This window comes from Mercenaria mercenaria, chromosome 3, assembly GCF_021730395.1.
Source record: "Mercenaria mercenaria strain notata chromosome 3, MADL_Memer_1, whole genome shotgun sequence".
NCBI classification, from domain to species: domain Eukaryota; kingdom Metazoa; phylum Mollusca; class Bivalvia; order Venerida; family Veneridae; genus Mercenaria; species Mercenaria mercenaria.
This window is the reverse complement of record NC_069363.1, coordinates 63955443-64099621: the sequence shown is the minus strand read 5'-3', so window position 1 is coordinate 64099621 and position 144179 is coordinate 63955443. Positions and strand designations below refer to the sequence as shown.

The following is a 144179-nucleotide window of genomic DNA, read 5'->3' as shown; positions in this document are numbered from 1 at the left end:
TTGTCAAAATAACCGTCCTGTCACATTGTTATAACACGCATATTTTATGCTATATTGACAACATTTCTTTATTACTTGATAGGAATATTGTACATTTATTTGGTTAATATATCAAGGTATAACAGAACAATGTATTAAAGATTGTGTACAAGGAAGCAAGCGGACCAAACTGATGAGTTTTGAACCAGACGGCTTGACACTAAAAAAGTTTAATTATTCTCTTCTTCCTTTCCATACCTTGAATTCGATCTACATTACAAAACCTCGAAATAAGAGAAATATATGTCACTTTCTGCATTTTATTAAAGAAAAAATAATAGTGTTACAATTCCTGAATGCATACAGTTAATGTTCATTCACATAATCAGGTAAGAACTAATAGGAATAAAGTCACTACGATGATTATTTTATGAGAAAAATGCCCGGATTTCACGTGCTCACTAAAATACAATAAATACATCGTCAATATTGTCCTGGTTCACTTTTTATTCTTAAAATACCAAATTGAGAGAGTCATTGCTGAGATTTGAACCGCGGTATGGGCGGCAGGTCCCAGTAGATACAGGTATGATGCCGGGTTCCACCATGTAATTACGTACGGTGCATTTACTGAGATATATATAAGAGTTAACCAAACACCCATCTTTACAGCATCCTGCCAGGTCTTCAAATACCAATACTTTCTGAAAGTTACAAAAGATAAAACTTCTATAATTATCTTAGATACAAATTTTTATTACATGTTTTTCAGCGAACTATTGAAATATTAGAATGAAAAATATCTGTTATTTTGCAGAACATGCTATTCTACAAAAACATTTACAAAAAGGAAAATGATATGTTGGAAACAAAAAGAAAATCTGTATGCACAACCTATAGATCTTCATTTTCCTTGTAATAGAGTGAACTATCAAGTTGCCTAAGAAGTTCAGTATGAATTACGTCTTTTGCATCGCTGAAATTCATATTGACCTTTTGGTAACATTTTAATGATGAATTATTTGTATACATATACGTCTAATAATATCTAGGATAGTGGTTCTGAGACAAAGTTACAGGGTACCAGTCAGAGCTGAAAGTCAGGTGAACTGAAAGTGTTTCAGATAAAATCTACAACCTCAGAAGAAGAGAAGAAGAAAAAAGATTGAAAGGGAATGCAGTTTATCAAGACCTTCCAATGTTTCTGCTGAAATAACGTTTAACGTGCGTGCGTGTGTATTGATATTTCAGAAAAATACATCACAAGATTTACAGAAGAACTTGGCTGGAAAAGACAGAAAATAGCCACAAGATTACTTAAACATATGTATAGCTTTTATATAAAAAATAACCTACTCGACAAGTCTGAATATCAGTAGGAATAACAGTATATTGCAGCCAATGGACGTGTAGAGGGATCGCTCTCCGGGTCCCAGGAACCAGGGGGTAAACATGTAGTAGAGAATACTGACACACTCAGCTGCTGCAACACCTGCTACCATGGCAGCAGTGCTCGCTTTTCCACCGCGGAGATTCATCGTGATAACCCTGAAGATAGAGTAAATAAATAATACGACTTGCTTATAATTTAAAGGCACTGACCTGCAGATCGTACCACAACGAAAATAAAATAATTTGTTTTAGATATCAGAAAAATGTTTTTTCTTTTATATATTTATATTGAACGAATAAAGTATTATTCTCTCTGGTGTATTGGTCTAGCACGCAGGAAAGTCTTTATTGCCGAGGCACCCGGGTTTGATTTCCAACACAGACTCTGTGTGTTTTTTTTTTTTTGTTGTTTTTTTTTCTTCTTAATTTTGTATTTTTTAAGATAGTTAAGAACGCAACTCGTGTTCTAATTCTCATAATATGATTAAACTTCATTTTTGAAGATCCTTCTCAGCCAAAATCTGGAGTCCGGTTATCCATACTTATTAGGATGTTAATTATTATAACTGTGGTTGTATTAAGTCAGCTCCGATTTCGGAGAACGGAAATCTAACACTTATTGATGATATGAAATATACGAGAATTATTTGCATCAGTCAATATATTTACATGTAAAGTGAGTATTTAATATGTCGGTAAAGATATTTAGCGTACAGAGCATGAACGTTTTTGTAGCTTCATTGCACACAACGTTTGATCAAAGTGTCTCACAAGAATGATTTATGTAAGAGCGCCACTTTCACAATTTGTGGGAAAAAAATCGGTTTTAAGGCAAATTTTCAGAAATAACGATTTTGAGACAAAATATTAATGATAACAAAATGCATTTTTAACACAACTTCTTAAGTAACTTAAAACTGAAGTAAAGATTTACGTACCGTAAATTAAATCCTGCAAAGTGAAGTAAAACCAATCCTTAAGTTAAAAGAAAACAAACATTTGCACCTGAAAATCAAATATTAATGAAGTTTACAGCCATGTATGGCTGTGTAAACATGACACGTATACGATATACAATACTACTGACTTATTAATAGGGCAGGACGTTTTTGCTCTATAAAAGGAGCAATTTATCATAGGATGGCATACATACCTTAATGGAAAAATGTTGGCTTATTTTTATCGCTAGACCATAAATATGAGTAGATAGGTAAGTAGGAAATCTTATTAGTGCAATCACCTGTCACGCGTTTGACAGCGAGGCGATGCGGAACGCTTCAAAACGAGACACACAAAAATACGTAAAAAAACTGTCAAGTTTAAATCTCGGATTTCTGTATTAAATTGTTTAAAGGTGGTCAATTACATTTGTCACGGGGTTGTAGCGATATATTCAGCATAAATGCATTAGAAATGCAACTGTGTAAAATAATTATTACCTCCCTTTAGCTTAGCAAGATAGACCGGAAATATAAATGTTGTTAATGAATAAAATGCGGTTTAACATTCCTTTTTATTCAGATGGTGCAAATATCACGACATCTGTAAATGAAAATGTACAGATGGAAATCATTGAATTTTAAAACGAATGTAATTCCTTTGTTCTTTAAATACTTTCATTTTTAATCAAGGGTATTAGTTAATAATTAATTAACTCTATGTAACGGCCTTTTTTCCTTGAATAAATTTCTAACATATTATACAAATTTTGCAGAAACTGTCATAAAAACTGCTTTACTGGGATTAGTCACCTTAAAGGGTTAGCGCAAGTTTTTTTAAAAAGCGACCATGAGGATCTTCCATACCTGTGTAATTTGGAAAAAATGGAACTGCAAAGGGCACATCAGCCCTTTATATTATGATAACAACCAATACACAACCAAAGGGAATTAACTCAATCATTATGCACATATTAATCATTGTTATTTGTTATGCAGCCAAAATAAAAAAAAAGTAATCTTATTTTAAATGACTTTCTGCTATTGTAAATGGTGTTGACTTTCGATAACACCATTCCTTATTGAATATTTCATGAAACGTGAAAAATCTATAGCTCGAACAATTAATAAAAGATACGCGTCTTCTTGCGTACAATCATGACGGCTCATCTATGAATTTCAAACAAAATCCATCAAGTGAATGATTATTCTAGCATAAAATTGTTGTTGCCATCGTTTATCAACGGGGTGTTTTAACAGGAAAGTAAACGTGTGTTATTAAGGAAGTGTTGTTAACAATACTAATATATGCGCATTGTTAGACCTCAGAGCGCTTCCCAAGGCAAGGGGCATTATACGCACCTCACAACACCTTCATTCCGCATAAAGCTTCCCGGTATTGTTATGCGGAGGACATGGACATACTATATTGAGCGAGTCGGACAACATTCCGCATAAAGCTTCCCGGTAGTATTATGCGGAGGACATGGACACTGAGCGAGTCGGACAACATTCCGCATAAAGCTTCCCAGTAGTATTATGAGGAGGACATGGACATTGAGCGAGTCGGACAACATTCCGCATAAAGCTTCCCGGTATTGTTATGCGGAGGACATGGACATACTATATTGAGCAAGTCGAACAACATTCCGCATAAAGCTCTTGTCAACATAATCTCTTATCCACCAAGCAATATAATAATTTATTATGAACATCGTTATCTAATATATTGATCACCTAGTCCTGTTTGACCCCATTATCACGATTGTAAATCCAACTGCATTTATGAGCTTTAATTCTTCTGCTTGTCCGCCCGCCAATCCGACAATAACTTTCAAATTGATAAAACTAGCAGAGCAAAATGACCGCATAAATTTAATTATCTCCCATTTTATTCTTAATTTGTACAATTTTTGTCTGGAAAATAACTTTGCAAATAATAAATGAAATAGAAGGAACAATACTGAGGCGATGTAAGCACATCTAGACCTCTTTCCATATGTATATTCTCCCTCCTTGTACGTATTTATTCGATTCATATACAGACTTTTAATAATGCCCGGAGAGGCACCAGGAGTTTGTTCCCACCATTTATTATAGTTATACCTATATAAATACCGTCAAAATACAGCTTCTATTTCACAAGTAAATACGAACAGGCAGAAAAAAATCGTGGATTTTGCCAGGTTGGTTGTGCATCTCTTGTGATCCGACCTGGCAAAGTCAACTCGAGCCGAATACAGCATCCCAGATCAAGCTGCAATTATGATAACCCTATTTTGTCGCTGAAAAGGTCCCCGTATGACCAAACCCGTATTGGTGTCACGTATAAATTGAAACTGGTCTGAGATTTCGTATTTACAGTCCAATATCGCATATATTAGTCTCTCCTCCTGTTGGTCAAGATGTGACAGGAAAGCTGTTTTCTATAGGTAATTAAGAAATAATATATCTCATCCAGTGATTTGTCGTTGAATAAATCATTGTTTGGAGTTCAGATGCGAAGGAATTATATCACGAGGGCGCAGCTCGAGTGATATAATAATACGCATCTGAACGACAAACATTGATTTTTTCAAGAGCAAATCACTAAATGAGATATATATTTTTTCGATTCTAACACGATACCAAGGATTTTTAAGTACATCCTTGACGACATTCACTATAACTTTGACCGTTTTCAATCGGTTTCTTTTTCAGCGCGCCGCTATGCCGTTTGACGCCATGACGTAATAATTGTGACGTCAGAACAGTGATTTGTTGTATAATAATTCACTGTTTTCTGCCTCCTTTATTTAAAAGGAAAATGAATCGGATCGTGTTAGAATATTAATTTTACATTTTAACAGTTCTGAATCTTACTGACGAAATAAAAAACAACTGTGGCACTAGAGTTGTATCTTTTTATAATTTACACCCGTATTGATGACGTAGTTTTGAATGTAGTTTTGAACGTCATCTAGATTTCACGGAGGGAAGCATCCTAGACATTCTACAAATTTGGCCATAGATATACATATAACCATTTCGGTGTTCCAGTTTTTATATCAGTTTACTGTGCACGTTTGTTTTGAACTCACGTGACCCTGTTTCATTTGTTTTGTAGATTATTTGTCGACAGACATTTATATGTCGGCAGACATTCTGATAAGTTTCGTGAAGATCGGATTGATATTGTGGCATATAGAATAATCCAAATTGTTTTCCAAGATTTAATCTAGTGACTTTTTTCACACAACGTGGCCAATTTTCGAGCTTTTACACGATCTCAAAAGTCAAATTTTGTCATTAACAACATTATCATCATTATCATCATCAGCAGCAGCAGCTACAGCAGCAGCATGCAGCAACAACAGAAGTAGCAGCAGTATGAGGCGTTCCTCTTTATCACCACCCTCAATAGAAACAACAACTACTGTATTACATATTAATCGTCACCATTAGCATTCAAGTACATGTATCATCATCACTTACAAATTAAGGTACCCCAATAAAGTAGGCCTACTTATGTAACACAATGATTTATATTATTATTCTTAAGACTTTGTAAGATTTATAACAAAAGTATTTTAGTTTCATTTTGTTTTGGAAAGCGTTTCAAAAATTTTATAGGAATATGCCAGAAAATTTCGAGATTTAATGTTTGGTGAGTGGTGAGTTTCGAGTTAAAAAAGTGAGTTTCGAGTAAAAAAAGTGAGTTTCGAGTTAAAAAAAAGTGAGTTTCGAGTTGAACCTTTAAAAAGGTGAGTTTCGAGTTAAAAAAGGTGAGTTTCGAGTTTAAAAAAGTGAGTTTCGAGTTGAACCTTTAAAAAAGTGAGTTTCGAGCTTAAAAAAGTGAGTTTCGAGTTAAAAAATGTGAGTTTCGAGTTAAACCTAAAAAAAGTGAGTTTCGAGTTAAATCTAAAAAAGTGAGTTTCGAGTTAAAGAAGTGATCTACGAGTAAGAAAATGCGAGCTTCTGGACAAAATATGGAGTGTTTCAATATAGATATGTTTCAAGTATATCTATCAAGGGTCCGTGCTGGGACTGGTATTTCCAGAATCTGCTACTTCTCTGTATAGGACTTAATAATATTTGTATCTTATAAAGCATGGATTTACTAACTGATACCACAAAAACACAGAGGTGATTACTGAGGGTAAATTGTGAAATATCTGTCTACCGAATACGGCATGTTCTAAACTCTGGCCTGGACTGGCCTGGCCCGGCCTGGCCCGATGAGCCAAATTTTCGAGTAGGTCGGGCCAGGCCAGGCCAGGCCAGGCTAGGCCAGGCTAGATTTTATTGTACATATAGAAATGAATGACATAATATGTAAATATACAATTACAGTAGCAGGCAGTATTAACCTGTATTGTTTATTTGCTGCAGGTCAAACAGAATGAGAAACCAGTCCTCTGGAGAATCATTAATTAGCCATCATTCATCTTATGCCAGAGATTAGAACATGTCATTTGAAATAGGGATTTGCACTGAAGAAAATGGTGTAACTCAATGATAACAACCAGGTTTTTTCTGTAATCAGATTACTTAAAGTCAACTTTAACACTTAGTTTTAAAACTAATGCATAATTTTATTAATAAGTTTATCTGCTGCAATATAGCTGAATATTTGCATGCAATGAATGCATCTGTTTGGGAATTGTAATTAAAGGCTGTGTCCCTACTATCCTTAGCTGACCTCTTAACTGTTCAGTTGAACTTTTAATGTGTGTTTGGTTTAATCAAGCTGATGTTCAATTTATGGATGAGTAATAAAACTAATATTCACTGTGGTCGCGGCGGGGGGGGGGGGGGGGGGGGGGTGGCATTTTAGATTATTTGATAGTTTTCTAACACAAAAATTAATTAGCATCTAAGTTTTCTTTTCACTTCCTGTGATAAAGTCACGAGAGCTGTTGCAGAGCTCTGAAACCCTCCACCACCCCACTACTGGCGCCGGCATTTGTCTGTTCATCTGTCTATTTGGAAGGAAGTAATGATTTTCACTTAGTCTCTAAATGTCCCTTCACAACTCCCTCCCATCTTTGTTGCAGTTCTTAAATTTTTTTTGAGATGAGTCCTGTTTTATATTTTTACTTTTGACAGTTTTTACTTTTACTTGACTGTGTTTCTCAGTATTGTTTCTTACTCATCAAGACTTCATCCACAACACATCCCATCCCCAATAACTGCCATTCAGAGTCTTTTCATCTTTGTGGCCCATCTTCGTTGTCAATGGAGAACTAGTGGTTGATATGTTAAGCGACCTAATCTTTATTCTTGATAAATATATGCATGTAAATCATTTTAGTATGTAATATCTTGTTATGTTATATATTACAAAAATATTTATCATTGTGTTTATGTTATTTCTAATTTTCTTGAGCCTGTTTCATAAAACTTTGTAGGATTATTTTTCACATACTTGGAACAATATAAAAGCAGTCTTACAAAAAATATTTAGTATGTATATAACCTAGACTACAAAATTTATTTATCACTTCCCCACATCATATTATCCCAGATCCGGAACGGGGATAACAGTTGTTGTTCGTAAGTATTGACAGGTTGCACTCAAATGACCAAAATGGTGCGAGGAACCAAAACATCTTGTCTACTAAATTTAATTACCAGATGATTCACCCATTTCGTTCATTAACTAATGGCCAAACAACCGTTATTTTAAACACCCTTTATCGTCAGAATCGAACATTAGTCTGATCATTGGGAGATGTCAAATGTGCTAGTAGTGGCAGTTCAGTTTTGGCATGGATATTAGCAGAATACAACAGAAAAGAACGAAGAATTTATTTAGATTTAAGATTTATCGTCTTATACAAATCAGCAGATAGATACAATGCAAATAAATGACAGAATAAATATTATTAAAATCATAAGCGGGTGAAAATTATATAACTGTTTGAACACTTTAAACAGTCGTCTCTTAAAAGATTTGCTTTGATAGACGATGTAATAGTGTCTTATTAGAGAGTATAAAATAGTTGTATACTATATCAGCCTGCGGAATGTACTGCACTTCTGTCTCAAGAGTATGCATCACGAACCAGCAAAAATGTATTTCCCGTTAAATATTTATTTTGTTTTATATTGCAGACTGTTTATTTAAACTCATTAAGTATTTTATAACTCGTTATTAGAATTTAACGTGATATTCACGTTTTTAAAATATAAGTCGAAACTCACATTTTTTTAACTCGAAACTCACTTTTTTTAACTCGAAACTCACTTTTTAAAATTTAACTCGAAACTCACTTTTTTAACTCGAAACTCACTTTTTAAAATTTAACTCGAAACTCACTTTCTTTAACTCGAAACTCACTTTTTTAACTCGAAACTCACTTTTTAAAATTTAACTCGAAACTCACTTTTTTAACTCGAAACTCACTTTTTAAAATTTAACTCGAAACTCACTTTCTTTAACTCGAAACTCACTTTTTTAACTCGAAACTCACTTTTTAAAATTTAACTCGAAACTCACTTTCTTTAACTCGAAACTCACTTTTTTTAACTCGAAACTCACTTTTTTAACTCGAAACTCACTTTTTTAAAACTCGAAACTCACTTCTTTAACTCGAAACTCACTTTTTTTAACTCGAAACTCACTTTTTTAACTCGAAACTCACTACTCGAAAGAAAGAAATCCTCGAAAATTTCTTATCAGTCAAACGTCAACTATTTGGTGCCATCCAATTCCTAATTGGCCAAGCATTACACGAACGGGAATCCTTTATGATGTTGTCAATGCAATGCACCGTCAACTATCAATTATCGTCGGATCTCCTTATAAACAGACGGAAACACAGCTGGCGAAGAACTGTTCATTATCGGTGTGATCTAATGTTGATTTATAAAAGTGGAATAGTGGCTCGATTTGCTTTTAAATGGCGATTAACATTGGAAAGTGTGTATCTCGTTAGTGATATTGATACACAGTTTGAAAATGTAAACTTGAATTTCTAGTGGCAGTGTTTGTATCTGTTTGCAGTTTTGTGATTGTTTTGAGTGCGTTTTCTTTGCATAGTCGGCCTACTAGAACATCTTCGAGATTTTCGTCACTGTTTCCACGGCAGCTGTTCACTTTTTTAGAACGTACAACCATACAGATGATAATCAGTCAAATCTTGGCCGGTTTTGGTGACAAAAAATGGTATCAAACTGTAACTGAAACCTTCCTAATCAAGGTCCTGCACCAGCATTTACCAAGAATGAAGAATTGCAATTGATGAAGCATGTAACTTGCATATAATATGGCCAGTATAGGTTGTGGTTATTCTCGAAGTAAATCTTTAGCCCTTGCGATCACCCTTGGTAAGAAAAACGAAGAAGACCCGGCATTTGCACCACCATGGTACTCTGGAATCAAGAAAAGGAATTCAGATCTTGGGCCCAGAAGTTTGAGCAAATGTACGTCTGACAAGGTATTAAACAACTATTTTGCAGAGTTCAGTAACGAAACGAAAGATAATGGGCTGCTTGAAAAACCAGAGAATATTTGGAATTTAGACGAGACAGGCATAGTGATGGAACACAACCCTCCCAAAGTTTTTTTTTGAAGGGATATACTCCTCGGACTTTCACATCTTGCAGGGGTAAGTGACTGTAACAATATTAGGGTGTGGAAGTGCGGCAGGTACCAGGGTTCCCCCATACTATATCTTTCCTGATAAACGTTGGAATGATGAACTTTTGAATGGGGGCATGTCCAGGAGCATCAGGAGAAATGTCTGCTTCAGGTTGGACTTACTCCACAATCTTATTGCAGTTCTTCAGAACTCATATGAACATGACCCATATAAGATGGGCTGAAGACCATAATGTGATTTTCTTTGTGTTGCCTCCACACACTTCTCATGTGACCCAGCCGCTGGACGGCTGATTCGGCCCATTGGAAAAGTCCTATAACAGTGAATGCCAATTGTATCTCCGCAATGATCCTGGGATGCGTATCACTCGCTACAATGGTGCTGCTATATCAAGCAAAGTCTACAATAAAAGTCTGTCACCAGAAAATTTAATATCATCTTTCAAAAAAAAAAAAAAAAAAAAGAAGGCATATACCAACTTAACAAAATAATTTTATCAAGAGAAAGAAAATGACCTGGAAACTGAAAATAAAACAAGCTTCTTGGAAACCAAGAAAATTATTGTGAAAGAAGTTCAAAAGAAAAGGAAAATGGCACCATCAGTCACCTTCCTGAAAAAAATGTTCAGACTGATGAACCATCTAAGAAGTTAAAGAAATCATCAAAAATGATCAAAGAAGAATCTTGCGCAACTAAGAAATCTGCCAACTTAAAAAGTAAGGTATCAGGTTCACCAGAATCAAGTACTTCTGGCACTAACCTAGATAACAGGCCCGGTTTTATTGTCGACTCTGAAGATAATGATGGAAGCGAGTGTGAAGACATAGACGACACTGCGAAACTGAAGTCTGTTGCGTATGCAATAGTTTTAGCCCAAAAGATTTGAATCTTGCATACTAGTATTACAATCACTTTCCGCACCTGCAATTGCATCAATGTGCTAGAAGTCAGCTCCGAAACGTGTTGCTACTGGTAAGTCAGCGTCATAGAAACAGACGTTGCGTTTGTGACGTAACAATCAAACGTTTGATAGACGTAACGTAACGTACGTCATTTACGGTACAATACAGCCATTTCCCGTCCTGTAGAGGCTGGATATTGAGATACGTTAACACTAAAATTATGATTCGATTTTATGCAATTTACTGCAATACTGATATGTCTCTGTTGTATTTCACGAGCAGCGCAGCAGCTCTCCTTGGACGTAACTGCGCAAATGGTCTTGAGCTTGTTCAAGAGCCTATTATTTCTGTAAAAATTCCTGAGACAGACAGAATGCCCTGGCGCTGACTACTTTTCCTTATTATTTGATTTCTTGTTTTTCCCCGTTAAGGGGAGTGGGCCGATCCCCGGAGGTACTGCAATACCGGGCCAACCCGTGGCGAGAGCGGAGCAAGCCCCTAACATCTCACCTGTGTCCAAAAATCAGTTTAATATCGAAGTCCCCCATTGGGGGACGTATCAGATATTAAGCTGATAAGAACAGATACTACACTTTGATCTTAGCCAAAAGGCCGAGAAGCGATAGTGCTCACTTCTCGTCCAAGCTATTTATTCAGCGCCTTTATGACAATCTCGCGGTGACAGGTAAATAGCATGCACCCGACTTATACCCTCTGTCTCCGCCTGTTAGGCCTTAACACCACCAAAAGCTGCTGATTTTGAGGATCATCGGCGGTGGTGCGACCAATGCAGCTGTTTTAGCTTGGTGTCAGAGTGAATTACACTAGTTGAAACGTTTTCAGTACGTTTCCATACGTTATGTGCGTATTTTACTATGTTTTCGCGACAACGTGAACACATTTAGAAATACTTCGTACAGTTGGAGGCCCTATAGTGTGAACAATTTCTTGTTGATAACGAAACAACACATTTGGCTACTTCAGACATTATTATTACTAAAATTGTGAAGAAATAAAAACGTGTTTGCGCATGCGCAGAGAAATGAAACAAGTTTACCGCGTTTCGTCGCACGATATTACGTGCATCCGAATAAAATTATAACGTTGCAGTTGTTGTCATTATTACTATTATTATTATTATTATTATTATTATTATTATCATCATCATCATCATCCTTATCATCATCATCATCATCATCATTTTCATCATCGTTGTTGTTGTTGTTGTTAATGCCGCATTTCTTTCTTTCTTTCATAATAATAAAAAGATTACTTACCAGAGAGATCGCATTCTGTGTTTCTTTAAAGACGCCAGCGTCTAGGAGACCAGCGTCACAGTTCTGACGTAACAGACAGACGCTGAGCGTTTATAGCTAGAACAAGTTCATCATCAGTTCAAAGTGTTTTATAAGATACATTTTGTATAGATATGAATGCTGTCGCTGCTGTTGCTGATATCCTCCTCCGCCTCATCATCATCATCATCATCAGCATCATCAGACCTGTGTGTGCGGCTGTTGTTATTAATATAATCATTACTAGTATTACAATCACTTTCCGCACCTGCAATTGCATCAATGTGCTAGAAGTCAGCTCCGAAACGTGTTGCTACCGGTAAGTCAGCGTCATAGAAACAGACGTTGCGTTTGTGACGTAACAATCGGACGTTTGATAGACGTAACGTAACGTACGTCATTTACGGTACAATACAGCCATTTCCCGTCCTGTAGAGGCTGGATATTGCGATACGTTAACACTAAAATTATGATTCGATTTTATGCAACTTACTGCAATACTGATATGTCTCTATTGTATTTCACGAGCAGCGCAGCAGCTCTCCTTGGACGTAATTGCGCAAATGGTCTTGAGCTTGTTAAAGAGCCTATTATTTCTGTAAAAGTTCCTGAGACAGACAGAATGCCCTGGCGCTGACTACTTTTTCTTATTATTTGATTTCTTGTTTTTCCCCGTTAAGGGGAGTGGGCCGATCCCGGAGGTACTGCAATACCGGGCCAACCCGTGGCGAGAGCGGAGCAAGCCCCTAACATCTCACCTGTGTCCAAAAATCAGTTTAATATCGAAGTCCCCCATTGGGGGACGTATCAGATATTAAGCTGATAAGAACAGATACTACACTTTGATCTTAGCCAAAAGGCCGAGAAGCGATAGTGCTCCCTCCTCGTCCAAGCTATTTATTCAGCGCCTTTATGACAATCTCGCGGTGACAGGTAAATAGCATGCACCCGACTTATACCCTCTGTCTCCGTCTGTTAGGCCTTAACACCACCAAAAGCTGCTGATTTTGAGGATCACCGGCGGTGGTGCGACCAATGCAGCTGTTTTAGCTTGGTGTCAGAGTGAATTACACTAGTTGAAACGTTTTCAGTACGTTTCCATACGTTATGTGCGTATTTTACTATGTTTTCGCGACAACGTGAACACATTTAGAAATACTTCGTACAGTTGGAGGCCCTATAGTGTGAACAATTTCTTGTTGATAACGAAACAACACATTTGGCTACTTCAGACATTATTATTACTAAAATTGTGAAGAAATAAAAACGTGTTTGCGCATGCGCAGAGAAATGAAACAAGTTTACCGCGTTTCGTCGCACGATATTACGTGCATCCGAATAAAATTATAACGTTGCCGTTGTTGTCATTATTACTATTATTCTTATCATCATCATCATCATCATCATCATCATCATCATCATATCATCATCGTTGTTGTTGTTAATGACGCATTTCTTTCTTTCTTTCATAATAATAAAAGGATTACTTACCAGAGAGATCGCATTCTGTGTTTCTTTAAAGACGCCAGCGTCTAGGAGACCAGCGTCACAGTTCTGACGTAACAGACAGACGCTGAGCGTTTATAGCTGTACGTTACTAACGTCCAGTTAGCTCATTTTTACTGCCTGAAAATAAGAAAAATGTCATTTAAGAACAAGTTCATCATCAGTTCAAAGTGTTTTATAAGATACATTTTGTATAGGTATGAATGCTGTCGCTGCTGTTGCTGATATCCTCCTCCGCCTCATCATCATCATCATCATCATCTTCATCATCAGCATCATCAGACCTGTGTGTGCGGCTGTTGTTATTAATATAATCATTACTAGTATTACAATCACTTTCCGCACCTGCAATTGCATCAATGTGCTAGAAGTCAGCTCCGAAACGTGTTGCTACTGGTAAGTCAGCGTCATAGAAACAGACGTTGCGTTTGTGACGTAACAATCGGACGTTTGATAGACGTAACGTAACGTACGTCATTTACGGTACAATACAGCCATTTCCCGTCCTGTAGAGGCTGGATATTGCGATACGTTAACACTAAAATTATGATTCGATTTTACGCAATTTACTGCAATACTGATATGTCTCTGTTGTATTTCACGAGCAGCGCAGCAGCTCTCCTTGGACGTAACTGCGCAAATGGTCTTGAGCTTGTTCAAGAGCCTATTATTTCTGTAAAAATTCCTGAGACAGACAGAATGCCCTGGCGCTGACTACTTTTCCTTATTATTTGATTTCTTGTTTTTCCCCGTTAAGGGGAGTGGGCCGATCCCCGGAGGTACTGCAATACCGGGCCAACCCGTGGCGAGAGCGGAGCAAGCCCCTAACATCTCACCTGTGTCCAAAAATCAGTTTAATATCGAAGTTCCCCCTTTGGGGGACGTATCAGATATTAAGCTGATAAGAACAGATACTACACTTTGATCTTAGCCAAAAGGCCGAGAAGCGATAGTGCTCCCTCCTCGTCCAAGCTATTTATTCAGCGCCTTTATGACAATCTCGCGGTGACAGGTAAATAGCATGCACCCGACTTATACCCTCTGTCTCCGTCTGTTAGGCCTTAACACCACCAAAAGCTGCTGATTTTGAGGATCACCGGCGGTGGTGCGACCAATGCAGCTGTTTTAGCTTGGTGTCAGAGTGAATTACACTAGTTGAAACGTTTTCAGTACGTTTCCATACGTTATGTGCGTATTTTACTATGTTTTCGCGACAACGTGAACACATTTAGAAATACTTCGTACAGTTGGAGGCCCTATAGTGTGAACAATTTCTTGTTGATAACGAAACAACACATTTGGCTACTTCAGACATTATTATTACTAAAATTATGAAGAAATAAAAACGTGTTTGCGCATGCGCAGAGAAATGAAAACAAGTTTACCGTGTTTCGTCGCACGATAAAACATGCATCCGAATAAAATTATAACGTTGCCGTTGTTGTCATTATTACTATTATTATTATTATTATTATCATCATCATCATCATCATCATCATCATCATCATCATCATCATTATCATTATCATCATCGTTGTTGTTGTTAATGACGCATTTCTTTCTTTCTTTCATAATAATAAAAAGATTACTTACCAGAGAGATCGAATTCTGTGTTTCTTTAAAGACGCCAGCGTCTAGGAGACCAGTGTCACAGTTCTGACGTAACAGACAGACGCTGAGCGTTTATAGCTGTACGTTACTAACGTCCAGTTAGCTCATTTTTACTGCCTGAAAATAAGAAAAATGTCATTTAAGAACAAGTTCATCATCAGTTCAAAGTGCTTTATAAGATACATTCCGTATAGATATGAATGCTGTCGCTGCTGTTGCTGATATCCTCCTCCGCCTCATCATCATCATCATCATCTTCATCATCAGCATCATCAGACCTGTGTGTGCGGCTGTTGTTATTAATATAATCATTACTAGTATTACAATCAATTTCCGCACCTGCAATTGCATCAATGTGCTAGAAGTCAGCTCCGAAACGTGTTGCTACTGGTAAGTCAGCGTCATAGAAACAGACGTTGCGTTTGTGACGTAACAATCGGACGTTTGATAGACGTAACGTCACGTACGTCATTTACGGTACAATACAGCCATTTCCCGTCCTGTAGAGGCTGGATATTGCGATACGTTAACACTAAAATTATGAGGTTGTACCTCGGAAATAATCACATGGGGTCAATGCTGTGCTAGCGGACACTGGACACATTTAAAATACTGCACAAAAGTCAAACATCTGAGGAGGGCATCAATTTTTCTTTGTCTTCACTGCAGTTATACATAACTAAAATAACAAATATAACAAATATAAGACATAACACAAGTAAAAGTATACTAGATAATTTATTTAATATAACGTTATTGAATAAAATGGGTGTTTTGTTAAAATTTCTCATGCAGAAAATATTTGATGGAAGTTCACTCCAATAACCAGTATAAAATGACGTCATCATTAGTTGTGTAGAAGACTTACATCGGTCATATGTGTCAGAAAAACTGAAAAACGTAAACACTAAACAAAGTTGCAGAAACGTGTTTATATGGACATTAATTATTCCATTTAAACATAAACTAAAATTATCAAAATCATCTCTGGACATGTGAAAGACAATGGATGAATTTACTAATATACGGTACGTTTTTCAGGAGATGTGTATTGTGTTGGTTTGTTTTCACCCTTTAACCACAGGAGTCTGAAATTCTATCAATAAGACCATAGAAGTCTATCTTTACAAAAAATACCCCCTATATATATATAAGATAAACACTTTATATATACATGTATATAGGGGGTATTTTTTGTAAAGATAGACTTCTATGGTCTTATTGATAGAATTTCAGACTCCTGTGCTTTAACTTTGATTACACCGGTATGCCTGATCGGTCCAGGTCCCGGTATCACCATGATAGACCCAATTAGCTTTCGCCTAGGCCCTCGTCTTCGTCAATGTTACTACGCCCTAGATAGTAAAAATATATATTTCTTTTATAATGAATTGTGGTAGATCTAGATCTAAATAAGATAGAGATTAAAGCTTTTAAATATTTCCAATATTTTTTCGGTTAGTGTAGCCAACTGATGAAGAGTTCATGGAATGTCGCATGATCACGACACATAGTATGACGTCATAATTTCATTGAATCTTACCTTGCATTTCTATGCTTGGAATAAATTGCAATCACTGGACAATTTAACTAAATTACATCGTAAATCAAGATTAATAGATGTGTAACGGAAAAATATTGTAGACGGGTTGCTTCAACAATCAAACAATAAGTACATTATAAATATATGCAAAATACAGAAAAATGGTGGTGGGTTGGTAAGAGGTAGATAAAAGGGTCAGATGTAGGGGGAAGGTAGAGCAAGGATGAATATTTAACAGGAAAAGCCACGTTCCTTAAACGCAGTATTCCCACAACAACGTCGCACGCACGCACGCACGCACACACACACACAGTAAGAAAAACAACACTGTGGGACATCGCCCGTAATAAATACGCACAAATACACATACACACACAAATAAATAGGAAAACAACAGCAGGGCACCGCCTTAGGACGATCCGGCGGTCAAAATTATGGTGCGCACGATGACTTACTCTTGATAAAAGGAGAGAGGTAGCAAATGCAAGGGAGCATAAATGCAAGGGATGGGATGGGGCTATAGGGGTAATGGGGGTAGTGAGGGGAAACAGGGAAAAACGCTAACAACAAACACAACACAAAGTACGAGACAGACTGAAAACAAGTTGCAAATAGGGGCACCGCCTTGAAACGGTCAGTAACCTATAAAAAGGAAACTTTGGGTTTAAACGCGTTTAGGGCATGCCAACCTCGCACTTTCCCTATTTTCAACAAGTTAGACAAGACAGTATAAATGAAATCACTCCCCCGCTGATAAAGGCTCTACTATTAGTGACAAAATACCAGATCGTTTAAAGTAAAACACAGGGTCAATCTTAAGTATAATTACACTATTGTCTGAAGTCAAGAGCTTAACTTTTAAGGGCATGACTGAGCAAGCTGCAAGACAAAATTCCACTACCTCCGTCCGTTTTCAGGAGAAAAGCATCAAGTAGTCTTACACTTTATGTCATCGCACCATCAAATAGGAAAGCGTAGCGATTTACTGTAGAGGAGTCAATCACCAAATATGCACTGTGCTTAACGATTTTCGTATTATATCCTCCTTTGATAAATATTTTGACACATATTAAAATGTAGTGATAATGCATGTTTTACGTGTTATAACGTCTGCATATTCCTGAGAGGTTCTGAAGATGTTATAACTGCGCTAACGCTATTCTAGCATACAACGCGTAAAAACTGATAAATGAATACAATGTCACTCAAAGTCATTAAAGTTTCATGAAATACGCGGGAATGTCCGAGTTGTTTTTACGTTGACGTCCTTTCGTTTTGTATTATCCGTTTTAGGACTTATTGACGTTTACGCTTTGCAACGGAACGCGCATATATAAAAAGGTGTTTTAACAGCATGCGAGCGCGAGAATCTCTCTGTTAGCACACATTTTCTATCCTGTCAAAACACCCCCGAAAAGTGACAAGAAGGGCAGTATTATGCTAGAATAAACGATCAACAACAAAAATATGTTCTGTAAGTAAATTCGAGGTGTTAATTGACCTTTAATAAAGTAGGTTCTGTTTCCTAATGTTAATTTACCAACAATGGTTTGCAGCCATATTTCAGGTCTAGTAACATGGCTTATCAGTAAGATGCTGCTGTACCTTACCACATGTATGCTAATAACCGTCCAGAGGATGTAATAGAGGTATGAGATGGCACTTCTTAACAGTCAATTCACTTGCTTTATAACGAAATGAAAAACTGTCCAATTGCAAATGTTGCCTGCATTACAATGTATATTACTTTATTTATTAACAATTTAAAGTTCAGTTAAAAAACAGCAACAGTAGATTACTTTATTTGAATACTAATTTCAATTAAAGTAGCCAGTAAATGACTGAACCCAGCATTGAAATCAAGTACTTTTTTTCTTTTCAAGCTGAGTTGCAGATTTGGACATTGTTGCCAAATGTGTTGTTGGAGATGCAAACCTTCCCGAGGTAATTATTATAGAAGATCAGCTAATCATAGTTACACAAATGTATGCCATACACATGAAATACATCATAGCTGACCCTGTTTTTGAAGTCACCTAAATGAAGCAGTTACCTGCATTATGTAGCCAACACAAAGGTACCCCTGTTGGCAATTTTTATCTTAAATATTCCTGTATTAAGTAGCTACCTGCTTTAAGTGGAAACCTTGGTAGGCTTAATCGTGCTTGATATTTATAATTAAAACTATAACTACTAGCACCCTGGTGTAGGGGTAGAGTGTCAGACTACAAACCCAGGGGTAGCAGGTTCAATACATGATAGCAGAATTTGACTGCAACTTTCTCAATTCATTCTTTTGCGGCAAGAGTACTGGTCAGAACTCCAAGAAGCAGTCATCACGAGTAAAGTTAATACAAATTGCAAGTACTTGAGTCTACAATGTATGTAAAATATGTTTGAACTTATTGAGAGACATTTTGGTGAATCGAAATAGCAGTTACAAAAGAAGGTTGTGGCGAAGAGTGGAAAGGTACACAAAACTTGATTTCCGACACTCCATCAAAGGCATGTAAAGGGTACAGGTATGTGAGGCCAGCTGGGACCTTACAAGAAGCACACCCGAAAGAGCCAGGGACAGTCCTAAGAAAAGGACACCCATACTAGTTACCGGTACACCCAAAATTGTAAATCTACCGGGTAAAAGATCTTGCTCTGCCCCATCAGTGTGGCAGAACAACAAATGTGTCTGCGGAGTACATGTCCAAGGACAAAGAATTTAGAAAAAAGCACAATATTCAAGCAACTTGGCTTGGTTGCGGCCGAGAAGGCTGCAACACTTTGGGTCATGCAGTCTGTTTAAACAAGATAATAAGATCAAGACAGTCAGCTTAGAAAATAAAATTTGACTGTGGCAAACACTGAACAATAGCTCTAGACAGCATTATAACAAGATAACCTACATTGTTATTATACATTTGAAATGTATATACATTTGTCATTGTACTAAGTATGAAATTAAAGTGCACTGAAATCTATCTTTTTTTATCTATTATAACAGTACAATCTTTTTCATGTTTACTGACATATTGCTAATATCCTATATTGTGCTTTTTTACTGTTAACTGGGTTCTTCTGTTAAGGTATGATAGAAGACTGTACATGTATATTCACTTTTCCTTTTTTCTCTGACAGTTTTATTAAAGACTTCTTTCGTTAGCTTTCCTTCTTTATCTGGCATTTTTTTCTGATAACGAATAGATCCTTTTTTGAATTTGAACTTTTGTTTGATTTTCCAGTACTCTGTGGTGTTCCTCGGTCACACACATGACAGGGATATGTGCTGGTTCTTCAGTTAACATATTCTGATAGTATTGTTGCCGTAATGCTTCAGTTTCAGCTGTTATGTTCTCCAGCGAGTCTGATAACTTAATGTCTTTCATTAAGTTTGTATGAGGTGTCACCTGCAATGGGTCTGAGAGGTATGGCCTTAAAGGCGCTCTCACTGGTACAAACTCCTCGTGATTCACTGTTATGTCGGAGGGCAAGTGCTTACTTCCCTGATCAGCGGACTTTCCAGTTGCAGTATTTAGTAACTGCCTCTTGATCCAAAGTAAACAGTGAATAAACATGATGCCTGTTAAAATATGTATGTATTAAGTGTTTATTCAACATCCACAAGTTGATAAATCAAATAGAACAGAGATACTTAAATTGTTTGTATTTAAAAGCACAGTTACTATTCAAGGGCTGTACTAGTCACATACTATTTTTTAAAAAAATAGCGAGTTAAAAGATAGGTATTAATACGAATAATAGTGTTATGAAATTTACTGTAAACAAGGAGACAGTATTATGGTATTATACTACTATAACTAAGAAGTACCTCAATCAAAGAATCCAAATTTCTAAAAACTTTTAACCAGTCGCTCTCTGCAGGTGATAATTCCTCCAGACAAGCAGCCCCACTCTGATAATGTCCTGTTTTACCAGTTCTACTCAATGTCAATGATAACATAGCAGTACCTTTTCATATATCAGGCATCATTTTTTCAATGAACAAATTTACAGCCATAAGTCTCTGGTACCGAAGATGATTTCTATAATAAAATAACGGTGATGATTTTATTCGACCAGCAACAATTAAGTCAGCTATTCCACGCCTATAACCAACTCTGAAAACCATGATTTAATGTATGAAGGTAAATACCATTTGTTGGCAATAAAGGTAATTTGGATTTACCATGCACTCTATCACACCATTCTCAGTACCCTTCAACGGTCGGAACAGTATCCACAAGTTTACAATGTTGAACAAAATGTACAAGAAGTTCATCACATAAAGCAATGTATAATATTTTTAAGAAGCTGAATGTTTTATGGTGATCTAGGCACTCCTTGGCACATTTTTATGCTTTAGGTGTCTTGAATCCAAGTTCATAACACACAGGTTTCATAAATATGTCCCAGTTAATTTCCCTGTGTGCAGAAGGCCAGGCAAAGGTATTAACCAACCAAACTCATATGTTGGACTAACATCATATAGAATATTTGTTCAGATAGGCTTCCTTGCCATAGAATGCCTCATCACAATGTGAACAATGGTAAACATTGAAGTTTTTCCACTATTGTGTAAATTCCCCCAGGACATTCAAGGAATAGTCATTTATTTCACCAGAACATGGGGTTCAATACCTGCTCTGCAAGCAAGATTATACAATATTTCCGATACATTTTTAAAGCTGCTTGTGTTGCAGAGGTCATGTCATTACTGCTCATGAACAGACTCAGTCAAAACGAGTCTGCAATTTTCACCGTTTGCATTGTTCTCGGTGCTTTCGAGGGATCACAACAGCGGGTGTTAAGTGCTGTGTGGCGGCCGTAAAAAGTCGCCCGACTTCATCTCAGTACTGTTATATTTTCTTGTCCTTCGGGATCATTGATTTCAACTCATTTAGATTTGAAGATTGATTACTGCTTAAGCCGGTGCTAGGGGGCATGGGCAGTGTTGCACTTACCATTACTGCTCATGAACAGACTCAATCGAACCGAGTCTGCAATTTTCACTGTTTGCCTTGTTCTCGGTGCTTCCGAGGATCTACTTTTCAGATTTGATTTTATTCCCCAGTTATAAATTTGAATTTGTTAGATTTTAATTCAGTATTCCTGAAGTGGTGGTATGAATTAACCTTTTTGTGATTCTCAGAGAAATCAATGGCATGACATATTAATGCCCCATCGCAATTGGTGCACTTTCTTCCACATGTTTCATTTTGCCCTCCACATTCAATACAAGCATTTTCATTGTGTATGGTAGTTTTTTGTTAAAAAAAAATCTTTTTTCTTTAAGAAAGGCACCGATTTTCCCTAAACAGCTCTTTATCAGACTCGGATTCAACATTAACAAATTCTTTAGATTTTTCATCATTCATTTTCAACGAACAGCCAGTTTTCTGGAGCATACACTGGATTTTTTGCATCAGACCACTTTCATCGATTTTTATATACATTTGACTAGTTATAATACTGGTAGGCAACTTTTTGTCTGATTTAACACGGTGCGACTTCCCTACCACTTGTTCATTATCAAGAACAGCACGCACAGTACCATCAGGAAACTGAACTGGAGTATCTGCCAACTTTGATATCCATCTGGAAAGGTTTGCTTCACCACCTCCAGGATAAAGTTTGGAGTTGTATGCTATAAACTGCTTATTCCTTGATTAAGAATATACAAGACAGTTTTCCTGGAAAGATAATGGTAATATATTAATATTCTTATTCTTACAATCGCATATGACTTCAATTCAATGCATTTAGCAATAAGAGTCTTTTCAAATTTATGTTAGAGATTTTAAGCCACACAGTTTGCGCAGCAATCCAACTAAACATGATGAGCGGTCTTTCAGTCATGCCTCTGGATCATAACTCGGGAGACTCTTCATACTGTACTTCTGAATTACTTAAATTGATACAAATGAAAGATATCGCTCTTAATATCTTCTTCTAAATGCTCACAAATCTCAGCAAACCTTGTGCAAAGGTTAACTGATATATGTTTATTACTACTATCTTCAAAGACATTTTGCACAATATTAGAGTTTGGACAGGATTTATCATTTCCTTTTGTTTCAACTTTTGTAACGCATTCCGAACAAACATGTCGCGTCTTTTTATATAAGAACTGTTTTTCTAGTAAAACTTCACATGTTTTTCGATATGTATTGTTGCTCTATAAAGCTTCTTGTATCTGCCATCTCCCTCTCTGGGTGGACTTGATTTTCTTGTTGGCTGCATGTCTGCAAAATATCAAAAAGTCAAAATCATTTACTTCTATAACATACACGCAAGGGCTGACCCAAAAATATTTCAAATGGTTAAATGCATAATCTAATAAAACATTTATGCATCAACATGGCCATGAACATATTCTTTTTTGCTATAATATCATGTAAAGCTTTAAACTAATTTTGAATTCAATTTCCACTAGAATTTAAAAAAATACATCACAAGTGAATAGGACCCTTTACTTTTGAACCAATCCGTGTTATTTTTTAACACCAACATGGCTACGCATAGACTGGTCGATGAAATGTTACCATGTATATAGAGTAAGACCACATCCACAGCTTCCACTCAAAGTAGTTCCTGAACCAGAGAACACATATCATCCAAATGTATTCAAGATTGTAATGCCTAGTTACCAGTTTGCTTTCCGCTTAGTTGCAATGAAATAACAGCTATGTGCTTAGCTTGTGAAATACAATACGAGGTGCTGCGCTTCTTAATTCGTTCAGTAGTTATTTCAGGATGAAGGTCTCAAAAAAAATTGAAATTTTACACCTTACAAAGTGAGAACCTCTCACGATACTACAATCTTTGTTAGCGTCTTTCGTTAAATTACAAATACAAATAACTGTGTATTTAGCTTGTGGACTACAATAAGAGGTAACGTGCTACCGAATTCGGTCAGTAGTTAGGTCAGTATGACTTCCACAATTTGGACAAAAATTGAACTTTCAATCGGACAAAGCTGTAACCGCACTAAATATTACAAGTATGATTAAAATTGGGCGACTATACTTAAAGTGTTTTCCGCTAAATTGCAATGAAAAAGTAACTGTTTATTTAGCTGGTGAACTGCAATTAGAGGTGCTGCGCTGCCGAATTCCTAAAGTAGTTACGGCAGGATGACGGTGTAAGTTTGGACAAAATTGAAACTTTACACACCACTAAGTGAGAACAGTACACGATAACTGTGAAGTTAGCTTGTCTATTGCAGTTAGAGGTACTGCGCTACCGAATTTGATCTGTAGTAAGAGCAGTACGACAGTCCCAATTTAGGAAGAAAAATGAAATTCCACACTCGACAAAGCATGAACCAAACACGATATTACTATCCTTAGCAATATCGGGCTACTGTGACTAGAGTGTCGTTCGCTCAATTGCAATGAAATAATAACTGTACAAAGCTTCAAAATTACAATTTCCAGTGCTGCGCTGCCGATTTCGTACAGTTGTTAGGGTAGCATGACGGTCTTAATTTGGACAATAATGAAAGTTTACACTGGTCAAAGTGAGTATCGCCTACGATGTTACAAGCCATAGTAATATCTGACAACTGTGACTAAAATGCTTTCCACTGAATTCGAAAATAAATACCTGTTGTGCTTAACTTGTGAATTGCAATTAGAAGTGCTGCGCTGTCTAATGCGTTAAGTAGTTAAGACAGGGTGACGGTCTCTGTTTCAAGAAAAAATCAATTGTTACATCGGACAAAGTGGGAACCTCGCATGATACTGTTTGAAACTTTATATTTCGAACTGGCTAATAGCGGCAGCGTTTGATAGTGTCGCACTATTGCTGAAGTAAACCTTTGTGAATCTTCTTTACCAAATATGAGGTAACTAAGGCTGGCAGGTTTCCTTTCACTCCACTACAGAAGTTATCAACTCCTTTAGGAGATCAACTCCTCTATCTGTAAACATTTCGCAGTATACAAGAATAGTGTGATAACAAGGTGATTTTACCTAGCAGGACTAATATTCATTAATGATAATAATTAAAACCAGCCTCTGGTAGAATTTGATTACTGTCAGTAAGCATCTTTAACACAAAAGAGCAACAGCGTAATCTAGATCCAATGAAAAATAGCAGCTTCATTCAATTAAGAGTTTAAACTGCATATCAAAAGTTTATTTATATGCTTTCCATGCTCATTTTGGAGTCTAGAATTGTCAAAACCAGTGAAAATGACATACAGTGTCCCACAGGGGTCCGTTATCGGACTAAAATTTTTCACAATGTACACAAAACCAGTTGGTGCAATATGCAAGAAACATGGACTGAATCATCATTTTTACCCCGACGATGGACAGCTTTATTTATCTTTCAAACCAACAAATCCGGTCTCTCAAAAGGATGCTTTACGCTGTGTTGAAGACTGTCTCGTAGAAATTGTATCTTGAATGAGCAGCAACATATTTAAAATCAATGCCGATAAAACTGAAGTCATTGTGTTACCTCTCAAAGAAACGAAAAACATATTGAATCGGTTTCTGTGAAAATTGGAGAAGAGAACATTAAACCATCTAAATGTGTAAGGAATCTTGGTGTTTTTCTAGACTCCAAAATGAGCATGGAAAGCATATAAACTCAGTTTGTAGATCAGGATACGGACAGCTACGTCAAATAGGCCACATCAGGAAATATCTAAATACAGATGCTACAAAATCAGTAGTAAACTCACTCGTCACTTCACGCCTTGATTATTGCAATGCGCTCTTGTATGGTGTTCCGAAGGCCTTGCTGAATAGACTTCAGAATCTTCAGAACACTGCAGCTCGAATCATAACGAGAATATTACGTTATGATCACATTTACATTACACCCAATCTGACTTAAGTACTTGATCTTCTAAACGAAGATCTGAGAACGACCCATTCACATACGTCTTCTGTATATGATGGATTTCCAATATTGCTACTCATTTAAAACACACTTTTCTTCAAGGTCTGTTGAAACTAACTTTGCACTGGAAAACAACCTGTTATATGACTTTGAAATGGAAATTATTTACATTTATTGTTCTTTAAAACATATAGTACAATTTATATATAGAGTAAAACCGGATTTGGGCTAAATACCTTTTATTGTTGATATATTTTTGTGTTGTATTATGTGTCCACATCATTCTGTGATATGTAGTTTGTACAGCGCTTTTGAACGTTTATTTTATAGATGAGTGCTATAAAAATCTGGTAAATAAAAACAATAATAATATTGATATCGGACCACTGTGCCTTAAGTGTTTTCCGCTCAATTGTAATGAAAGTAAATTGTGAAATGCAATTAGAGGTCCAGCACGCTCGAATTCGAATAGAAGTTAGGTAAGGTTAACGGTCTCAATTTTACACACGAATAAGTGAGAATGGAATACGATATTTGAAGACTTTAGGTTAGTAATATCTAGTCACTAGAGTGCGCCTTTGCAATGAAAATGTAACTATTTATTTAGCATCTGAACTGTAATTAGAGGTGCAGTGATGCCGAATGCGTTCAGTAGTAAGGCCAGCATAACTGTCTCAGTTTGGACAAAAACTGAACTTTCACTCCGGACAAAACTAGAATCGCAAACAATAATACACGCCTTAGACATATCGCGCCACTTTGAGGAAAGTGGTTTTTACTCAATTACTATGAAACAATAACCGTGAATTTAGCTTGTGCATTGCAACTGCCGAATTCGTTCAGTCATAAGGGCAGGATGACGTTCTTAATTTGGAAAGAAAATATAATCCTATACCGGACAAAGTAAGCAGCACACACAAACCTTTGTAATATTGGGCCAGTGTGACTACTCTTTCGCTCAGTTGCAGTGAAATAATAACTGTGTTATTTAGCTTGTGAATTGAAAATGTGCTGCCGAATTGTTCAGTACTTAGTGCAGGATGACGGTAGAAAACAAAAATACACTGGACAAAGTGAGAACCGCAAACGGTATAACATGCCTTAGTAATATCGGGCCACTGTAACTTTAATGTTTTTAGTCAACTGCAAAGAAACAAAAAATGTCATTTGCAATGAGAAACATACTATTTATTTAGCTTGTGAACTATTATTAGAGATACTGCACTGACGAATTCTTTAAGGACGTACGCTAGAATTCAGGGCGAAATGTTTCCCAACAGCAGAATTCCACCACCCCCAAGAAATGACGTTTTCAAAGGGCAAATAACTCTTTTTCAATACCGGTAACCTATGATTTTATTGCATATTTTTGTTTCTTAGATGATTGTCCTACAATATCAGAAGTTTGAAGAAATTCTATTATTAAGTGGTTAGCTCAGGATGACGGTCTCAATTTGGACAAAAATTACTTATTAATATCGGACCACTGTGACTAAAGTACTTCTTTGCAATGAAACAATGATTGTGTATTAAATTTATGTACTGCAATTAGAGATGTAGTGCTGTCGAATTCGTTCAATAGTTAGGGCAGCATAACGGTCTGAATTTGTACAAACATTGAAGTTTTACACCGGACAAAGTAAGGACAGCACACGAAATTACAAACCTTATAGCGGATTAATGATCGTTTTAGCACAGGTAACTTTCGCTAAAGCAGAATACGTAAGTATAGCTTATTTTACATCTAAATTGCGTACTCTTTCCGTAAATTGCTAATATAGGTGAACACGAATAGAGTAGTCATTTCCCATTTCCTGGAGTAAAACCCCAGAAACAATATCTTTTAGGCCCAGAGCTGGAAGGTGAACCCCCCCCCCCCCCCCCCCCCCCCCCCCCCCCCCCCCCACCCCTTCTAGGGATTTTCGTAGACCCAATTAGTTTTGAAGCCCCTTGTATGTAGATCACATTCCTGAATTCTGATATCTGGCAAGCGGGTTCTCTATGAGTTCCAGTCTGTTATTTACGTTACCTTAACAATTATTTAATAAATGATAAAACTCGAATGTGGTGATTTATATGGTAGAAACAACCAAAATCATTAGCAAGTGGGTTTAGTGGGTTTAGTAATATGCAGAATATGCTGTTATCAATGTTCCCGCTTAGTTTTGTTCTCTCAACCGATCAATTCATTTTGTAATTTACGTTACCATATGTTTTATAAAAAATCTCATATCAGTTAATTCAATAGGTTTTATTGTCAGAAAATATCAGATATGTCTAAATTATAGTATTTTCAGATACACATTACATTAGTATTTAAGTATTTATCGTTCAGCCGTTTTAAGAACAAGTACGTTACCATTATATACGTATGGACGGCTGACATCGTAACCTACGTTACGATACGTTACTGTTACGATACGTTCCATGTGCGAACAAAAGCACTGATTGTGTCAGCCAGTCAGACAATGTATTGCAGAAAAAAATGAGCAGATTCTTTTTCCTTTGCTTATGAAGATGCTGTGAGCATTTAAATGGTGTCTCTTATTGCCTGTTCCAGTGTAAAATAAAACAGTATTTCGTATGTTTGAACATATCACCAATAACACAAACGCGTCTGTATCTGGGGATCTAACTTGGATTTTCGTCTTTCGTGAAGTGCTAGTAGTACTGATGTCTATGCAAAGAATATTATTCTTGTGTCTGCTTCTTCCTTTGTATAGAAACAGTGGTACGGTATATTAGGTCGAGCTTGAACTTTGTTCCCATCTTCACTTGTGAGTAAACAACACTTTTCACCATTGACAAAATACAGTTGTATTCTTCATATTTGGTGCATAGGAATCACATTTTCATTGTTCGAAAATTAGATTGATCAACTGTGTTTTGTTTTCACTATTTGACTTGAATGCTAAATTTTCAGTCACATGGTACTTTGGTTTTCACTCCTGACAAGTAAAAATTTTGGAGCAGATCCACGTCTTCCACGCTGATAGGATTTGATCGATTTAGAACTGAAAGTGTCAGTTATAATATCGACACGAGCTGTCTTAGGTAGTTGCCTTCACCTACGTGTTGGAATGTTGCATGTATGGTTACTTACTAAGCTTTGCAGCAGGTCGTTACTGTCAATCAAAAAAACAATGTCATCTGTTTTGGACGGCTGCAGCCTTTACATAGTGAAGTAGTTTTGACTTGTCTGTTTTCTTTGGCATTCCAGTCGCAGTGGCTATAACGGCCAGGGGATAGGTCCTAGAGGAAAAGAAAGTGCCAATTCTAGATCTAGTTCATACACGTTACTTACTGCTCTTATCTGTAGTATTTTGTTTTGAGTATTTTAACTTCAGCTGTGGCAAATGTTTTGAGTTTTCTTCTCTTAATGGGGCCTTAAAAAGGAACTTTTCAAACAATCTCCTTTTGGTAATCCATCCATTGTCTTTTCACCAATTTCAGTTGCCTTAAGGTCATGAGTGACTTCTGTTTTCACAGGAATACCAGACGACACACAGTAAATTTCATCTTTGTTGTTTTTTTTTCAGCCTGGAATGGGTTCGTGAAGGATTCTATGCCATCATAACTCTGTTAACTTCTTCTTCACTTCTGCGTATCTGAGTAGGTTATACTTCTTTGTGTTGGGACATGTCTTCTCTGTGTATGTCTGCATTCTGAAGTGTTGCTTCAACATACCTGGTTCTGTAATGATGGGTCATTCACCTGTGGACATATGCAGCATAGTTTCTACTGAAACCAAGTATGCCAACCTCAGACTTTGCATGTCTGTTACTTGTCTGCTCTGTAGTAATATCTACAGTATTTTTCAATGCTGGTACAGAAGACCTAGATACACTAAAATCATTACTTCGGAGTATCTCTTTTGCACCTGAATCAATATTCATCAATGTCAACAGGTAAACGAGGAGGTAGCGGGCATCATTATTGCTATCAAATGCGAAAAACAAAGAGCACAGTTTTTCAGAGATGCTATATGTAAAACAAAAGCATTAATCTGTGTTGCTTTGATGAGCAACAACATCATTAGAATTATGTCTACATACATTAACCAAAATTGAGCAGTTATGCCACTTTCACACTTTCTGATTTCTGATTTGAACTGCCCATGTCTATTGAAATTTCTTGAGTCAGGAGAGTTATTTATATAATTTTAAACACCTCTGCATGGACTTTCAGTCCGTTTCAGTAATATTAGTTTCTTCTAAAATGCTTTCCTTGCAGGGTTTGTCTCTTCAAACTTGCATAGGAGCAAACGTTCATGAGTTTCCATTACAGTCCTGTGTACATTTAGGGTATGGTTGTAGCGTTTACCTGGTAATACTTCATAAAGTGAACGACTAGAACAAATTCCTGATTCTATTACAAGTTCTGTAAGACCATTGCCCTTCATTAATTTTCCTGCAGGGCCAAATATAGAGCAGATTGTGTGGAACACAACCATTCTAACAATTGTGTAACAAAGTCCATCTCTAGACTGCAGAACCAAAGAATATGTCTTCTAAGCAACAGCCGAGTCACATGTCACTATAATATATTTCTGGCAAAACTTCATTACTTGCATCTACTGACGTTTTTATCATATGCTCGACTGTAGCATTATCATTGATTGAAGAATTCAAAAGTGCCATATATATGAAGCAAGCCTGAGCACTCACTCTCTGCAAATCATTTCATACATTTGTAATTTATTTATTTATTTATTTCATTTAAATTTCCATTCAATGAAATCAGTTTCATTTCACCTGAAAAATGATTTTTTTGTTTGTTAATCTTTATGTAATTAGTAATTTTCGTCACATAGATTTATATTTTGTAATATATGTATATGTTTTAAAATATATAATACACATTTATGGAATTTGTACATGTTACATATCTGATAAAACAAAATACTTTACAATATCCCAAATATTTTTCGACTTTTTTTTAAAAATAATTATTATAAATTTGAAACTCATATTGTCAACATTATACGCTTATTTTTTCGTAATGATTAGATATATCTTACAACTGATATAATTATGTCAAGCTCTTATCTGTTATAACCACAACCTCTTTATAACACTTTTGACAAAGACACTTAAAAAAAAATCACATAGTAATATTTTCTATTTTCGTTACAATTTTTGGTAACGTACATTTGATAACGTAAAGCACATGCCTATAAGTGTCAATTTCACCTGCAAAATGTAAATCTGTATATTCTGTCTTTATATATTGACATATTGTGTAGCTAGTAAACCATTTATGGCTAACTGTAGTGCCAGTCAGTATTTTCTAGAAATTATTAATGGTAACGTAAAAAGTAGGCTGTAACGTAAAAAGAACCCGGCTGAATTTCTGGAATGATAGCTCATATTATATACTGTAAGAAAATCATAGCGTAGAAATATCCCTAGAGGGGGATGGGGGTGGAGGGGGGCGGGTATTGTCAGCTCAAGGTCTATTTGATGTTTGTCGGCATTTTCTTACTGCACTGTTGTTACTTTATCATTTAACACTGAAAGTGACATATACTTTAAACTAACAGCATGCAATAGTGATATTTTTATCGGAAATGGTCATGGCTTGTTTAACTAATTTTCTTTCATAATTCACCCAGTGTTGATAAACATGTTAAATAACACACAAGACAGTCTTGACTTGAATAGTAACAGCCATATCAATGACGGGCGCATGAAGATTTTAGGAGTACAAAATTCTGATATAATAGTCTCTGATATTTGGTTTGAATATTCTTTGCTACTAAATTTGTGGAAATCAGTTTTATTTCCCACACTGAATGCCGAAGAGAAGAGGGGACACGTAATCATTTCGAGTGCATATTGGTAATAAGTCGGGTTTTTCGAAACTTGCCGCCATGCCTCACAAATGCTTCTAACATGTTCGTACGTAAAGACCACTCAACGTAGGTAATTTTCTTTTCCCAGTCGCTGTTCATCCTTTTTTGATACCAAATAGATAATTGAGGGTGCATATCTGCAGTTAAAAGAGTCTTATCACTCGGTGATTGAATTGGAATAACAATGAAAATAAATTTCACGAAACCACACATTAACAAACAAAAATATCAACAAAGCTTTTAATATGGATTTCAAAACAAATTGTTTCATAGAATAAGGATTTAATTTGCATTACTGATAATCAACTACGTCTTAAAACAGTTTAGGTAAATCTAAAATATCAGTAACGTAATATATTTCAGAGATGATATACAGCAGAACAATGTTTTAATATATTTAAACACGATGAAGAAGTTATACGCCTGCGGAATGATTTCACGAGTAACTGTGATTCTCTTAATGTTACCAAAGACTCTTCATGTAATAAATATACTATTTCCACTGTTGCATCACATTGGTTTTTACGCACCAGCATGGAGAGACCATATTGCTGTACTAAAACAGGAAAGTTTCGTCGTGTTAAAATTGATTAAAACATGATTCGGCTATCATGTATTATTTCTTAAATTATTGCCTCTTGAATCACTGGAAAAAAATGTGGTATTTACAATAATAGCCATGCATTTTATCTATAGATACATTATCCAATGAAAAACACTACTCTGCACACTGAGTTTTTACATATTCATAAAGACTTATATTTCGAAATGGTTCAATCTAAAAAGAAAGACGACTCCTATTCACAACGCGTTTCGGCCTTGCGTGAAATGAACATGACGCTACAGTTTGGCTCTTTTGCGTACATATTAAGTAAATATGTACTTAAATTTTGGTTTTCTTGAATAAGCTTTGATAAAATGGAACAATTTATTTGACTATCAGAGGTAAATATAATATTACCCTCTTATGGTGAACACCATATCATATCCAAAGGCTCAAGAGACGGCAATATATACAAAATACATATACCAAAATATACAAATGTAGGCTATCATGTTAACTATATTTTTACTATATAGAACAGATAATTACATTAACTTCCAAGTAATAGCCTTTTAATAACTTTTATTATTTTGATATTGTCTTTTTTTATGTGAATAGTATTCTGAAAATCATGTTATTTAAGGGGTCAAATCAGTGTGTGCGTATGATTTGTAATAACTATTTTTGCATTTAATTGAAATTTATTTGTTGAAATGTAAATCTACAATAAAGAAATGTGTCATATGTATAAAGACAAGTGCTATGTTTGATAACATGAGAGAAATGAAAATGACAGAAACAGTGACTGCAAAAGAAAATTACAGACAGGTTGCTTTACTTTCAGGAAGATGGGGTATAATGTGGAAGAGTTAAGTGTAACAGGGTGGAGTAAATGTGGACGAGGGTAAGTACAGAGATCTGATATAATAATGAAGAGATAAGTGTAACGGGATGGGGAGTATAATGTGGAAGAGATAAGTGTAACGGGATGGGGAGTATAATGTGGAAGGGGCAAGTATAACGGGATGGGGAGTATAATGTGGAAGAGATAAGTGTAACGGGATGGGGAGTATAATGTGGAAGAGATAAGTGTAACGGGATGGGGAGTATAATGTGGAAGGGGCAAGTATAACGGGATGGGGAGTATAATGTGGAAGAGATAAGTGTAACGGGATGGGGAGTATAATGTGGAAGAGATAAGTGTAACGGGATGGGAGTATAATGTGGAAGAGATAAGTGTAACGGGATGGGGAGTAAAATGTGGAAAGGGCCAGTATAACGGGTATGATGGTCAATCTCCCTGTCTGTATGGTTCTTTTTATGTGAATACTGTAAACAGTTTACAAGTTATTCTTAAGCTTTTGAAATAGGACATTTTTATCTTCTTGCTAAACCATAATACCTACGTTCGGAGCCAGGGACAAAAAAAATCAATAGAGAAATAACCTTCTGAAGAAATTTCCATTTTTACTGAAGAAAACTATGACAGAACAAAAATATGAACGGGGGTCGGTTTACGGGTATGAGTATAATGCAGGGAGCGTAAATGTAACGGGTTGGGGCTATAATGTGGAAGGGCTAAGTGTAGCGTTGGTGGGATATAAAGCAGAATAGGTTTGTGTACCGTGGCAACAATAAGAAATTCAAACGTGGACATTTGAAAGAGATGGGAATATTGAAGATTGTGGGTGAAAGAAATATGACATGCTAGTATTTAAAAACAATGTAGATAATATAAAAAGTGGTAAAAGTAAAAAATACACACAAAATGTACACTGGTGTTTGTGGTGTAAGAGGCGATAATAAAGCGATATAGGATGTGTATGGAAAAATAAGAAACTCTATCTATCTATGTACACTACGTTGACTTCACATGTGAGCAATAATGGCAGATGTGCGTCTGCGAAACATAAATTAAATTATTTTCTAGTTTAAACTAAATACCTCGAATTTGCGTATTCTGGTCATCTCGAAGAAATTTTCAAGTCCTGTCCCGAAAACACTAGCAAAAGATACCATTTTCAATCGAATTTTGGTTACCTCGACCTTAAACGCTTGATTCCTTAGAATTCGAGATAGAGAGTTTCAATTTAAAACACAAGAAAACAAGTACTCGTACTCCTTGTTTCAGTACAATATCTGTCGGGTTAGATTTCAAAATGTAATTTGCAAGACAGTGATTTTTGGGAAGACACAAGTATAAGGGGAAGACACAACTATAATGATAATTATGATATCGTAACGTCTATCTTGTAGAATCTGCCAGCAGAGTTACAATAGATAGTGATAAAAGGGAGAACAACAATAATTAAACTATTCAGTAGGCGTTTGATTTGGGACGTTCAGCCTATTGGTAGTGAACTTCATTCCGGCGTCCCTACACAAACGGTTTCTCCCCTTCCATTAAATTAAGTCCCACTATGAGGGTAATGATAAAGGTGGTAAAAGTTTATTAGGGACTGTGATTCTGAAAACCGTACCATAAAACATTTAAGAAATAATATATCTCATCCAGGGATTTGTCGTTGAATAAATCATTGTTTGGAGTTCAGATGCGAAGGAATTATAACACGAGGGTGCAGCCCGAGTGATATAATAATACGCATCTGAACGACAAACAATGTTTTATTCAAGAGCAAACCACTAAATGAGATATATTATTTCGATTCTAACACGATACCAAGGATTTTAAAGTACATCCTTGGCGACATTCATTAAATATTTGCCCGTTTTCAATTGGTTTCTTTTCCAGCGCGCCGCTATGCCGTTTGACGCTATGACGTAATAATTGTGACGTCAGAACAGTGAATTGTTGTATAATAATTCACTGTTTTCATCCTTCTTTGTTTAATAGGAAAATGAATCGGATCGTATTAGAATATGCTATTTGACACAAGTGACATAGTCCTTTGGGGTACTTAACAATAAGCAAAAGGATGTTTATTATACCTCACATTTGTCTACAATGGTAAAAGCCCATTACCCGAAAAGGAGATATTTTGACTATCAGAAACATTTTCAACCTTTTTGACACGTGACCAAGCGAAAATGACTGTCAGGTCATGTGACCGCGCTGATATTTTGAATGTCATATAAGGGCAAATAACTGCTTCAGTTTTTTAGCCATACGATTGCCTCCCTTGTACACAATGTCATATTGTAATGACGTCGCTATTCAATGTGTACACAACTAATTACCGCGCTAAAGATGAAACTGTTGAATTAAATGAATCAAAAACATTTTTAAAACATTTTTTATGTGTTTAGTTTTGTTCGGTATAATAAAATAAATACCATATGGCAGCATGTGTGACATTGATATTGTCAACCCTCGGAACAGAATGTCACCACTCGGCTTTCGCCTCGGGTGACATTCTGCCCTCGGGTTGACAATATCAATGTCACACACGCTGCCATATGGTATTTATATAATGTCCCCTTTAAAGGTCAATACTCATGTTGTTTAATAGCAATACAGGAATGAAGAAGAACTAGTGAAGTTGAAAAGTGTTCCATAAAATTTAAACAGCCTTAGATATTTTGCGAGCCGTCGAGCTAAAATTATATACATATGTATATTGAAATAGTGTACGTTTGTGCGTGCGTGCGTGCGTGCGTGCGTATGGTGAACAAGTTTAGATTTCGCTATTTCTCTTGCCTCTTTTGGGTTTCAGAAATTAGCATAACTGGTCAGTCTAATTACTTAATCTGTTTGTAAATATGAGGCATAATAAGTTAAAACGATATTAATAATTTTATCCAAATTCTATATCCTTAGTTTTATCTAAAGAAACATCCGGCACGGCCCGAGATTCGTACATGGCCACGTAGTCAATTCGTTTTCAAAATATTCCAGTTCATTTAACAAGGTTCACAAAATTTAAATGATTCAAAGGTCTGCATTAAGAACGGTATGCCCCCATTGCAAATTTAGCGTTTCCAAACTTTATTTTGTCTGTTGTGGTACATATTTCTTTCCATTTCTTTATCCCGGTTGTATCTTCGTCTGAATAAGCAACAGAAACTGAGCGCCGTGAAGAATGAAACCAACATCAACACAACCAGTAGAATGAACGACATTTGCACGTAGTCATTGTCTATGCAGGCTTTGAAGCTGGTGGCACCTTCTACCGTTTCTGTAAGTCAAAACGAATTTAGATATTTTATTAAAAGATACTAGTCATCTATTTTTAATTTACGTACAATATACACGTACATCGTAATCACACTCGGCATTTTCCGTGTGATTATCTGGCATTAAATCTCCCGCATTAAGTGTACACACGCATTGAATGTACACTATTAAACCCATCAGTATATTGTACACTCAGTACGTGCGTACATCCGATAGGGGCGATTTAATGTTGGCGACTATATTTTCGTTCTAGGCAATTCGGAAAGCATAACTTCCCGGAACAACTTCGCATACAGAGAATATGCCATTTGTCACGGGTTCTTTTCATAAAAACATATTTTTCCTAAACAAACATAAATTCGTAAGGGTTATTTAATACAATCACTACATTACTGCTTGTTGGTTCCTCATAAAATAGTCTGAGACCGAGTCTCAAACGTGATTTAGAATCATCAATATAGCAAAGAAATTGGAACTATAAAAAAGAACTAAGAAAATCACAAAATAATCTATTAAATGCAAAGAATGTGTAAGCAGGACTACAATAAAAAAAAAAAAAAAAAAAAAAAACCCAAAGACGTACCCATTAGTTACAAATATGCAAAATGAAATGAAATATGCATAAAAATATGCCAATTTGATTATAGCCAAGTTATAAACTCACAAAAACAACAACAAAGATGTATAAATTATTTACAAATAATACAAAATGAAATGAACATACTACTATATTGTGGAGTAGTTGGAGTGTCAAAGAAGAGACAGTATAGAAGGACATTAATAAGTTGTATTCGACAGAAGTAACGTTTTTATTACTTTGATAACTAGACAGATAGATACTAGTTGCTAGATTCCTGTTCAAATGTATTACCTGTAACCGTTGGTTTGTCAGTGGACGGGAAATAAGGTAAGACCCAGATATCTGTAGTTATATTTTTCATCGCTGGTGATTCTTCGTCTTCCCTACGTTTTCTACCTCCAGCACACATTTCCTGAAGAAGAAATAGCTAAATATAGCCCAGTATTAGATAAAACAGAGCTAAACATTGAATGTATTAATAGGATGAAAAATGAAAATGACTATGCCTGACCAGTCGACAAATGAAAGCAGACGTTATATCTAGCAAAGAAATGTTTCCACTCTATTACCAGGCGATTTCATCTTAACAATATCTTTACTTATGTAACAAAGTCTATCTAAAGATATTGGTTAAATTGGTCTGTGGTTCGCAGTTCGTTCGCGATTCAAATTGGATTCCAAAACTAGGCCCTGTAAATCTAGTCCTTAGTTCGCAGTTCTAATACGGAAGTTTTGACCAGACTGCACTTGAAAACAGAAGCGTGATATGCAGTTCACGAACTTCTTACTGCGCATTGCAGACCAGCATAACCAAATCTATCTGAAGAATAAAGAGCAAACGAAAAAACTCGAAATGTATCTGAAGAAGAATAAAAAGCAGACGAAAAAACTCGAAATGTATCTGAAGAAGAAAAAAAAGCAGACGAAAAAACTAGAAATGTCTGCTGACGGCAAACCATGTATGATAAAAGACATAAATTGATTTTAGTACCACATCCAATTGTTACGGATAACATTTAGCTACTCTAACCTCTGGCCAAGTTGTGCAGTTGGTTTAGAAAGTACAAATATGACCTTGACGGTGAGTAAGATCAAAAATACGTATGGATAACATTAATTTGTCTAACATTATTTTCATTTAATCTTATGATATTATAATCAACCAATATATTAAACGAAATGAAAGCCTTTAACCTAAACTAAAAGGGCCATGATGACCCTTAATTGCTAATTGAGGATTCACAGCCGGATTTAACAAAGGTTGAGGGTCAACCAAGGAACATTGCTGTGAACTCATATTGAAATCTGGCCAGTGATTTCTGAGTTTTCCATAAAGCTATATAGGAAAAATTAGCAGCACGTTTATAGACAAATGAGCTGTGCCATGGGAAAACCAACGTAGTGGCTTTGTGACCAGCATGGATCCAGACCAGCCTGCGCATCCGGATGCGGAGGCTGGTCTGGATCCATGCTGGTCGCAAACCCACTATGTTGGTTTTCTCATGGCGCGGCTCAAATCACAATTAATCTGAAGGAATTTTGAGAGGATCACTCAAGAATCATTACTGTGAAAATATTTCAAAATCGTATGGCAGTTTTTCGAAAATTGTCAAATATTCACATAGAGAAAACTAGGCCAGCCCCTGGCAGTCATTTTCTTTTTAACGAAACGAAATGATTTGAAGTAATTTGGTAGAGGGTTAATTAAAGAATATTGCTGTGAAGTTTGAATTTGAGCCAGCAGTTTCAATTTTTTTCTTATCTGGTTGCCATGTAAACCAGAATTCGGGGGCGTTGTTGACCTATATTTGAAGGAATCTGACAGAGGACCACCCACAGACTATTCCTGTGAAGTTTGATCGAAATTGGCCATGTGATTTCTAGGAGATGTTTTTTTAAAGAATTTTGGACAACGGATTGACAGATGACGGGCATACAGCGATCTTATAAGTTCACCATTAAGCTAAAAATATAACAAGTACATACCAAAATCATAGCGCTCTTTGTCACAATCAGGGTAAAGACTGTCATTTATTTAAAACAGAAAATGATTTTTATGTTGAAGGAAGTTAGTGTAACAGCCAAGCATAAATTGCACTGTTTCAATGTATGTTGTATTTTTTTTTTTTTTTTGTATGTTTTTTTTTGCACAAAATAGAATTTAAATGTACTGGATAAATACATAAACAAACTGTGAAACAAAGGTCACATAAAGTAGTTTAGAGATATAGAACTTTCATCCATTGAAAATATTATTAGTACATTTACATATAACTTAATCTAACATGCTTAAAATTTGCACTAGTTTACATGCAAAATGTTTCTAATCCCAGTCACACAATTAATTAATTGGTCAAATATGCACTCTAGTATCCTAAATAACATGCAAGAAACGTAAATACAATGAGTTTGCCTTTAACCTTTGTATTGTAACTACTTACTGACTTTCGCTAAAATACAGAATGGCGAGACAATATATTCAATACAAAAACTAGAGATGCTTTTGAGAAAAGCTCATGTCTCCCACAACTCCCTAATCATCTAAATAGTAAGTCAGTCTGCGCTTTCTTGGACCCAAAATGTACCCTATACTACTTGTGCATGCGCATTCTTGCACCCAAAACATACCCTATACTACTACTAAAAGTAGTATAGGGTACGGTTTGGGTGCACGGATGCGCGTGCGCTCCGAGGATTTTTCGGTAATTCAAGGGCCATAATTCCGAAGTGCCTGGGCCGATTTGGCTAGTTATCAAACTTGGAAAAAGGTCTTACGGTCAGACATATTTTGTTCAAGTTTGGTGAAGATCGGGTGAGAAATGTTTGACTTAGAGTGCGGACAAGCTTTGTGACAGACAGACAGATACACACACAGAAACACACACACACATACTGAAGTAAATCAATATGTCTCCCACACCACTATGAGGTGGGAGACATAATAACAGAAATATATATATATATATGTATTTACTATTAATTTAATATAAAATGAAAGAAAAGGGTACACTAAAGTAAGAACTCAACATTTTCTTGCATACTGGACGAGACTTTCCGGTTTTCTTTCACCGGTGCTGGAAAACTAGAGGTGTAAGATATCTCTTGTGCTGTAAATGACTCAGATACCGTATTTATTGCATAGTTTATATATATATATGATAGTTCCTCTGCGCTCCTTCGCAATAGATCCGCCTCCGAGGCCGAGTTGGTTCGAAAACTTGCTCAGAGCGTAGAATTCTTCATGTGAGGAAGCTATCAATCTGGCTCAAGGAAAGTTGATGGTTCTACACAAGTGCCCACCAAAGCCTGAAATAACACCTGGGAGACACCTATGGTTTTCCTCCACAATCAACAGCTGACAAAATCGCCATATTACCTAATATGTGTCGGTGTGACTGTAAACCAAACTACAATAATGATATCAACATTGTATAACACTTGCCCCCTGAAAATGTTTGCCAGAGTAATAAATAATGCCCGCAACAAGATCAAAGGTCAGAAAAGTATTGTATATGAAATTCTCGATAATATGCTCATGTAAACTTCATGATGATGATCAGAAAAAACAAGAGAATGAAGTACTGCCATGCCATGCAAAGTCCCCTACTTACACCTAATTTTCTCTACAGCAGTATAACAGAATGATTTGATATACTAGTATGTCAATGGTGTATAACGATATTGTACTGTATATATACAATATGTTATAACACAACACTTTGAAGAAAATTTGCATGTACAAAAATCTATGTAGTTGTTGACTTTTTCAGAACATCTATAAATATAAAAGAATATCTAATTTCAATTTTGATAACATTTCATTTTGAAACTGGTGGGAAAATATGAGAAAAAAATGTAAGAAATCATCATATTAAAGGGAAGTAATTCTGAAGAAAATACACCGTTTTTTTTAATTTGGTCTATATGACCTGGAACAACTGATACGTATTAGACCTTCCTGATATGACACATGAGCTTATATAAAAATATTTGATAGACTGGACAGGAAAAGATCAATGTTAACTTTTGACCTTCAGTTGTGACCTTGACCTTTGCACTCAGAGTCTGGGTATTGCACATGACACATTTCCTCATTATGTTGAACATTTGTGTCAAGTAATATTAAGACAGAAAAAATATACTATTGACTATGACCTCTGACAGTGACATTGGCCTTTGAGTTAGGGATAAGAAGTTGTCTCCTTATGGAAAACATTTTTGCTAAGTAATATTAAAATCACACAGGAAACAAGAGGGTCAAGATGGCCCTATATCGCTTACCTGAGTGATATTTGTGTCAAATTAAAATAAAGGGAGGTTATTTGTCAAAAATTCACTCCAGAGTTGTCTACCCTGATTGCCTGGATCCACTTGATCACATAAATGGAATCTGGGACCAATCATGCAAGTAGTTACCAAAATATATTTATTTTAATTAAAGACAAAGGGAGTTAATTTGAAATAAAATCAGTCCAGAGTTATCTACCTCGATAATCTGAGACCACCTGGACTTTCAAATCAATTACATACACACAATAAGGACTAGTGAAGGAAGAAAAATGCAAAGCATTTTTTGTAAATCGAAAGCACATAACTCTAGTCCTACTAAATTGATTTAGCTCATATCTTTTAATAATACACATTCTGTGTAAATCTTATTTAGATTGGTGAAGAAATGAAGTTGCTGGAGTGTAAACAAGGGAAAATATAGCAATTTCTGTAAAACCAAGGGCGAGTCCTCTAGTACAAATGTTCAGATTTCACTCATTATCGAACTCATCTGAGATCCTATGATCATACACCTTCTGTATAAATATGATATGGATTGATGAAGGTGTTATAGTGTAAACAATGTAAAATATAGGAATATTTACAAAATCAAGGGCCCATAACTCTGGTTCTACTTGTCTGATTTTGTTCAAAATTGAACTCGTCCAAGATCTTATGGCAATACATATACTAATAACTATGTAAATATGATTAGGACTGATGAAGAAATGAAGATGATAGAGTGTAAACAAAGTGAAATATAGTAAATTTTGTCAATCAAGGGCACATAACTCTTGTCCTGTCGGTCTGATTTTGCTAATAATCTAACTCATCCAAGATCTTGAAGTCATACACATGCTATATAAATATGAGTTGGATTGGTGGAGAAACAACGAAGAAAACAAAATATAGCAAATTATGTCAATCACGGGCACATAACTCTGGACATACTGATTCGATCTAGCCCATAGTCAAACTCATCCGAGGTCTTGTGACAAAAACACATTGTGACCAAGTTTGATTACGATCGCTTTAAAATTGTGGATGCTAGAGTGTGAACAAACTAAATGTGAACGGACGACGGACATTCATCGATCCTAATAGCTCACGATGAGCCTTCGGCTCACGTGAGCTAAAAATATCTATCGACCTCTGACCTCCAAGTGTGACCTTGACCTTTAAGTTGGGGACTGGAAATTGCGCAGAACACATCGTCATATCATGGGGTATATTTGTGCCAAGTAATATTAAAATCCCATTAAGGATTGTTGATTTACAGACCGGACTGAAAAAAATGCCCATGTAGACCTTTGACTTCCAAATGTGACCAAGGCTTTTGCACACGACACGTTGTCTCATCCAGGGGAATATTTGTGCCAACTGATATTTACACCCTGTTTAGCACGACACAGTTATAGACCGGACAGGAAAAAACCTATTGACCTTTGATCTCCAGGTTTCCTTGGTGGATGAGAGTCCCTGACCGGACACGAAACAGACCCTGTTCATGCCAAATGCGATCTCGACCTTTGAGCTAGGGGTCTGAATGTTGTGCCTGATACATCGTCTTATTACGGGGTATATTTGTGCCAAGTTATATTAAAATCCCCAATATTTTGGTGGAAGTAAGATAGTTCTTGAAAAACTGTGTTCAGACATATGAAAGGCCGTACACGCCACAATGTTATAATGGAAGTCTATGGGAAAACGACTGGTGTTCTCTAGCCTTTAGTAAGTGCTTTAAAGTGCTTTTAATATAGCTCGCGTGACTCATTTTGGCTTCTGAATGGGATTCATCTAGGTAGTAAACGGTGGGGACAGATAATAGGAATATCATCTTATTAGCTGTAGGGGACAAAGGTAACAGACCCATGTTTTTCTTACCTGACATGCAGGGTCACTTGATGCAGTACAGAACCTTTCAATATCACACTTGAAGTAAAGTTTAGGTTCGTCCATGTACTGCGAAAGTCGAAGCGCCCCACTGTAGTAATATTTAGGCTGTACGCCTGTTCCGCCGGCCTGCAGGACAAACTCGCCGTCTGGTCTAAACAGGTTTGAACTAGTAATGGCGCATCTGGAAAACAAATAATTCATCCCACATTTTGTCCCACACAAGTAAGTACGACAGATAAACTTGGCAGGATAATAGTTTATTTGGAACCAATTTTAAGGTCCGTTCATTTCATGAATACATAGATAAGAAATTCTGAAAAAAATCATAATATAAATCAGCCTTAATAAGAAAAAAACAGCATGCATCCAAATTAATTTTTATGTCACTGGTAAGTTTCTGAAATCTGCGAATGTGGTATTACCTTCTACGTGAGACTTATCATTTTCTCTAACGACTCAACTGTAAAATAGCAAGAAATATTTGTCTCAACGTGGGACGCATTCTGCAGGGTATTACTCCTCAGTGTGGATTTAGTACGAAGCGTACATATGTATGTAATCAAATACGGGCCATTTTTCCAGACGACTCCGAACAAGAGAAATCTAACAAGAAAACACGAGGCAGTCGGTCAAAATGGTGGAGGAAAACGCTTTGATTTCGAGATTAGAGACTATGATTAATCCGTATCATGCTGGACACGACTGATTCTGCCTTTGCGACCAGTGTAGATTACATCCGTGCAGTCTGGTCATGATCTGCACTGTTCGCTATTCAGTCAGTAAATTTTCAGTGACCACCACTCCGAATAATAAATGGTAGTGCCGAAATTGAATGAGGGACCAGTCCATTTTAGAAATATAACCGGTTTGAGTCGTTAGAGAAAACGATAAGTCACACGCAGAAGGAAATACCGCAGTCGCAGATTTCAGTGATTCAAGAAAATCTTCACGACAATTTCGTGTTTATTAAAATAGGGACTTTAACAACAGTACAGAGTTAACTCAAAAGTCCTCGACAATTTGGGTCAAGCAGATAATTTACCAAGCGAGGCCGCTGTCTCGGTCACAAACATTCTAGCAAGCTTCTGCAGACGTTAGTCAGCCTTTTTCCCAAAATCGACTCATATTGGAAAAAAAAATGTCACCGAACTTTCGGTATTTTTTTTAAATGTTTGAGTACAAAACTGTGCACTTTAGCTTAAGCTTATATTAAAAATGTATGGACAATAACTTAAAACATGTTTTGGTATCTTGTTGCTCACTTAGCATCCACAAGTAGACGTTAAAATCGCCAAACATTGCAAAAACCCATGTGGCCAAGCTAATTTGCGAAAAGGACTAATTCGTCAATTTACGGCATCATTTCTTACTGGTGTGTCGATTTTTGGTTGCGGGTTTACCCGCTACCAAAGTTAAGTGTAATTCTGATAATCATGTAGTATCTTTATTTGATTTCAAATCACATCCAAAGGATGTTCATGTGCTACACAAAGTAGTCCCATTCATGAACAATGCGGATGAATTATCAATGATCAAGTAGTTCTTATTCATCCTCTATCCATTCACACTGGCCATTTAGATTATATAAGATCTGTCAATGATTAGGTATTTCAGCCCATGGTTATATCACTGATTGCAGCTGTTCATGTAAGGTCAGGCAGAGTTTATCTTAGATATGAGGCACATTAGTATTTGTTTCTTATACATGTATATTTATAGATTTGCATTTAAAATGAAAATAACTCTAGCTAACCCGCAACCACCAGACATGCACCTCAAGGCTTTGATTTTTAAGTACCTGTATTTATCATGATACAATGACGCGTCCTCTCGGTTATTCTGACTAAATAACATAAGTTTAAGCGTATGTCTTACCGGTCAATATTCAAAACTATTGCATGAGGTCAATAGTTTTAACTTTTGACTAGCAAGCCATTCAGTTAAGTGTTTTACTATATGATATAGAAATCAGAAATTTATTATACATGTATTTTCAAATTATGGACTTATTATCCTGGTTAATATGTATTTAATGTAGCCCGCTCATACAACATAATATGAATATAGTTTGAAACTATGGACCGGCAATTTATACAAGGAGTCATGTGATATAATATTCGTAAGTACTGTAAAAGCAGAAATTTTTGCGAGAGTTTTATTTTCGCTATACTCGTGAGGCCCTACATCTCATGAAAACTAATCCTCGGGTAAATACTCATCATTAGTATAATTCAAATTCAAGTATGATACCATTTTTACAATTTCGCGAATATTAAACCTCGCGAATATTCTCAAAATTTCAAATTTGCGAAATTTTGACCTAGCGAAAATGTGTGCTTTTACAGTAATTAATGCTGTCTACTACTTACCCATCACTGTCAGTTATATCGTGCCTTTTGTCGGCAGGAAAACTTAAATCTGGTGAGACTTGACAACTGACAACACGGATTCCAACAGCACCGGAAAAGTCTATTATAAAAGGAAAATATAAAAAAAATGGAAACAAAAGAGTGATAAATGAAGTCTTGTAGTGATCAATGTGAACTGGTAAGATGGGAAATGCTACAGATTTTCAAGATTGGCTTTCTCAAACATGGTTTACGTATTATTTACAAAGTTGCCTATAGATGCAAATTGCAAACATGGTTGCCTATGAGTGTTGATGTTTTTTTTTCTAAGAATTTTAATCAATTTGTAGTTGAGTTATATGTTCACTCTCCCTTGCTGGCACAACAAAGACGGAGGAATAAATTAGTTCTAAATCTAGAAACAACGGGTACACAGATGAGTCGGGTAAATGCATTTATCACAAATTGTAAACCATTCTGCATTCGCTAAAACAGATTTTGTTTATCGAACTTACATCCTTTCCACAAAAAAGAGTGATACTTAAATACTGGTTGAGTTTATATGGTCTTTTAGATATAGGGGAGCGATGTTTAAATGGTTAATGTGTCGGCCCCTCTGTGGGTTCGAGCCTCGCTTGGGGCGTTGAATTTTTCATGTGAGGAAGCCATCCAGCTGGCTTACGGAAGATATGTGTCTGTTTGACGTTAAACCAAATAGTAAATAAATAAATAAATAAATAAATAAGCTTGATGCTTTCATCACAGTCCAGCTAAAGCAAGCAAAACATGAATTATTATTTATTAAGAACAACTGAGTTTTCAGAAAAAAAAAACAAAATAATATTAACCTGTTACATAGGCTCTACAATCTTCATCGATGACCGAATCTCCATCGTCATCTGAAAAACAAATAAAGCCGGCTATTAACAAACACTGGTCCGTAATCTATGGCCGAATTTGATCACCTACTTTTGTAACTATAGTTTAACTATCGTGGCATCGAACTGCTTCTAGCTAACGGATTGACATTGCACACTTGACCAAGCAGGAAATGGATACAAGGGTATTGTCAAAGGAATCCGATTAAAGGGCGCCGCCATCTTTGACGCGTGCATATTCATTACAGATAGCTAGCTTGCTAGCTAGATAGATAGATAGAAAAACACAGGATAACCTGTAAAAGCCTTGCGGCTTATTTCCAACAGGGTCTGTAATTCGTCTTTAAATAAATCTTCTTTGAAATGCAAGTATTATCAACAGGCTGATATGGAACAATAATTCGTATAGAGTGTTAACCCGTTCATTAAATATTTTATAATACAGAAATGAATATGCATGATCTTAAAATAGACTCCCACCAGATAACATGTAATCATACAAATGCGCGAAAAAATATGGGAAAATTAGGTTCTATTTATTAGGGCCTCCTTTCGACTACACCACGGATGCACTCTTCAAATTGGATTTAGTGAAATGTTATGAAGTACCAGAAAGAACAGATTTTAAAGTTTTCCTTCAAATCAATTAGTTGTTATTGCTAGCAAGTTTAATTCACAAAGACGCAAATTTCGGTCTCTCCTTTAAATTCGCTATTCAATCTTTTTCAGTCATAGTACAAAAAGTACAACTTACCCAATCCATTACAAACCTCCTCGTCAGCGACTCCATCACAGTCATTATCTGTCATATCCCCTCGGCTACCAAGTTTCTCACACTAAAATAATCAAACGTGCACAGATGAACGCTTTATTCGATTAGAAAAGAACATTTTAAACAGGCATTTAATATTATAAATACATTTTATGTCCAGGTCCAGATTTTTTTCTTGCGGTGGCGGGTGGTGGTGGTGGGTGGGGAGCGGAGGGTAGGAGGGGTTAAATCCCAAATAAAACGCTAGGTGCTCAACTTCACTTACCAAACAACTTTCTTTTAACATGTTATAAAGTTCCATGATTCTAGGTAGAATCATTTTTAGATACGTATGACAATACTTAGAACCTTAATGCGTATTTTAACTATTTTACTACATTATATTACATATAGCCCTGGTCTTGCGGAGTGAAATCCCGAACAAAACCAAGCCCTCCCTAGTGTACATATTCTGATACTAAATAATGCTCCTACACAGTTTCGTGACTCTAGGTCAAATACTTTTAGTAATATATGCGACAAAAACTTTTAAGTTCTTTATAAAATGTTACAATTTTACTAAGTCTGGGATTATATATCTTGTCCATTTCAAACTGAATATCAGGTGCTCATCTTCATATGTTGTAAAACAATCTGTTAATTATACATGTGACATAACATTCTGCCCTTTAAGCATCTCTGACTAAGTCAAGGGCCATAACTCTAGTCTGGCTGAGTGGAATCCCAATCAAAACCCCAAGTGCACAACTTCACATGCTGAATAATATTCCTATAAAGTTTAATAACTCCGCTAAATCAAAAAATATTTTTGGCTAAGTCGAGGGTCGAAACTCTGGTCTGGTCCGTTTTAGTGAAATACAAAACAAAACCCCAAGTCTACAACTGCATATGCTGAATAATAAGCCCATAATGTTTAATGACACTTTTTTGGGGGATATGCACTAGACAAACTTTTTTGAACCTCGAAGCATATTATACTAAGTCAAATGCCATAACTCTGGTCTGACTGTGTGAAATCCCGAACAAAACCCCAGTTGCACAACGTGAACAACGTTTATAATGGAGAAAAATCCAAGAACCTTATTTTCGCTTCTAAACTTTTATATATAGTCCCCACTGTTTATCCATATGGGTGACTCCTCCAGAAGACTGCTAGTAACGTTATTGGAGGGATGGTGTGTGAGATGAGAGACCACCAAAATTAATGATTATATCATGAACGTGATATCACATACAAAAAAGTATAGCCTTTAATGATACGCGTTTGATGTAAGCCTAATAATTGTCATACTATATAAATTTAAGCAGTTAATTATCTGAAAATTACAGTCCGTAAGTATTGACATTCTACTCATTGATCTTCGCCATTATTTTCGGGCGTTTTCGTTAGTTTCAGACCTAGATCTAGACCATTTTCATTGTGAATTCCCTGGAATAAGTTTTATTCTTTGCGAAGAATGTCTACCTACGCGTAATTGCTAAACAGCTGTTTTCATGTGGGCATTTTTAGAGGGTGATGTTTCTCAGAACAGATTATTTTTCTTATATACAACATATCATGTCAATATTTTTCTATTTTTTGATATATGCATAATATGTTTTTTTTTGAAGTGCTGAAAATGAGATCTGAATATTTTATTGTTAATATGAATTAAAGAAGGAATTGAATTGGTAGAATGTAACCTGTATAAATAAAACGGTCAATACAATTAAAAAATGACACGGTGTCTCACACTTACTATGGATTCCAATTCTTTTCTGACAACTTTTTTAATTAAATTTAATGTAACTTTATCGAAACAGAAATTATTTCCGGCATTCTTACATTATTTTATGAATATTTTTCACGTTTATTAATAGTTTCCTCTTGTAGCATTTTATTTTATGATTACCTTATTTCGTCTAATGACGCCAGTAACTTGCCTGCATTGTCAGTTAAATGAAAGAACAATTGGAAGGGGCTGGATTTTCCTGAAAATACTTGGAAACGCTGGTGAATAGTAATTTATCTTAAGATCTATTAGATGTATTAAGGTGCTTTATTCGACAGTTTGTATACAGCTTTACTTGAATACAAGTGTATTATTTCAAATTAATGAAGCATAAAAGGTTTCTCTTGGTTTTTTCATGGTGCGGCTCAAATCTTTTTCTTGTGCACTATCTGCGTGTCTAATCAGTAATAGCCTACTCAAAAGGGGAGATAAACGATATTCAAAGATAGACAGACAGACAGACAGACAGACAGTTAAGCATGTTTAAGTAGTCTAACTGGTATTTACCAAACCTATGTCACTGGCTCCGTATCCCAATGCCTCGATCATTACACCAACATCAGGAGCGGAGAAAGTTCCCATTACCATGAACGTACTGATTACCTCTGTCTCGTCAAGGCTTATTTCAAATTCTCCGGCGCCAAGGTTAATTGCGTCCCCATAAACATATCCGTTCGGGCCTGAAATGTAGTGCGACAAACTTATAAGATTCTTTCACTGGTTGTAGGTGCAGATTGGAATATTCGGCCTCGAGGGTAACTGTTTACGGCGGTAACGAGGCTCCGTCGAGTCACCACGTAAGCAGTTACCTGATAGTCAGATATTTCCATCTGCGCCTAAACAAAGCGCGGGAAATCAACGTCCGTATACAGGCAAGACGTCATGACGTTTCAAAGCAATTAACTATGTTTAGTTCGGCTTTGTTTTATCCATCCCCAGCTTTTATTATATTTGACTGGCTTATAGTAGTAGGTTGTCCCCCTTGAAAATTATCCGATAATCAATATTGGTTTCCATATTGATATTACTTTGAGCAATAGATTATATAGGAAATTTATTTTTAGCTCATCTGATTTTTTGAAAAAAAAATGATGAGTTATTGTCATCACTTGAGCGGTTGTCGGCGTCGGCGTCGGCGTCTGCGTCGGCGTTGCCTGGTTAAGTTTTATGTTTAGGTCAGCTTTTCTCCTAAACTATCAAAGCTATTGCTTTGAAACTTGGAATACTTGTTCACCATCATAAGCTGACCCTGTGTAGCAAGACACATAACTCCATCTTGCTTTTTGCAAGATTTATGGCCCCTTTTGTACTTAGAAAATATCAGATTTCTTGGTTAAGTTTTATGTTTAGGTCAACTTTTCTCCTAAACTATCAAAGCTATTGCTTTGAAACTTGGAATACTTGTTCACCATCATAAGCTGACCCTGTACATCAAGAAACATAACTCCATCTTGCTTTTTGCAAGAATTATTGCCCCTTTTGGACTTAGAAAATCTGTTTTCTTGGTTAAGTTTTATGTTTAGGTCAGCTTTTATCCTAAACTATCAAAGCTATTCCTTTAAAACTTGCAACACTTGTTCACCATCATAAGCTGACCCTGTACAGCAAGCAACATAACTCCATCCTACTTTTTGCAATAATTATTGCCCCTTTTGGACTTAGAAAAATCATTTTCTTGGTTGAATATTATGTTTAAGTCAGCTTTTCTCATAAACTATCAAAGCTATTGCTTTAAAACTTGCAACAGTTTTTCACCATCATAAGTGGACACTGTACACCAAGAAACATATCTCTATCCTGCTTTTGCAAGAGTGATGGCCCTTTTTAGACTTAGAAAATCATGGGTAGGACAATATTTCTATTACACAAAAAAAATCAGATGAGCGTCAGCACCCGCAAGGCGGTGCTCTTGTTAATGATTAATTTCAAATATGTATTTTGGTTTGTGAATATTTTATCAGATATGACAGTAAACTTCAATTTCTTCTCTTCAATTTGATGTAAAAATATTTATTCTAACTAAACATCTTCTTGCTTCCAATTTTGTTTTAAAAGTATCACCGTCGCTTATATTGAACATATAGTGAAAAACAGTAAACTTATCAATTTCTCTTACTTTAGAGGCAAATAAATCATATTTTCCAAAGCATGACAATTTATTATCACATATGTAGGTATTCTTGACTTTATAAACAATACAATAATATAACTTTAAGTGTAATAGGGTAAAGGCTTCTTGCTTCCATTTTACTTCAAAGTATATCAAGAAATAAAAAACTTGTGGATTTCTTGAAGTTCTGATGTAACTTAAACCGTGTTAATTTACGGAACTGCATATACCAACAACTGACGTACGATTCAATATAGTCTTTTGAAATAATAACGGTCATAATTGTCTAATTAGTCAAAAAAGAACAGAATAGAACAGAGCTTTGATATTTCCCCAAACTGTTTATGAGAACAATACGAATCAACATAAATTACATAAGTTCCGACTGAAAGCTAAATATCTTTCAAATATTGAAATATTCGGCGAAAGGACAAAAACTACTTCAAAAAATAAATTTTAATGAAATAGTGGGGGCCTCCGTGGCCGAGTGGTTAAGGTCGCTGACTTCAAATCTGTTGCCCCCTCATCGATGTGGGTTCGAGCCTCACTCGGAACCCTCACTCGGGGCGTTGAATTCTTCATGTGAGGAAGCCATACGGAAGGTCGGTGGTTCTGCCCGCTTGTGACGAAATAATGCACGGAAGGGTACCTGGGGTCTTCCTCCACCATTAAAGCCGGAAAGTCGCCATATGACCTATCGTGTGTCGGTGCGACGTTAAATCCAACAAAAAATGAAATAGTGTAATTTGCAAGTTAGGCGCTCACTAAAAGCTGGTAAGAGGGGAAGGAGGATGTGTGCATTTATTTAAAGCCCTGCTTCCCGGCTATTCAAATTCTTTTGTGTATATGCAACCCATGATTACAGTAGGTAACAGTTAACGGCCACACTTAAGCACGCAAAACCACATATATTTCATATAGAATTTTATATAAAATAGACTCTATTTTGACAGGCGTTACTGTTCATAGTCATGGTTTACATGCTTTTTCAGTGACAATTCAAGGTTAAAATGTTTGACGGGAGCAGGGCTTTAAACAAAAGACACAACATAGTTTCTTTGATGTTCAAAGAAAGGGTGAAATTAACAGACGCGCAATATCATGCCTATTTTAGAAATGAAATCCAAGCTTACAAAAATTGGCACGCTTTTCATGAGTTTGCTCGCACAGCAGGATTATCTCTTTAGTACGACCTACATTTTTTGTCACGGTTTTGTTCGTGGAAAGCATGAAAATCAGGCACCTTTACAGCTAACGACTTTAGTTTACGCGATCAATTTGATTTAATGATAAATTGTATAGTATGTACAAACAAATATCTGAATGGCATATTTGATTTATGTATAATCAAGTAACTTAGACACTATAAATAAGGAGACAGGATGGATCAGAGCTAATTGTTTAACAAAATGAGTTAGGATCTATATGATACACATACACCAATGCTGATCAGAAAAAAAATCAGAAACTTGATTCATAATACAGTAGATTCTTTCTGTCTTTGATTTGTATAGGATAGACAACGAGTGCCGTAGTCTACGGGATATATACAACGAGCAAAGGGAGTTGTATATATCCCGTAGACAACGGCACGAGTTGTCTATCCGACTTAGACCACGTGACATAAAAACTGTAATTATTGAAAACTCTCCCACGTGTTCTATAGAAATTAGGATTAACGTGTTTTTATAAGAGTGATATTAACATTGTACCATTAGCGCTTATTTGTCAGTAGTGCAGGTTATTTTGTATAAATTCAGTTTTACTCAAATACTGGATTTACTAAGATTTGACGTTCATTAACACTTTGAGTCATTTGCAATCACAAATGCTAATTAGATAAATATGGATTTCTCAAAAATACTCAAAACTGAACTGCATGCTGAACAATTAGTTTTTGTGAGGAATTTGCATGTTGGCGAAACACGATGACAGATACGTTGATTCAAGACGATAGCCAGGTTCCGAAACTACAAAAAAAGGCTGACAGCAAATCGGAGGTAAACATGTTGGATAAAAAAATATTGTTGTTTGAAGTAATCTTGTATTTTAAGTATGGACTAGTGCTAAATGTTGATATACATAATCACAGTCATACAATTTATCAGATTCTATTAGAAATCACTTTTCAACAATCGGTGTAAAGTGACAACGTGGTTATGGTTAACGTTATATTCATTTTTTGTTATTTAAACAGGAACCAGTGTCGGTGTTTATTTATTTATTTATTTATTTATTTATTTATTTATTTTGTTTATCAGGATACAGTTAGTGCGTAGATGCTCGTAGGACTACGAACACCTTTTACTATATCGTGTCCTTCTTGTAAGAATGATGTAGTTGTTCTACTTTCTAACTGGGCCAAGTTGTTCGAAACTTTAACGGGCTGTAATTTAATTTAGTTTAGTTTAGTTTAGTTTAGTTTATACTAATTTGTTTTAGCTCGATTGTGATGAAAGCTTCAAGCTTATTGTAACCACTCCGTTTCCTATGAAAACCACTACTGGGGTCATATGAGAAGTCATGGCCGTGACCCCAATGATGCTCGAACCCACGACCACTGCATTAAGCTGTTAAACTAACCGCCTGTTAAATTTCTATTCAAGATACTAGTCTTGGTGTGTGGGAAACACTAGTATGATGTTTTAATTTTACTGTAAAGATGATTTAGTGTTTATAATCCTTAACAAGTACATTTGATTTTCTAAGTTTTCTAAACTGTCGAAATCTAATGATAAAGTTAATCGACAGTTAACTCATCGCCTGTTAAAGTTTCGAACAACTGGATCCAGTTGTTTGCAAATGTAAGGATCGTGCTGACATGTCTATTTTATAACAAGTGAACATAAAAGTTACAACTGTTGGAAAAGTTTCAGACAGTAAATGTGTAAATTACGTTTTTTTCCACTTGGTTCTACACTACAAATATGTAGTTTATTGTAATTCAATTTTATTGAATCCAATAACATGGGGTCATTTTTACGATATTAATATTTAGACGTTGTCAACTGAATTTACCTCCAAGTCAGTCTTATTTTTTATCCCATTGATAACTGGTGAGAGTATTGCAAGGTCATTTAACTCCGGCGTTAGCCTGTATTGTTAGATGGTAAATTGACACGAAATTCACGCGTTTTTTGCCCAAGTTTCCCCCGATATATATATACAACGCTACTGTTGTATATGAAATATAGACGAGTACAGGTCTGCTTTGCGATTGGCTATTTACAGATTATCGTGGTCTAACTGTGGAAAACCTTGGATCACGACCAGTTAATAAAACATGTGTGTTCGTGTTTTAGTAACATGTATGTTTTTTTAATTTGTCAAATTACTCGGGTTTTTCTTCCCCACTGCCTGTCAAATACAGTATTGCTTAGTTTATTACTTTATTTTATCATGTTTTAAAGAGTAAACATCTAGGCATGAAAGTTAAACAAAAGTACCGTTATATAGACAAGAAAAATCAGTCAAAATGGGAATACATGTATCATCACAAAAGTTTCGTTTTTCTCGAGGAAAACTATTATGTATGCATGTGTTTGTGGGAAAGCTCGTTTATGAAATAATTCTCAGATTTTAATGTTTGGCGGGATTCAAAGTATCAAAAGAAAAGAAATTTATTTAAATGTTTTCATTTTCTGTTACATGACAACACGAATTTCGCAATATCAGAAGCTAACATAATGTTGTGGGTTCTTTTTACAGAAACGTTCTATATCTTTGCATGAATACAACTTCTATATGAATCTATAAAACATGATTTATATCAAAAACTGGCTACATATTTTGTTGCTGTCTATGGAGTAACATGCGACCTTATTTTCCGTGTATTACGGTTACTTAAAGCAAAATATTAGATCAATGCAAAATCCATAACAAAGAATTAAATTATTGACTTAGGTCAAGAATGACACGACTTTAGCTAATGTAAGGGAGGCAATCCAGTTTGAAGAGAATTGCTTATAAGAGAAAATTTTTGTATGATTTTTCCATGAATTTGCATTCATTCTCAAGGTACACCTATTTCACAATGATTCTGCTTTGTTTTGGTGCAAAATATTGAGAAAATATAGAGAAATGACAATTCATTACAGGTCACCCCCATCCCCAAAAATATGCAAAATTTAGCCCTGTGCAAGCAATATTTCAATTAATTTTACCTTATTCGTGGAATTTACATTTAACATCCATTTAATCGTTAAGATGTTTGTCATTTTCATTCAGAAACATGCTAATTTCAATATTATTTAGACAACTGAAGTGCTAAAATGCGAGAAAAGACATTTACTAGGTCCTAAAACGAACCAAAATACTGCCACCTGGTCGAAAATTCGATCTAAATTCCAAAAACACAAGAAATTTAAGCGTTTTCAGCCATTTGTTACCGTTTTACATCATAAAGAATAGATTAATGGCATTTCCATTCATTTTCGAGGGGTTTCAGAAAATAACATGTATTGCCCCTTATAGGCTGAACACCACTAAATCCAGCTGTTCTTTATTTCATATAAAATCCACTCACTTCAAAACGGTGTTTCGACATTTTCTAGCATATCAGATTTTCAGAGACTTATATTCCCATAAAGAACTAGATCGCTACTTTAGAAAAACAAAAAGAAAAGGGGGTGTTAACTTTTATATAAGAAAACTACAGTTCGTTAAATACAACCCGCTGAATTTACTACTTTTCGCTTCTTTCAATTTCTCTTTTCGTGACATTAAATTCTTACGCCGCCATTTTTATCTAGCATGCGATAGGAACATGCTGATTTCATTAGAATGCAAAGTGATACATACTGAAACGCGGTAGGGTAAAAGTAAGCACATTGCTGCCGAGAAAATGCACTAGGAAAGGAAAAAAGATTAGTACTATTTATATTTGGACTACTTGTGACTAGACCTGCGGAGGCTTACATTCTATTTGGTAGTGATCAGCCTTCACACAGTCAGCAATGAAGGGAGAGAATTCTTGCAAATTCTCGTTAAAAGCTGACCATGACTTGCAACGTAACGTTATGTTTTTTAGCTAAACATACGTTTTAAATATACTATAAGGAATAAAGAGGTACTATCAGTATATTGGATTTTTATTCCGTTTATGAAAAAATCTGTAGCCTAACTACATAAATCTGTTCGTAATACGTCATTTACAGCACGAGAGTCATCTTACAACCCGGGTGTAAGATTATAAGATTCTTTCACTGGTGGCAGGTGCAAATGAGAATATCCGGCTTGAGGGCAACTGTCTACGGCGGTAACGAGGCTCCTGCCGAGTTACCGTTTAAACAGTTACCCGAGAGCTGGATATTTCCATCTGCACTTACCACCAGTGATTGAATCTTTTCCTTGCATGCCATATTCAACAAATGATATTAAAATAAATTCAAACAAATGATTTTCTTACAGCACTTTTTTCTTAAAGTGACGTATCAACAAAGCGCCGAAACTTTGCGTCCGTAAACAGAAAGTACGTCATGACGTTACAATGACAGAAACAACGTAAAAGTTCCGGTTTTGTTTTATCATATGCGGTGAAACGTTATGTTTTTTACGTAAAATGACGTTTTTCGAATCGAGAAATATGTTATAAGGGACAAAGAGAAACTATCAAGGTATCTGATTTTTATTCCGTTTTACGTAAAACATTATTATTACTACACAACTCTACTGTACAGATGTAGTTCGTTTTATGTAATTTACGGCACGAGAGTCATCTTACACCTCGGGGTGTAGACTTTACAAAGTCTGTTGAGATCAAGTTACCTGTAATAAAGTTTATTCTTTCTTCATACTGATGCTAATTTTTTCCAAGAAAACCATTCCCTCTTTAGGCTAATCTCGTTAGAGTCAGAGGTTAGAGATATTGTAAATTTTTTCATAAAGTGCTATCAAAGAGGATTGATTTTATGGCCAAGAGCTTTACTTTTAATGACTCTAACGACTGATGCCAGTCTACTCGGGGTGTAATACGGAGTTTTCCAGCACCGGTGAAATCACCAGAAATCCTAGTCCGGTATGCAAGAAAGAGTTTTCCAGCACCGGGTGAAAATACCAGAAATTCCAGTCCGATATGCAAGAAACTGACTTCTGTTGTTTCAAACCTTGATGTGCCGAAACAAAGACAGAAATGGCAAGGAAAGTAAAATGTCGACAACGAATAAAGGAAGGAATGAAATTATAAAATTTCTAAGAAGCTTAAAATACCGATAACATTTTCCATGAAACGTTTATGTCATTTAGAAGGAAACCCGACTGAAATTGCAAGAAAGCTGTTATACAACCACGAACAAAGACCTACTAGAATTGTTTAGAAACGTACCGACAATGAATACACACTAACTGATATACTTGCAAACTTACACGCCTACAAAGACGAAAGACTGACTGAAATTCATAATTATGAAACTTATATGCCGCCAACAAAATGACAGGAAACTGATATGAATTAAACGAAATTAAACAAAAGACAGACTAAAAATATCAGGAAAACTATATGCCTGAAAAAAAAAAGACTGGAATTGCTTAGGAATATGTATACTAAAAACAAATGAAGATTAATTAACTGAAATTTTGAGAAAAGTCATATGCCGCTGTCGCGTTATATACTGACGAGATATGGAAAAGAAACCAACATATGCCTGAATAATTATATTGTTTCTACAAAAAGCACCACCTTGAAATGTTCAACACCTACACATCTCGATTTTTCAAATTCAATCAGCACAACCACGGGTGGTAAACGCGCAATCCAATTCCCACTGGGAATACACTTAAAATGGGTTGCGCGACTTCCGGTGGTGGTGTTGCGCATCATTATAATTATACAAAATCAAGTAAGGTGGGTTTTTGTTTTTGTAAATAATAACATATTTATGGATGTTTTCGAAAAAAGCAAAATGCTATTCGACACAAAAATGAATAAAGATCATATGTTTGAAATACCAAATTATTAATTTAAGAATCAGCCCTATCATGATAACTCTGCTGGCTCGATCTGTCAAAAAAAGTTTGGAATCATGAAAAATGCAAATTTTTTAATTCTTGTGCCTTCTTTCTGGAAATGTGACGCTTCTAATGATCAAACACGTGTATAACAGTCATGAATATTACATACACTTGAATGAAATGTTGCTTTTGGGGGTTTAGATTGGCAAAAAAAAAAAAACAACAATCGGGAATGGGGTTGCGCCCAGGGAATGGAGTTGCGCGTATACATTATATACATTATGATGTATACGAGCATCTCCATTCCCGGTGCGCAACCCCATTCCCGATGATTTTTGTCAATTATGTCCCCGTAAGCAGGATCTGAAGCAAATGATTTTGATATCCGTTACTTCATAACAGTTGAGTTATCATAAAAAGCATCAGATGTCCTCAGATAAGGCATATGAGGTCAGAAACTGTCATTTTTGTTGATTTCATACTTTATTCACGCTTCGTTTCGCCAGAGTTTTTGTGATAATAGAGCCGAATCATAAATTACAAACCAGATATTTTATATATATGATGTATCATCATATTTGTGTCGAATAGCATTTTCCTTCTTTCGAGAAAAAATATTCTTGTCTCATACTAAGCAAAATCATGACTTCACTCGCCTCAATTTCCTCTGTTTAATACCACAGTCACACATATGGCGCAAATAGCTACGTCGTGCTACGGATAAAAACGTAGTAACCCGTATCGATCCGTACCTGAGCCGTACGAAATGGTACGAATTGATACGGCTTACTACATTAAGGTACGTCTCAGGTACGTTTCAATACGGGTCGATACGGATTACTACGTTTTTTATCCGTGGCTAGACGTAGCTTTCCGCACCGTATGTGTGACTGGGGTATTATGCGCAACACCAGCACCGGACGTCGCGCAACCCATTTTAAGCGTATTCCCAGCAGGAATTTGGTTGCGCGTTTACCACCCGTGACAACAGACCGTGCAATTAACACAATGAGAATAGAGTGTCGAGATGTGTTTGTGGTGATGCTTTTTGTAGTAAAAACATATTCAGGCATATGTTTGTGGCGTTTTCAGATCTCGTCAGTGTAATATGGAGAAAGGGTGGCTGAACGTAGCTCGGTGTCTTTTTTTTTCTCTCAAATATCTCCACAAACACTTAAGCATGATAAGGCAGGGCTTCTTTACAAATAAGAATGCATAAGTAAATTTTAACATATACAGACTATTGTATACGAATGGGACTACATGTATATAGACGTTATGTATAAAAATCAAAGGGTCATGACTCAGTAAAACACGGTTAACTGTAAAATCATGGCCTGAGTGTATACGCAACTAGGCTGATTACTGAAGTATTACTTGAATTCTACTTTATAGTGTAGTATAACAGTGTGTGTGTGTATTTCATTAATATGGGAAAGGGGCAACAACTCTGCAAAATAAATAACCATAGTAAAACATGCCGACTGTATGCACAACTAAACGTCGTACCCACTCCTGTAACGTTCCGCTTAAATATGGCTAGGAGTTTTGAGATAAGTGTAGTTTAGAATATCTACATGAACGTTATGTATTACACTGGTGCATAACTTGAGTGGTAAATCCTACAGCCGCTAGGAAACCTACGTTGACAACTATCAAAGATAAACTGAAATTATTTGGACACTGTTACACTGTTATGTCGACAATGAACAAAATCAGACTGAGAGTAGAATATATCTGTAGGACACAGGGTGTGCACGCCCCCCCCCCCAACACTAGTACATCTGTCACAAATAAGGGGTAATAATTCAAATGTTTGCAGTCTTAAGGGGTAATTTAGCCTCAACAAACATTTTATGAAAAGGAATCAGTATTCTAGGCCATATACTTTTTGAGCTATGAGCATCACAAACAAAAAATCCACTATTTTGGCTATTTTAAGGGCCGTAACTCTACAATAAGCACTAAAATTCTCAAAAAGAATGCCAAGTGTGCAAGGTCATATCATGATAAATAGTATACCCAAGCAAGGTTTGAATTTACATTATATTCTTTTTGAGCTAGGCAAATTATTAGGTGAAAATGGGCTTTTTGACTATTTCAGGGGCAATAACTTTAAAAATAGGGGGTGCAGCCAGTCAAAAAATAAGAGGTGCGCAAGTTTATATCATGGTAAAGTCTCGTGCAAAGTTTCACCAATTTATATCAAACACTTTTTGAGCTAGGCGCGTCACAAGGTGAAAATATGCATTTCTGACTATTTCAGGGGCAATAACTCTAAAATAGGGGGTGGTGCCAGACGAAAAATGGGAGGTGCGCATGTTCATCTCATGATAAAGACTCGGACAAGACAGAATCTATATGCCCCCACCACTCATGGGTGGTGGGGGAGCACAATTAACTTTTCAGAAACTTATGTGACAGCATTGAACACGACGTATAGGATATCGACCGTGAACGAAGTCTTTCTCTGTCAACAGGTGTTTCGAGAAGCCCGTGTGTAGGTCTTTCCTACGGAGAAAGGCCGATGTACGAGGTTGATATCCGACTTACATACCGTCATTCCTTCTCAAAATGTCCAGCGGTTACAATTCTGAGGAAATTTTATCACAGACATTAGATCTCCGATGATATAATGAACTAAAAGACAGGAAGATTTTCCTGACACAGAATTACATACATGTAAGGAATTTATGTTACTTTTAGAAATATACATTTATCCGTAGAAGGTATGGCGAGATAATTGTTCCCGATCTGTAACTTTAGTTTATATAGGTGTAGGAAGTGGTAAAAGGACACATATAAGGCCGGGAAGGTACTAATCCCCAATGATAACGTGATTCCCGCCGAAACGCGAGGACGAGTCTAATTCCTGATAACTGACAAAATAACAATTCATAATGCTTTCACATTACTTGACAAGCAAATATTAGTATTTCTTCCATTTTAAATATCCACTTAGTATATGGCAACATAGCTCAGTTGGGTAAAATGCAGACAAGAATTGGATATAAGCGAATCGTTGTGTGTGTTCGAATCCTCATGAGGTTTCTTTTTCAGATTTTTTGTTTGTTTTCCTATTCGTTTTCATTTTTGCTTTTGTTTCTTTCTTTGATGGTTTGTTTTCGCATATATGTCTTTATATAACACATTTAGTATGTTCATTTTTTGCATGGCTAAAATGCATGCATTTAATCAATATCATCTTTTATATATACTAAACTTTTCTGATCTGCCATATCGCCTTTATATACCTCTCTGTCGTGTTGTCACAGAGCTCATGATGGAATTTAATTTTCATAGTATGCAAAAATGAAATGAAAATTAACTGTCGATGCTGAGTTTCGAACCCGCATGGTAAAAGATCTGTTGAACATGGACAGTATGCTTTACCACTGAGCTAATTTTTCATTGGTACAAATTCTAGAAATATTTAGATTGTAACATGTTAAACATGTTAGAAAAATGTTGAATTCCCTATGTTCCATTTTAATCTATTTATAGTCATGTTTGTAAATATCAAGTTATCGTTGGGGCATAGTATGCTACCCCATCAAATATTACCTGAAAGGTTTATGCATGATAATAATCGCCTGCCTACCAAAACAGTACTTCCATACCGGTAGACAATATAAAACCTCAGAAAAATAAAAATTACTTTCATTTTCGTAGAGCAAATTATGGACATTTTTGTGACAAAACACCAAAAGACATTGCCAAAACTGTTTAAAAACTTTTACTGTAAGCGCCCATGAAGACACTTGATATAATTTGACAAAGAATATATGAATCTCGTCCAAAGTATGGTGTACAATCAGCACCATATAATCATATCCATTATGGCCACACGTCTGTTCCAGAAATGCATTCATGAGCAGCTAATCATGGAACAAACGGGACACAGTTTCCTTGCCAGAAGTTTATCATTTATGACTGGATTTTAAAATAACTTTACTCAGTGTTAATCACAACGATCTGACGTGTCGGACGTAAGCCCACACCCATAGTTCAAAGATCAATATCACACGTGCAGGTCAAAAGGTCATGATGTCCTGAAAATGTATGAAGTGTGTTGAAGGTCTATTTGTCTAACTGAGAGAACAGCGTTATTACTCTCTTCGTAAAAGCTTGTCTGTATGTCTGGACAAGAAGGTTGTAGAGAGCTTGTCCGGTACAGATTTGAAAAGAAAATGTCCCCTACTTTGAAAGAAGGGATTTTTTTAAGAATATACCCAAGTTTAATAATATATCACCTTAGTATAAAAGATCATACTAAGAATAACTAGAGAACTATGTAAATGGTTGACTTGTCACTTCAAACATTTAAAGAAGTAAGTGAAATGGTTTGCAGTGACAACGTATCGTAAATGCAGCTGACATTTTTATAGATATATCACTAGATGTTTAAAAAATTGTATGGAACATTTCTTGTGTAGTATAAGAGAGGCTCATAATTATAATACCAATTGAGGACCAGTGAAAAGGTGCCACCATCCCTTGCTTATATTATCAAAAACTGTGTTGCTCAATATTCAATGTTTTAGAATTCATTCATCTGAAAATAACAATGGAAAATGATGAATTGTATAACTTTTTTGTCAGCCTCAGTGATAGAGTGGTCATTCTTTATTTTCACTTACCATTTTGATTTCACATACGTATTCTTTCCTCCTATCTTTTACGGCTTTAGGTGGAAATTAAGATGTTTTTCTAATTTTAATCATGCATATATGTAACAAATAATTTTAATTCAATTATGCACGTTTTTTCTTGAAAATCTGTTATTTAACACTGACTATTTTAATAGGTTAATATGATCAATCATAATAAAGTCCACATAAATGCATGTGATTGAAATATATTTATGTGTTTAATACAAATGTATATGCTATTTAATCACTTTTTACGTGCTCAGGTCTGGGTCAGAACAGTTAGACCTCTGCAAGAGAAGTCTTTTGTTCAAAGAGGACTTTCAGAAATATATAGACCTCTGTCTGAGAAAGGAAATGGTATGTAGGCTAATGGCTGATATTGCAAGAAAAGCCATAACTAACAAAGCCTGTCTAAAACTCATAAGAGACCCTTGTGTCGACAACAAATGAAACTGAAATATATTGGTAGAACACCTACAAGGCAACAATGAACAAAGACAGAATGAAGTTGCCAGGAAACTTACTTATGTCGACAATGAAATGAGACTGCAATGCAGGCAACGAATAAAGAAAAACAGAATTTGAAAGAAAACATATTCCGACAAGTCTGGTGAAACTTAAATTACTATGAAAATGAATAATGACAAGCCGAAATTGCTAGGGAAAACCTATAATAGTGCCGTCACACTGGACTGCGACCATTCGTGATCTTACGGCGACCAGAAAATGTACAAGTTCCACCACGCTTATGGCGTTCTTACCATGCGTCTTCTACGTGTATCACAACTGCACGGTGACCTCACGGCGTTTCTATTACGTGATCATGTCGACTATAAAGGCGGTCAGATTTTCGGAAATTTCATTTCTAAGAAATACGATGCCGAAGAAACAAGCTACCCGAGCAAGTCTTGTGAGCAGCTCATCAAATATATCTGGTGGAATTCTGAAGAAATTGTGGAAAGATGCAGGATCTTCGTGCCTGGAATCAAGCAAGAGGCGTTGTGGTGCCTACAATGAGATCTTCGGACTTCACATAGCCATGGTCTAACCAAACATCGTCTTCGCCTTGCCCTTCTCCTCCGTCGCCGTCTAATAAGCTGCAACATCATTGTCTGCCTGCTGCTACTGTTGCACAATAATCAATTGTTGTAGTAAAAGCAAGTTCTGGATATCTTCTGCCATATTGATGAACGTGACATACATGCGATGAAGACCACAGACACACTGATGTATGAACTTTGAAAAAGCAGTTTTTATAGCAGGTCACACATGAAAAGCATGGTCGCCAAAGGGGCGTAGTGCAAGCTGGCTTAACCTCGCCATAGTCGTATCAAGAACTCCATAAACGCAGTGGGAACCCCATGAGAACGCAATATGCGCACTGGAAGCCCCACAAGGTTTTCAATCCCATCTCAGGGTAAAATCATTGTAAGATCGCCCTAACAACGCCATAAGGACACGTAGTGGGGTCGTATTAGAAACCCGAGGGTCGTGGTGAGGACGCCATGAAGTCGCCGTTGCAAATGTTACCGTTTTTGAAGCGTCTTTGCAGCGCGTGTACTGCGCTTATAATTCGTTCATGGAGATGTAACGACGCTTGTCTAACGACCTTCGTGATACCACCGCGTTCTCAGCGCGTCTCAGAACGGATCGTCGAACCTTGGCGTTTGTTTTGAATATGCCAAAACAAAGGCCGTGACTCGGCGATCATTGGCGACCATGGCAACCACAATACGATGTCAGGCATTTCCATAACGCTTATACCACGCTCACGCTTTGGGCCCATTTTCCGTCGCCGTAGCAGCGCAGTAAGGACGCCTCTCCAGTGTGACGGCACTATAAAGACAATGTACACAGAACAGCCGAAATGTGTCTACATCTGAACACAGACCTATAACAGATATTTGTAAGAATTTATGTTGACAACGAACAGACTGAAATAAATCTACATTCCATCAAGGTACATCGACCTCTTAGAAACCCCTCCATACGAAGAAAAATATAATGTCTAGTTTAGTACAGATTATAGAAACAAAACTATCTAAGTACCTTTGACTTGAGAAGTTGTTGGCGAAGGTGATGCTCCATTCACGCGAAAAGCGGACTTTTCATCTTCAGATTTGAACACTGTCTGCACTGTGATGTCGTATTCCGGATGAAACAATTTGTAATGGTGAGACCAGCGAGAAACCGGACGAACCAAAGACATTGTTGATTCAAAATCTGCGAAAGAATAAGTGTAGCATCATCAAAACTTAAACTTCATTCTCCTCGCAACTAATTTTGATTTCTTCATCAAAAATGTGTGTTAGATACGGGAATGTTAGACAAAATGGCAGACTTTTAGCTGTAGCAACCATATGAAATGGTGCGACTTAAACTAGTCACACAGACAAATGCGCAAAATCCCACAGATTTATCATGGTTGCAATATTATTTGGAAAGAACTGGTGCTTAAATGTATCTTTATCCAAGTAAAGTGATTTTTTCTAACAATCAACATTACAACATGCTTGATACTATTTCTCGTTTTTATGCATCGAAATACCATTTTCCAACATAATTTATGTAATTATAAAATCGAAAGAAATGTTGGGAAAATGTGTATTAGAAATATAAGAAAACAAATTACCTGAACCATCTGCTTCATCGTAAATAACCTGTGTTACCATCACTGGTTTATCTGCCGTCAGCTCACATGGTTCATTGACATCTAACATGAGGAAGTCTCCATATGTGACGGTATGAGATTCTGCCGTGCTGGCCATCAAATACCGTGTCACCTCAGTGTCACCTAAAAACATTCCAGGTATATCAATGACAAAGTAGAACCCTTTTAGAAAAGCGCAGTCTCCACAATGTTTGTTTGTGGATGTAAAATGAGTTTCTATCAAAAATGTCTAGTTTCTCTGGATGGTCTAGACGAGTGGATCCAATTAGATAGTCTGGACGAGTATATCCAATCAGTAATTCAAGTGCCATAATTCAAAAGTGCAAGGGCGGATCGGGCTAGTTATCGGACTTGGCCGAGGTCTTATAGTCAAACAAATTTTGTTCAAGTTTGGTGAAGATCGGATGAGAAATGTTCGACTTAATGTGCGGACAAGATTTGTGACAGACACACTGACACACAGACACACAGACTGGAGTAAATCAATATGTCTCCCACACCAGTGTGTGGTGGGAGACATAATAACTCACAAAGCCTGCATTTACCTTACCTAATAGAATACTTGCAGGACAGATGTATCTACACTAAATTTCTGGAGCGCTATATTTTCGTACTTGATTGCTGAATCCCGCATAAGCTATTGTCAATAACGAGTGAAATAAATGAGTTAAATGACATAACCCTTATCCTGTTAAATTTCTATAATGAACGTGTCCATCTTTCATTTTGGACAGTACAATTAAATGTTAGAAGGGGTTGCTCACCAAAAATATATTGACTGAATGGTGAACAGTGCAGACCATGATCAGACTGCAAAGGCAGAATAATTCGTCGCGAGCAGGCTAAGGGTTAAATACCGAGCTGTTCCTGGTGAATCTTATATTGCAAGCCCTGGAACACGAAAACAGTTTTGCTACTGTGTTTATGAAACGGATAAAATACATATGTTAGACCTATAGTACACGTTGAACACAAAAATATACAAAATGTAGCAAGCGACCGTGTTTGTGGTGCTACTTGATATGTTAGAGATAGACCCCAAAATTCTAAAAGGCAGAAATATATTAAATAAAGTCTAGAAATTGATTTCTAAGTATTTCAAAAAACCAAAAATGATTTTACAAATGTGAAATTTATAATAGTTTTGTTTATATCAATAACAGAGGTTTTAATATTTAATTCAAAGTTGTGATCCGCAATGAATGACAATTCTTGACTCAGGCCAGTACTTACAAGCAAAAAATATCTATTAATTTACCTACCTTGCAGTTACAAAATTGAGAAGACAATGAAAGTAGGTTTAGACACAACATCATACCTTTTTGCACAACAAAAACATTACGGATATATTTATATGTGTTTGGTTTACCCTTTACAAACTGCTTCGTACCTTTTTGTTAGCTTACATGTGGTAAAAAATAATTTTTAACAAGCAAATGAAATACCAGCAAATCAGATGTCACATTCTTTTTGCACATTGTGATTTTATTTTGCCTAAGTTTTAAACGAAAAAATAACTACTGTTTATTTATAAATAAAAAATCATCGTTTGAAATGTATGGAATAGACTTCCCGACAGCATAACAACTTAAAGGGATGTGGATGACACGAAGAAATGATTTCGGACAAGTTCTGGGCAAAGTGTCGCAGATTTCAGGAAGAATTCTGTGTTATTTGTCGTCATCGAAAACGAAAGTAGACTGGTATGTCACATAGCTGATATGTCCGTTTAATAATTAACAAATATTTGGCAAGGTTAGCTTTTTGTAAAAGTTAATTTGAAAGGAACAGGCAATGTCACAGATCAGATTAATTTCATACAAATGACAAAAAAAACAGAACTAGTCAACTTGGATCGTCCAGATATAAAACGTTCGCAAAAAAGATGAAATGCGCCGTGATATCCAAACAATGAAAAATGCACCACTGGCATTTCCCAAGGCACAGAAGTTGTGTAACTACCTGTTGGCAACCTACATACACTCTTTTACTGATAATAAGATATATGTCTCATGTATCATAAACGAATTTTCAATAAACGAAATGTCCAAATTACCCATGCTTCTAAGTCATAAATCTGTCACACTCTAGACAGAAATCCGTTACATGGAAACACGACTTGTCCTGAGAATAATGACATATACGAAACAAAATGGCTTATTTTGCTCTTTACATAATATGTTCAATTAATTGTCACTTATTTCAGGTAAAATAACCGTTATATTATCAAAAGCTAAGTTAAATATTGAACAGGCATATTAACTCTTTGAAACGCCAATCTAATCTAACTTTGTTTTCGATGACAATGCTACCATCCGTGACACTTTGCTAAGAAACCAGTAACTGCGTCCTGTCCGAAATCATTTCTTCGTGTAACCCACTCCCCAATAGGCTACATAAGGCTGTGTCCTTAAAAAACAAAATGTCACTGGCACTCTTAAACACCTGTATGTGAACAGTATGAAATCGACAGCATGCCGGTCTCAGGCAACTTGTGCTGCTGTATGCATCTATTATTTGTTGTGAAATAGGTTTCGGTCTGCAAATTAATAGCACTTGTTTATGGACACGACCGTGTAGAAATAAGTGGTTCTCCCGCCCGCTTAGCTCAACAGGTAAAGCGAAGAGCTACAGTTCGCGGGGACGTGCGTTAGATCTGTGGTCGTGCGGTATGTTCCCCGTGACAATTGATAAAAGACAATTTTTTTGAAATCACCACCTCTGATTCATGTAGAAAGGTCGACAGATACTAGCGGAGAACAACTTGGTACTGGTACAGAACCCACGAACGATTGCCTGCAATAACGTAACTAATTTGTGCTAAACCCAAAACAAACAAAAGAAGAAGATGAGTGCTTACCTTCTTGTACGGGTTGTATGATAAAGGTTGTCACAGCTCCATTTTCCTTGTAAGGGAGAAGAACGTACTCTGTATCGAACTTGGTTGTTGGAGAAATTGGTGTTGCCATGTGACCGTTGTTGAAATTTCGGTTAGCGCTTATAACAGATACAGGTGCATCAGACGTGATGTGATAACCGTTCACATTTGATCTATCTGCTGTCGCTGATGTTTGTGCCAGATGAAAAACCATTCCCCTGTCTAGTGAAATAGTTATGCTCCCGCCTGCATCGGTTGACGTGTTATTTAAGGTGATTATATGTGCATAGTGATCTGGGATATCAATAGTAACTGTAGTGCCATCTGCCTGTGCAGCTATACTTATTTCAGAATATTCATTCTCAGCTGGCATTGAGGTTGTGACGTAATCTATTCCTAATATATCATCGGGGTAGGCTGTATAGCAGTCGGCATTACCAGTCTCAGTACTACATACAACCACTCCTATCTCTAGCCCAGGGAGATCTGTCTCTATCAGCACACCTTTATCTGTTATTTCGGCAACACCATCTACAAACGTGTTAATTCATGAATATTTATGTTAAACGTAATTGACCCGTAATGACATTCGGCAATTTCCGTGTTACTGACACTCGGCAATTTCCGTGTTATTGCGTATTTTCGTTCTTTGGGCATAAATTTAGCTCAACGCGCACTTAACTTTCCGTAAAGTCTGGAAGATACCGGAATCGCAAACGAACGATACGTTATCTGTCGATTATCATTACGAGTGCACTACTCTAAACTTCTACTTCCGGGTAAAAGGCATTATTGGAATAATGTGAAAAAAGTTAAGTTCTAGTAATATTCAAATTACCTTTACCACTCTTTATTTCAATTGTCCATTACCATCCTCTCTCTTAAATCAAGTATGCATCCTAACACGCCAATGATAGGCAGACTAATAATAAAAATGGGGGAGAATTTTACGACGACCACAATGTAAAAAATAATTGTGTCGTGACTAAACACATTAATAAAGGTTATTCCATGTTATCCATAACAAACCTGAACATTTACCGTCTGAGCAACCCATCAGATCTGAAGGAATGGGGACTTTTTCTAGCACACCACCTTCGAGAAAATACTTGTCTTCTCCGTATTTTGTTGTTACAGTAACCACTGTCGTAAATGCGTATCTAGGATAAAGTAGGATATACAGTTCGCTTGATGTCGTACCGTCTACAGGATCGATGCCTGGAAACGCCACCGTGAAGGAAGAACCGTAGAGGTCGGGACCTATATGTGAATTTAACTTCCTTTTTTAATTCATATGAAATAAAATCTGTAAAAATGTGATCATAACAATATTTAAAAGCATTGAAAAGTTCCTTTTTAAGTGACAATGACGTTGATATGGATAAGATCAATATGATGATGATGAATGTGGTGGTGCTGGTAGTGATGATTAAAATGATGATGATGATGATGATGATGATGATGAAATATACAGCAGTGACGTCTTTTTTTTAAAACTACTTTATACTGCACTGGTATTTGAACTGAGATCTTATAACAGACCTTTTCGGCGTAAATGTATACCGGTATGTGTACGACTACGTACATGTATTATGTACTTCGGACAAAAGTTGGGTTTTCTCAAGGCAATAACGAATAACGTATCATCTGCTTATATTAATACCAAGTCCCATAGTCATGGGACAGATGAGTTTGAACATCCTAAGAAATGGTTTGGTATACCGCCATTTCGAATGCTTAGAAGACAGTGGCTAGAGAACCGGAATCGGCGCCCCAGACAGCGAACTTATTCGTCCGGAACCGGTTTTCTAGCCAAAACACCGTGCATAGGCTAGGGAACCGGAATTTTATTTCTATGCATAAAACTGCCGAAATCCACTTTTTTCATGGTAAGTATCATGAATATTGTTATCTTAATTAAGGTTACCATGCCCTTTCACTTATCTTAGTTTACTGCCTCCAAAAGTTTACTCGCCGCATACCGTGTCCGCCATATTGGAATGATATAAACTAGTACGATACGAGTGCATGCGTGAAAACTACTTTGCCGTTTTTGAATGTTATTTGCTTTAAAGATGTACTATGTTTAAATTATTAAAATATAAAATAGTATTGATTTGTATTTGCGTCATTACATGTTTACAAACTAATTTAATTGCCATTAAAGCTTCATGCAGCTCCTTGATCACTTAAAAAATACTCGTTTGTAACACCTCGGCATTTCATGTGCAACAGTTTTGTTATTGGATTAAAGTTTGCAAATGATTTATAGCAAATTGAAAAGATATGTGACTAATACTAATTGACAGAAAATACTTAATTTGTGTAATTGTATCTTATATCGTATTGTACCTTTCAAGTTTAAATTTAAAATTTATTTCGGCTTGATCCAATGCTGATGATTTGCGCATTCATTCGTGCTAGTTTATTTTATCATTTCACTATGTCGGACAGTATGCGGCGAGTACACTTATGAAGACACAATAAACACAGATAAATGAAAGGGCATGGCTTGCTTAAATGTTGCGAACATTTGCAAAAAAATAACTTTCTTGTGGATAAAATTCATAGCATATGTCATCGTTAAAACCCATTCATTACTTTAAGACCATAATTATTATTACATGTATTATTATCATTATTATTATTATACCAGATTTATATAGCGCCCTTTTCATGATCAATTTCATGTTCAAAGGCGCTTTACATAATTAACTCAGATTTTTACTCATAGTCACATATTGGACAGAAAATGCCATTTTATGGAATGTTCCCACAACAAGTCCGTACGGTGTACCAAAATCAAGCGATGGATGTATTGGATGTGTATTTATCAATTTCTGGGCTATATCCGGTGCTCGTTTCCCAACCGTGAATAAACTTTACGGTTAAGCATTTGATATAATTAAAATCAGTATTTGAACTGTTTTACCTAACGAAAGTTCCGGGTAGAATTCTACTGACAGGAAAACTTCATCACCAACTTTTGCTATATCGACTTCTAAATTGTTGCGTTTATGCCGCACTCGCAAATAAGCTCCAATGAGCTGTCGTTGAAGAACCACATTCCCACGAGCACTGAAAGAAGCCAACCGCTTATCAAAATGAAGTCACAAAGTTAGTTGAATAAAATTGTTATATATTTTCCATTCATTTGTTTTTTTAATGAAGAACAAACAACATATGCATATGAATGTGTTGTTTTTTTTACTTATTTAAAAATGCCAGTAAATTTTTCATTAAAATTATCTTTTCTACAAGTTAAAGGCGGGGTTCGCACTAAACGGTTATGAGTGCCCTACTGCTTTTGTCCTATTGTAAAAATAAGTATAGGCAAATGTCCGCTATTTCAAACGAAATTTCGTATAATTTTTCATTTTTTTTATATTCAGTTTCCTTTGCTTAGGGGAAAACCTTGTTAATTTTAACATATACTTTGGTATTTCAGATTATAAGCAGGCCACGTGCGTGTACATTCATTTTTATCTCTTTTTTGGTGGAAGGGGGATGGGGAGTTGGTGGTTAAGTGGTTAAACGTCGCACCGACCTAATTATTAGTCACATGCTGACGTTTGATGGTAGAGGAAGAAGGTGCCCCTTCGTGCATTATTTCATCACGGGCGGACACCTCGGTAGAACCACCGACCTTCCGTAAGCCAGTTGGATGACTTCCTCATATGAGCCGCGCCATGAGAAAACCAACATAGTGCGTTTGCGACCAGCATGGATCCAGACCAGCCTGCGCATCCGCCCAGTCTAGTCAGGATCCATGCTGTTCGCTTTCAAAGCCTAATGCAATTAGAGAAACCGTTAGCGAACAGCATGGGTCCTGACCAGACTGCGTGGATGCGTAGGCTGGTCTGGATCCATGCTGGTCGCAAAGCCACTATATTGGTTTTCTCATGGCGCGACTCATTTGAAGAATTCAACAACCCAAGCGAGGTTTTCATTTTGTTATTTTCTTGAAGAGATGCATATGTTGTTCTAATGTGATTTCTTCTAAAAATAAACATTTTATTATTATTATTATTATTATTATTATTATTATCAGAACAAATATTTATCATAAGTTCAGTAGATCCATGTGCTGAAATGTTTTGTAATCTTCATGTGTGTATGTGTATAAAATAGATACAACATGTTTTCACTGACATTCTTTTGCAGGAACTGAGCTGAAATGAAAGTAGGCACTAACTTCGAATACTAGTACAGGCATGAAGGGGGCAATTAGCCGGATATGCCTCCGTGGTCCTCTCGAATGTAGTCCATATCAATATATAGTGCAATTTTCCCGCCTAGTAAAGGCCATTTTCATGCGAGATATAAGCTTTATTGATGCTTGATCGTAAAAATGAATGTCCGCAGATGATTTTAAGCTACGTTATATGCTTCAAAAGTTGATTTGAAGCTGCCTTGTAAAATGAAAGTGAAAGTAGGTATTTCCTGATGTCTACCTACGCAATATTAGCGTTTTCATTACGTCTCAGTCACGTGACCATGGTTTCACTGCATTATGGTCAACCCCATATTTTCTGGGTATATTTTGATTGCCTAAAGACAGACCTTCAAGACAAGGGTGGTCTCACAGGAAGTGAAAGGCTAGAAATCTTGAAAAAAATATGTTATAATTTGTTAATTTTATATAGAAAATAGTAGCGGAGGCATTTAATACCATCATACCTAAAACATCTTATGTAATTGTGTTCATGTTGTTTCTTGTTTGTCTAGACAAGTAACTGATACCACAAACGGAATCTGACATGTATGTCTGCTAAATCTCAGTTTAACATTAAAGAAGCTCTTAGTGAAACATTAGGGTACCTCAATGATATCTCAGACCTGGAGAGTGAGTATTTCCATAGTAATATACCTTTATTAAAAAATATTTTCGGATACTGATGTGACATTTGTTTTTATTATAATTAGGTAATTTACATTATAGGAAAAGAGATACGATTTTCAACTTGACAATCTATGACGTATTACAAAAACGCAGTTAAAACAAAATTTCACTGGGTAAGTTCATCACAACTGAGGTTCGTAGAATTTCTTTTTTGCCGTGTAATGGTTTAATTTCGCTTGGGTGTTCAGTACTATGAAAGATTTTATTTTTTTACTCCTAACTTAAGCTTATGAGTATCTTAATGTCTTAAGCTGACACTATGGACGAACTTTTGCATGACTTAAATTATGGTACAAGAAGCTTAGGTCTATATCTAAAGGAAAGAAAACAAAGTTATCGCAAATAAATTACTTCGGCTCACTGCGTTGATAGATTTGAGTCGCATGACTCTTAAGTTAGCTAAAACGGCGGATTGGGTCATTTGCAGTATTATGTTAATGTTCTCTGTATCTTTCTTTAAACTTTACAATAGAGAAATCATAATATGATCTAAGCAGATCACGTTTAACAACTTGTATATTCGTGGTCCTTAGGGAACAGTTGGACCATTCAATGTGTCTGCAAAATCGACTTCCGCTTTAGCGCATTCTTTGGCTTAGTTTCAGTCTACCTTCTTACTGATTTCATTTTCAGTTCGTATTGGTGCCAAGAGCAAAGCTCCTCTTATCGCCCAAATATTTTTCCCAAAATAGTATTCCATTTTGTTACAGCAGAGCGAGAATAAATGAGTGTTTATATGTTTTTTAATCTAGGTTTTCTTTTACCTGGTATCCAGTTGGCCAGTGGATACGGTGGACCCCGTCAGAGCGTCCATTCTACATGGCGCTTCATAAGACAAATCATCGCCGGAATTTACGTCATCGGTGTACGCATATATTCGAAATACAAACTTCACAATTTGAGTACCGTCTTCAGTTGCCTGAAAACATTGAACAAAAATTTTGAATATCTTCAATCAACACGCAGTTTGGTATGGAATATTTGCCGTCTATCGTTGAGAAATAACGTAAGCAGTTACCATTAAGTACCAATTATCTCTGTATATAGTATACTTTTGTATATTTTTACAGTGCAGGCAAAGCCCGGTATTAAACGAAATCACGCCTTCAGCGCATGCCAAGTAAAATTAAAACTGGAAGAAAAGCGAATGTTAGAGTCGATTCTTTTACAGATAACGGAACAAATAGTTTCTGTCCCTTTTTACATGAACATTTTAGACGGATTTTTTAAGTACGCCTGGTGGCTGCAAAGAAACTAGTTTCAAAATACATTGTATGTTCAGAATGTATACAATTTAGATTTCCTGGGTTTATTAAAGTTCAAATATACTTAATCAATGTCTTATTACATACGTGAGTACAAAATTTTGCAGCGTTTTATAACAAAAATTCTTAACAAAAGTGACATTTATGACGTTTACATACCACAGATATACCGCATGCATGAGACGCATCCGTTGTCGTAACAGTAAAATCGTAAACTATAGATTCGGCAGCGGTCTTAATGCATGCCGAATCGGTAATTCTGTTTGCTGACTTTGTAGTGTCGCCGGCAGCTGCCTGGAAGGCGTAGACCTTAAAGATCGTTGACGCATTATTTATGGTAACCTGTAGATTAACTTGATCTGAGTTGCCAGATACTTCATTGCAAATGTGTGACACTGAAAATAATAACCCAACTTTTATTATACCACATTTAAACAGCACTCTGTTAGAACTTGTTATGCAACACGTTAAAAAATACCTTACAAAAGTCACTGAACACTAAATTTAAATTCATAGAAAAGAATTCGTCACACATGAGAAATTTGAAATTTCACAAAAATCGTACGAATATGTCACAAACTGGCGACATTTACGTTTCGCATCTTTATCACTAATAAAATTTAAAAGTATATTTCACCTGTCAAAACAACAAAAATGCAATGAAGGCTTGTTTAGACGAAAACATCGCATGCAGTACCGCGAGCGATATTACACAACAAAGCACCACAGAACGGAACGGAATGAAATAGAAAGAATAGTTCCGAACAGAATGGACTATCTAGTAAGGATTCATCATAATGGTGTGCTATTTTTTTATAATTATAGTGCCGGTATTGGTATATGCCAAGTTGTTAGGGTTCGAGGACAGCAAGAGTAAGTGACATCCCGTTGTTGACTTTTCTCTTTGTACAGTATCCTGGGGAGGGGGGGGGGGGGTGTACGACGTCGTGCTCCTCGAGAAGACTTCGTTGACATACCAAATTCGGTGTAGTGGAGCAATTAATTGGCATGCAGGCTGCTGCCCATACTTTTAGAAGTTTTACAGCTGATGCCAAGATGTTTCGCACGAATTCTTTACATACAAGTATATTATCTAAAGAATTCGTTTTTGTGAAATTCACGGTTCAAAGGACTCTAGCATGCAGCCCATTTCATATACCAGTCATAGAATAATACTTCCAAATACCAAAATCAAGGTGTCAGAAGTCGGATATTTACTGTCCAACTGTTCATTATTAGCGCTCTCTGCTTTCTGTAAATTTTCATGTATTTTGACACTACAATCTGATTTTGTTGTGTAAGGGCCAAAATTGTTTTGTCTTTGTAATTGAGGATTAGCAGCAAAATTTGGTAACATGAGAACCTGTAAATTATGACCATTATCTCTGATTCCGCCCAAACGTCTTTATCTTAGAGTGTAACCTCTTGGCTATTACGGATATAAGAATACATAGACCGTCTATCTTCTGCCGATGGCAGTGGTGGAAAACTCGGTTCATTGACCGGTAGAAGATGGCACTTATTTCTTCTAAAGGAAGTCCAATTCCCTGCTTTGATGATACAAGACCTGCACTGTAATTTCTTGGTAACAATGACCGGAGTCCATTGTTTTCTTTGCCTTATTCGTATCTTTCCACAATGCCTAGCGGTTTCAGAATTTTTCGTACCTTATTTTAGCCTCTAGTAGAATTTTGACAGCTGCATAAAACTTGATATCCTGCTTATTTGCGTTGATCTAAGGTCAGGGGCAGAGAAGATCCCATTAAGAGTTATGACATAGAGGGGGTGGGGGGAAATGTTACACATGGCAATGGTGTAGTCGCCGGTTTATTTGGGATTTCTGCAATGACATGGAGATGAAGCATTTTGGTTAAAATAATACTGTTTTTGGAACGTTTGAAATTTCTCAGGACTTTACTGCCTAGTCACTACCACTATGTAACGTCTCTCGCATCTAAACCTAGAGCTATCACTAAGGGGGATTAATACCCCTTACTGCTTCTAAACTATACAAAGTATAAATGATACTTCAAAATGCCAAAATTCAAAATTGCAATTTGGCGATTTCATATACACTCGCAGTAAACGTTTCAGCAAAATAAAAAAAGATTTTGCTGAGTGAGTTATTAAATTTATGCAAATATCACATAAAATGTCTTTGGTAAACAAATCACCACCCTTTTTCATTGGTAATGATAAATTATATCAGTATAAAAGGGGTCGCCGGATCATTAAGATACTAACAAGATAATTTAATAAAGGTTAACATAATATTTTGATAATTTGTGAAATGAGCCACACCATGAGAAAACCAACATAGTGCATTTGCGACCACCATGGATCCAGACCAGCCTGCGCATCCGCGCAGTCTGGTCAGGATCCATACTGTTCGCTTTCAAAGCCTATTGCAGTTAGAGAAACTGTTAGCGAACAGCATGGATCCTGACCAGACTGCGCGGATGCGCAGGCTGGTCTTGATCCATGCTGGTCGCAAATGCACTATGTTGGTTTTCTCATGGTGCGGCTCAAACATAGTATGCAAATTGATACAGCTTTGAATTGATCACACTTGAATTCACATTATGGATCGGTTACTGACATTTTTAAAAATAATAACATTCATTCTTTTTTTTTTTACTTTGAGATGATGTTAATGGTAGAATTCAACATCTTGACAAATAGAAATTTTATTAATTGGTGATCAAAGTGATAGGAATTCTGAGTGAGAAGGAATGTGTAACTTCATAAATTGTGTCATTTAATAAATCGGACATCTTAAACCCAATTATAATATGCAAATACGCCGACGTTATGTACATTTTGTACAACACGCCTTAAATCCAAACACTCCTTTGAAGTTTCAATGAATTTTGGGGGTGAAAACAGACAAGAATCTCTAAGTTGACTTATATTATTAAATTCAATGAACCATAATTCATTTGAATATAATCATTTAATTTCTAACCAGGCATTTACTGGTTTTATTTAATCCTGCTATGGTATGGAAATGTAGCAAAAATGAGTTTTAAAAAAAAACGCCTTTAAGTGGTCATAAATCCACAAAATGATAAAGGGAGGAATGTGCTAATGTGATATTCCAATCATTCATTAAATCCTTTGAAGGTCTATTCGGATCCGTAAAGAGATTTTTATATGAAAAATCCGGACTGACAAACGAACTGACAGAGAGACTGAGTTGGCAAGACAATATGTCTCATAAAATTATGTTTCATATAAGGTGCCGTTTATCTATTGATTCATTTAATGCATATCAAAAATATCACAAAGGTTGAAGTTTTACACATTGTCAAAATAAATTCATTTGATACCTTAAATTCTAATATGCTTTCTTTGTTAAAACACCTTTACGCTAGAATGACGTCACGTTAACGTGCGGTGACGTCAATGTTTTTGTTCCGACCAAGAAAGGGCGCTTCTATTTTATCTACTGTTTTAGAACAAGGGCATATTAGAATCGAAATAATTTATACCAAAGCCGTATTTTAATACTATTTATACACTCGGGCGGTAATACGTCGTACAAATAATTTTCACTCGGGCTTCGCCCTCGTGAGATTATTACGCACGACGTACAACCGCCCATCCTGCATAAATAAGAGTTAAAACACTCTTTTGCTATAAATTATTCTTAAGTCGGTTACATTTAATGACATCTTTAATTTAATTTTCAATAAATGAATTTAATTTTTTACGTAGTTATCATTTATATAAATTTTTTCATTAAACAGATCGCCTAAATGAATGATAGATAAACATTATGTAAACTGCGCACGCATTTTGATATCTCTGTAAATGATTTATTGGTGTCATTGATTGTAATTTCAGATATGTCTAGATTCTGTTGGAAAAAAATGAGTTCAGATATTATTCAATCGAACTGAGAATATAAGATTCTTTCACTGGTTGCAGGCGCTGATGGGAATTTCCGGCCTCGATGGTAACTGTTTAGGCGGTAACGAGGCTCCTGCCGAGTTACCGCGTAAACAGCTACCCGAGAGCCGGATATTCCCATCTGCACCCACAACCAGTGACAGAATCTTTTTCTTGCATACCATATTCAAAAAATAAAACCAGAAATAAAATCAATCGAATGGCTTTCTTTTTAGAACTATTTCTTATAGCAACGTATTTAAACAAAGCGCGGGAAACCTTCTTCCGTAAACAGGAAAAACGTCAAACCGTTTGAAAGACAAATAACAATGTTTAGTTCTGGTTTTGTTTTATCAGTTGCAGCGTAACGTTATGATTTTTTGATAAAATAACGTTTTTTGACTCGAGAAATATACTATAAGGAACAAAGAGGAACTATCAAGGTATCGGATTTTTATTCCGTTTTATGAAACAAAATGTAAATTACTACATAAATCTTCCACTTATATGTAGTTCGTAATACGTCATTTACAGCACGAGAGTCATCTTACACCCCGGGGTGTAAGATGAATTTTTCCAGCACAGGTAAAAAAACCGGAAATCCCCGTCTGGTATGCAAGAAAAAAAAGTTCTACCTCTGACGTCACGCACCCGATCTGAATTTCAGACGTCAATATGGAAAATTATTATCTATAAACTCCGTTAAATTTCAATAATGGAACCTAAAACGTCAATAGTTATCTATATTGCCGTTCAAACTTCCATATCAGGTGTGTGACGTCATTTATAACGTCAGTTTAATGTTTTGTTTGTTTCGGGCTTAACGCCGTTTTTCAACAGCATTTCAGTTATGTAACGGCGGGCAGTTAACCTAACCAGTGTGTACCAGTACAAACCTGTTCTCCGCAAGTAATGCCAACTTCCCCACATGAATCAGAGGTGGAGGACGAATGATTTCAGGTGGTATCAGTTTCATGTCTCATGTATCTTGTCGCGTTTAAAAGTTTTTTAATGACAATATTTTTAGTTTTACTCAGGCTTAAGAACAAATTTACATTTTTTATATATAAATGATTTTAAGTATAAATGCGTATGTAATAAAAAAAACCCATTAGGTTTGCATCGAGAAATATGCACTCGTTCTTCGCGGAATGATAGTGCGCTCCTGCAGTTGCGCAATATTTCCGCTGCAGAAGTCATGCATATTTTTCGATACAAATCTAATAACGTATAAATATTTCAAACGAGGTATTTTTTAATTACTAACATAAACATTGTATTTGTAAAAAGGAAACAAATCATAAATGCGTTCATGAAGCATGTGGTTATTGGGACAACAGTTTCGTTTATTACCTCAAGTTGAATTTTACATAGAAACTCGTTTTCAAATAGGAAAAGTTATACAGTAATACAAGGGAGAATACTCCTCCGGGCTTGCTGATTTGGCGTCATGTTAAAAATGATGTATGAGACGACGTCATAATACATTCATTCTTTTTATCTCTGGGATTCGGACAGGAAGGTCGACATTTAAATTATTTTGTTTAATTATGCACTTTATCTGTTTCTGAGCCGTTTCGGAGCGAAATTGTTACACTTTAATATATAACCTAAAATATCATTCAACAAAACGAAATAACATTAAAAACGGTTATATACACAATTTGCATCAGGTACGATCCTAAGGCAGGGACGCACTACTCATGTGTTGCCCGTAAAATAATTAGGATAAACAATTAATGTATGCTATTTTATTGGAAAAATTTACAGGTATATATGTATGTTCTTCAAAATAGTTCTTTAAATTTGCCTTCATTTAATGTTTTTCTGCAAAAAAAAATACAGATTTAAAGTAAAAAAGAAAGGTGGCCATATGGGAGAAGCTGAGGGGGAGGGGTGAGGTGGCAACACTTATATTGAATCCTACTTTCAATGTTAGGGCGGGGGATAGAAGCTCAGCCGCTCTGTCCTACCCTTGTCTCCACTCTTCTCATACGCCTATAAAGTATACAGGCTCTGGGTTTTGCAATTCAAAAATGAAGAAAATTTAACTGTCAATTCTTATTGAATCAAGGTAATTGCCCTTCCATTTTAGATATTCTAAAGTTCAGTGAAACAAAACTAATTAAACAAAGACTAGATCTAATATCTCTTTTTTCTTATAGTTTTGTTGTTAACTGTATGAACTATATTTAGCTCCATCCAACTGAATGCATGATTAGGCCAGGAAACAAATAGAATAAACAAAAAATTTGTCTGTTCGGTCATAGAAACAAAAATGGAGTTTTGAGATTAGTTTTTTCCTCGATAATGTTAGACTACTTATGAAAGTACCTCAAAATAGTAACAAATATGATATTTTCCAGCTCATGAATGTTTTCTGCGTTTTATATCAAAAGAAGAGAGACAAAATGATGCCAAAACAATTAAAACAATTATCGACAAATCATATTTTTTTCACATTTTTGAATTTTATTGAGAAAGTGTGATGTTCAGTGTTTTTTATCAATATGAACAAAGAAAAGAAGGTTCGGCATACTGAAATGGGATTAAGAGCCACTGGCTGAACAGAATTGTAATGTTAATCTTTAGCCTTTCTGCCGGCAAGTGATTCTGCCTTTGCCACCAGTGCTGACCAAGATCAGCCTGCACCGTGCAGGCTGATTCGCTATTCAGTCAGTTTTCAGTGAACACCCCTTCGAATAATAAATGGTACTGCCCAAATTGAATGATAGACAATGGGCGCATTTGGCATACACATCCGTGTAACTCTGACTAGATCACCGGAGTTTACCTGAGTGACACGAGTAACAATTGTAGTCCGAACGCTTTATCGAGTAACTATGATGGAGAACGTTACCTATATCAGTATATGCTAACAGTTCAAAGGCTTCTGAGCTGTAACAATAATAAAGAATGGTTACTACTTTTGACACATAAATGACTTCATTTCCCTCGTATCAGAAATTATGTTGAGTTAGTGGACTATATGTTTATGTATGCGATATAGTGCTGTTAGTTGCGTGTATCTTACATAATGTTTGCATTTTTAATGACAATGAAATAAATGATTTTTGTGGAACAGAATACTTTGCAGACAAGAACTGCAGACACTATACACAAAGAAGGATTTTGCAGACAACATAGGTAAAGAAGGATATTGGATTTTGCAGACACTATATGTAAAGAACAAAAGGTGTGAATGTCTATATGGATGGTTGAGTGAACTGTTAATGTTTTTATTATGTCACGGATTTTGTACTATATTTTAAGACCAAGATTTAAATGAGACTTATGGTTTATTAAATATTCAAAATATTATTTACAATTAATAATAATAATAATAATAATAAATGGTAATAATGATAGAAATTTAGTATTAATAATATAATCATTATTTGTTCTTATTATTAATGTTTTTTATTATTAATTGTATTATTTGAAATAACATTTCGAATATAATCTATAACCATAATTCTCATTTAAATCTTATTATTGATAACAGATAAATATTAAAATGGTATAAAGTCATATAAGGGAGTTACTAACACTTTGACATATTCAAGTAACACAAGAAAAGTGAATATTTCTGGTTTCTTTTACTCTGACAACATCTTTTTAAAACATTTATTCTTTATTCTTACCTGTCTGCAAAATTCAACTGATTATCATTACATTATTATGTCTATGCTTTATTTCTTTTTGTCTGCAAAATTCAACATTATATATACATGTACATTATTATATCAGTCCAAAGAAGTATAAAATTTATTTTTATAGCTCTTTGATCAGTCTATGCTCTATTTCTATTGTCTGCAAAATTCAAGTGTATGCTCTATTTCTACTTGTCTGCAAAATTCAACATTATATATACATGTACATTATTATATCAGTCTATGCTCTATTTCTATTGTCTGCAAAATTCAAGTGTATGCTCTATTTCTACTTGTCTGCAAAATTCAACTGAAATCTGTCTGCAAAATGCAGTTACTGTTGATTGTACAGTATTTCATAACTTTAGTCTTAAGTCTTACTTGTCTGCAAAATTCAACCGCAGTCTGTTTGCAAAATACAGTTAATGTTGCGGTTTTATTATTATATCAATTTATTCTTTATTTCTACTTGTCTCCAAAATTCAACTGATATATGGTAGAAATACATAGGTTTATTCTTTATTCTTACTTGCCTGTAAAATTCAACTGGTATATGATAGAACTGCACAGTTTTATTCTTTATTCTTACTTGTCTGCAAAATTCAACTGGTATATGATAGAAATGCATAGGTTTATTCTTACTTGTCTGCAAAATTCAAGTGTATGCTTTATTTCTACTTGTCTGCAAAATTCAACTGAAATCTGTCTGCAAAATGCAGTTACTGTTGATTGTACAGTATTCCATAACTTTAGTCTTAAGTCTTACTTGTCTGCAAAATTCAACCGCAGTCTGTTTGCAAAATACAGTTAATGTTGCGGTTTTATTATTATATCAATTTATTCTTTATTTCTACTTGTCTCCAAAATTCAACTGATATATGGTAGAAATACATAGGTTTATTCTTTATTCTTACTTGCCTGTAAAATTCAACTGGTATATGATAGAAATGCATAGGTTTATTCTTTATTCTTACTTGTCTGCAAAATTCAACTGGTATATGATAGAAATGCATAGGTTTATTCTTACTTGTCTGCAAAATTCAAGTGTATGCTTTATTTCTACTTGTCTGCAAAATTCAACGGAAATCTTTCTGCAAAATGCAGTTACCGTTGATATATGTACAGTATTCCATAACTTTATTCTTTATTCTCACTTGTCTGCAAAATTCAACTGATTTATGATACATAGGTGTATTCTTTATTCTTACTTGTCTGCAAAATTCAACTGATGTATGATAGAAATACATAGGTTTATTCTTTATTCTTACTTGTCTGCAAAATTTAACTGATGTATGATAGAAATACATAGGTTTATTCTTCATTCTTACTTGTCTGCAAAATTCAACTGATCTATGATAGAAATGCATAGGTTTATTCTTACTTGTCTGCAACATTCAACTGATGTATGATAGAAATACATAGGTTTATTTTTACTTGTCTGCAAAATTCAACTGATGTATGATAGAAATACATAGGTTTATTCTTTATTCTTACTTGTCTGCAAAATTCAACTGATATAAGATAGAAATGCATAGGTTTATTCTTACTTGTCTGCAAAATTCAACTGATTTATGATAGAAATACATAGGTTTATTCTTTATTCTTACTTGTCTGCAAAATTCAACTGATACATGATAGAAATGCATAGGTTTATTCTTACTTGTCTGCAACATTCAACTGATGTATGATAGAAATACATAGGTTTATTCTTTATCCTTACTTGTCTGCAAAATTTAACTGCAGTCTGTCTGCAAAATGTTATATTATATCAATTTAATCAGTATTTCTACTTGTCCGCAAAATTAAACAGACATCTGTCTGCAAAATACAGTAACTGTTGTATTACTATATCATATCAGTTTTTGCATTATTTCTGCTTCTCTTCAAAATTCTTAAATTTTAATTAAAATTAAAAGTCATTGATAAAATAGGACCCTCCATATATGCATATTGATCACTATCTGACCTTATCAGACAGGACTTGTTTATTCCTGGGGCAATAAAGTAATTAAGAGATTAGCTTATTTATGGTGGGTGCAACTAATTTAATTATAGATGTTCCAGTAAGTGGCATACATGTCTCTTCTGTATATTTGAATAGCCTGGGGCAAACATTTTTAATCCTTTTATCTATTGCCACTTGCAGATAAGAGTTTTTAACTGTCTCAACCAAATGTGTCTTGTTTGACTGATTTTGCAGATAAGTTAGAATAAACAGTAAAAACTTTTTATGTAATAGTGTACATTATATAAGTTGAATTTTGCAGACAAGTAAAAAAATAAAGAATAAATTGATATAATAGTTAAACCGCAACAATAACTGCATTTTGCAGACAGACAACAGTTGAATTTTGCAAAAGTAACAATAAAGAATATATATATAAAGTTATGGAATACTGTACATATATCAACAGTAACTGCATTTTGCAGAAGATTTCAGTTGAATTTTGCAGACAAGTAGAAATAAAACATAAACTGAAATAAAAATGTACATATATCATTTGAATTTTTGCAGACAAGTAGAAATACAGCATGAACTTAAATAAAACTGTACATATATCAGTTGAATTTTGCAGACAAGTAGAAATAAAACATAAACTGAAACATAACTGTACATATATCAGTTGAATTTTTGCAGACAAGTAGAAATACAGCATGAACTTAAATAAAACTGTACATATATCAGTTGAATTTTGCAGACAGGTAGAAATACAGCATGAACTTAAATAAAACTGTACATATATCAGTTGAATTTTGCAGACAAGTAGAAATACAGCATGAACTTAAATAAAACTGTACATATATCAGTTGAATTTTGCAGACAAGAAAGAATAAAGAACAAACTTATGTAATACAGTATTTATATCAACAGTAACTAAATTTTGCAAACAGATTTCAGTTGAATTTTGCAGACAAGTAGAAATTAAGCATACACTTGATTTTGAATTATAATAATGTACATGATACATCAGTTAAATTTTGCACACAAGTAAGACTAAAGATTAAACCTATGTAATTCTGTCATTGAATCTGTTCTATTTTGAAGACAAGTAGAAATAAAGAAAATATGATATAATATAATAAAACCGCAACATTAACTGCATTTTGCAGACAGACTACAGAAACTGTTGGATTTTGCAGACAAGTAATAATAATAAAAACAAGAGCACCGCCTTGCGGGTGCTGACGCTCATCTGATTTTTTTTGTGTAATAGAAATATTGTCCTACCTATGATTTTCTAAGTCTAAAAAGGGCCATCATTCTTGCAAAAAGCAGGATAGAGTTATGTTTCTTGATGTTCAGTGTCCACTTATGATGGTGAAAAACTGCTGCAAGTTTTAAAGCAATAGCTTTGATAGTTTATGAGAAAAGTTGACTTAAACATAATACTCAACCATGAAAATGATTTTCTAAGTCCAAAAGGGGCAATAATTATTGCAAAAAGCAGGATGGAGTTATGTTGCTTGCTGTACAGGGTCAGCTTATGATGGTCAACAAGTGTTGCAAGTTTCAAAGCAATAGCTTTGATAGTTTAAGAGAAAAAGTTGACCTAAACATAAAACTTAACCAAGAAATCTGACATTTTCTAAGTCCAAAAGGGGCCATAAATCTTGCAAAAAGCAGGATGGAGTTATGTTTCTTGCTGTACAGGGTCAACTTATGATGGTGAACAAGTGTTGCAAGTTTTAAAGCAATAGCTTTGATAGTTTAGGATAAAAGCTGACCTAAACATAAAACTTAACCAAGAAAACTGATTTACTAAGTCCAAAAGGGGCAATAATCTTGCAAAAAGCAAGATGGAGTTATGTTTCTTGATGTACAGGGTCTGCTTATGATGGTGAACAAGTATTCCAAGTTTCAAAGCAAAAGCTTTGATAGTTTAGGAGAAAAGTTGACCTAAACATAAAACTTAACCAAGAAATCTGATATTTTCTTAGTACAAAAGGGGCCATAAATCTTGCAAAAAGCAAGATGGAGTTATGTTTCTTGCTATACAGGGTCAGCTTATGATGGTGAACAAGTATTCCAAGTTTCAAAGCAATAGCTTTGATAGTTTAGGAGAAAAGCTGACCTAAACATAAAACTTAACCAGGCAACGCCGACGCCGACGCCGACGCCGACAACCGCTCAAGTGATGACAATAACTCATCATTTTTTTTCAAAAAATCAGATGAGCTAAAAATGGAATGCTGTACATAAATCAACAGTAACTGCATTTTGCAGACAGGTTTCAGTTGAATTTTGCAGACATGTAGAAATAAATAAACGATGGTATAATATAATAAAACCACAGCATTTTGCAGACAAAAGTAAGAATAAAGAATAAACATTTGGAATACTGTACGTATATCAACAGTAACTGCATTTTGCAGACAGATTTCAGTTATATTTTGCAGACAAGTAGAAATAAGTATAGACTGATAAAATAATGTACAAGATATATCAGTAGAAGTTTGCAGACAGGTAAGAATAAAGAATAATTGTGTTAAAAGATGATATCAAAGTAAAAGAAATCAGAAACATTCTTTTTGCTTGTCTTATTTGAATACGTCAAAGTGTTAGTAACTCCTTTATTTGACCTTATACTGTTTTCATATTTATCTTTTATTAATGATAAGATTTAAATGAGAATTATAGTTATAGAATTTTCAAAATGTTATTTTAAATAATACAGTTAATAATAAAAACCATTATTAATAAGAACAAATAATGATTATGATAATAATAATTATTACTGATATTAGATTTCTATCATTATTACCATCTATTATTATTATTAATAATTGTAAATGATATTTTGAATATTTTATGAACCATAATTCTCATTTAAATCTTAGTCTTAAAATATAGTACAAAATCAGTGACATAATAAAAACATTATCAGTTCACTCAACCATCCCTTTATACATCTACACCTTTTGTTCTTTACATATAGTGTCTGCAAAATCCAATATCCTTCTTTACCTATGTTGTCTGCAAAATCCTTCTTTGTGTATAGTGTCTGCAGTACTTGTCTGCAAAGTATACCGTCCCGATTTTTGTGAAGAACCGAACCTAACCTAATAAAGATATGTTTGATGACTATAATGAGGACAGACTGTCTGGTATCGTTGTTAGAGATGAACTGGTACGACTTCTGTCAGAGTGAAATATCAGACTGGATTATCATCAATCGACTTTTCAGATTCTGGGATCAAGTAACACTTGGAAAAATGTTCAGCCCATAATGTTTAATAGGCTAGAAATTTCTATTTTATGTTAATTTATACTTTAAATTATTTCTGAAGCAAGAGCTACAACTTATATTAGTCCTGTTATATCTACATATGACTCTACTAACCCGGGTCATTTCAAATTAAAGGGTGTTTGGTATAATTTTTTTTTTATTGTTGTGACTGAAATTCATTTAAGGAAACAGTGGAGACCCTGATCACATGATCAGTTTTACGGTGTTCAGTCTGCACTGTTTGCCAAGACCCATTTATAGGAAGAAATATATTACGAAAATGAATAAGCTCAACTCTACTGACTGTCTCTATTCCCCCATGCTAATGAATCTCTTTTTTTTTTTTTTAAATGTCTTTGTTTAAAATGACATAACTGAATTCACCATGCTTACAAATAGCACATAACAAACAGTATGCATTTTTCAAACTTTTTACGTAGTACAGCCATGAAATGTGCTAAATGTTAGTTTGACTTTTAAAAGACCAAGTACCAGTTCTTGATGTTGGTCAGTTGGGTTCAACACCATTTCCAATAATCTTACTGCCATATATGACTGCCAGTCACAAATGGTAACAAATGTTCACTCTCCCTCGCAAGCTTAGCAACCTAAGTAGCTTCCCAGTCCACTTTCATAAGCAACTGACAACTCTACATTCATATGGACTGAGGTAGTTTGCAAATGGCCATGGGAGGAATTTCATCGCTAACCGGACCAAACCCGTGACCTTTGGACCGACAGGACAGTACATCAACTACTGAGCTAACTAAACAACAGTACCATAATTATGTGTATGTGGAAAGATGGTTTCTCGGCAAGCAGGGAGGTTGAATTATTTACTTATAACTTCAACATCAATGTTTGGCTTCTGTTGTGGATTATTTGTCCTTATTACTCATTATGTGTTCTTAAACCTAGATGTTTTACTCAAAGTTTTCCCTTGTGAACATAGAAAGTTACTCTGTATAAAGAAAGTAAAAGGTTTTAAAAGAACAATGACAGCACGCTCCACTATTCGAAAGCAATTGTCAATATGAATGATTTTTGGTTCTAAAACTGAAATAATGATCCAAGGATTATTTGACTTGATTCTATGATCTAACTTAAAAACCGTGAATAGATATAAGATGTTTTCAACCCAGTACCGCCCTTAATTTTTAAAATTAAATTAAATTTTAACCTCATTTTATTACTAAAAAGGGACATAACTTTACCAAAATTAAAAGTAAATTGATGGAACCTTGCTTTACAAGCCTGAAGACATGCGAGAAATGTTAACCCAATGCCCCCATTAGCTTTGGAGATAGTAATTTGCATGCAAACACAACAATATCTATGCACAAGAGAAAGAGCATAACTTGTCCAAAGTTAAACGTTATGGGAATTGATTCTTTGACCTTCCTTTACATCACTGGAGACATGTACGGAAGTTTTAATCCAGTATCTGCATTAGTTTCTGAGATAGTAACTTGCATGCAAAGCTTTAACCAGCTTTTTCTAAGTTTTAACATTGGGGCATAACTTGGCCAAAGTTCAAGTAAGAGTTATGGAAGTTGATGCCATGTCCTATACAACATGGAAGACATGTGTGAAGTTTCAACCCAGTATCAGCATTCGTTTAAAAAAAGACTTGCATGCAAAACTTTAACCCTTAAAAGGGGTCTGACTCAAGTAAGAGTTATGAGGCTTGTGATATGTTGATATGACCTTATTTTACAGACCCGTAGAAATGTGTGAAGTTTTAACCAAACATCTGCATTAGTTTAGATGTGCTAACTTTCATGTAAAACTGCATTTTCTAAGTCCAACAGGGGCATAATTTTGTCAAAATACATATTAGAGTAATGGGACTTGATCATCTGCGGTTAGTTAATGACCTTAAAAAGTAAAAATTGGTTTCAAAGCAAATGTCTATAAATGAGACCCATAATTTACGTAAGATTCGTTCAAGAGCTATCTAAGTAGATTATTTTGGTAGGTCTGATGAGTGGAAAGACTTGTTTGAAGTTTCTTTTTAATATCATCCGTGGGTATTGAGATAAAACCTTGATAGTAATTGTACCCAAAATTTTACCAGTCTACCAACGACGGCATGTTTAAAGTGTTAATGTATTCGGATACGATCACCCGCCTTTCCCAGCTTCAGGAGGTGGGTAGAATTCGGGTGACACAACTACTATCGCCCGGGTTACACGAGTTATACTCGAGTAATACCCTGGGTGACTCGGGTTAGCTCGAGTATGTATGCCGAACGCGCCCAATGTAAACTTTTACCCTGCTAAATTTCTAAAATGGACTGGTCTATCATACAATTTCGACATTTTATTTATGATTGGAAGGGGTGTTCATAGAATATTTAATGGCTGAATAGCTAACACTTATAATTAAAGGCATTGATCACAATAAGATATCATTTTGTTTTGGTTCAAAAACAATCCATATTCGTGCCACCAAAGAATATCGTCAATGTCGTATTATCAGTATACCGCGTTAAAGGGTTGAAATAAAAATGAAATAAACTAAACTGAAAATTCAAGACGTCGCCATAAAGCGTAATGAAACGTTAAGGATTAATATTTATTTTTTGTCGGGCAATGCACGGATTTTATTCTAAGACAATGTGTAAATTTACCTGCGGATTCAAAGCACTTGACGTGTAAATAATGCCTGTTAAAAATCATTTTAAAACGTCCATTAACTCGGTAACTCGGACTTGATTTAAAATTAAACTGATCTTTAAATTATACCCTTTCAGTACTTAAAAATACCACGAGAGGCAAGGTATTAGGCCCATAACAGTAATGTTTAAAAAATGGCATTTGCTGGGTATATTCTTACACTTGACCGTGCTTCACACTTAGTTGCAAATTTTTTAAAACTTTTACCGTGCCATTTTTTTATAAATTTTGTGTAATTTATGGTATTTCCTCAAGCTCAAGTAGAGACAAATTTCAAAGTGGTGGCCTTTATCCAAAACGTTTGCAGAGAATTCATTATACCATTATTTTTTATGAAAGAAACATCAAACTATTGGTAAACAATTATAGAACTTGAAATAAAACTGTCAATATCATTTTTGCTAGGGTGCCTCGAGTAAACGGATTTAAGGAGACAGAATTCTAACTCCAACATTGAAAAATTAAGGTTGAATCCTGCGGGTCTATTTTGAATTTTGCTCACTTCATTCAAAAATAACCTTGGGGCAGAAGTAAAACCTACCTAAATTTCTTCCACAATATGTAATCTAAAGAATGAAGGCAAAATTGAGAACTTTTACCATATGTAACTCAGTATTTTTAAAGATGTCTAAATCTACCCCTTCTGTTTCAGAGGTAAAATCACTTTGAACAGCAAGAAATGGCTTATCAAATCAGTTTTTTTTTCCATTTTTGTACAATAAATCAATAATAAATATTGATAGAAGTAAAAACTTTACTAGAAAAAAAGGAAAATAAGGAAAAAAAATTTTGGTCCCAGTAGGGTTTGAACCTACGCCCCCCTGAAAATTGCAGTAAAAGTAGGTTTATCGTAGGAATTGATTACTCTTCAGAAAGGAGGTACTCTATTATGGGCCTAATACCTTAAAACTGATTATAATGTTTATATTTCGACATTGGATGTTATGGAGTTTATGGCGTTCCATTCGAAAGGTCACTGAATCAACTCGCCACCGTATAAACTGGTTAGGGTTTCAGGGTTTCAAATTTATTGGCATATCGACAATATATATTGCCTTGGCCATCTACATCCATAATAAATTATGGCAAAGACACACTGTAATGTAGACAATACAATAGACTATAAAACAGACACAAAACAATAAAACAGGCGATAATACTGTGCGAAGACTAGAAGATAGGATGCAAAGGCGCAATGATACGTTGCAAAAACACGAAGACGTGATATCAAAATCGAACTTTCATTTTATCAACATCGCAATATCGAACTTCCTTAATATTGCCCATAGGTCGAAGGAAGGACATACGATGCAAATAGCGCGAAAACACAATGCGATTCGACAGTGCGATGCTAATGTCGCGTCTTCACATTTATGTTAACGCGTTTCGCGTCGTATCATCACGTCATTACATTGTATTTTTGCTTCTTTGCAATGTCTTATCGCACTATCGCCATTACCAGTCTGCAGGGCGAAGGTACAAAACAACGCTGATCCTAACGGAAAACCGTAGGAATCGTTACATGTGGCCCTTCATGGGTTTTTCGAATTTTATTATCCAAAACTTGTCAAATTAAGAATTGGCATCTGATTTACACTGAGTTTTATAATAGTCCTTTAGGAGACGAAGAAATGATTTACTATAGAGAAATCGGTTACAAAGCGAGCTACTTCACTGCCTTACGAGGGAAATTCAGAAAATTTTGAGACTGTCCATATGAAATATAGAGAAAAAAAACCTGTATTTAAATATATTGCCTTCGCCATTCACTCAAAATATTCACCCTTAGCAGAAACGCATTTTCCATCCGGGCTATTCATGACCAGAAATATGTCTTCGATTATCGAACACATATAGCAGCATGCATTAGATAAATCTTTGATTATTGGACACACATTTAGACGTTTGTATCAAATATGTCTTCGATTATTGGACATATAAATATAGTTAAAAGCAAAGTCTGTGCGATAATCAGATACATTTTGTTTTTATCATCGAACAAACGTACCATGAAAATAATAATTTGTATGCGATAATCGAACAGAAATATAAACAACTAAACGCATATGTGTCCGATTATTGAACATAATATAAAAATCGAACATAGACACAAATCTACTGTCAAACTCATGGTCCTCAACACAAGTTCAACATGACAAATGTATTGGTACCAGAGACGGGACAGGGACGGACGGGACAAAGTGATTCTTATATTGCACCACATCCCAAAACAAGTATGATGGGGTGTAATTATTATTGTATGATACGTACCCAGTACTGCACCATTTATCCTGATGCATGAAACCTGAAAAGAAACATGAACTGATAACGGTTCTATAAAATATGATTACAACCAGTTTGAACTCTGTGGCAGATATTACGTGTATGAACGTTATCGGCCGAAATCTGTTTAAAGGCAGCAATGACTGAACGCTGTAAGCTATAACATCTTCCCCTTTCCAGACCACATTATAATGATAATGATGATAAATAACTTTATTTAACGAGGATAACATAATTGGTAATAGCCAGTCTTACGTATGGTCTTCTAACACAACGATTTTAAAATATTCTTTCCTTAATATGTAACACAAACGGTGAAATGAAAGGCATCAATCTAATCTAAGCTTTTGCGAGCACAATCATCCTTATTGATATAAATCAGTTTGTAGAATTATGAAAATAATTGAATATCTAGGTAAAATCAGCAGATTAAAGCAATGAATTTGTGAATAAAGTATAAAATATCAACGCGCACCAAACCCTTAAAAAGTTTATTTCTGAAAGTACAGAAAAGCGTTTGGTTACTTTTTAAAAAGCAAACATAAATTGTAAAAAAAAGTCTGCATCAGATAAAATACTTACTACAACAACAGACACAGACTACAGAAAGTAAAAGAACATTACTGCAAAAATGTGGACACTGAAAAGACAATGACAGCGCTCAGGGTGGGGGATGTGTTAATCCAACTTGCAGAGAGAAGACAAAAATATTGCAATGCAATTAAACCTAAACAACTAAGAAAATAAGAAGAGAATATTATAAATACAATGCCAAAATTAAGTAAGAAACAATACAAAAATAAATAAAAAATGTAGCAATGATTAACACAAATTTTCTTTAAAAAGACTTAGATGAAAATTATATTTTATGACTCTTTCATTGTATGAGAACTCATGAATGGGAAGAACAGACAATATACATAAATGCAATGCTACTGCGGATGGTGATTGGGAGAAAAGTGAAATGCACAAGTTAATAATCACTTTCTATGCAATTCCTACGAAGACGAATTGCATAGTACAGTGTTTTTTTTTTGTCTATAATGTTTAAACATTCAACTGACAACGAAAAATAACCTGTTCAAACAGCTGAAACATCATACCATACTGACAACAGGTATAGCCTTTGTGGTGTGAACCAGGAGACTTAAGTGAAAAAAATTAAGACAACATGTATATTAGGTTAAGTCAAGGAATTAGAGAATATAAATGCTCATTTTTTCATGGAATATAAAGACATACTGCCTATAATAATCAGTACTCGCGTTATATGTATCTAGTGGACAGACGCTTTACCTACTCTAGGGCACCTATGCAAAAACAAACAAAAGAGATTTGTGGTTTTGAGACATAAGACTTAAGGTACAATGGATAACAAAGATAGTTATCAAAGCGAAAATCGTTTGCAATAATGTATTTGCACGAGATCAAATCTTAATTGTTTCTTGGGTAATAATTTACATTTCTGGTACGAAAAGTTACTTTGAAAGTATCAAAACGTCAACGTCCAGACAACAGTTTTTTTCCCACTGCCTTTCTGATTTCATCTTCGTGTGCGAGGATGGGAATTTTGTACAGTAATGCTATAATTTTTTATATACTTTTAATGTGATTTTGAATAAAAAGAATGACGCAAGTGAAATTAATTTTTATGGAAAAAGTCAATTACTATAAAACTCATTTATTGCTAAAAATATTCATTTTATTGCTTTTCAATAATTCCCAGCCCATAAACTAACTCATAAACTACAATCTAATCAAAATTATTAGGATACTTTTTCACTAATGAAGAATTGTTGTAAACTTTTTCATGAAATCTAAAGACATGGCGCCTAGTTTACTCGGTTAAAAGACTGACATATTACAACCAACTTTACATTTGTTGTTGTTTAGACTCGCCGGACACGCCATTATGATAGACAAGGACGTCAACAAGACAAATTGTTTTCGAGTAGTCGCCCTACTTTTGTTGTGCTGGCGTTTTTGTGGGGTCGCCAACCCTACATGGTAGAAACCAGCCGCCATACTTTATCATGGTATTGCAATACAATGGTAAATTAAGTTTGTTTGCTTTGTTGGGTTTAACGTCGCACCGACACAATTATTGGATATATGGTGACTTTCCAGCTTTGATGGTGGAGGAAGACCTCAAGTGCCCCTCCTTGCATTATTTCATCACGGACGGGCACATGGGTAGAACCACGGACCTTCCGTAAGCCAGCTGGATGGCTTCCTCACATGAAGAATTCAACGCCCCGAGTGAGGCACGAACCCACATCGGTGAGGTGCAAGTGATTTGAAGTCAGCGACATTAACCACTCGGCCACGGAGGCCCCTTGAATAGTTTCAGTGTCAGATTTCTAGGTCATTTGAAACATAATTATAAAATAGGCCTTTCGCGGTTGGTGGTAAAAACATGTAGAATGCTCTACATTATAATGTCACAAATAGTATCCCTTAGGCCAATCTCTCATAAATTTCTGTGGCAAGTTTATCATTAATCTTCACTAGTTACTTAAGCAAACTTGACTTTTACATCTCAATATTTTTGAATATGTCATCTTAATATTCTTCACTTTGTCTCCGCAATAAAAACGTCTGTTCCAAATCATTAGACCGATTACTTTTTGTTTTCAGTTGTAGGTTTAAACCTTCTGACAAAAATGACGTCGCATCAGTGCTATTGCCAGTGATTTTTAAAATGATCAAACATTCATTTCTATGTTAAGTTAATGTTTATTTCGTTTCTCCACATGCCATATATATCAATGCAGCAACGTATACTGTTCATCCTTCTAACACATGAGTTTTAAGACATTTTGAATAGTTCAATAGAGTATAATATTGCTTTTTATATTACCGTACTTTTTTCTCAAAAGCATGTTTTAGGGTTTTGTTGTACGAAGATTACAAATAACATATATATATATAAATATACGTATATATTATTATACTTTTTTATCTTCGATTTTTTTTTAGAAGTTTTATGGACCATACTTTAGACGGATAATTCCTAAATTTTAATTTCTTTTCATAAGAAAATACACTGTTAAACTGACATGTTCGTGCCTCATTCACAGATACTTTATTTTAGTTCATGTTGTCTATGTTACAAATTCATAATTGAATTTTAAAATCATTTCATAACAAATAAACGATGTTTAAGTCTTATGGACCATACGTTAGAATCGCTGATAGCCAAAAGTATTAAGTTTGTAAAATGATAATAATTATTTTTGATACCATTATTCAGATTTATTAATACATAATTATTTGAAGACTGACCCATTTACAGTTTAAGTATGTCCGATAGATACTTAAATTCCTTAACATATTTTATTAATTAACATTATTGTCCGACATCCTTTATTATTAATATTATTAATTATTATCAAATAGTATTATTATTATTATCAATCTGTTTTTGCTATTATCTCATTATATAATGACAATTATTTAATTAAAGGAGTTTAAAGGAGTAAAAAATTTGGCTGGTACTCAGATTTCAATACTGCAAATAGGTACTCGCAATAAAAAAGAATTTATCAACCAACCTGCAAATAAATCAATGCGCAGGATGATTTAACATACAGTATATAATATTTTTTTTTTCCATTAAAAAACGGTACTAAAATCTGTTTCATCTCATTTTTGGACCCCAGATTTGACCTGAACCAAAAGCTTTCATCTTTGTGTAGGTAATAAAAGTATCAAATAGGATATTTAAACACACAAGTCCAACTTTTGCTGAAAGATCATGACATAAGAGCTAAGACGAAGAGATAAGTTTCATTTCTTCATAATGTCTGATCTGTAGTAATTTCAATCAAGAAAATATATTTTTAAAAGCCTATTAAAAGAACAAGAAATATATACTAGTATTCTTTTCCTTCTTAATTTTAGACCTTGAAATTTAAAGATCATTGTTGGAAAGGAAAATCCATATAATTTAAATAACACACAATACACAAATAACTATCAAAAGATATAAATTATTGTGCAAATGAATATATACCATCAAATATACAAAAGTGATAGTACACCTAATGCCTCGGTCACAAAATCGTACGATGTCCGTACGGTTTTAAAAAATCGTACGATGTCCACCAATTTTAGAATCCTTACCGTTTATGTACATTCGTAGCGTCTGTTCACAGTACCTACGGGTCCCGTACGATCTTTAGAGGAGGATCTCAAGGAACCCAGTCGTACCTCGTACGTTGCCCGTTGGCTCGTACAGCGCTCGTGGAACTTAAAATATAATCCTGTTGTTATACCACATTGAATCACCAAGGAACTCGTACGGAGGAGCCCGTTCGGCGATCGTAACGCCCTGCGAGCCCTGTGTGGACATCGCACGTTCTCCACACGGTGTCCTTAATATCGGACGGACATCGTAAGTTGACCATGCAAATTCCTGCGATAGTCTTGCGAGCATCGGCAAGCCTCGCATTTTTCCAAATCCGCACGAACATCGTGCGATGCCCGCACGAGTTCTTCCGGGGCCCGTGCGGTCCCCGTACGGGACTCTTGCGGGCTGCTCCCGACTTCGAGCTCGTAGAGAACTCGGGAGCTCGGTGACACATTTTTACCGAGTTCCCGAGTGCTCTACCAGTTCAACCAATCTGTACGACGCTCGTACGAGTCAATGATGTCCGTACGGATGCCGTACGAGTTTGCCAAAATTCGACTGAAAACCTACTCGTACGGAGCTCGTAACTTTCTTGCGACCGAGTATTATGCCTCGGTCACAAAACCGTACTATGTCCGTACGGTTTTAAAAAATCGTACGAGTCCACCAATTTTAGAATCCTTGGCCCTACTTACGGTCTCTGTGCAATCGTAGCGTCTGGTCACAGTACCTACGGGCCCCGTAAGGACTTTAGATAATGCAGTCGTAGGATATCCGTACGGACATCGCAGACAAGTCGTGCGAAGCTCGCAGGGCCCGGCCATACCTCGTACGATGTGCGTGGGTTCCTACGGCGCTCGCACGGCACTCGTACGGTGTCCGCACGATGTCCGTGCGACAAGAATAAATCAGTTCGCCAACGTTTAAAAATTCCATTTTCAATCGTGTGATATCCGTACGGACGTCGCAGACAAGTCGTATGGAGCTCCCATGGAGCCCGACCGTACCTCGTACGATGCCCGTTTGCTCGTACGGTGCTCGTACGGTGTCCCACGCCTCGACAGTACTTGATGGAACTTAAAAATATATTCCTGTTTTTTATACCACCTTGAATCACCAAGGAAGTCGTACGAAGCCCGTATGGCGATCGAAACCTTTATCTCGTACGTTGACCGTGCGAGTCCCCTGCGATAATCGTGTGAGCATCGGCAAGCCTCGCAGTTCTCCAAATCCGCACGAATATCGTGCGATGCCCGTACGAGCTCTTCCGGGGCCTGTGCGGTTCCCGTACGGGACTCTTGCGAGCTGCTCCCGACTTCGAAAATCTCTACGAGCTCGTAAAGAACCGGGAGCTCGGTGAAACATTTTCACCGAGTTCCCGAGTCCTCTACCAGTTCAAAAAATCCGTACGACGCTCGTACGAGTCAACGATGTCCGAACGCCAAAATTCGACTGAAAACCTACTCGTACAGAGTTCGTAGCGTTCTTGTGACCGGGGTATTACCACAGCTCATGCATGTCCAGTTTCAACTTATCATTCAACGATAGAGGAATCTTTCACTGGTTGAAGATGCAGGTTGAAACATCTGGCTCCCGGGTATTCGTTTTGAGGTAACGAGACTCCATTAAATAGTTACAATCCAGATATTTCCATCTGCACCTTCGACCAGTGATAGGTTCTTTTTCTTGCATACCGTTTTCTTCAATTTATAGAGGAAATTAAATGCCATAAATAATTGTCTTTTAAGTACTTTATAAAGTAGCGTATGAATTTACGCATTAATTCATTGACAGCATGAGAGTCATTTTACACTCGAGGGTGTATGACGAGTCTTTCCAGCACAGACGAAAACACGGGAAAATCCTGTCTCGTATGCAAGAAAACAAGAGTCTTCTATTATCTTGCTTATACCCCGGTCACAAGAACGCTACGAGCGTCGTACGAGTAGCTTTTCAGTCGAATTTTTGCAAACTCGTACGGCGTCCGTACGGACATCGTTGACTCGTACGAGCATCGTATGGTTTTTTTTTTAATTCGTAGAGGACTCGGGAACTCGGTGAAAATGTTTCGGATGTCCGCACGGGGCTCGCAGTGCGTTACGATCGCCGAACGGGCTTCGTACGACTTCCTTGATGATTCAAGGTGATATAAAAACACAGTACTTACGGACACCGTACGAGTGCCGTGCGAGCACCGTACGAATCCGGGGCCTCCGTGGCCGAGTGGTTAAGGTCTCTTACTTCAAATCACTTGCCCCTCATCGATGTAGGTTCGAGCCTCACTCGGGGCGTTGAATTCTTCATGTGAGGAAGCCATCCAGCTGGCTTACGGAAGGTCGGTGGTTCTACCCAGGTGCCCGCTCGTGATGAAATAATGCAAGGAGGGGCACCTGGAGTCTTCCTCCACCATCAAAGCTGGGAAGTCGCCATATAATTGTGTCGGTGCGACGTTAAACCCAACAAACCCAAACCCGTACGAATCCACGAGCACCGTACGAGGTACGGCCGTGCTCCTTGCGAGCTCCGCACGACTTGTCTGCGATGTCCGTACGGATATCCTACGATTGTATCCTCTAAAGATCGTACGGGGCCCGTAGGTACTGTGTCAACACGCTACGATTTTACAGAGACTGTTGGTGGACTCGTACGATTCTTTAAAACCGTACGAACATTGTACGGTTTTGTGACCGAGGAATAAGTTACATTCCATCGACTTAGATTTTATAAATTGTCCGCTGTGTTAGCTGTAAAAAGTTCTCACCGTACTTGGATTCAGTGTTATCACATTTTCTGGTTATTTGGGGTCAATGGTTCTGTTTAATGTAAAACAGAATTCCGCATTCCATGCAGACAGCGTGATGGATGCTGCACATTTCATGATATCTAATGAACAGGTTCAATCAAACCAGTCTTCTAATTTTGCTTATTTATGTTATTTGCTTCAAAATTATCTTATTACTAGGCATGTTGAGATCGAACAGTTCCCTTCGCAACAGCTGCGAAAAATTTATCCAATGGTCTTGCTATTCTTTCTTGAATGATCTTATGTAGCTTGTCTCAAAAATCAAAGATAACTTTTTCAGAAAATGCTATTTAATAGAACTTTATTTGCAGAGAGAACGCAAGCGTCTGAAAGGTTAGAAAAGCAGAAACAACAAGATGTACACGGCGAACCAAAACTACATGGAAAAGAATAGTGTTAATAAGAATTAAACAAGGCCGGCCTAAGCGTGATTTCACGTCACCACTCGGAAAACATTCGACATTTAACTGTTATCCAGCGAGTTAAAAAAATCGCACAGTAAGATGGTTTTTTTAAATGTAAGCAAACAAAAGAATAGCATAAGATTAAGACCACATACAATGTTTCCAACGCAGAATAATAATTCCTCGTTGGCCGAGCGGTTTCGTACTTTTACGTCGTGAGTTCTATTCCCAGACCTGTTTAATTTTTATTTTTAAAACTGTATCTATTTTTTTATTTTTCATTAACGTTCAACGACAAGAACTCGAGTTAGATAATTTATATTCACCTTTTCACTAACTGAAAAATGTAATAAAAATTTTAGTATCATTGCCCCGTCATAATTTCAGTATTGATTAATTTAAATATACTGCCGATTTTATAAGAAAATAAAAACAATGCATTAGAAACCGGAGAAGAAAAAAAAAACTTATACAAAGTATGTAATACAAAATAAAATATCTTTTGGACGGATGAAAGATTCGAGCTGTCAGAAGTATCAATACAAAATGATTACATAGCCAACAAGCCAACTATTTATCTAACTTTCAATTAATCTTGTTTTAAACGAGAATGCTACTGATTTGTTTATTTACATACTGCTAAAAATGAAAACGCCATAATACTGTGCGGAACTTAAAGAACATTCAGTATGTTTATGTACATTCAAAATAATTGTACAAGACCATTTACAACCAACTTGAAAAATCGAAACAGCACAAGCAAAAAGGAGACATGATAACTGCAGCAATAAAACAATTCTCCTTGTTAGAACACATTATGTTTTTATGCTGTTTTTTTAATATTTAGATATTCATTTTTTTATTGATTTGCAATACTTCATGCTAAAGTTTTCGACTCTATTAAAACAAAGAAAAACGCCCATGTCCTTAAATAAATGTTTTTGGCAGCTTTGTGAAGATCATAAGTTTGATGCTACTGTATGGACAGGAAAACATAATAATAATATGTGGTAATTGAAAAAGATACAATGTACTTACCAGAATGTAAAGAGCCAGGACTATGGATGGTCTCCGGGATAACATCGCTTGTCCAATAGTCTGGAAAAAAAACATCAGTTTACAGCATCCGTTGATAATTTCTCTGGTAGATCAAACACTTTTCTTTATAGTAATTATAGAAATTCTACTTTTCAGTTAAAACTGAATATTTTGAAAAAGTTTTCCACTTTACAAGATTAGATCGTGCATTAAAGTCTCCTCATGGCCATTCTATGATATTAAATTAATAAATCACAATCAATTCTAAAAGCCTTTGACAAAAGTCTTTTAAATGAGAATGAAAGTCGTTACAGTGAAATAATTGAAGTACATTGCAGCAGAACTAATGCGTGAGGACTGTATGTATAAATGAATGGAGAAGTTATGTATGAGTGTCTAGATATGAATGTGTGTGCGTGCGTGTGTGTCTGTCTGTGTGTGACTACATGTAAGTCTATACAAATAAGTTTAACGAGTATTACAGTTTTGTGATTAACTACAAACTTATATAATAATGGAACGGAATATTAGTGATTTTACCATAATTTATTTAATTAAACAGGCCTCCACTCAGAATGTGAAAAAGAATAGGAAATGCTATTGAATATACGGTGCTCGATCGTTTCCATCGCAATTAATGGTACCGTTGTCAATATATCTTTCCTGCGCACCTGTTTATTTGTATGTTCGCATGTAAATTTTTATTCTTAAGAAACTGATACATTAAGTGGATGTTGCACATTACATATAAACGAAAACTCACTTGAAATATTTATTTTTAGACTGCCAAGGCATTAACTGCCACTCTAAATGAAAGGAAAACAGTGAAAAAGTATCTAAGATATGGAACTTCAACTCCTGACTTATTTTAAAAGACACATTTGATATATGAGCCGTGCCATGGGAAAACCAACATAGTGGGTTTGCGACCAGCATGGATCCAGACCAGCCTGCGCATCCGCGCAGTCTGGTCAGGATCCATGCTGTTCGCTAATGGTTTCTCTAATTGCAGTAGGCTTTAAAAGCGAACAGCATGGATCCTGACCAGACTGCGCGGATGCGCAGGCTGGTCTGGATCCATGCTGGTCGCAAACCCACTATGTTGGTTTTCCCATGGCACGGCTCAATTATACTGAATAAAACAGCTAAACCGACATATGTTATTTTGCCATATCTTAAAAATTACTTATAATATCCCTTTGAAATTTAGAAATAAACCAAAATTTTCAATTAAATAAAATATTCCATCCATGATATAAATTTACACATGAACAACTTTCAAGTAAAAAGCAAAATTCCCGAAAAAATCTAGAAATAAGTATCTACGGGAAAACGCTATGAAGGAAGAAAATGACAACAAAACAAAAATAAAATAAAATTTTACGTTTCAATTTTCTTATAAATGGCATTCACACACAACTTTTATGTGTATTTTGTGATTTTTTTAAAAATGAATAGTGGTAATAAAATGAATAAGATTATATCTTTGCGTAAACTAATAATTGTGAAATTTTGAAATATTACAAATTACATGTCGACATATTTAAATGCTTCATTTTAAAAAAAAAGTACATTAAGTAATGTGTACGATATTCGCAAAATAGCCAATGGTGGGTAAACTGTTCTGTTCAGTTCATACTCCTTTAAAAAAAAGTATTACGACGTAACATAATTTTTGTTGTCATCAATTAGCATGCGTGCTTACCCTGTTAGCTCAGTAAAATAGAGTGCAGCACTATTAATCAACTGGTCGCTAGTTTGATCCCCGGGCGAGGCAAATGTCCACCGTGACAACTTGGTGGGCGGCTACCATAACAAACAAGTCTGTTCCAGAGCTTTTATCATATATATTTCTCTATTTATCTGTCTAATATTTAAGAAGAAAAAGATAACACTAATTCTTGCAGTACACATTAAAAATGTTGTTGATTTTTTTTTTAATTCAGCAGTCAAAATGTCCGCGGTGTTTCAAAGTTGAAAAGGAAAAGATATTTAAATTTCACCTTTATTATAGAATATATCTTACCATTTCAATTCCTATAAAATGCAACTTAATATAGATATAACGAAATAATCAGACGTAGAAAATACACCGAGCCCCAACGAGGCAAGTATTTATACAAAGTGGGTTAAAATGTCACATGTTCAAATATCCAATCAACCCGAAGAAAAACATATTTTACGCACATTTAACCAAATTTTGATAAAACCTAATCAAAGACATCTTTTTTAAATATCAGAAAAGTAAAAGTCATTATGAAATGACAGGTAATCGCCAATTTCTCGAATGAATGAACTATGAAATTTGAGGATTAGATAAAAAAAAATTATTGCACAATTTTTTTCCAAACTCAGTTTTCATATCATATGAAGCGTTTATATCCGAATGATCTAGGTCGGATTTTTTTTTTGTCAATTTAAAAAGGCGTTTTCCTAATAGTCTTTTCTCAAACTGACATTGCGCTATATTTTATCGCTTTAAGATACTGCTTACATTGTAATTTGTTAGATTTAGAGGAAGATTTTCACTTTTTATTTAAATGCCCGCCCTATGAAAACTTAAGGAAGAAATACATTAAAAGATATTTTTACCAAAGGCCTAGTATGTTCAAAATGATACAATTGTTTACAAACACTAAACATGTTGTAATAAAAACCTAGCAAAATATGTTAAAGCTGCTATGTCTGTAAGACTTTCACTGTTAAATAATTGATACTGTTGTTCATCCTCTGTACTGTGTACTTTTAACTTTGTTATACTGTATAAAAATGTCTTTTTGCAACTAAACACATGATCACGTGATACAAAATATTTGTATTTATGTACTATTTGTATGACGATATACTATGTACAAGTCTTAAATAAAATTTCTGTTCTGTTCTGTTCTGTTCTGTTCTTTAAGCGTGAACAAATCTTTTCTACATGTGTCCATCCGGCATGGGCATATCTAAGAAGAGGTCGCGAACCTAAAATGCGCAGTTTAAACATTTGTCGTCTCAAATTATTGAAAAGCTGTATTTTTAATGCGTCTTATACTAGAAGCAAAATTTGGCACTGAACAACATATTTTTACTGAAGGAAGTTTATAAAACTGCGAAGTGACGAGGTATTTCTATGTAAGTATTTGAGCTAATTCGATGTATTGACAAAATTACTTGACATTTAAACAATACTAATACTGAAAGATACAACAACCAGTGTGTTTCAGCTGTCCTTCAAGAACATACATGTTTAAATAAAACAACTAATATATTTGAATATATTTAAATGTGAGGGTAGCACCACTAACTAATACAACAATCATAACATAAAACGGTAAATGTACCGACAAATTTAAAAGCTGTTTGAAAATAAGAACACCGCCTTTGGACGGACAGCTCACCTGCCGAAGAGAACTTGTTTGTTTTCTCATTTTAACTTTAAATTCAGCTTTTTCAGCTAGACAGTGTAATGAAATAAGACCCCCTAAGGGTTCAGTTCGAGATATCAATACACCAATGCAATCTGTACCAAAATTTAAGACAAATAATTTCCCTCCTCAAGCGTTACACTTTATATATATTAATCAGAAGAAGGTCAGAGGTACAACAGAAATTACCACGTTCCAAGAATCAAGCCACGTCAAAGGAACCCCTGCAGTGGTGTTTGTATGTGTTAGTAATTGACATTTACACAAAAATACATGTACCTTTCTAGACTGCATCAAAGTGCAACCAACACGACACAAATTTGAAATGTCCATATAACCATTACACCTTTTATGGCAGAAAACTTCCATTTTCAAGGAATTCAAAACATAGCTCCCCCCTCTCAACCAGGCTTCAGTTCCAACGCAGTGTGCGACATGTACCAGGAGGTCCTGGATCACAGCCACAGCCTTTCATAGATGGTTAGTGAATGCACCAGACACCAAGATATTCTCGATCTTTTTTCTCATCACAAATTGTACCTTTGTTAACAAATATTCTGTTATTTCTATGACTATCAATGCAAGACCAACAAAATTTTTAACTATCACCAACAACCTGTCTCTATTGACCTTATTTAAGAAAATAAATATAAAGTCTCAAGCGGAGAAACTCTACCAAATTCTGAATCTCTGTTGTGGATCTATTGGCCAAGATTAAAAACAAAACCCAATAGACATAGCCACGTGTCGTAGAACGCAGCCTCCCTGCAACGAAACCATAGCCTGCTAAATTTCTATAATGAACTTGTCCATCTTTCAATTTGGACAGTACCATTAACTGTTACAACGGGTGCATACCAAAAAGATACTGACTGAATGGCGATAAGTGCAGACCATGATCCGGCTGCACGGATGGCCGTGAAGGCAGAATCAATCGTGTCCAGCATGATAAGGGTTAAAGTAGTGTTTGTACGTATGTGTAAATGACTGAAATTTACACAAAAATACATAGATATGAAACAATTAGACAATGGGGACAAAAACAATTAAATAAAGGAACACTGTGGGGCACCGCACTGGAATGGTCAGTGTAAAGCAACACTGGGGAGTCCCAGCTAGGGAAACTTTAAGGTCAATATAGGCGAAAATTGTGTATAACCTTTTTAAAGCTAATATAAATATCGTGCTACTTAATTGGGTAAGGGATTAAGCTGCCGGGGATTACTTTGAACATGGTGGGAATGGATTAGCAGTGTGAGTTTTGGTACAACATTTTGCCATTGGTGTCCCACTGTGTTCTTTTATTTGGTTTGGTAATACGGTGTTCAGGATGTAATTTATAGTTTATAAATGTCATACAAAAAGCCAACTTTACATTACAAAGAACAATGGAAAATGTCATCGTGGATGTGTTGAGTGAACACCATTGGCAAATTATGTTCTCTGTGTGATAACTTTGGCATCTTTGAAAATGTTTCATATAAGAAAAGACTTGTTCTACATGTTATTAAAGTTTAGGTCTAGCAGCCACGTACACGCACGCCACGCATATATGCATGCACGCAAGCACGCATATAACATGGGAAATCGAATAAGACATCATTTTTAAAGTCATTGCAATAATTATTACCTTATGCTGAAAACACATTAGACTAAACGACTTTTAATATGCTATTTTCTCTTTAAATAAATGCATAATGTTTAGTGTTAAAAATACAAATGATGCAGAAAATTACCTTTACTATGTTATATCTGATAAGCCATTACAATGATTGGTTGCTATTAACGTAAATTATGTTAGAGAAAAACATGCAAAATGGTTATTTCTTTCCTTTTTTGATTAATGCTAAATACGACTTTTAAAAAATAATAAAATAAAGTGGCTGTTAATATTATAAACGAATAAATGGGGTTTAAAATTGTCACATCCTACATTCAGACATTTGTCGCATTTTAACTTAAATCTGATGACAATATTGTAATGCCTGTAAGTTATAAACTAATAAAATCTGTAAAGTTATATCGTTATTTAATAACGTTTGTTTGCTTTCTTTCCTTTCGTGCAAGAATGGATAGAAAAATATTTGATTTCTAAGCAGTGCCGTAATGATTCCATTGAAAATGAAACTTCTGTAAGTAATAGGTTTGAATCTCTGTCAGAGTCTGATAGTATGTTAAGTCCTTTACCGGATGATATTGGTCCCCCAAAAGCAACGTCCTCTCCACTAGGTGCACAGGTTAAAGCAGGTAAGCATAAAGGGAAAGCTATGCTTCATCATCCATTATGGGTACTTATTATTAACTGTCAATTTGTAAAGTGTCTAGCCTAATTAACAAGTAACTAACAGTATAAAGTATCCACAGTGGATATATCTACACTCAATTACATCGATATAAATGGCAAATTTGATGATTTGTTATAGTAAAGTTACAAAAAGCATCCCTCAAAGATTTTGACATATCCGAGAAAAATTGGTGGCTACTGCCACCAGTGTTGAAAAGAATACTCAGTTTGAGAAATCTTGTCAGTTCTTAGGACCATCCTAAGAACACAACCAAAAAATAGTTCCAAGCTTTCCAGGTAAACAATTATCTACACAACGTGCTGAATATGCAAAGCTACAATATATGCCTTAATACCATTTTTAATGTAAATTCGGCGACTAAAATCAATACAAACTGAAGTCAACGTTTTAATTAAAACAACCACGTGTATGAATACAAATATGCAAATTTACGGTCACGTGAATAAACGATGACCTCATATTATGGCCCGGCCCCCCCCCCCCCCCCCCCCCCCCCCCCAGCTGACTGCCTAGTTACGATTTTTATTATTCCTTCTCTTGAGAAGGAATATTACCGTTTAATAAGTCACACTTGACTGAGCTACTGATACCAAAAGCTGTTGTCACTACAAGCCGGCCAATAAAACTCCGTGACCTTAGAAATAACCTCTGACCTTAAACTATTCTTTCTCAATTGGTGGGGAATCCATGGGTTACACAATACTAAACCCGAGGATGATTAATTGATTCTTTTATTTCCTCCTGAACATAACACATGTACATTCACCAAATAGACATATATCAGCAAATTTAAATGTAAACAACCAAATATTATCGTTACCTTCAAATGCATGGTTAATATATGAAAACAAACCCCATTGCACCCTCTAATTATTTGTAACAAATTCCAGGCCAGATGGGATATCTTTGGAACAGATGAAAGAAACCAGGTCACTTTATAAATATATAAAAATACAATGTGTATACTCTAAGCTCATAATGTTAACTAACTATCATCTAGCCGTCTGCTATCAGAGAGACTACTTGGGCTTATCAGGTTACAGCTTAAGGAGAATCATGTATCAATATACTACAGTCAATGTCCTATTGCCATATTTACTATACTGAAAGAGGTAACAGATTTTATTTATTGTTGGATTTAACAATTTATGTTAAATAACTAGCGTAAATACTTACCTGATATTTTTTGGCAGTATAAAACAGACATTGCAACCAAAATTTTACAAGATGGTCATTTTATATATTTATATAGATGTGCCCTAGAAGGAACTTTTGGTATGTTTTAACTTGTTACTATGGGCCCCTCAATTAACAAATTTATACACCAGCGCAACTGGCTTGATTTGACAGCAATACACAGGCTAAAGAGCCGTGTCCGGTAGTGGAAATTAGCCCCAGGCATGTCACAGGTAAAGGTTTATCTGTGCATGCTTCACTGATCGCTTGATCGGTACTTGATTGGGTACTACTATGCCCCAACGATAACTTGATATTTACAAACATGACTATAAATAGATTAAAATGGAACATAGGGAATTCAACATTTTCCTAACATGTTACAATCTAAATATTTCTAGATTTTATACCAGTTACGAATTAGCTCAGTGGTAAAGCAAACAGTCCATGTTCAACAGATCTTTTGCCGTGTGGGTTCGAAACTCAGCATCGACATTTGTTTTTTTTATTTTTTATTTCACTTTTGCATAAAAATTAAGATTCCTTCATGAGCTCTGTGACAGCACGACAGAGAGGTATCTAAAGGCGATATGGCAGATCAGAATAGTTTATTATATAACAAAGATGATATTGATTAAATGCATGCACTTAGCCGTGCAAATAATGAACATACTATTGTGTTATATAAAGACATATATACAAATATAAGCAGAATGTCAAGCCCATCAGCACCTTTGACCTCTAAGTGTGACCTTGACCTTGGACCTAGGGACCTGCTTCTTACGCATGACACTCCGTCTTATAATGGTGAACATTCATGCCAAGTTACATCAAAATCCTACCATGCATGAAGGAGAAATGCTCCGGACAAACTTCAATTTGACCTTTGAGATAGGAACATGGGTTTGCACATGACACGCCTTCTCAATGACTTAAACATTAATGCGAACTATCAACAAGATTGGTCTATGCATGTCAAAGTTATGATCCGGACAAAATCGGACGGGAACACGCACGCACATATACCGAAAGTTGCGACCGTATCAGCTCACCGCAAGCGTGCTCGACAACAAACCATCAAAGAAAAAAACAAAAATACGGAAGCAAAAATGAAAACGAATAGGAAAAACAATAAAAAATCTGGAAAAACAACCTCGTGAGGATTCGAACCCACAAAACGATTTGCTTACACCCAATTATTGTCTGCATTTTACCCAACTGAGCTATGTTGCCATATACTTAGTGATATTTAAAATGAAAGAAATACTAATATTTGCGTGCCAAGTAATGTGCAAGCATTATGAATGGTTATTTCATCAGTTATCATGAATTAGACTCGTCCTCGCGTTTCGGCGGGAATCACGTTATCATTGGGGATTAGTATGCCCCAACGATAACTTGATATTTACAAACATGACTATAAATAGATTAAAATGGAACATAGGGAATTCAACGTTTTACTAACATGTTACAATCTAAATATTTCGAGGTTTTGTACCAGTTAAGAATTAGCTCAGTGGTAAAGCATACAGTCCATGTTCAACAGATGTTTTGCCGTGTGGGTTCGAAACTCAGCATCAACATTTATTTTTTTTCACTTTTGAATAAAAATTAAGATTCCTTCATGAGCTCTGTGACAACACGACAGAGGTATCTAAAGGCGAGATGGCAGATCGGAAGGTGTATTACATAACAAAGATGATATTATTAAATTCACTAAGCCGTGCAAATAATGAACATACTAGTGTCTTATATAAAGACATATATACAAATACAAGTATGCCCACGGGCAGAATGTCGAGCCCACCAGCACCTTTGACCTCTAAGTGTGACCTTGACCTTGGGACCTGCTTCTTACGCATGACACTCCGTCTTATAATGGTGAACACTGATGCCACGTTACATCAAAATCCTACCATGCACGAAGAAAAAATGCTCCGGACAAACTTTAATTTGACCTTCGAGATAGGAACATGGGGTTTGCGCATGACACGCCTTCTCATTGAACATTAATGCGAAATATAAACAAGATGTCAAAGTTATGGTCCGGGCAAAATCGTACGGACGCACGCACATACACCGAAAGTGGCGTCCATCAAAGAAAGAAACAAAAATACGGAAAACAAAAAGGAAAAAAAAATCTAAAAAAAAAAAACACTCGTGAGGATTCGAACCCACAAAACGATCTGCTTGCACCCAATTATTATCTGCCTTTCGCCCAATTGAGCTATGTTGCCATATACTTAGTGGGTATTTGAAATGAAAGAAATACTAATATTTACTTGTCAAGTAATGTGCAAGCATTATGAATGGTTATTTCATCCGTTATCATGAATTAGACTCGTCCTCGCGTTTCGGCGGGAACCACGTTATCGTTGGGGATTAGTAGTGGAGAAACTATTATGTTTTTTACTCTTTGGAAGTGTTATAAAATGATCAGAACATTGTTGGTTTTGTTAAGTAAATCTTAAAATGAATCTGAAAATTGAAACATTATGATGGTTGTATTTTGTTTCTACATTAAGGCACATTCCCCAAATTTATTAAATTGATAGATATTTATCCTGTCTTTTTATTTTACAACAATTATGAATTTGAAACTACTGTATCAATTTTACTCTTTTGGGTCCAATAACCTTACTTAAAAACTCTCATAGTTTTAAAAGTAGTTTCTCAGTAAATCTCACAAAACGCATCTAAAACTCGTTACTTATGAGGGGTTTTATACATAAAAATATCATTTAATATGTGCTGTGATGTTATAGTTTGTACAGTCAAAGAAGTATAAAATACACATCTATTTATTTTTATAGATCTCTGGTACAGTTAAGAGTTCATTGTCATTTGAAATCTATGATGTAAATAGTAATTGTCATAATACTCCGTTTGTTTTGTTGGAAATCTAAAAACATTTGGCCATTTTGCAAATAGGAAACCCTTAATAATTAGACTAGCCACTAGACTGACAATTACAATATTTCTATGATTTTTTTCTTTTTTATGTTCATAGAGACAAAAGCCAGTCTATTCTAGAGATTTTCTAAGAGGACTGATGTTAAAATTGTAATATTGGACATAGTATATAGACTGGCTCAGTTCACTACATGAAATCATAAAAATTTGAAAAAAATTATCATAGTCTAGGAGCTAGTCTTCTTAATAATCATCTTAAAACTTCAACATTTTTTTCAACTGGGTATCATACAGAAAAATAAGTCCATACACTGTGACTGTACAATCATACATACATTGAAAAAGGCTTGATGAAATGATTAAAAAGTAGACTTTTCCTTAAATATATGATACATTCATGCATCCTTAAAGGTGTTTCAGGTAGCAGGAAAATGCATCTATTCATGTGCCATATTAAAAAATTTTCGCAGTGGGGAGGGGATACCACTCCCGAACCCACCTCAGGTTGCCCCCCCCCCCCCCCCCCCCCCCCCCCAGCAAACAAATCCTGCACACGGGCCTGTCATATCGCCTGAACTGGAGCGATGATATTGATTAGCTATTGCATAGTACTGCACCAGAGGTCACGTAGCATAACGTAAAAAAGGTAGCTTATATATATAGAAACCTAGCCTAGGAATCCAGACTGACAATTCAAAAATGTTTCCTAACCGTAGTGTCACATGTATAACTCCCGAAATTTAAGGCTTTATTTGATAAAGAACAATGAGTTCTGCTAGCAATAATCCGCGGCTAAAAATAGAAACCGAATTTCAACGGAAAAGTTTCCAAACATTTCCGGTCCATAGACAATACCAGTTTGTACCTCTGATAGCTTTTCCAGCAAGTTGTAACACTTTTCAAATATGTCAGAACAAACTTAAATGTTCGTCATAGCTATCAAATTGTAAGATATTATATTAATGCAACCCTAGTGATCTAAGATTGTTACTGAATTTTCGACTGCATTGTCTCGTTTTCGTTTCAACCACGCAAAAATATGACCACATGTTAATTAGGCTATTTATAGAAAATCGATAATCAGCAGTGATATGGATTTCCTCGGGCGTTGATACTGCCAATTAACACTAATTAGCGCAAATTTAGTGAGATGATTTATGAACAGGACAGTAATTTATGGATATAACTTGAACATGTACAGTTCATCGTTATATCAAGAACAAGATATACTAAAACATGCTTAGCAATACGAGAGTGAACAAAAATAAAAGAACATTCAGTTAAAATCCATTCGATATTGTTTGCAATGTGAAATGCCGTGAGAATCAAAGACATGCATGTTTTCTAAATAATATTCCCAGCTCACGGATAATCTTCCTTCAGCAAATGTACAATATAAGATACTATATGTATGCATAGATACACATGTGTGTATAATAATTCATGACAGACACTGCCCAAAAGCTTTAAAAAGAAATCTTAAAAGCTGAATGATTTGGAGATAAGCTTGTATTATTTACACTCAGTTCCAAAAGAAAGTGTGCACTTAGTTTTCTGTTATTTTTTCTCGGTTATTTTCATGAAAACTTATAATGTTTGGTACCAAAATTTAAATCAATTCGTAAACAAATTGGTGTGCATTTTAGATTTTGAGTTATACCTGAGAGTTAGTGTATGAAAAAATGAAACAAAAACGTCGGGGAATTTTGAAATATTTAAACTTAAAAGTGCACACTTTCTTTTGGAACTGAGTATATTCATAGTAAAACATCTTCGATGCAATTTTTGTTGTAGTTTTCGTCACAAATAATCAAAAAGGATCAAGACTGTTCATTAAAGACTGAATCAGTGTGTATGTAAACAACGGCTGGCAGTGAAAAAGGATTAATTTTGAAACTAAAGCCGAATATTAAAAAAATTCAAAAAAAAGTTCTTATGGTTTTTATTAACAATTCCTCAGTTGTCGCTTTCTTTGTAATATTTTAAACATTGATTAGCAGCCACCATCAGCGCTTTGAGCACTTTGATTTTTATTACTCGTTAGCGATCAGGTAAGCTCTGTCCAAAATCGCAGGTACACGTCTCGGTCTGGCTACATACCTCACACCATATGACACTGAAGTAATAAATCGTTAGTAAGCATACGCACATGTCATGCAAAGCAATCTTCAATAAGCTGTATTACAAATAATATGTAAGTTGTCAAGCAAGTCAATAATTCTGAAGTAATAACAGTTTTTCTAGAATTCTTAAAAAGGTAACAAGACTGTAACACACAAGGGGACTTTCCCTGTCGAAGGTATAAAGACCCAGATGTTCGAAATTTTAGCACGTGAGTAACGATCAATTAACGGTCAATTAACTTTTTGACATTTCAGGCAAATATATGAGTTAAGTTTTATCAAAGAAGTATAAAATACACAGAATGGCAACTGGCTGTAATCTCGCGTGAGCTCGTGTCAGAGCGTGATTCGGCGTTATCTTACTAAAAACAAACATCGGCGAGCATGGAGTTACAATTTGTACCTTTAAAACTACATTTAAAATACATGTTAGCTTCTAAAACAAAATTAGTTTAATGTGAAATGGTCTTAAGACACGAAGTACACGTTTTTTTTTTGCCATCGAAAGAAGCGTGGTCATACGGTGATAATTATTTTACCGATGAATAATTGCTTTCGCATACAAAATGGCGCGTGGAGAAAGCGCCACTTCCGGTAAACGAGATCTCGTTTATTTGTCACGGGAGGTTGGCGAGATTTGCTCTATATGCCTTTCAAGTTGCCAATCTATTTATTTTTATAGCTCTTTGGTTTTATGAACACTAAAACGTTTTTCTACAGTAAAATCAAAATATCAAACTAGTGTTTCCCATCAAATCAAAACTTCACCGGCGGTTAGTTTAAAAGTCGGTTAAAGTCCTTTTGACGTGACCAGGGAATCAATTCTCAAGTTAAAATATAACCTTTTAACTTATTCGACAAATTGCCTGCTCATATTCATTAGAATCATAATCTGAATATACTCATGTTTGTACTACTGCCTAATGACTGTGAAGGAAGCAAGATGCTGGTTTGTTAGATATATGACGGAATGTAGAATTCCGCTGAAACTACGTACCGGAAAGCTATGGACCAGGACGCTATGGACGTTGGCATAGGATAACGTTGCTGTTTGTATCGAATTTATCTAGTAGCATTAAAGTGTGTCTTGATTTTAATATTCCTTACAAAGTGTGTCTTGATTTTAATATTCCTTACATTAACTAACACTTCATTAAAAAAAACCATCAGTTGATTTTATTATGCTGTAGGGATAACGCATGTTTTTTTTATGTTAAAACATCTGCATAGTCCCAAGGGATTTGTTTGTGCACGAGCTTGGAAGAGCGAGCGTACCAACGTATCATGAGAGACACTGCAGATGTTATAACACGAAATGAACTTGCGATAAAGCTTGTCTAGCATAAACCGTGTAAAAGGTAAAAATGAATATATTGTCCATCAATGTTACTAAGTATCCATGAAATGAGGGGAATGTCAGCGTTGTTTTATTATAACGCTTTTGAATTATCCGTTATGTGGTCGTAATATGTAAACGCTTTGCCTAGGAACGCGTATATGCAAAAAGGTGTGTTAAGGAGGTAGGTTACCTTGTTACAAGGGTAAATTGAAATTAGTTGAACCGCAGCATTTGTTTGTATTTCGTGTAATATGAAGTTTTAACTGCTACAATCTCAATTTCGTTTGTCTCTGTCTCTTCAAGTTCAGTTTTTATCCAGGTTTGAAGAACATGACCCTCCAAAGGTATTTCATATTGAAAGAAGAAGGAAAATACAGATATTTAACACTTTTCAGTGTATTTTAGTTTCATTGATATCCGTAAAAGTCTGCATAATTGATAATTTTACTAGTTTGCACGTTAGCTTTCTAATATAAGCTTAAAATGTATATGTCGCGGGGCTCGTGTTTCCATGTAACGCATTTTCTCTCATTTTTAAACAACTTTGTATAAAAATACGGGTTTTCGACGGCTTCAGTGCCATTCTGTTAATGACCAACATGGAATATTGTGGTAATATTATTAGCAAAATACCAAACACTTTACATGGTACCCTATTTTTCTCAAAGTTTAAAGAAACCATGGCAACAGAGATGTTTAAAATAGCTTATATCTTGCTTTTTGTAGTAATTTCTTATAAAAAACATATTGAATAAGATTATCTTTCTAGTTAATGTAGCTTTAAAACATATTATTTCTAACGTAAGTTATATTTCGTGTTATTTGCATTTATTCAAACAAATTTCACAGCTTAGAATACTTACAGCAGTACCCCTCGTCTGGCATTTTTCATGGAAAAATCGTTCAGCATGCTGTTCTTATTCTCATGGATATTGTTGAAATGAAAATAAAAAGCCGAAGCTGTGTTTCTTAAATAGACCAGTGTCAACGCTATTGAATTTCACATTTAGATATATAGGTCACGGGCTTCGTTTCCATGGTAACATCAATTTAATTCAAGAAACCACAATTTTCTACTGAAATTGAACAATTTTAGATCTTAATTTAAGTATATAAGTAACAATTATCAACGGAACCTGAAAAATAGGTATTACAAATCAAACTCGTAGATTTTTTATTTGAAAATGGCCGTAACAAGTAACCTTTCACACAACTATATTCCAAATAACTTGGTTACCATCGTCCATTTTCTTACATTCCTCATAACATTTCAATATAACTACACAAAAGAAGCAAAATATTGATTATTATTCAGAGCAATAGACTCATAAAAATCTTTCAGCAAATAATGGTTATTTGAAAATAGTTGAAATAAAGTAAATGCACAGAATTACGTACTTTCAAGATAAAAGTTATTAATTTTGCGCGGTAATTGACACGTAACGTCATGACGTCAATGACGTCATTTTAAAGCAACATTGTTTTGAAGCGTTTCTGCGGCAATTTATCCATTATTTCTGCATTATTAAGCCATAAAGCATCAGATCGAAGACAGGTTCATGATTTGTTTTCAGAAGAATGAATATACAAACACATTCAGTTTGTCGTAAACGTCGTCGTAAATCGTCACGTTAGCTTCCGGTTGGACATGCGCACATACAAATATGAAGGTAACCTACCTCCTTAACAGCGCGTGAATTTCTCTGTTTACTCTCCCGTTAAAAAAACCATATGAAAACGAAAAAAAAAAAAAAACAGCAGTTTTCTGCAAGAAATAAGCATTCACTTCTGTCTTTTTCGCAACTGTCTTTATACACGCTGTTATCCTCTTTACCTGCTTTAATCTGCGAAATGTAGGTAAAGGCACCGAAATTATTTATCCAGTTTTCATTGATTAAACAGTTAATCGTTTAGGAAAATATGTAGTAATTATTTACAGTTCATTTGTGCACTATGTGTGGGCCCTGGATCAAACGAATTCTCTCCGTAAAGTAATTTTACAAATTTGGATAAGAAAGATATAAAATGTAGAATTTTAATAAACCCTGTTTTTTTGTTTTTCGAAAATTTCAAAAACACCTTTCATAAAGGAAGTCTTTGTGAATTCTAGTAACATTTTTACTACAAAAATATTTTATATACAATGTAAACATCTTACAGAAAATGTTATAAATTTACTGTTTTCTATGATAGGGTACACTCTTTCTTAAAGTTTTCAATCATATAACCAGTCTTGGTGCAATTCTAAACGTCGTGGTTTACATTAAACAGAAACTGACTTTAATACCGTACAATCTGGCATACCAATGCAGTAATGTATACTGTTCATTCTTATTGCTCATGAGTTCTCGGACATTGAAGGTGTCATCATATTTACCTACATCATTTTCTTTAAAAGTCGTATTCATTATTATCTACACATTTTCTTTTTAACTTGTCTCTCACCAAACTGTACTAAGTGGCTTTGTAATATTTTATCTACTTGTCTACTTAGTAGGATATCATTCATGTCTCAGTTCTGTCATAAAAAGTTTATTTTGTTTCTTCAATACCCTATATTTTTTCCTCTTTATGTCTTATCACTAAGTGACAATGTGTTTATAATATGTTTCTATTTTTTTTTATTAATTTTATTTTTTGTTGTATTTTCCTTAGTCTACATCTGTTGTCTTACAAGTATTTTAATTCATGCAGACATAATTATACACTCATAGACATTTATAATCGGTCACTTATAATTTTCATATATAATACCAGTAATGTATACCACCAATTTATTCAATATCTTAATAACAATATGAACAACATTAGAACATTTGAAATTTGGTAATAACAACAGTTTGAATAACAACACCCACACTTTTCAATCAATATCTCGTATGTCTGCTGTTCGCATTAATAACTGCCTGAAAAGGGCTACGCATCGAAATGATATATCTCTGAATAACGCCTTGTGCGATATTCTGCCTCTTGTTAATGGCGCCATTTTCAAGATCATGTAGACTCAATTGCTGTGGCAAACGTCGAATTCTTCTTTTGCGTAACTCCTAAATGGTATTAATTTGACAAAGAGAAAGTGTCACTTTAAAAAGCGTGGGTGTTGTTATTCAAACTGTTGTTGTTACCAAATCTCAAAAGTTCTAATGAAACGAAACTGCCCATATTGTTATTAAGATCTTGAATAAATTGATTGTATACTTTATTCCTTTATTTTCAGCGTATTCTTAAAAAAAATATGAAAATCATAGGTGACCGATTATAAATGTCTATGAGTGCAATATATTTGCTTAACTTTTCTTACAAAAAAAGTGTATAATATGTTAAAATCTGACATTGATATATATGCGAACAAGCCTAGCTGGTATTCACTTGTTAAAAATTTATTATGTACTTATGTAGGATTCTATGATGCCTGGTATTTCCATAACGTTGGTGATATTAATGTGTTTTACTGCAAGTGATACAAAGACTTACTGATCAATTTGTTCAAAACTGGCACGCTAGATTAGAAAACTCTAGTAGCGCTCTATTTTATAGAAATGTTGCAATATTTCAGTTTCAAACTTAATTGGATATTGTTGAAGTAAGTAAATTTCGTAACTCTTTAATCAAATTAAGAATGTCATCACATAGGCTACATATCGAAACTGGACGTTGGACTTAGCACACCTATATTTGGATTGCAATGCCTTAGAGGATGAGTGCCATTTTGTATTAGAATGTCAAATATATATTGTCCTTAGAACTCAGTTGTTACCGAAATATATATGTTACGTCAAAATATGCAAAAGTTTGTATCACTATTAAACACAGAAAATGTTAAAATTCAGAAAAAATGGCAAATATAAATATATTATGCGTTTGAAAGTAGACAAAGCTACGGAAACGTATATTGACCCCCCCCCCCCCTTATATTTAAAATATATAAAACGAATGGGAAGGTTTAATCAAGTTATATGTATTGGTGAATGTGAAAGTAGTCCTTCAAATGATTATGTATATATTTAATATATAAAGTAAGCTGTATTTCTAAATATTTAGCAAATTTTCAATAGCTGTTGTTTTAGTTTATATTAAAGCACTACATAGGCGAATTTTTCCGTTAAGTTATTTATTTATTTCAAATAAATAAGTAATCTGATCGAATGACATGTTTGATAATTATCCTTTACGCGTATTTATCAAAGTCTTATTTAAGTACGAAAAAGAAATATCCTGTTATCAAGATTGTTAAATATCACATATTTTATGTATAAAAACTATTTGGCAACATTTTAAAAGAAGAAACATGAAATGGCAGAAACTAAACACCATAGGTTTCAGTGTAACTCTGCGATGTCTGAAAAGTATTTGTAGCGTTTTTCGTGTTGTCATGTCGGCGGGGCGAAAACACGTAAACTCAAAAGTAATGTATTTTGTCGTGTTTTCGTGTAGGCGGGGAGAAAACAAAAACACTCGACAGATAAGGTATTTGTCATGTTTTCGTATTGGCGGTGCAAAAACACGAAAACACTACAAATAAAGGGCGCCAACACGACTTTTTTATACCCGCCAACACGAAAACTCGACAGATAAATTTGTCGTGTCGGCGCCCTTCTAAACGTCAAGTTTTCGCGTAAAATGTGTCGGGTTTTTTTGCGTTTTCGCCCCGCCGACACGAAAACACGACAAATTAGGGTTTTGTCGAGTTTTCGTGTTTTCGCCCCGCCAACACGAAATGGCAGAAATCATCCACGATAGAAACCAATGGCAAAGGGTTTTAGAAGCATTTTCTTTCTTTTCGAACGAAGAATTCAGAATTTATTTATATTCACTAAAGCTGCATTAGGAGATCTGAGATTAAAAAAAATTACAATAGTATGTCTGATGTCAGCTATCGTTTTAAGAATACAAAGTGTATGTATAACAGACCCGGTTCAAGAAATATTTCATTGGGGTGCGGTGGGCCATCTTCCCTCTTGAGTGCTGGAAAACGCGCGCGCTGGTGACGTAATTTTGTAATTATAAACGAATACTTAACAGATGTTTATTTACAGTGATAAAGAAGGGATTATTTGTCTTCATAAAACATAACTTCTTTCATTTGAGATTACAAACATACGTCAATATATACATCTGTTACATACATACTTCTGTTTATAAACATAAACATTTTCGATCAAAACATTTTATATGATTTTACAAGAATAATTTGTGGTAAAAGTTATAGCATATATTTAGTTTCATATCATAGAAATTAGATATTTCATTAATATTCAAGTTATATGATGCGTATATAAGGGGGGCCAATATACGTTTCCGTACAAAGCAGAGCAGCTTATATGTTGATAATTAAAGTTTATGACACATGTACATGTTTATATATTAATTTGTGTTTAATTAAGTTAACTCTGTGTTATCTGTTGTATTGTATTTTCGTACATTGTTAAGCGTACCTTCAATATTACTGGCTATGAATATCTCGAATTTCACTCTTCTGACATAAAAGAGCAAATAATTCGGGTGTTTATAACCAGACCGATCTTATATTTCGTTCTGGACTAGTAATAGTACACTAGACTCTTGCATAAAACTTAATCGATCTATATTAGTCACGGTAATATCAAAATTATATGTCCATTCTCCATTAAAATTTGTTTAAAGTGAGAATATGTTATGAATGTTTGTCATATTCATTGTATATGTTTATTTGTAAATGCCTCATGGACCATATGGTCCAATGATTTTTTTTTCTGAAATAAACTTGTCAAAACTTATCATATAGATTTTATGCTTTTAGCGCGCGGATTACAAATAACTTCATACTTTTTATACTTTCAAATCTTAATGTTGACTTAATATTAAATACTAAATAAAATTCTACTACAGCTGTACTGTTTAAACGATAGTGATAGTTTGTTCATAAATACGTGATTTTAATTCATACTGTCTTTGTGATATGTTAGCCAACTACGTAATCTAATGCTCCTTAAATAAATTGTTGAAATTCAGAAAATTGTAAGTCAGTCAACAAAGACAGTGTATATTTAACATAGACTTTTGTTCTATACTTATAAAATTTGTTAGAAAATTAAATGGAAAACAGGGTTAAACGTGGAATAGGGTAACTGGGTTTATCAAACACTAATTTTAAAATTTCGGACATTTCAATGGCTATCAATAATAGATAAAGCAAGGGCGAGATAATGATGTTTCAGCAGAACAAAAGCTAAAAAAATTGCTTTAATAAACCTGGTAACTTCGCATTTTATTTTATTCAGTTCGATTCACATTAATTCTTTTATATAGATATTGAAGATTTGTCGCCATATTTGTCTATATTGTTGTTTATGTCAATAAGGTCTAAGACCTTCTGGAATGAAATTAAAAAACACAAACAGGTATAAAAAGATATGACCTCACATTTCCTTAAAATCGTATTGTTTGTTTACATTTGTTTTGGGTTTAACGCCGTTTTTCAACAGTATTTCAGGCAGTTAACCTAACCAGTGTTCCTGGATTCTGTACCAGTATAAACCTGTGCTCGCAAGTAAACATGAATCAGAGGTGGTGGACGAATGACTTCAGACGCATATCTTTCATCAAATCACTACGGAAAACCTACGTTCCGCCTGGTGATCGAACTCACGACCCCGCGATCCGTAGATTTGCACTAAGCCGGCGGGCAAAACAATCATAGTGAACACTCTCAATAAATATGGAGGGAAGAAGAAATTCATTATGCGGCTTGAAAATTCTAATGAAAACAGATTCAGTGGTAGAGTAACACACTATTATCGAAATATTAATAGGGTGAAATATGTTTTCGCTGATAAGACACTATGAAAAGGGTAAATTAAGTTAAAACAAATTTATTTTTTTTTTACATGTAAGATCAAATTATCTTTTAGTCATGAACACCATATTTTACAATTTTGCCCTCAGCTATGCCACCGTGAAAATATTGTATCTGGTGTTCACTTGTGAAAGATATTTTGATCTTACACTGAAACAAAAAAATATCTTCTCTATGGTTAATAATTTTTATACTGACTGAATTTTCATATCAAGTGTGTAAACCCTCGTAAAACGTTTATCAAATTTTGCCAATAAAAAACAAAACAAAAAAAAACATTTACAGTTATTTTCCTAAAGTTAGTCAGGTTGCACTTATTATACTTTTCTTTCATGAAAATATATGTTATATGATATACTTTTTCAAATTCGCCGACTACCGTAATGACATCGTAGACAGTTTATATAAAACCATATCAATAACTTTAATCTTACTTTGAAAAAGATAGATCTGTCAATTTGCAACTTGTCATGATAGAGTAACAACACCATGTAATGTCGTGTCATTAGTGTATGAGACAGTCCTGGTTAGTTCACTGTAACGTTATCTATTTAGACTCATAAATTTATAAATAATTAATAGATAAAAAAATATTGACAAAAAAGATTTATCCAGATTTAGACATATTGCGGTAAAAGTCGTAGATAGTACCTTTTGTAAAAAATAACTATCATCGTCATCATCTCCATCTTCATCATCATCATAAACAACAGCAGGTCAGCAACAGCAACATTTTATTATTATCATTATCATTGCTGTTGTTGTTGCACCTGTTGCTGTCGATGTGGTTGCAGAATTTTAAATTAATAACAGATTAAAAAAAAAAGATACATATCAATTTTCCCTCATAAACTTATAGCTTTATATGTACAACGAAAAATATCTCTCGGGTATCTGTTAATTAAAGCAATCTTTTTTTTCTGAAGCAATCTACGTTATTTGTTAGTTAGCATTATTACGACTCTTGCATAAAATAGTTGCGTTCCAAAACGTTTTAATTAACATACATAATTTTGTAATAAATTTTAGGCAAATACTCTTTGAATACGTATTTTACTTGTATAATTAATGGAAAAATGATTAAAGGGTTTACACAGAAAATAGTGTTTATAGTGTAACTAAGATAACATAGCCTCCTTGAAACGCTATACCATCACCTAAAATTTGTAAAAGAACACTATTAGCCCAAAGATTAAACTTGCTGATAAATATTTTCTTTAAATTATTACATTTTTTGTTACAACATTATTAAATGAAATGGTTTCTTAATGGCAAAATAATGTATAATATATTTACCATTTTCAAGTAGTTAACATCCCCTTCCTTAAGATACAAATTAAGAAATGAAACTGTATGCATCCCATTGGGCTATTATAACAATAAAACTAAATAAAGTGCACTCCAATCATGCGAGATTTGATTTAACATCATGTGTATCCACTGTATAATATTTTACAGCATCGTTTGGACAACTTCGTCATATTTGTAACCAAGGTAATTGAAAGTGATTTACACCTAAGCCCTGTTCACACGAACTTTTGCCGAATTATGAATAATATACCCGGTTAAATTTGTACTGCAACTGTACTGTAATTCATCTTACCTCATGTACTTTAAATTCGTGTTAATTACACTTACCCATTAATGCCCACCACAAAAAAATACACGCCAGCAGATAAAACAGTCATAAATTGAAGTAAAGTTCGATTCCCTTTAAGGTGAAGAATGATACCGTTGAGTAGGTGACCACAGTTGAAGGCGAATGCCTAACTTTCCGTGGTTCACGTTCTGCGGCTCTGGTCCGCCGGCTTCAGTATGCATTGTTAGTTATCACTTTCATCTGTATGATTTAAAAGCAGTTTCAATAAGGGCCGGGATGGAGATTTCCCCCAGCCAGATTGGTCTGAATCCCCAGCTACTTTTCCTGTAGCAGATAAAGTTCTGAATGGTAGGACCGCACACTCCTCCCCCACACTAATTTGCAACTTCCACGTTTTACAATATTTAATGAAAAATCCTGATTTGAATCTCTTGATTGACAACATTTTTAGATATATCTGTATTTAATTGACTACAGATGAAACAATAGCAATTCACTCGTACCCAGTGTCACTTTCAGCTGCATTAACAGCTACATAATGCTGACGACAATCTCGCTGCGTGTCATGAAGTGCCGAATTAGTCTGTCTAAATTATACATAGAAAATAGGTAAACGGTAAAAATTGTTGATTTTTTTATGTGACAAGAACATTATTCTCTTTGAATCTTTTCTTTTTTTTTTTCTTTTTTTTTCGTATATAATATTTTTATTTATCATCTATAAATTGTCAACTGCATAAACTGTGTCCACAAAAAAAAATGTTCGAAAAAATCAAAATTTACTAAAAGTACACTTAGCCCTTTGTCACCAAGGCAGAATAAAGTGTATTATCACTAAAGAACTCGATATATTTAGATATTTTTGTATACAACTATCTTTTTTTAGAAGGCGTAGTTGCGCACACATGTAATTTGTATTATGTGAACATGGCATGACATTGCGTGTGTATGGGTATCCACCCATACCCACATCTCTGTTAAGATATACAACATTTTGGGCTTGAGGAGATTTTTTCTCAAATATTCATAAAATGAACATTGCAAGATCTTATCACAAGTTTTCATCACATCAAATTTAATGAAATCAACAAAGAAAAGCGTATATTGAAAAACGTTTTTGACATATTTCTTTCTTGGCAGCTAATACGTTTCGCCGACAAAATTATCATAAAAAATTATCAATTTGTAAATACATTTTGTAATTGCAAACACGAATATTAAATAGGCACACCTCTATATATCTTGTAATTTGATGTGTTTTAAGTAGCATTTTAATAAGGAAATCAGAAAAAGATTCATTTTAAAGTAGATTTTAATTCTTCTGTATTCTGTCACTAAAACAATAGCTGACATGTGATACCACTTTGCTTTTTTGCTAAAATAATTATAATCTTTTCACATCTTTGTGCATATAAGCTTCCAAGCTCTAACTGGCGAAAGATTCAAGTTTGTGTGTTCAAGTGTGTTCATGTGTGTTCAAGTGTGTTCATCGTACGTCTATATATATATCAACATACATCACCAAATCACAGCATGAAATGCATAATGCCATTCACATATGAATTATAAGAGACTACATGTATTAAGACTTCATTTATAATACATTTTAAAAGTTGATACATTTTATGCCCATAAAGACCAGACAAAGCAAAATATTTTCCAAGATACTTATAACCTTAAACTTGGCAGAAAACTGATTAGTAGTGACATTACGCAGTATATTAAAACAAAATTTTCATCGGAAGTAAATACATTATGTAACTATTTTATTTATATATAAGCTCATTTCTCTTCATAACGACAGTTTCATACTCCGGTATTTCGTCACAGGACGGGCATATCCTTTTACTAATATCCAACCTCTCGTATGTCCCAATACCTATCATTCATTTCATATGGCCAAAGTAGCTTAATGATGAACGTAACAGAAAACCTTCTTAATATTGCTCCATTCCATAATTTGTTCTTAAGTAACCAACTAATATCCCCAGTATAATAACATACTAGGAAAAGGGAAACATGATCATGTTCACGTGAACGTTGATTCAAAACAAATTGCGATCTAAGGTGTCATTTTCAGAAGGAAAGTGCACATTTCTTTATCAAACAGAAACTAAACATTTTCTTAAAATCAATACCTGCTTATTCATAGCAAATACCCAATAAAAAGAAGAAAACACAATACATGTATAAAATTACGAAACTGATACCGGAAGAAATCCTTTCCAAACATGGAATATGAAGTTTATTAACTAATAGAAATACGGCAAACTTTTAGTGGCACGTCAACGGAACATATTAAAGCGGTGCTTATTATGATGCTGATTTAGATTATTGCAATTACATCGTGTCTATATAATGTTAGTATTTATACTAGTATAATGACCATAATTACTGAAAATGTATATAGGGCCTATGTAGCATCCCGAATTTTTCTACAATATGCAATACCCAATCAAAATTTGCAATCGTTATTTTAGAGAACTGGATCTAGCAGACTTAGCTATTATATCTTTTCCTTCCAGACAAGAATTGTCATTTTATAATTACATTTTTTATATTTCACTGTTAATCTCAAATTTCCTTTATTATATTGAGTATATTTCAGATAACTTATGATGAAAGGTTCGAAAATCGAAATGTTGACAAACACAAATTCGGCATGTAAGTATGTCACAGTAAGTTAGAAGCGCAGTAAAAAAGGAAAAACAAAGTACACTAGATGCATCTGAACAGCACCAGAAGCGGACAATGTTATAGAAATAGTGAATACTAGCTTCGAAGCATTATTTGACAGAACACATCTCTTACAAACAAGACGCGTGGGTATACAGTGTTTCAAATAGTTTAAAGTTAAATTGCATAAGTGAAGATAAATACAATTTATCTTTGTGCTTTAAAATCTAATATTACAACGTATATAAAGAGAAAAAAGTTACATAATCGCACTATATAAGATGCTACTGACATTGGGAAAATACATCTAATCTCTAATCGAACTGTTTTTCCATCTAACTCACTCCTCATTTATTGTCCTGTCATTGTGTCTGTCTAATACTTCTATGTTTCTATTATTTCATTCATTTGTGTTTAAGTAGACACGTGCTCAGTCCTTGTACATGTGCATACATACATGTACATCTTCCCCTAATTCATATGTATTGCTGCATGGATGGTTGTGTTATCTGAGTGTGGCATTTCTTGATGGACTTTACATGTGCACAAATACTACTTACAAGCTGATATGAAGTCAATAACATATAGATGTATTTCTAGACAGAAAACGATGTTGATATGCGATGGGTAAGTTTGTTGATCGAGAATGGAGAGACTAAGACACAAATACTAAGAGATATAAAACAAGAGCACCGCCTTGTGGGTGCTGACGCTCATTTGATTTTTTTGTTTAATAGAAAAATTGTCCTACCCATAATTTTCTAAGTCCTAAAAGGGCCATAATTCTTGCAAAAAGCAGGATGAAGTTATGTTTCTTGATGTATAGAGTCAGCTTATGATGGTGAACAACTGTTGCAAGTTTCAAAGCAATAGCTTTGATCGTTTAGGAGAAAAGTTTACCTAAACATAAAACTTAACCAATAAATCTGATATTTTCTTAGTCCAAAAGGGGCCATAATTCTTGCAAAAAGCAGGACAGAGTTATGTTTCTTGCTGTACAGGGTCAGCTTATGATGGTGAACAAGTGTTGCAAGTTTTAAAGCAATAGCTTTGATAGTTTATGAGAAAAGCTGACATAAACATAAAACTTAACCAAGAAATCTGATTTTCTAAGTCCAAAAGGGGTAATTATTCTTGCAAAAAGCAAGATAGAGTTATGTTTCTTAATTTACATGGTCAGCTTGTGATGATGAACAACTGTTGCAAGTTTCAAAGCAACAGCCTTGATAGTTCAGGAGAAAAGTTGACCTAAACATAAAACTTAACCAAGAAATCTGATATTTCCTAAGTCCAAAAGGGGCCATAATTCTTGCAAAAAGCAGGATGGAGTTATGTTTCTTGCTGTACAGGGTCAGCTATTGATGGTGAACAAGTGTTGCAAGTTTCAAAGCAATACCTTTGATAGTTTAGGAGAAAAGCTGACCTAAACATAAAACTTAACCAGGCAACGCCGACTCCGACGCCGATTAAGTGATGACAATAACTCATCATTTCTTTTTCTTCAAAAAATCAGACGAGACAAAAATGATATTTGATGCCAAACAAACGGTGAACTGTAGAGAAAGGTTTATTACAAACTTGCAAGGCACAACTTAGTAATCTTAAATACTAAGTTTTAACGCTGTACAAGTGCCTCTTTCCAACATCTGAAAATGGGAAAAAATACAGCAAGACAAGCTACGTCCAAACAAAGCAGCCACTTATACAACAATACAGGAGTTAGGGGAACGTGTAAATTATGCACGTGTAAATCGACTGAGCATGTGCTATAAATGCAATATTTTATTTATTTATTTTGTTGGGTTTAACGTCGCACTGACACTTTTATAGGTCATATGGCGACTTACAAGCTTTGATGGTGGAGGAAGACCCCAGGTGCCCCTCCGTTAATTAGTTCATCACGAGCGGGCACCTGGGCAGAACCACCGACCTTCCGTAAGCCAGCTGGATGGCTTCGTCACATGAAGAAAAATTCAATAATAAAACAGAGTTAAATATATACTCCAAACATATATGAGCCGCGCCATGAGAAAACCAACATCCGCGCAGTCTGGTCAGGATCCATGCTGTTCGCTAACAGTTTCTCTAATTGCAATAGGCTTTGAAAGCGAACAGCATGGATCCTGACCAGACTGCGCGGATACGCAGACTGGTCTGGATCCATGCTGGTCGCAAATGCACTATGTTGGTTTTCTCATGACACGGCTCATATTACGAAGGAACGAACAGCGGCAAAACCACCACAAGGTGAGAATAAACTACAAGTAGTGCTCACTCTTTGAGAACGACCTACGGAGACACGGTCGCTCCCCAGTGGATCGGAAATACCTTTAACGGCACTTTCAAGTCACTTCATTGCTTTTTAAGAGAAGATATACTCCCATGCTGTATTTTGGTTGAGAAGGCGAATATTTCAAGAAAATAATCTTAAAATTTATGTCTTAACTAGTTGTAAAAAGTTCATAAAGAAACCATAAATCATATAAAGGGGTGAGACAATCTTAAGATCAAGTGACGAGATTATGATCATCCCTTTTACCCTCTATGCCAATAAATAAATCGCTCATTTATAAGCATACTTAAGCTTTTTTAATGTGAACTTTTATATCGTTGTATGGGACAAAACATTTATATAAATTTTGTGATGAACTCCGATTGATTTCATTGCGTCCAATATGTTTTCCTCTCTTTTTTGTTATTGTTCTTTTATGTGGTCTTTTCGTTATTGCTGATACACATCAGAATATGTTCAAACCTGGCCAACTCTTACTGACAGATTCAACGGATTTCTACGGTGTTCCGTTGGGGCCATCGCAGTTTCGCGTTGTCGTCCTAGGGGCGAAATCGCGAAAACGCGATATTTTTACGCGAAAACGCGATACCTTCACACGAAAACACGAAGCTATAAAGCGAAAACACGAAACAAAAAATATCGCGTTTTCGCGCTCATAATATCGTATTTTCGCGTTTTCGCCCTCGATTTGCCATCGTCTTTTCGTGTTTTCGCCTTCGTGGTAAGTAGGGCGAAAACGCGAAAACACGATATTGATAGCGCGAAAACGCGATATTTTTGCTTCGTGTTTTCGTGTGAAAGTATCGTGTTTTCGCATTTTCGCACAAAGGCGAAAACGCGAAAACACGATATTTTTATAGCGAAAACGCGAAAACACGATATTTTTATATCGAAATTTCGTCTTCCGGTTTGACTTGCGCAAACGCTTGAAAGACATTTCTAGAGCCCGTAAATTCCACCCCGATACATTTAAACCCCAACTTACGGTGTTCCTTGGCCACTTCGCCCCTTTCCCTTGGCCATTTTGACCCCTTTTTTCTTTTACTTTTTTCACACTACTGGTAGAAATAAAATAAAAACCCAAATCGCAAAATTATTAACGAGTTCTATTTCCAAAAAAAAATGTAAATAGCACGTAGGTTTGAGGTTTCGTGATCGTTGAGAATAAGGCCAGTGTTTTAAAAGCTCTCTCTATTATTTTATCCATACATTGGGTGTCGTTTTGTGTGTCGTTTGTCTGTCAGTCTTGTATCTGTCTTTGTGTCTGCCTGTCTGTCTGTTTATATATTTTATGTATGTTTGTATGGCATTTACTACAGATGGAGGTCTGCGGTAGTTTGTCCTTGAAATGAAAAAAATCCCCTGTGACAACTAGCGGAGCTAAAGCAACAAATTCAGGTTGTGAAAAATGTTTCATGACGATATGCCTGTGAAAGGGTCTTTAATAAATTCCGTGGAGCATTATTTGACCAGAGAAGTTCCATATAAGGAAAGTTAAAAAAAAAAAACATGGAAAAAAATTGGTAAAAGCGTGTTATATATTTGTATATCTTATGTGATTTCTTTTTTAGTGAAAACACATTTGAAATATGACTAATTTGTTTTATTGTTCCCGTTTTATTGACCTTCTCGGCCTTTCAAAAAGTGACCGAAAAGAATGTGAACGTTGATTTTAAAATAAACATTTATTAATTTCATTCTATTATTTTTTTATTTGGTTGTTTTTTTATTCATTTTTATTGACGTAGTCCTAGCTGTTCAATCCATTGCTAATCAATTATAAGTTTTAGACACATTTTCAATTACAAGACAATGCCTGGGTACCGTTGTAAAAATTGCATTATTTTTTTTATAAATAAGTGCCTTTAATTCAGTTAAAGGTATGGGTATATGCAAAGGGAACAATCTTAAGCACTAGTTCTGCCCCAGTTTTATTACCGAAAGTTTTTAAAGTAACTTTCTTGTTTTGAATAACATAAAATATACCCTAGACCCGTAATATATGATCAAAAATTATGTATGAATTATTGGTGTTCATGTGTTAAATAATTGCAATTGTCACTTTTTATGTAACAGTTGTAATGTTAAGATGTTGACAATGAAATGATTCCAATTATGTTTTAAAATCTGACATGAATTTAGTGTTTATTTCATAACATTTAAAATAAAGCACATAGAAATATACATTTAGTTGGCCTTATATTCCAAATTTATATATCATTAAATTCCAAACGTTGATAAGAGTTTTAATAAAATCTACAATGTAGAAATTTTTTTATCATTTCAAAAATGTTATATTTTTTTCAGCTACAAGTATTATCGAATATCTGTGCTTTTGCTTTCTAATATACGTACTTAATGTTTTCTCTGAAAAGGTCACTGTCCTACTGAATAACATCTTTATAAAATGCTTCTTCTATGTTAAAATAAAAATTTTTGGGCTATAAAAACTTTATGCGCTTGTTTCATACCAAATAAATGACCATAATATTATATCCTGACTGGAAATGTGGATCTATTGTCTGTACAAAAAAGAACCCTCCAAATACCCTAATTCGCGTCAAGTTAGACTTTTCCTAATGACGACTTTGATGTCCAAAGTTTGAAACTTTAAAGGGACCACACATTCTAACATGACTCGTCTGATTGAAGAAAAAATTTTATAGCAAATGAGTGTATTTATGCACGATGGGCGTACGTCGGGCGTAATAATTTCACGAGGGCCCAACCGAGTGTAAAAATAGTGTTAAAATACGGCTTTGGCATGAACTATTTTCCATGCTAATATGCCTTTAATATAAAACACTAGATAAAATATAGTAGCGCTCTTTAAACCATTAAACGTCACCGTACGTTAACGTGACATCATTTAGCGTAAGTGTTTCATCCGTATGTTAAGTGATTAACACAGCGAGCACCTGCGTATTTTATAATATCATCGAGGCGTGTTACACTTTTAGCTCAAAAACTATACTGCGGTGTCCCAGAAAGATCCGTTTTTATCAATCAGATGTTCGTAAAAATCCGTGTTGCACAATAATTTAAAATATTCATATAAAGCGTTAGCTTGTAAAAAAATTCTTTGATATTACGTCTAATTTTTTATTCAAATATTTCGATTTTTGATTTAATACGTTTATTGAGATCACTTCTTTCTTAATATTTTCATTTGTTCTTTTGTTTTAATATATTGTTTTATAGTCACATACTGTCTGCGCTATTCATCATTGTTTCTATTTTAAACAAATTTATTTCTAGTTTTTTCACACGCTCGCTAAGATTTCTTAAATTTTGATAGAAAAGTCACAAACTAGTTTCGCCGTGAAGGCTAAATCAGTGTGTCTAAAAATTTTAGCAACAAAAATACATTAGAAATTTACATATATATATTCTTGTATGTAGGTGTTACCAAACTGAAAACCATTTGTCTTTTATCATGAAGATTTTTAACATTTTCTATTTTTGTTGCTAAAAGTTGCTGATATTGGTAACTTTTTGTATCACCCCATTTTAAAAATCTTTTGTCGTAGTTTATTGTCCCTTCTCAGGGGAGGAACAGTATGGTAAACATGTCTCAATTGACTGAGCAGGTAAGGATACAAGGGTATCATCAAAGACATCTGAATTCCAGTAGGCCCCGCCATCTTGGACTCATGATTTCATTACAAAAAAAAATTATTTATTTAAGAAAGAAGTGATTAATAAATTTATTTCTGGTTATTTATTCACTTTTAAATATTTCTATTTGCCAATCTTTATATTGGATTGAAAAGTTCAAGGGGCATCTCGGTAGAAGAATCAAACAACAAAATCGTCGTGTATATAACATCAAACAACGAAATGTTGTTTGTACCAAAATATTTTTGCAATGGGATGTTTTAGAAGTTAAAACTCTTAAATTACGTATAAATTTGTGTATATGTGAAAAATCAATTAAACATCCCGTAAAGTGTACGTTTGTACAGAAATTACTTTTTCACGCACGGCTCGATTTTTTCCACTATAAATGGCACTGTACCTTCGATATTTTTTAACAAACAACAAACAACGATAAACATATAATACCGAAAGCTGAGTGAAGATAAATTATATGGCTACCGACTGGACGTTATCGTATCATAAACACACTTACTACTGCAAAATATTTCCTCTGTATGGTAAAAAAGTAAACAAATAACGCCATATTGAACTGCAAACAGCATTTTCCTCGCCTAAAAAGCAAGAAAATGCAAAAAACGTCCACCCCTTGATTCAATTAACGGAGGGCCATTTCAAATATACCAAGGTCATTATGCAATTACTTCAACGCTATTGCACCTACCTATCTCAAAGTTTACAAGCAAACATCGGCCATATGTAGTTAATGTCTATCTTATTTTTTTCCTTTTTTAAGTGACAAATGTGAAACATGGTCTGTTTTTCATGTCAGTGAAATAACTTCTTTGTTCATTAAGTGATTTTGAAATTAATTGTCAAATGTTCGCCATCAAAAGACCGTAATGCGACGATGTGTCGCATATAGGACTATATTTTCTAAATTTCAAACCATTGAAACCAATTATAATCGCAACTGCAGTTAAAAGGTGTGAAGATATGAACAGTAAATGGGGGTGTTTGGAGTGAAACGGCACCAGATCGAATCCACTAATTCTTTGTAGATCGCTTTCATGACACCGTCGCACAGTAAACAGCTCTGTTTTAGTTTTGTCTTTGTATTTGCCATAAACACATGCACTTTAAATGAAATTTGTCTTATTTTACTGAAAAATAACATTCTGCGAAAGACGTAAGTCCCCATTTTACAAGCAAAAGTGCCATTAGAGAAAAAGGGAGAGTTTATTACCTCACCTGGAAATTTAGTTCTCAAGTGAGTTTTTGTGTTCACCTGTGTCCATCAACAACAACAAAAAACCACTACTACTTTTATTAGTGTCAGATTACATAAGTTAATAATATGACCTTTTTTTTCAAAAAATATGCGTGTTTAGATGGGGACAGGCATAATAAAATTTTTCTTTAATTATATATGTAGTCATCCGTCGTTACAATTTGATGTTAACATGAGAGGTACATTTTTGGCCCAAATCTTAATGAAAAAAATTTGGGTCAGAATGATCCCCTCAATGGTCAATAGCATCTTGGACGAGTTCGATATTGGGTCATCTGGGCCCAAAAACTATGTCACCAGGTCAAATCAAAGGAAAAGGTTGTTAACAGTGTAGAGATCACAATTTGGCCCAATCTTAATGTAACTTGGTCTGGATATTCCCCTTAATAAAACCTTGGACAGTTCGACATTGGGTCTCGGGTTCAAAACTAGGTCCCCATGTCAAATCAATGGAAAACCTAGTTAACACTTGGGGGCCACATTTGGGACCAAATTTATTAATGAAACTTTTTTTCAAATGTGTTTTTGATGATTTTAGGTCGAGTTCAAATCTGGGTAAAATGGGTCAAAAATTTGGTCCTAAGCCAAATTAAAGGAAAAAACAAGTTAGACTCTTGAGGCAACATTAATAAACCCATATCGTAATGAAACTTTGTCAAAAATATTAATCTTGATATCTATAGGTGATTTTTAAATATGAGTCATTTGAGGTCAAAAACTAGGTCACCAGATAAAATTATAGGAAAAGCCTGTTAACTCTCCATCGGCCTAAACATGGCAATATCTCAATGCCTACCCCAACTACCTGCTGGATTTGATAATCATTTCTTTTACGTTTATACTTACCAAAATTTATACTTAGGGTTTACCAAATAACACACAGCTTTCGATATAAATGTGGGAAATTTCCCGATCATACGAAACAAAGACGAGGTACAACCCCGCGCCTTTTTTTAAAAAAACGGAAGTGGATTGAGCAAGACCTAGCAATGAAAACGCCCAAAATCCGCAAGGACTGATTCCCGGCGAGTGGTGCGTTATCACTTCAAATGTAAAATTTTTTCTAATTTGAGAAATTTAGAGGTAAATCTTAAACAAGTAGAAAACCAATGGTTGTACTATTCGCGCACGGTATTTGTAATGATAACATGTTTATGTTATTATTGAGGAAGGGGAAATCGGGTATTCGAGACAAAATAGTTGTACTACTTATGAATTTTGTTAACTGATTTACCATGAAGTAAACTTGAACTACTTTGAAAATCTTCTTGTAAAAAACCAATGGCCTAGGGCTTTGATATTTTAGTATGTAGCATCATCTAGTGGTCCTCTCCCAAAAATTGTTCAAATTCAAATATAAGCCCCGACCGGAGTTCCAAGTTTTACATAGACTTTATATGGGAAAAAAAAAATATTTAAATCTTCTGGTCTGAAACCACAACACTTAGACCTTTGATATTTGATTTGTAAATTGTATTATGGTCCTAACCAAAACTTGTTCAAATCGTACCCCTTGGGTGAAAAGAGGGGTCCCAAGTTTTATTTTAGACTAGCTTTAAAAATCTTCAAATGTCTGAAACCCATACGACCTAGGCTTTTGATATTTGGTATAATGCATTGTCTAGTAGTCCTCTACCAAAATTGTTCAAATTATGCCCTTGGGATTAAAAGAGGTCCACCCTGGGGTCAATTATTTTATTATGTGAGTTATATAGGTAAAAATACTTTAAAAAATCATCTGATCCTATTTCTAAGACTGTTTAATTATATTAACCCGATGACCCCAAGTAATATGATGTCACTTGACTGTGAACCTTTACTTACTTTCTTGTTTTTTAAGATACAGCCTTGAAATTTTTAAAACATACTCCCTTTTGCACACAAATTTTTAAAATGAATTTTATTGAGCAAAGGGAAAGTGCTTACTGACTTTCTTTTAAAATTTTTATCATCATTTTGACATTTGAAACTGTGCTTATATTACTCAGGTGAGCGTCCAGTTGTTGATAGATTTCATCTATTATTTACAAAACTATTAATTGGCTGTTTTGAAGGGAATACGATCTATGATAAAAAAATTTTGCTTTTTTCTAGCTTTCTTTGTAGGCTCCTACGTTGCACCCAAAAAGTCAACTTTAAAGTTGGGCCTATTTCGCCGTTTGCTTCAAAGAAACAGTTAGCCAAAATCACAGCAACAGATGTTGCTCAGAATACTTTCAACTTTCACTTTTCCCTTGATTTCTTGAGAGATACATGTCAATTGTCGTATAAAAAAGAACATAGAAGTTGGACTTTATACTTCATGAATCACAGGGAATTGAATTGAATTTATAAAACTTTTATAACAAATTAACATCTTTATTTTACTTTTTAAATAAAGGACAAGACCGGGCGAAACTGCCCACTCTCAGTAATTTTTTAGAACGAATTGCCTTTTATGGAATGTCATTTCTTTCTCAAGCAGTTAGTCAAGTTTTGCTTATTAGCCAGGTAAGCAAGTCGATGGCTTCAGCTGATGTATCCGGATTTCGCATTCCATCCAGTTCTATCATTTGAAGAAATCTTCCTTCTAGTTCTCGTCTATTTCCAGTGCTAGATGGAACGTCGCAGTTATCACCCAGGCACTCGCAGTCTGCCTCATCAACTGGGAATTTGTAGTCATAAGTTCCTGTCCGGTTGATAAAAATAGGTGGATAGCATTAAAGGTTACTAAATGAAAAAAAGTGCCTAGAGATATGGATCTGCGCTATATAAAAACATATTTTAGGGCATCATAACACATATCATAATTTTAAAAATGATGTTAACCAGATAGGTGGGACAGACTTTAGCACTAAAGTAAGGTCAACAACGGTAAATAGGTTTTTCAACACATGACCGTGGCATAATTTACATTCACACTGCTGTCACAATTCTGTGCACATAAAATAATGTCAGTGTTCCATTTTAACGAACATGACATTCCTTCAATTTCAGTTTATTTTACCCCTGTATTTTCAGTTTCAATACGGAGGTCGAATTAGAATATAATACGTTACGATTTTCTAGGGAAAGGTAATCTTTACGAAGGCAGTCAACTTCGGTTGAACACGGAACGTTGCTAGAGTCATTTTAATATGGTTGGCAATATAAAAGACCAAACAAACTGCCATCAAGGTTTCGAATCCCATCCGACGGTTGATTTTTTTTAGAATAACTAACTCCACTTTAGTTGCAGTTAAATACTGACATCTGTTTTGCATGTTTTTATCAAATCATTGACGTATGAAGTCGTATCTATTCCACAGTCCATTCACTTTTCTTGCTAACTTATTGTATGTACGCAACTTTTGTTGGGTCATTGTTAAGCTAACTTGGGAACTATTCCGCAGTGTTGACACGGGTATACATTTTTAGATCATAATTACAAGAGCAGAATAAATACTTAAAAAGTTCGTTTTTTTTTCCCTTTTCACTCAGTTTAAAAGGTTTATTGCGGCAAGACCATAATTAATTCGTTTACCATATAATTCTGGGTACAAATGTAAAATGTTGGCTTTTAAAAAGGTGTTCCTTCCCCTGTCTGCCTCCCTTTTTAATGTGTTTCCACTCTGCCGTAAATTTAAATCCAATTCATGCTGAATAAGTTGCATAAAACAGAATCTGACGCAACTTCTGCAACAAGAAACAAACACGATAACAATTATAACTGAAAAAAAAGTAATACAAAAAGTAAAACTGGCAATTGTTTTGCAGCGCGACCATGTATTGTCCACATAATATGACATAAGTCTATCAAAACATTACATTTACAAAATAAGTTTCTGTTCCATAAACCCTTTTTTTAAGCATGCTCGGATCCGTGGCACCCACCGCAGTCGACTGTCCCGCGACCACTATTCTTTCAACATTGAGCAATTGAGGAATATGTTAAAAAAATATCTAAGGTACTAAGCAACCATCAAGGTACGTAGTGACTTGCTAGAGATTTTTTGAGTGCCGATTTGTGGGAAAGACACGTTTTTGACAACACTTTTTTTATCTAAAACATTGGAACATAGATAAATTTAACTCGAACATTTAGCTGTTAGCCTTGTATCACATAGCCATTGTGTGTCGATATGTATTTGAAACGGCATGTATCGATATTATTCGATCTTCTGTGTTTCGACATCCTTAGTAAGAACGATCATTTATGACAATTTAAGGAAATTTTATAACTATGAAAATAAAGAGCATGACCAGAGAAAATACAGAAGATTTCAAAATTTTATATCGTGAATTCTATAAATGTAATTACAATAAATATGTCTGAGAAGGAGCTCAATATGAATATTTCAGGGGCAAATAATTCCGCTAGGCTGGACAAACATTTCAAGATGCGCAAGTTCACATCCTGATGAATATAAATGAAAGGTTTTTGATTCTTTCAACAGAACTCTTTTATTAGGACTGGTGTGTAAAAATCACGAAATGGGCAGGCTTTTTGCTATTTCAAGGACAATAACTCTGCTTAAAAACATAAGGTGTCGTCTGACGAAATTAGGCATGCGAGTCCTCATAAGATAAAAATCGTGATTTACAACTGATATGATTTACTGTAGGGATGGGTGCACCCTAGCGCGTCGCCAACTTTCATGTGGTTTATCTTAAACATATACATTTTACAACGGGCTGCAAAGCAACGTTCACAAGTTGGCACGGTATTACAGGCGATTGTTGTCTTAAAAGCGGAAGAAACAGGATGGCTCAGAGAAACCAAACGTTCTGGAATATGTAAAACAACCAAAATCAATACACCAGAACTGGAGTAGAACCTAACACGGATTCAGAACTAAAACCCCTTCACCACTGCCCTAAGCAGACATTTAATATTAAAATAGGTAAGATTAATAATCAATGGGAACCGGGCAATGTTTAAAACAGAGCTGCCCGGGGGTCAGCAACGCTTGACTATTCAACAGCCTTGTCAACAGAAACACGTCGAAAAAGGAGCATAATTCTGTAAAACTGCATAACAGTGTTATGGAACATGTTCACTGTATGTTAGATCATCACAATGAACAAATGTGTGAAGTTTCAAGTCATTCCCATTAGTGAGTAATAAAAAAACAATTTACCTATAAAACTTAACAAAGTCGGGACTCCGAAGACGAAGCATGTGCCAATCCAAAAGACCAAATTTTTTCTTTGAATAGTGGAGCTACTATCTTCAACCTTATAACGAAACTTACAATTGAATTCCGTCTGTGTTGAGAAAATCCCTTGCTTTTCCATTTGACAAAATTTATCTTTCCATGCCGCTATGCATCTTTGATGTCACTGTCGCCACCAACACTCATATCCTCTAAAAATTAGGAAACAATAATGTGTATGCAAATTTAAAACTTGAAGTCGCCAAATCTTTTCAATCACTGTTTATACCGATTTATTTGTTTGCTGGTTTGAATTTGGGGGTTTTAAATTAACGCGCTTTCAGCATTTCGCTAATCAGTTTACCAGTACTAGTTGCTGAATTTTTTCAAGTACCTGACAAGTTTCTTTTCACAGGAAATTTATTTTAGCTTATCTCACGCATTTCAAAAGAACCAGTGCAAACGCAGGCATGATATCAAAACCACCCGCCTGCTGGAATCTTCAGTTTCAATGATTCAATTGTTAAAGCCCATTAAGTCGGCTCTTACGATGCGCGCACGGCTTCAAGGTGGTTGCGTTCTGTTCATTTTTTCTTAAAGGGAGCCCAAAACCACAAGGGTTATACCAGTTTGTGTAGCGATCTTACAAGTATTTGGACAAGGTATATTATATGAACAAAATTGAACAAGATGTGTCCGAAAAACACTATTCCCCTCAAGCAACCTTTTCGTTAAACAGTTATGTTTTATGGGTCAGATTAAAGTTTCACTATTTAGGGTCACGGTGACCTTTACCTTTAACCTAGTAAAGGTTTCAAGGCAGTTGACGGATGTGGAGATCAACAGGGTCATTACTTTAATTGAATTTTTAATCCCCAGGTGGAAGCGTTTTCATTTTATGAGCAATGTAAAAATTTTTTTTACACAGACGGACTGGCGGAATGACAGAACCAAAACAATATGCTCCCGATCATTCGATCGGGGAGGGGTGTAAAAAGTATTGTGACGCATTTCAGCTCAAATTCAAAGAACAATAACGTATTGCATTCTGGGCACTTTTACTAACCTGGTTTTGTAGCGAGCTGCCAACGAAACACTTCGTTCACCAGCCATATCGTCACCATGATACTATCTGAATGTTTTTTGATATCTCCACAACAACATTTTAACGTTCCCGCATCCATCCTGATACACCGTGGAACCCCCTTATATAATAAACGTTTAAAAAGAATTTACAACTATTGGCTAAAACTATACTTTATTTAACGCGGAATGTTCAGTAACCTACACTGATATCCAAGGCTTGATTTTGGTATAGTTTTCGGTCCTTAAGGATCATTGATCTCAACACATAGGTTAGTACAATACAGTTTAGTAGAATCTGTAAAAATAAATCAAAGCCTTGAAATGTTGATGGGTTTCGGGGTTTTTGGTAGATTTATTTTCTGTTTAAATGCCAGTCTATGAAAATACATGAATGAGAAACAAATGCAAATTAATATGCCTCTATCAAAGACGAACTCTGCCTGACCCAGCTGTGATGTAACCAGGGCTGGAATACTTTATCATTGATAGATCTTATTATAATCAAATGGTCGTGTGAATGGATACAGGTTGAATAAGAACTGCTTGTTCATTGATAATTCATCCGCAGTGTTCATGAAATGGGACTATTTTATGCAGCATTGTCAGAAATACGCTTTAAATTTGTTAACCGGATAAATTCAATATATTCAAAGTTGAACTACTTTTTACTAGGCAAACGTACTTGTCACAAGAAGCTGTACATTATCAAAACCCTATATGGCTCCCTTCGGATACGCTCCTCGGGGATAATTACACAAAAACACCGTTTTTTTTCCGTTTATAGCTCTTGTTTTAGCAAGGAAGCTAAAATACGAAAACGATGCTCCGAATATAACTCCCTGCGGAGCTAATATCCAAGGGAGTATTTAAAGGGGGTTGTGACAGTGCATACATGTATAACATACGTGCAGTAAGCAAATAACCGCGCACAGTACAGAAATAACCTTACACCACATCACAGTGAAAATGATTTGGGATTACTATTGTAATTAGTAACTTGCTCACCTCTTATTTCTTTTTCGAACTCTAGAAAATAGGCAGCAATGATATTCGGTTATTATTGGAATGTGCAAACTTTCAGCCAAAGAATCTCTTGAAAAGGCTGAAAAAAGGATATTAACTTTAGTAGAACTATATTAAAAAAAAAGTATCAGACTTACGTGTATTCTAAACATGAGTTTCTTGCGGTTTATTGTTTTACATGTATTTCAAAATTGAAACCCCTTTTTATAGGCCTAAATATTCTTTGTGTCTGGTAACATGCTCAAACGGAAATTATTTATTATTATTTTTTTAGGACTAAGTGATACTATTCAGATTTTTTGTTGTCCAAAAATAAATACAAATAAGGGGGTCACGCAGTTGATTTCCAACATCACTGACAATGTTCAAAGCATAAAAAGTTCAATTCTGCAACTTTTTTTCTCAAAAGTTAAAAACAATATTGCCAAAATGTAAGGGTAGGTAAGTACGGTGCCCCTAAAGTGACATGTTACACACATTTTTTCCAATTAGGTAATGTGAGACTTTTTTTTATTTCGTTTAAACGAATTCATTTCGTTTTAACGAAATAACTTATTTCGTTTAAACGAAATCATTTCGTTTAAACAAAATAATCATTTCGTTTAAACGAAATCTTTTCGTTTGAACGAAATAACTTATTTCGTCTAAACGAAATCATTTTGTTTAAACGAAATAACTTATTTGGTTTAAACGAAATCATTTCGTATAAACGAAATAACTTATTTCGTTTAAACGAAATAAGTTATTTGGTTTAAACGAAATCATTTCGTTTAAACGAAATCATTTCGTATAAACGAAATAACTTATTTCGTTTAAACGAAATCATTTCGTTTAAACGAAATCATTTCGTATAAACGAAATAACTTATTTCGTTTAAACGAAATCATTTCGTTTAAACGAAATAAGTCATTTCGTTTATACGAAATGATTTCGTAATGATTTCGTTTAAACGAAATAATCGAAATTAAATGATTTCGTTTAAACCAAATAAGTTATTTCGTTTAAACGAAATAAGTTATTTCGTTTAAACGAAATGATTTCGTTTAAACGAAATGATTATTTCGTTTAAACGAAATGATTTCGTTTAAACGAAATAAGTTATTTCGTTTAAACGAAATGATTTCGTTTAAACGAAATGATTTCGTTTAAACGAAATAAAAAAAAGTCTCACATTACCTAATTGGAAAAAATGTGTGTAACATGTCACTTTAGGGGCACCGTAGGTAAGGAAAAAGGAGACAAAAATTATTCATGGAAAACTTGAACTTGTTTGGCATCTATGATTCTAAGGAAATCAATTTACGATATTAATTTAATTACATTTAATATGCCTAGTCTAATACATTTAATTATTATCATCAATGAAAACGTGTCTGTATTTAGTTTGAGTCCTACTTGAGTTGGCGTTTACATGAAAACATTAAGGGTATTTCTCGACATATTTTTCTGCACGTTTTTGAAAGATTTAGAATTATCATTGCAGGTAGCTCAATGATAGATTTGCAAAACAAAAGCTTAACTTTCGAAAACAAATGCATAAAACGTGCATTTTCACCATTACTTCAGTTATTCTTCAAAATGTTTAAACTAGTACTCACAAGTTTACAATAAAGGTGGTTTTAAAAGGTTTTCATCACCATTTCAATAATTAATTTATCGGACATACGATCAAAAACTATAGCAACTGAACAATAAAAAGGGGAAAATGTTCATAGAGTTTATGTAAAATTATCAGTTATATAAATAATAAAATGTAAAAATTGATAACAATTAGCATTTAATACATTCATTTGATCAAAGTGTATCCTCGCTATTAAGACAACATCTGCTCTCTCAAAACATGGCCTAAACAGTAAACTGGTTCAATTTATTTCTTTTTTGGGCTGAAAATGTTTCGGTTAATCAAAACATATTGGTCCTAATTCAAAGATGGTGTTAAAGGATTTTGCTGTTAAAAGACAGATATCGGCCAAAGTTATAGACTAACAATGACAGTTAACTGACAATGAAATGACTTGAAAAACTCATACCCACAAATGGCTCCGTGGATTCCAAACTCATACTTCTGTATCTTGTTGTAACCGTCAATGTGAATTAGAAAAGTCGGACCTTTGTTAAAGTATTCTCTTCTTAAAAGCCTGTTTGACAGTCTGACCTGAACACCTTCGGGATCTATGATGTTTTGATATTGCAGTACCATATGTCTAAAATATTTTGTTTAAACATATTTATTCATCTATAATGTATCGCATAGTAATTTCAATTATACAGTTTTGCACTTAGTATATCTAAAATTTTTGAATAACGATATCATAAATATTAGTAGTGGGTGTCCCAGAATAAATTTCCACTTCACAATGATACTAACTTTGCTAAAATAAACTTCAAATACTAGTATGCATGACTGGTCAAAAAAGAAAGGCTTTTTAGACTTACAGTATTATGGTAATAAATATGGATGAAATCATTATTAAAACAGTGCATTCCGGTCCTTTTCTCATATTCTTTATCTCACGTATTGTCTTTTATGAGGTTTAACGTAGTTTATCTATTAGTAAGTACTAGTGCGTATCATAATTTATTCTAAGACTTTCTTTTCGTATATATTGATGAACAGTTTGTAATGTATTCTAAACAAACTCACTAAAGAAAAAGTTGAAAGAAAAATGGGGTTGAAAAAAGAAACAGAACATAAATATAGTTTCATTAATGGCGTCATTATCAGATAGTGTGATACTTAATGATATAATTCTGTTTGTATAGTTGTAAAACTTAAGTTCCATCTACACTATTCAAGAAAATCTTGTAGGGCCCGTAAGTCACTAGATAATTTATATCTTGTACAAGCAATTAGTGCTTTGCAATATTTCTTGAACTTGGAAGACACATTAATTTTAAATGGAGGGAAATCATGACAGGTAAATAAAAAAGAATGGCCGAAATGATACTGGTACAAAGTGTTTATAAAGACCAAATATTTGGACATTTAAAAATGAATCATTAGTGAAAACATTGATTGAGAAAAACTCTAGTTGAAGTGATACATATCCAGTTGAAGAACAAAGCTACTTAAAAGATATTATTTCAAGAAATATGATAAAACAGTCATATTTTGGATAATATGTAACCTTGTGAGAAACATCATTGATAATGTAAAAATACTTTTTGAGAACAACAAACCTGCTGATATTATTCTTCCACTGGAGTACTAGATATAATTTTATTATTGAATTATATAAAGTTGGTTTTTGAGCATGTCATTCAATTAAAACATCTTTTTTTTTCTTCTGTCCACACTGCCATGTTTATTGTTAAATTATCAAAGCCAAACATTCAATGATGGTTTTATTAGATCTCAATACATATTTAATGAAAAAAATGTAAACAAAATACCATACTGGGCAGGTGCTCCTCATCAAAAACCCTTTATCAGAGCATTTGACGCCAAAAATCAAAACGGTATCTGTTCACCTCGGACCTCGTTGGCCAGCGAATAGATATTTTAATTAGCATCAGATTGGTAATCATTGGCAATATGCTCTCGCAACATGTGCCCATTTGGCTTCAACAATTAACCAATCAGAGATGTGGGCACACTTTGGCTTTTGTACAAAAGGGTAAAATAACCTAGACAGACGTTATATATAAACCCGATCATCATCGTCAATCCTTCAGTCAACATCCAGGGCAGTCAACAGATTAAATAGTTATCTACATGGTAACTACTAGCTAGATAGAAACCTTACTAAGAGGAATAAACAAGCCCAACAAACGACCTTGTAGCTTTCAAAAATCTTTATCGACCAGACAAACTAACAACAACATCTATTCATTACGCTAGTCTCAGGTCATCGCATATCTCGAAGTTGCTATATATGCCAGTACATTATATTCCTATTGTGATACATTTCAACGTTTCATATCTCAGACGTAATTGTGATACGAAACTTTTCGTATCTCAGACGTAAAATTGACAGGAATAGAGCCATATTACTCTGGGTCTATCTTTTGTTTTGTACTGAGCTGCTTGTCTCGTAACACATACATTTGGAGCTATATCTCTATCAGAACACCAATGGGATACCAACTCTAAAGAAGGTCTTTTTCAGCTATCTCAGGAATATTCATATATCGTGTATCATTATCAGTCAGTTCCTTGCATCTCAAGCAACAACACGTAAATTCCTATTTAAAAATTTGTGAAAATGAACTGATATAGATATTTACCAAAATAGCTGCTTGAACGACAGCACGATTCCAGTTTGGCCACCTCTTTAGACCAAGTCTTTTTACAATGCCGTTTAAGTTGCCGATAGCTGGAATAATAAAAGAATTTCAATGCGCAGCGCTAGTAAAAACATCAACAAACAGGTGAATAGAGTATGATAATACATAGTGTGGGTTTGATCTCACGATCTTTAATTCAATTACTGACGAGTCGAGTTATTTTCATGGTATACCGACGTTTAATTTACAGTAATGTCAGCAATGACACCAAATGCAACAACTGCATGGTTTGTGTGTGTGTGTGTATGTGTGTGTGTTAGAGGGGGGTGGGTGGAGACACTATGTTCTAGATTGACTTGCTATTCTAGGTGAAAACAGAAATGAGACCAAAGCCAACGGAAACATCCCTGTACATGAAGTTATCATGTAACAACCATAACGGTAACATCTGCACTAAAGGTAACACCATGCACTAAGAGCAACAATTTTTCACACCCAAAGCAACCTGCACTTAAGATAACTTTGTCAGTGACACCAAAGGCAACAATCTCCGACACCAATTATGACATATTTCACACATGCACTGAAGGTAACGGGTATCAGTACTAAGGGTAACTGGCCCTTACCGCAACAACTACAGTTATTGCTACCATCACGTGTAAAAACCTCACCACCAAGTATTTGCGTTGTTTTACCCGTGTATGCGGTTGTTTCGGGTCTGGGATGGTGAAATGCCTAATGTCCGTGACTTCCCTGTTGCGGACCGTTCTCGTTGTACCTTCAAGGTTCATACCCGACTGACCCATAATATTTATATACGGAGTTGTTCAGAATAAGTAGAAAATACTTTCAATAGAGGTCACCTTGTTTGGTAATAGGTATTTAGACTTACAAAACATGTACTTCAACTGTCCGCATTATATTTTGTACAAAATATCAAACTTCTTTTTCAAACATATTTTTTCTCTAAGTTTGTTCTTGTTATG

At 35.0% G+C, this 144179-nt stretch overlaps 3 protein-coding genes, 1 long non-coding RNA gene and 3 other non-coding genes across 11 annotated transcripts; all 7 read right to left on the bottom strand.

Annotated features, from left to right (window-relative positions):
• Positions 1-285: 285 nt before the first annotated feature.
• LOC123524526 (uncharacterized) lies at positions 286-12292 on the bottom strand. Of its 5 annotated transcripts, none has more exons than XR_006681300.2 (3): positions 2525-2986; positions 1336-1527; positions 286-683 (listed from the first exon to the last, which is right to left on the bottom strand). XR_006681300.2 is itself a non-coding variant. In XM_045302775.2 (3 exons), exons 1-3 carry the CDS (start codon positions 12086-12088, stop codon positions 479-481), a joined length of 411 nt encoding a protein of 136 aa, XP_045158710.1. In that variant the 5' UTR covers positions 12089-12292; the 3' UTR covers positions 286-478. The 5 variants fall into 5 exon arrangements, 4 of the variants coding, with proteins under 4 accessions (XP_045158710.1, XP_045158714.1, XP_045158708.1 ...); XM_045302775.2 differs by lacking the exon at positions 2525-2986 and adding an exon at positions 12075-12292; XM_045302779.2 differs by lacking the exon at positions 2525-2986 and adding an exon at positions 10817-10957.
• LOC123525968 (U2 spliceosomal RNA) lies at positions 11228-11421 on the bottom strand. The gene has a single exon (XR_006681507.2). It is a non-coding gene; the product is annotated as a U2 spliceosomal RNA (small nuclear RNA).
• Positions 12293-12771: 479 nt separating the features above from the next.
• Positions 12772-12964, bottom strand: LOC123525967 (U2 spliceosomal RNA). The gene has a single exon (XR_006681506.2). It is a non-coding gene; the product is annotated as a U2 spliceosomal RNA (small nuclear RNA).
• A 591-nt stretch (positions 12965-13555) lies between these two features.
• LOC123544609 (uncharacterized) lies at positions 13556-15612 on the bottom strand. The gene is made up of 3 exons (XR_008370257.1): positions 15549-15612; positions 15192-15326; positions 13556-13718 (listed from the first exon to the last, which is right to left on the bottom strand). It is a non-coding gene; the product is annotated as an uncharacterized LOC123544609 (long non-coding RNA).
• Positions 14355-14549, bottom strand: LOC123544613 (U2 spliceosomal RNA). The gene has a single exon (XR_006685135.2). It is a non-coding gene; the product is annotated as a U2 spliceosomal RNA (small nuclear RNA).
• Positions 15613-35505: 19893 nt separating the features above from the next.
• On the bottom strand, positions 35506-65147 carry LOC123524528 (uncharacterized). Its single transcript, XM_045302784.2, has 9 exons — positions 64990-65147; positions 64407-64580; positions 49155-49327; positions 46858-46939; positions 46074-46124; positions 45247-45346; positions 42866-43058; positions 37004-37124; positions 35506-36133 (listed from the first exon to the last, which is right to left on the bottom strand). Exons 1-9 carry the CDS (start codon positions 65123-65125, stop codon positions 35928-35930), a joined length of 1236 nt encoding a protein of 411 aa, XP_045158719.2. The 5' UTR covers positions 65126-65147; the 3' UTR covers positions 35506-35927.
• Positions 65148-67307: 2160 nt separating this feature from the next.
• LOC128555921 (uncharacterized) lies at positions 67308-121757 on the bottom strand. Its single transcript, XM_053539740.1, has 9 exons — positions 121583-121757; positions 100185-100244; positions 91796-91829; positions 74234-74469; positions 73574-73728; positions 70839-70984; positions 68936-69166; positions 67889-68437; positions 67308-67378 (listed from the first exon to the last, which is right to left on the bottom strand). Exons 1-9 carry the CDS (start codon positions 121643-121645, stop codon positions 67308-67310), a joined length of 1545 nt encoding a protein of 514 aa, XP_053395715.1. The 5' UTR covers positions 121646-121757.
• Between the last annotated feature and the right edge of the window lie 22422 nt (positions 121758-144179).

Bases quoted from the DNA above. Each gene is read 5' to 3' on its own strand.
- LOC128555921 (XM_053539740.1), bottom strand. From the start codon at position 121,645: ATGCATACAGTTTCATTTCTTAATTTGTATCTTAAGGAAGGGGATGTT. The intron at 91,830-100,184 runs GTAAGTACATTG...GTTTCTTTTCAG, and splicing joins TCCTGGCTCTTTACATTCTG to GTTTCATGCATCAGGATAAA. The intron at 68,438-68,935 runs GTTTGTTATGGA...ACACGTTTGTAG, and splicing joins CTCAGACGGTAAATGTTCAG to ATGGTGTTGCCGAAATAACA.
- LOC123524528 (XM_045302784.2), bottom strand. From the start codon at position 65,125: ATGGCCAGCACGGCAGAATCTCATACCGTCACATATGGAGACTTCCTC. The intron at 49,328-64,406 runs GTACTTAGATAG...ACTACATTTCAG, and splicing joins AACAACTTCTCAAGTCAAAG to GCCCGAACGGATATGTTTAT. The intron at 43,059-45,246 runs GTAAGTAGTAGA...TTTGTTTTCCAG, and splicing joins GATATAACTGACAGTGATGG to ATGCGCCATTACTAGTTCAA.
- LOC123524526 (XM_045302773.2), bottom strand. From the start codon at position 10,720: ATGTCTTCACACTCGCTTCCATCATTATCTTCAGAGTCGACAATAAAA. The intron at 1,528-10,655 runs GTTAGTGCCAGA...CTCTATCTTCAG, and splicing joins AAACCGGGCCTGTTATCTAG to GGTTATCACGATGAATCTCC. The intron at 684-1,335 runs GTAGGTTATTTT...TGTAACTTTCAG, and splicing joins CTGATATTCAGACTTGTCGA to AAAGTATTGGTATTTGAAGA.